The 144179-nt window shown below is 42.1% G+C and overlaps 1 protein-coding gene across 1 annotated transcript; it reads left to right on the top strand.

The window, feature by feature from the left end:
• Window positions 1-23179: 23179 nt before the first annotated feature.
• On the top strand, window positions 23180-121788 carry LOC126162302 (esterase E4-like). Its single transcript, XM_049918720.1, has 10 exons — window positions 23180-23352; window positions 51379-51516; window positions 51602-51761; window positions 58564-58749; window positions 82720-82919; window positions 94777-94945; window positions 108144-108313; window positions 115661-115814; window positions 121104-121233; window positions 121407-121788. The coding sequence occupies exons 1-10, from the start codon at window positions 23218-23220 to the stop codon at window positions 121588-121590; spliced, it is 1626 nt and encodes a 541-aa protein (XP_049774677.1). The 5' UTR covers window positions 23180-23217; the 3' UTR covers window positions 121591-121788.
• The last annotated feature ends 22391 nt before the right edge of the window (window positions 121789-144179 follow it).

Here is a 144179-nt window from a genome sequence, read left to right as displayed (position 1 = left end):
GTAGTCCTGTGGAACGGCTTGCCATGCCATTTCCACCTGGCTCCTCAGTTGGACCAGCGTTCGTGCTGGACGTGCAGACCGCGTGAGACGACGCTTCATCCAGTCCCAAACATGCTCAATGGGGGACAGATCCGGAGATCTTGCTGGCCAGGGTAGTTGACTTACACCTTCTAGAGCACGTTGGGTGGCACGGGATACATGCGGACGTGCATTGTCCTGTTGGAACAGCAAGTTCCCTTGCCGGTCTAGGAATGGTAGAACGATGGGTTCGATGACGGTGTGGATGTACCGTGCACTATTCAGTGTCCCCTCGACGATCACCAGTGGTGTACGGCCAATGTAGGAGATCGCTCCCCACACCATGATGCCGGGTGTTGGCCCTGTGTGCCTCGGTCGTATGCAGTCCTGATTGTGGCGCTCACCTGTACGGCGCCAAACACGCATACGACCATCATTGGCACCAAGGCAGAAGCGACTCTCACGCCTGTCGCGACACCACTGGAGGCGGGCTGCACGATGTTGGGGCGTGAGCGGAAGACGGCCTAACGGTGTGCGGGACCGTAGCCCAGCTTCATGGAGACGGTTGCGAATGGTCCTCGCCGATACCCCAGGAGCAACAGTGTCCCTAATTTGCTGGGAAGTGGCGGTGCGGTCCCCTACGGCACTGCGTAGGATCGTACGGTCTTGGCGTGCATCCGTGCGTCGCTGCGGTCCGGTCCCAGGTCGACGGGCACGTGCACCTTCCGCCGACCACTGGTGACAACATCGATGTACTGTGGAGACCTCACGCCCCACGTGTTGAGCAATTCGGCGGTACGTCCACCCGGCCTCCCGCATGCCCACTATACGCCCTCGCTCAAAGTCCGTCAACTGCACATACGGTTCACGTCCACGCTGTCGCGGCATGCTACCAGTGTTAAAGACTGCGATGGAGCTCCGTATGCCACGGCAAACTGGCTGACACTGACGGCGGCGGTGCACAAATGCTGCGCAGCTAGCGCCATTCGACGGCCAACACCCCGGTTCCTGGTGTGTCCGCTGTGCCGTGCGTGTTATCATTGCTTGTACAGCCCTCTCGCAGTGTCCGGAGCAAGTATGGTGGGCCTGACACACCGGTGTCAATGTGTTCTTTTTTCCATTTCCAGGAGTGTATAAGCTATGGGAGGACGACGGTTCAATCTCGTGTCCGGCCATCCTGATTTAGGTTTTCCGTGATTTCCCTAAATCGCTGCAGGCAAATGCCGGGATGGTTCCTTTGACAGGGCACGGCCGACTTCCTTCCCCACGCTTCCCAAATCCGATAAGACTCATGACCTCGCCGTTTTGTCTCTTCCCCCAACTCAACTCAACCCAACCCAACCCTCTTGGCCAGTCACAGATTTTGATCAAACGCATAATTCGATCTCCCAATCACAGTGCAATATTTTACTGATCATTTACACAAAACATACATTTACTATCTAGTCCCCGACCGGCCATAATGACCATGCTCAAAAGATTCCAGATGGCCTCAATTAAGTCAACAAAGCAAGTAGCCTATCATTACGTAGCCCCAGAGTAGCCAGCTTGCCCGTAGGAAAAAGAATCCTAAGGACCTGCACCCACCCCATCTGCATGATAGACGCTGTGGACCTACATCTGGAATTATGCTCTGCGGTAAAATTTCGTATTGTTATCTCACACACCATGACTGTAAATTTGTACGTCAATCTGGTGATCCGACCCTTTTGCTTACCATTCATGAGCAAAATTCCAGGGAGTGTTTTGCTAAAGGATAACACTCGTTCACTTTCCACTTTTGTAACCCAGTATGCTCCACAGATTGTCGACATGTTGCATTGGCCTGCTTGATCACCAGATCTGTCTCGAATATAGCACATATGGGACATCATCAAATGACAACTCCAGCTTCACCCACAAACAGCACTAATAGTCCTGAAATTTTACTGACCAAGTGCAACAGGTATGGAACTCCATCCCATAAACTGACTTCTGGAGCTTGTGCAACACAACCCATGGACATTTCATCTTTACATCATGCTTTGTCAGCAGAACCACACTTTGTTAAGTCACTACTTGTCTGACTTCATGTAAACCTGACACAGCTTCATCATCAGAACGCACCTATAGTTTGTAAAGTCTGGATTTATACCTTTATGGCTAGTATGTTACCACCCATTAAAACGAAACAGTCAGCTAGTATGTGCTCCATCTTATTCCCTGTACCTGCCGTTTAGCAACGATCAAAGTTCGACTATTGTACCACATTTCGTGCAAGACGCAATTTACCCTCAAATTAAACACTTTAACATCTACATTGTTGTTCTACAGCTGTAAGAAAACGCATGGATCCCTTACAGTCATTGCTAATCCGACTTACACTTTAAGCTATGCTTGACAATGACCAAAATTTGATATTTATACTACATTTGCCGCAAGGCGCTGTGGACCCCCATCTACCCAGTTCAAATATTTCCACATCCAAATTGTCTGTGTTCATTATTAAAACACATGTGCCACTACTGTTCTCATTTTCAGGTTATGGTGCACTTGGCAACAAGCAGAGTTCACTCGTTCTACTGTACTTAGTGCAAGGCTGCAATTATTTTGTAACTTAAAGGTTAAAATACAAACATGTTTTTTTTCCTCTCAAATTTTCGCAGTATTATTACTACATCTATAAATTGTCTGTATTATTCATAAAAAATATGTAAAGATGTTGACATTACTGGCAGAAGAGTTTAAGATGCCCTTAACTCTTCCACTGATGTACAAAAATGAAATTTCACACATTTAGCGACTGGAACTTTGGTGGCAAGGCACCTCTACAAAGTTTACATACGGTGTCATCATAATAAACTACTAACTAATAGCATTCTTACCCCCGATGTCACATTTTGTGGCACATTAGCACATAGGAGAATACTAAAACTGGTGTGTTTCTTTAATATGGTGTATCACCAAAAATGCATATTTTCGTAAAACTTACAAAAGTACCAAATCCGTTATGTAACTTTCGTAAGCATTAGTTAGTTTTCTTATATCAGACAGAACGATGGACAAGCTTCCACACAGTGGGATGTTCAATCTCTGATCACAAATAAAAAGTCGATCTTTGCAGTAAAATAAAATAGCACTTACATTTGTCTGTATTATTTATCAAAATACCTAAAGATTTCTTGTGTGATGGTACGAAACACACATTATTCTCTTATTGGCACTACAGATTCGACTTACAAGTTAAGCTTCACTTGATGACGACAGTAGTGTGGCCTTTGCAGAACAACAAAGGAACCAAAAATCATCTGTAGTATTTATCAGAACAAGCCAAGATTTGTTCTATAACAATACAACACGAGCATGGCTCTCTTATTATCACTACTGCTGTGTACTTATTTCGACTCAGCAAAATACGTCATGCTTGGAGATAGCACAAGTCTCGATTTGTCTGTAAAAACATGTTTGCCTTTATGTTGACTCAGCAAAGTATGACATGCTTGGAGACAGGATCAATGTGCAGGCGCAGGCAGCAGCAAGCTGACACAAGTTGACTCACCTATACCATCACACAGTGGAAACTACACGACACTTTGATCAAATAACGCCATGTTAAAGAGAATTCCGCTCACAGCTGCTGCAATTGTTTTATTGATACACAACCAATTTCACCGCCTAAAGCCATATTACCACACCCAACCTACATGATAAACAGAGTGTCAATATACAGAGCGCCTCTCTTGCAGAGTGTGCCACTTGAGTTTGCTAAACAACTGTGTAACGCAATCACACTCACCATATAACCCTGTGACGATACGCGCCGCTCTTCTTTGGGTCTTCTCTATCTCCTGTGTCAACCCGACCTGGTACGGATCCCACACTGATGACCAATACTCAAGTATAGGTCGAACGAGTGTTTTGTAAGTCATCTCCTTTGTTGAAGGACTACATTTTCTAAGGACTCTCCCAATGAATCTCAACCTGGCACCCGCCTTACCAACAATTAATTTTATATGATCACTCCACTTCAAATCCTTCCGTACGCTTACTCCCAGATATTTTACAGAAGTAACTGCTACCAGTGTTTGTTCCGCTATCATATAATCATACAATGAAAGATCCTTCTTTCTATGTATTCGCAATACATTACATTTGTCTATGTTAAGGGTCAGTTGCCACTCCCTGCACCAAGTGCCTATCCGCTGCAGATCTTCCTGCACTTCGCTACAATTTTCTAATGCTGCAAATTCTCTGTATATCACAGCATCATCCACGAAAAGCAGCATGGAACTTCCGACACTATCTACTAGGTCATTTATATATGTTGTGAAAAGCAATGGTCCCATAACTCTCCCCTGTGGCAAGCCAGAGGTTACTTTAACGTCTGTAGACGTGTCTCCATTGAGAACAACATGCTGTGTTCTGTTTGCTAAAATCTCTTCAATCCAGCCACACAGCTGGTCTGATATTCCGTAGGCTCTTACTTTGTTTATCAGGCGACCGTGCGGAACTGTATCGAACGCCTTCCGGAAGTCAAGGAAAATGGCATCTACCTGGGAGCCTTTATCTAATATTTTCTGGGTCACATGAAGAAATAAAGCGAGTTGGGTCTGACACGATCGCTGTTTCCGGAGTCCATGTTGAATCCTATAGAGTAGATTCTGAGTTTCCAGAAATGACATGATACGCGAGCAAAAACCATGTTCTAAAATTCTACAACAGATCGATGTCATATAGGCCTTGTGTAGATGGTCCAACGTTCAATATTACATTTTACTTTAGTGCTATATATCTGTTTTGTTTTAATGGCTTGTAAAATACTAGGATGTGACTGGGAGATGTAAATGTGTGTGTGTGTGTGTGTGTGTGTGTGTTTCTGTGAAGTCGGCAAGGTCTGAGACAAGGCCAGACTTGACAAAGCGGTGTATATGTTCTGCTAAAGCATTTGTGACAGGATTCTGCGAAATCAGACAAACTGCAACCTGACAAAGCTGTGGTTCTGCTGACAAACCATGCTCCTCCTCTCTTGGCCTCCATCTGACACGATTAGGTTCCGGCAATTACGTGAAAGCATCACGGGGGTACCGACAGATTGGCTGTTTCCTTTATGCAATTGAGGTCCTTTGGATACTTTTGAGCATTGCCAAGATGAAAACCATAGGGATTCATGCTGATTCACAGTTCCGATTTGGTGCAATAATGGAAGGAGAAAGGGGGGGGGGGGTGAGTCAGGAGAGTCGTGATGATATTTTGTATTCAAAGTGAAAGGTCGTTAAGTGTCTCCTGTACGCAACCTTCAAGATCATCGATAATGTCACTAGTTCAAGGTCAGCGACTGCTAGAAGATCAGATTGTACCTAGAAAGCCTGTGGCTCTCCTGCTTGCAGTATCCATATTTTTGGGGCATGCGGATGAGTTAGTTGCCCAGTGCTGGTTTGCATGCGAACGTTAGAGCAGACACTCTTGTCTTCAAGGTCCCGGTCGACCATGTATGACCAGTAGATGAAAGGAGCGCCGTGTTATGAACATTGAACGGCTTCACATCTTCGCCTACCATCCAAAGAAAATTAGTGGGCTCCAAGCCACATTTTGAGTTATCCCGCACAATTCGTTGGAAACTCCAGCAGCTGGACTAGGGAATTAGCATCCCATGCTTAGATTATTGTTAACACCACAACACAGCATAATTGGGAAGCACAGGATACTGATGACTGGCGTAGCATTGTGTTCAGTGATGAATCGCGATTCTGCACCACCCAAGATGGCCATCGTTGGTGAATATGACGGCAACCTGGGGAGAAGTCCCTCTCTAGAGGGCACAGCGGTGCTACCATTAGCGCATCTATTTAAAGGAAACATAAACTGTATCCGCGTAGTGGTGCTGCTACAACGGTGTTACTCGTGGCTTTGTCATGTAAGGAGCCATTGAGTATGACCCCAGGTCACATCTGGCTGTGATTAAGAGAACTCTGACAACTTCGCGGACATCCTGCGGACTCATATGTAGCCTCTCATGTGAGAGTAGTGCCGGTATTGCAGTTTTATTTTTCCACAAGACAATGCTCGTCTACAAATGGTACATGTCTCTGTGAACTGTACGTGTGACCGTGAGCCGCTCCCATGGCCAGAAGTATCACCAGACCGGTCCCAGTACAACATGTGTGGGACGAGATGCGACATCAAGTCGGTCGCAGTGCCAGTATCCCGGATATCAAGAACGAATTGCAACAGCTGTGGGCTAGAACGCTTCAGGAGAGGAGACAACGGATTTATGACACCTTTGCCAACCGAATCAGTGCATGCATTCAGGCCAGAGGGGTTCCAACGTCATACTGATGTGCGGGCTGACACTGTCAAGTTTATCTGCATCTACACTTACATCTACATCTACATCTACATCTACATCCATACTCCGCAAGCCACCTGACGATGTGTGGCGGAGGGGACATCCTGCGGACTCATATGTAGCCTCTCATGTGAGAGTAGTGCCGGTAATGCAGTTTTATTTTTCCACAAGACAATGCTCGTCTACGTGATTGCTCTGCCATTCAACACAAAATCCCTGGCAGAAAGTTCAATGAGACATCTTCAAGCTGTTCCACTCTCGAACGGCGCGCGGGAAAAACGAGCACTTAAATTTTTCTATGCGAGCCCTGATTTCTCTTATTTTATCGTGATGATCATTTCTCTCTATGTACATGGGTACCAACAGAATATTTTCACAATCGGAGAAAAAAACTGGTGATTTAAATTTCATGAGATGTTCCCGTCGCAGCCGGCCTAGGCGGCCGAGCGGTTCTAGGCGCTACAGTCTGGAACCGCGCGATCGCTACGGTCACAAGTGCGAATCCTGCCTCGGGCATGGATGTGGGTGATGTCCTTAGGTTAGTTAGGTTTAAGTAGTTCTAAGTTCTAGGGGACTGATGACCTCAGACCCATAATGCTCAGAGCCATTTGAACCATTTTTTGAACCTCTTGCCACCGAACTTCACTAACTACCACTATATCTTACTTTAACCTATCCATTTTCCTTTTTAAATTTTGTAAACTACCATCCCGATTAAGCGATCTGATATTCCGCGCTCCGATCCGTAGAACGTCAGTTTTTTTTTCTCCTGGTGTGCACCACTGTAAAATTACTACGTGGCTGTGTGATAGAGATCATCTAACTGTGTGCTGGAAGGATCTCTGGTACAGAATTATCTCGAATAATTACCTTGAATGTAGTGTAAACGTCTCTGTTCCCTATGCATACAGTACAATCACACAGTGGAGGTCCGCTTGAGCTAAATCGATGTCTTTGTTAATTCCTATCGTGACTTATCATGTACTATACCCAGTAAGTAAACATTCGCTTCAGATGTTTGAGCATCAAGAAAATTATAAATCTGAATCAGTAATCTGATCGTCGCACTTTCATATCCATAAACCGAAAATCACTTACTTGTTGTAGATCAGTCGGCTTACTTCTCCTCTCTGATACTTCACTGATTTCCTGTAATATTCTATTTTTCTTTTGTTTCATTATAACGAAACATAAGGCATGCACGAAACTGTGGAAACCGTCGTTGTGTAATGATGAAGTGCTGTGAAGGTATTAGGCTGTGTCCTAGTCGAGTGAATGGAAAACTTTTTCAAACTTTCGAAATGAACGGTCAGCATCAGAACGCGTAATTATTTTCAGGCTGTGACACCTAACTAAAGCATACACATCCCTCTTTCTGCCGTAAACTCACAGTATCTAATACAATCAGGTGAAATGGATAAAATATTTATTTTCAAGGACCACTTTTGACTGGATATAATTTCCATCTTTATTTAATGGTCCATGAACAACATACGCTTGACTTCAAGTGAATTATAACTTAGAAATTCCATCAAATTAGTAAATAATTTCTAATGGCGCCCAAAAATGCCCTTAAATCTGCCGAAATTCAATACACGTCTGTCTATCGCAAGCATTCGCACCATTGTGACTAATATTTAACAACTCAGTTCACGTATTAGAGTTAATTCAAAAGAATAATTACCTTGTCAGATTTCGGTGATGGGTGTCTATCTCGTTGTATTACCTCTGACTGTTTAAGGTGCACTGCAGTCCGTCGCGCACCCTCACTGGCTATATTGACTCTCACCCAACACTTGGGCGCTTAATATCCTACATTTCGGTATAAGAACGTATAGGTCGTAAATTTGTAAAATAATCGTACGTGATACAGTACATGATTCCCTTTGGCACCAAATGTGCGTTATTGGCTTAGTTGGGCCACAGTTTCCACTTCACTATTTCACAAGTGTCCTCAATTCACTAGATTTGCCATGTGCACTTTAAAAACTCTTGCCGCATACGCCTTAACAATAAAACCCACTGAATATATACATGTGGGAATGTGTTTGGCTTGGTCCAATAGAAATTCATTATGATAATTGACAATCTCTAGGAAAGTGCCTTTACTTACTGAGATTAATAAATCTTGAACATTCCTGGTTTATATACTTCGCCTTATTAGGCTACCACTAATTATTCACGTGAACTTTTTTACAAGACAGCACTATCAAATTTGCACAATCGCCTTATAAATGTGCTAAATCATAAGTCTTAATTTTACACAAAACCGTGTCTTTAAAAGCTAGGATAAAAGACAATATTCCAGTATCGGACCTCTAAAGCTTTCTAGAAGAATTGGAGCCACCGTAGTGAGCAGCCACTTCTAGTGATAATAAATTACTCCCTACAGCATTGTTTAAGTATGAATGTTATTATCGTATGGCATTGTGGCCGGGAGGTACCATTCGGGTTCGGCTGCCTGGTGCGAGTGTTATTTCAGTCGGCGCCACATTGGCCGACTTGCGGCTGATGATGAGGATGAAATGAAGATGAGGACAAAACAACACCCATTCCACGAGAGCGGAGAAAATCTGCAACCCTGAGGGGAATGGAACCGAGGCCCAGTGCTTGCGAGACAAGCACTTTAACACCCAGCTAAGCAGGCGGTCATTGTTTAAATAAACTCCATTATCGATGGGAGGTCTTAAACCATGAATCTTCATAATGGGTTTTAAATTGTTTCCGGTGAAGCCAATCATAAATACGAAGTAGTCTGACAGAGACGCACTCTAAAGATTATCTTTCTTGTGGGCCCATTCCAATAATTTTATTGGGGTGAGAACCTGAGCTATCTGGACAGGGTCAAGACTTGCCCGTAATCTCATCTGTTGTCTCACAGCACCATCTTTTAATAAATACCAATTCACCTGGTTTCCCTGACGTGTGCCGTCTCCCTAAATTGTTAAGCTGTGCAATTTTCTTCATGACTGATCTTCAGATTCCTGTTTGCTCGTTTTCGCAAATAACGGACTTGCACAGCTTAGATGTTTTCTGATTTTCTGTGCCTTAGATTCGACAGGTGTGAGTTAGCTTTAAACAGAAACATCAAGTTCGCCAGAATATTTTATTTTTACATGCCTTATGAGAGCCGCTTTAACTTGTGGCTAAGCCAAGAAAGTGAATTATCCCTCCTAATGCGATCACTGAGGTGGAACGCAATGAGTGCTGTACCTGAGGTGACCTGGGTAGTTAGGAGTAGTGAGTAGGCACTTGCTGGTTTTGTCCCAATGATATCATCAATGATTTCATTGATCAATGGAGCGAAATTCAAATTTTGGTGGGAAATTTAAAATTGTGAGATCTTAAAAAAAAAAAAAAACAGACGAGATGTGCTAGTGTGTTTTCCCATTCCTGAGGAGGTAGGGCTACTGTTGTAAATATAAATCGGCGGGACTATGCACTGTCGTCCTAGCTGACCCGGAATACTGGCCCTGGCTCTTATTACATCAGAGTCTAAGACGTGGAATAACAGGCTCTAGGTGTTAGAATATGAGACCTGGAATACTGGCCCTAGCTCTATGACGTTACACACAAAAGATGTTTGTGCAGGTACAGAGCAGCTCCCCGAGCTATTATACACTCAGAGATGTATGGCCAGATCATAGTGATCCTTCTAAGTTTGGACCTTGAACACCACACTAAGGGATGGGGAAGGAAGGGCTTTTCGCCTCTGCAACACATTCCTACACCCCCGACCCACCACTGCCACTATCACCACAACCACCGCAGCCCTCACGAACTCATGGTAACTGTCTGGCGCCAGGCTGTAAAGTCGGACACCCTACCGCAGGTGCTGCAGCCGGCCAGACGCTGCTATGGAGCACGACTGACCCACGCCACCACCGCCGCTATGGGGCAGGTAACATCCGACAGCAGCCACCACTCCAGCCAGTAGTTCATAGGCGAATGAGTGGTTCACAGTCATGCTGAGGGGCTGTGCTAGCTGTCACGCAGCTGCTGTTGTAACAGTCCCAGGGCCTTGGGAAATGCTCCGATCGCTGGACCACATACGCTAGTCCCTGGCTGTAACCACTCTGAGCACAATGCTGGCTGCGAGGTGACGTCACTGCTCACAAAGCGATGACCGACAGGCCCCGTTACTAAATGTAGCCTTCAGTACCACACTGCACTGGTGAGGGTGGAAACCTGATGCCCCGTAACCTGCCTGGGTTTGACCTTATTTGTAGCTAGGTGTAGAGACAAAGGATGTTTCTCTAAACTCGCCACATATTTTCACCCTCTAGTCACTTAGAGGTGCCAATTAGCCAGTGATTAGCCTGAAACGGATATAGCTGACATGCTTCCCCTTTCCCTATTATTCACATCACAGAAATTTCAGCGGTATTTGCAGCAGACCCAAGAAACTCTCCCTTCTCAGGAATTCAAACAAATATTCCGCATGATTGACAAATTGTGGTGGTATCAGAGGAAGACAATTCATCAAATACTAATAACTAAACATTCAAAAGTGCCAATATAGAATACACTGATAGAAAGCTGGTAGAACTAGTCAGCGAATAACGAAGCTTGAAGCTGATAACGGTACGTTAATAGCATTTTGCAGCAAACTCTGAAGCCTGGGGAAGGAGATGTAGTTCATTACTTCGATGATTGTTGCGCGTCGTTGCACAGAACTATGTTTGATGTTTACTAAGCTTGATGTAGGCATACATTTGCGATATTTTTTGAGCATGTATATATATCCAGCTACCTGTACAAAGAAATGAATCATGTGTGTGATATCCGTGTTCTTCTTCTGTCCGATAAACCCTTTGTATGCTAGTGTAGTGATACAGTATTCAACTTGAGTGGATGGACGAAGCATCCTCTTTACAAGGAGTTTGTTGTAACTGATGGTCTGAGAATACTTCGGAAAAACTGAATATCAAGAATGGAGCACTACTGCCCAGTAGTATCAGGTCACTTAATGTTGATTCGTCGTCTTGTGGAAAAACGAATGTCCTAATGTCCCTCCTAAAACATCCAGATAGTGTTCGCTTTGGGAATTGTTTTTCCCGTGTTCAGGGAATGTATATGATGTGGAACAAATGAAGTAGACCATTGTATGGTAGCATATTTCTTATAAGAATAACCATGTTGTGTGTGTGAAATCTTATCTGGCTTAACTGCTAAGGTCATCAGTCCCTAAGCTTACACACTACTTAACCTAAATTATCCTAACGACAAACACACACACCCATGCCCGAGGGAGGACTCGAACCTCCGCCGGGACCAGCCGCACAGTCCATGACTGCAGCGCCCTAGACCGCACGGCTAATCCCGCGTGGGAAAAGAACCATGTTAACTGAAAGGGTATTCATAAAGAAATAAATCTATTTGTTGAATCTCAGTCACTCGTTTTCTTTCGTTCTACCCTGTTGTATATATAATTGTTTACAATGTGTAGTTACATCTGCATTTCACGTGTCCTTTCTAAGGAGGGATGCATTAAAACAGTTGAAATATGAACACATAAAAGTCATAGGGACAGAGGAGTGTACATAGTGTTAGCTCTGCAGAACGAGTAGCACGTAAGTTGGCTGGCTGAGGTGCTGCAGTGGCAAAGCGCTTGCCAAAACCATATCTTGGCCACCAAGGTCGCCGGATCTCTCCCCAACTGAGATAATTTGGAGCATCGTGGGCAGGACCATCCAAGCATCCTGGAATTTTGACGATATATCGGGTCAGTAGGACACAATCTGACATTATATCCCTTAAAAGGACATCCAACAACTCTATCAATAAATTCCAAACCGAATAACTGCTTGCATGATGGCGAGAGTTGGATCAGCTTGTCATAGACTTGCTCAATGTGTGAAGCTCTTTCTCGTGAATAGATCACCCTGTTTTTCTGAAAGTTTATTTCTTTTTTTTTTGCTATACATGTACATTACATCTGTCTGGGTTAGTCTGGACCCAGCGCTACACACCCTCCTTGTGCGTGTGTGTGTGTGTGTGTGTGTGTGTGTGTTATACTAACATATGCTGAGAACAACAAGCACATCCATGCCCGAGGGAGGACTCGAACCTCTGGCTTAAGTGGCCGCGCAGTCTGTAACATGGCACCTCAAACCGCGCCGCCATTCAGCACGTCCGCTCTTTGGGTAGCACAAGTACCGGGAACTTTTAAAACACATTTACAAAATAACATATAAAACATACAACAAGTGCAAATACGCTGGTCAACTCTCACTATTAAGAAATCAAACAACTTAGAAATATAGATTAGTTGTCCATCAATCAAAAGGACCTAAAAAGTTAGGATAACGTAGAACAAGATATAAAACCAGTTCCCAAAACAACATTGTACAACAGAATTGCAATGTTAATCTGGCGCCGAGTTAACAAGGTAACTCACCGATTCGCTAAAGAACAATAAATGCACAATAACGGTCCAGTAACATGTCAGATACTGCCAAATATGCTGCAATTCCATAATGTATACACAATGCACTAGACGATAAGCAAAGCATACTTAAAAGAAGAGATTACTATGAGAAAGTCCACTTGACATTTAGCACACCCAATTAAAATTTAAATAACCCCCAAAACGTATTACATACAAAGAACAAGAATGAAACTCTTCAGCAGATGTATATCACGACAGGCTGAGTTGTACCGCTGATCAAGACATTTTGAATTATCACAGAGCTAATCGAAAAGCATTTAGAACCACAGTAAAATGCTGCAGAACATTTCTGCCAAACTACAGGGTGAAGAAAAAACGCTGCACTGGGTTATCAGAATGCGATTGCCCAACCCATTTCAAGCCAAAAATGTATCTAGTAAGACATAGTCAATGGGTTTAATGCAAATGCAATTTAGAAACGAGCCCCTGACAACGATGTAAGCGAGAGCAGCATGGCCAACAATAGGAAACTTGAACCCTGCACTCTGCTGCAGCCGCCCCCTTAGCTCAGTGAGATGAGATAGTGCCGTGGGGAATGGATATGCAGACTCGCCAATGTTCAAGTCGTGTTTGTACTAATCTTTTTCCAGTTAAAGTATCAAATTGTATCCAATTTACAACTCCCAAATGCGGTATCTAGTGTACTTCTTTCTGTTACTGTACCCTTTATTTAAACATTAAGACATAAAATAAACTTCTTACAGACGTTAACGTCCACTGCGTTCTGTCCATGACACAAATAAAGCCAATAGACTAAAATGGTGGATACAGAAATATTGTCTGCATCCGAGATGTACAAAAAACAGATAGGTATACTATACTAGACTGCACATGTGCTATGCACAAATATTCCATTCTGTGCGTTTCACATCGGGGCATATCTTCACAGAGCAAGTATATATACATATGAGCGATGTTCAATTTAGAGAAGATGTTCAAAGTGACTACCTTGCATTTACAAACAGTTCGTCAGTCTCTTGATCATACTTTGCTGGACACCGCGCAACATACATGCATTCACCATTGACAAAATGACATGCATGTGAGCTATTAGGTAATATACATCGATGAGTGCAGTACTACAAACTTGTTGCTTTGAGTTTCTCTGGAAACGCATTATTTAAGTAGTTATGTGAATTCATTCCCAAGTGTGGCTCTCCACCATCATGTTGCAGCCATAGCACCCACTGAATGCTTAGTGGAATGTTTTGTAATGCATCAGGCAAAGTATTGCAATGGAACTTACGATACAAGAGGCTCATTCAGATATGGACCCCAAAGCGCTCTTCCCACGACTCCAATGCCAATGTGAGTAGTAAGGAAACTCTTGATAGAGTGGGGTGCCTACATTGAGGGGTGAACCTATTGTTCTCTTTCGATTGTCAGGTAGTTCACCTATTGTTCTGTTAAGTGGATTATGACCTCCTGGGGATAATCCATCCATTTGGTTCACAGGTCCTCAATCTATTGTTCAGTGAAGTTGCTTTGCATGTGATTCCTACCCCTCCTATCCCCTCAGAAACCCAGTAGCACTTCTGACATCAAGTTAATTGACTAATAAATTAAACTGATTAAAAAAATGGTTCAAATGGCTCTGAGCACTATGGGACTCAACTGCTGAGGTCATTAGTCCCCTAGAACTTAGAACTAGTTAAACCTAACTAACCTAAGGACATCACAAACATCCATGCCCGAGGCAGGATTCGAACCTGCGACCATAGCGGTCTTGCGGTTCCAGACCGCAGCGCCTTTAACCGCACGGCCACTTCGGCCGGCAAACTGATTAAAAAAATTGGCGACAAATAGTTCAATTGTTTCACTTTTAGTGTGCACGACCTGCTTCAGGTTATTCAAATAGCCCCTCCACCAATCACTATATCGGTTTAGTTGACGAATTACGTAAATCATTATGCTTTAGTTTTCTTCCCCCCCCCCTCCCCCCTCCCCAACAGTTTCTGGAAATAACGATTGATCAACCACAGTTTATGGAATATCGTTGAAAGAATTTAGAAAATACGTGGAATATTGTTTATTTAAAAAATTAATGGGATGCGTAGAAGAGCCAAAGAAATTGGTACACATGGCTTATATGGCGTAGGGCCCCAGTGAACATGCAGAAATGTCACAACATGGCGTGAACTCGACTAATGTCTGAAGTAGTGCTGGAGGGAATTTACACCATGAATCCTGCAGAGCTGCCACTAAATCCGTAAGATTATGAGGGAGTGGAGATCTCTTCTGAATAGCATGTTGCAAGGCATCCCAGATATGCTCAATAATGTTCTTGTCTGGGGAGTTCGGTGGTCAGCAGATGTGTTGAAATTGCCCAAGTCCATCGGAATGCAAGTGGACATGAATGGATGCAGGTAATCAGACAGGATGCTTACATATGTGTCACCTGTCAAAGTCGTATCTGGACATATCGGGGGTCCCAAATCGTTCCAGCTGCACATGTCCCACACCATTACAGAGCCTCCACTAGCTTCAACAGTCTCCTGCTGACATTTAAGTTCGATGGATTCATGAGGTTGTCTTTATACTCGTACACATCCATTTGCTCAATACAATTTGAAACGAGACTCGTACAACAAGGCAACTTGCTTCTGGTCATCAACAGTCCAATGTTGGTATTGACAGGCCTAGGTGAGGAGTAAAGCTTTGTGTCGTGCAGACATCAAGGATACACGAGTGGGCCTTTGGATTTGAAAGCCCATATCGATAATGTTTCGTTGCATAGTTCCCAGCTTGACACTTGTTGATGGCCCTGCACTGAAATCTGCAGCAATTTGCGGAAGGGTTACACTTCTGTCACATTGAACGATTCTCTTCACTCGTCTTTAGTCCATTCTTGTAGGGTCTTTTTCTGACCGCAGCGATGTGGGAGATGATGCTTTACCGGCTTCCTGACATTCGTGGTACAATCGTGAAATGGTCGTATGGGAAAATCCCCTCTTCATAGCTGCCTGTGACATGCTGTCTACCATCGTTCGTGCGGCGACTGTAACACCACGTTCAAATTCACTTATGTCTTGATAACGCACAACTGTAGCAGCAGTAACTGATCTCACAACTGCGCCAGACACTTGTTGCCTTACATAGGCGTTGCTGACAGCAGGTGCCCATCCTGCCTATTTACGTATCTCTGCATTTGAATATGCATGACTATACCAGTTTCTTTGGCGCTTCAGTGTAGTTTATTGAAAGAATTTGTCAGGAACTCGATTGCATTGTGTGGAATATTTAAACAATAGCAGCCCTTTTTTCATTCCGATCGCATAAGGAAACAATTACATCACAGATCTCTTACCGTATCCGGAAAAGTTTCTCTCGTCTCACGACCCGCGCATGTTGCCAGTGAGTCGGGGTGCACGAGGGGCCCCTCGAAGCGACATGTCTGTCAGCGGCCACACCACGCGCCAGTGGGTTCGCCGCACTGCTGTCGGCTGTACGCTGCTACGTGAATTACGGAGCTAACCCATGAACAAAGGCGTCGGGTGGTGGCAACGCTTTGAGTTTGCTACCTGAGAAACTCCTGTCGCCATCCCTCTCCCCCCCCCCCCCTTCCGCCGGCCCCGCCGTTTCAAGTGGTCTCTATGCAAGAACACGTCATCAAACAGCGCAAGCGAGAGAAGCCTTCCATCCAGAGCAAATACCTGACAGGTAATCGACCCATAAATACTGCTGAAGTTAGTGAATAATTAATTTCTGGTCACATGATCGTGATGTAGGGGATATAAGACTGATGCAGTAGCTAGTTGACACCCAAATTTGACGATGTCACAGAGGTAGCAGGTGGCTGACTCGAAATACACTTTAAAAAAAGGTTGTTGTATAGAAAGAGAGAGAGAGAGAGAGCTGTAGCTTGCTTTGCAGATGACATAGGAACTAGCATGGTATATCTCATTGTGCCGTAGGCTCTAAGCTGCCGCAGCCTTCCTGGATCACATTTTTGTGTAGCATCTCACGAACTGCTTCAGGAGTTATTAAATCTGGTGTGGAATATCACATTTGAAGATGTCACCAATGTTGCTTCAAAAGACATGCCACGTGAAGTATTAATTAAATCGATAAATAGCGTTTAAACAATTTGCTTCGCACAGTTTAAAACTACTCGAAATTAAAAGAAAAAAATATCGACACTGCACAGTAGTTTGCGTGCAGAAACAACAGTGCTACGTTTTTGTCGAGAAATTTCATTAAATAATCAAAACCTTTTATTATTTTACCTGCCGCGCGGGATTAGCCGAGCGGTCTAGGCTAACACCCGTCGCACCGGTGCCGCAGTGCGACTGGTCCCGGCGGAGGTTCGAGTCCTCCCTCGGGCATGGGTGTGTGTGTTTGTCCTTTGGATAATTTAGGTTAAGTAGTGTGTAAGCTTAGGGACTGATGACCTTAGCAGTTAAGCCCCATAAGATTTCACACACATTTTAACATTTTTAACATTATTTGACCATGACTGGAAGCGATGATGTATAAAGTGATAGTCATAATTTGAAATTTCGAAGTGAATTGGTACCGTTTTGGTTATAGAGTTCCTGACCACTACACGACTGTTAAGTGCATTTTCTCTTTTAAAAGTGCTATAGAATTCCTTAGTTAACTGGTTGTCTCATTTACATCAGGACGAAGAATGATGGAGGAAAGGGTCTATCGCGTGATACAGTAGTAACAAAAACTACCACTGCGATGTATTGAGAAACACGATCCATTCACGGCTAATTGACTGACATCGTTGAAAACACCCTTACATCTCACGTACTCTCGTTCCGGATGTCAACACCCGTCGCACCGGTGCCGCAGTGCAGCTCCAATCCTCAGGGACCGGAGGAAACAACCGCCGTAAAATCGGCCCCTGACCACAGACGCGGAAGAATTATGAGCGTAGCAACTCGATGAAGGATGCAAAAGACCCAAAGTGGTTTAATAACGAAATTCGGAGGATGCAGTGGAGGCAGAGGATGTTTTGCTCTTGGTTCAAAGCGAAATGACAACAAGCGAAGTTTAGTAGAGATTCTTACATCTGTGGAAACATCTATGCGCGAAGCTTACATCAACTGCCACCGTTGTAAGTAGCTGTTTGTATGTGGACAGCGCTATAGTCTGTGTCAATATCGCTCACAGCGCTCTGAGCTCTCGGCAAGAGATTCTGTGGTTGGACGGACTAGCAGTTAGAGAGTGGATAGAGAAGTGTATAGACATTTTTTTTTCTTATTGGAGACTCTGTGCTGATAGAACATGTATTGCAAAATGAGGATGGATGTTTTTGGTAATGTTTGGGTGGTGGAATTACTGACAACTATATAAGTTTTGGGACTATATGTCACATGAATAAGGTAAGATTTTCTAAATACATTGTTTCCTTTTGAACAAAATCTTTCTTTTGCTAACCATATGCCTCCTAGAAGCTAGAATCTGTAGTTCTTAGAATCTTTTTATTTAGCTGGCTGTAGCTGCTGCTTGCTGTAATTGCTGTCGTTCGTGCTACGAATATTTTCTGTGAGGTAAGTGACTTATAACAAAATGGGGTTCGTGATTGAAATGAGTTTAGGTAATTAACAGAGTTGGAGGTAGTTTCATATTTCTTTAATTTCTTACTTTTTGGATTTTTATTATTTTTAGGATTTCTTGCAATTCAGCGCCATTCTTTTGTGTTAATTGTTGGAAGTCATGTTGTTACTGTATAGCAGTCATATTGCATTGGGGTTGTATATTGTGAGTAACAAAAAATAGGTTAAGTTTAAGTTATCTTTGTCAGGGAAATTTCTGTAGGTCAGTGGTTAAATGACGAAAATAATTGAAGACTTAGTTTCACCTAGTTTCACCGTCTCACCTTAGCGAAAGATACGGCAGAAAAACCAAGGTCTTATGTAAAATTTCTAAGCGGGTCTATGGCTTCCATTCAATCCCTTGTTGACCAATCTGTTGGGGCAGCTGAAGATAACAAATCAAAAGCCGAAGTTTTAATTTTCATGTTCAAGAAATCGCTCACACAGGAGAATCGTACAGACATACCGTTATTTTACCACCGAACAGACTCCCGTATTAACGACGTAGTAATAACTATCCTTTGTGTGGAGAAATAATTGAAAGATTTGGAAGTAAATAAATGACCAGGTCCGGATGGAATCCTAGTTCAATTTTAGAAAGAGTACACTACGACTTTGGCCCCTTACCTAGCTTGCGTCTATCGTGAATCTCTCGCCAGCAAAAAGTTCCAAGCGACTGGAAAAATGCGCAGGTGACTAAAGTATATAAGATGGTTAAAAGGAAGCACGTACAAAATTACAGACCAATACCCCTAACTTCTGTTTGCTGCAGAAACCTTGAAAATATTCTCAGTTCGAATATAATAAAATTTTTTGAGACTGAGAAGTTAATGTCCACGAACCAGTACGGCCTTGGAAAGCATCGCTCGTGGGAAACTCAGCTTGCCCTTTTCTCACATGATACACTGCGAACTATGGATGAAGGGCAACATGCAGATTCAATATTTCTAGATTTCCGGAAAGCATTTGACGCTATGTGCCATTGTAGTTTGTTAACGGAGGTACAAGCATATGGAATAAGTCCATAGGTATGTGAGTGGCTCGATTATTCTTAAATAATAGAACCCAGTAAGTTGTCCTTGATGCGAGTGTTTATCAGAGACACGGAGTGTCCCAAGGAAATGTTGTTCTCTCTCTATATAAAGGATTTGGCGGGCAGGTTGGGCCGCAATCTGCGATTGCTTGCTAATGATGCTGTGGTGTACTGTAATGTGTCGAAGTTGAGTGACGGTAGGAAGATACAAGACGCGTTAGACAGAATTTCCTGTTGGTGTGACGAGTGGCAGCTAGCGCTAAATGTGGAAACATGTAAGTTAATGCGGATAAGTAGGAAGATCAAACCTGTAATGTTCAGGTACAGTATTACCGCTGTCATGCTTGACGCAGTAAAATCGCTTAAATACCTGGGCGTGACATTGCAAAGGGATATTTGATGGAAAGAACTTGCAACAGCTGTGATAGCGAAGGCGAATGGTCGACTCCGGTTTGTTGGGAGAATTTCAGGAAACACTGGTTCACGTATAAAGGAGACCGCATGTAGGAAGCTAGTGCGACCTATTCTTGAGTACTATTAGCGCATTTGGGATCCGTACCAGGTCGATTGAAGGAAAACATGGAAGCAATTCAGAGATGGGCTGCTAGATTTGTAATCGGTGAGTTCGAACAACACATAAGCGTTACGGATATGCTTCAGGAACTCAAATGGGAATCCCTGGAGAGCAGGTGACGTTCTTTTCGAGAAAAACTATTGAAAAGAGGCCCGCCATCTGAAGCTGACTGCCGAACGATTCTATTGCCCCCAACTTACATTACACGTAATGACTAGGACTAGCAGTGGAACTTTAGGCCACGCACCGGATGGTGGCTTGCGAAGTATTTATGAAGATATAGATATAGATATAGATGTCCAAGGCTATGTCAAGTTATGAAGAAAGTGAGTGTGTGTGCGCAGTAACTCTCAGCAGAAGCATCTGCAGAGCATATACAGTGATATTCAACGTACTTTGATGCAGCCTTAGACTCAGAAAAATTTAAAAGGCAATAGGAAATAACAGGTAAGTGGAAACCCATTTAGCCACCAACATATTTTACGGATCACTCAGTAATTTGGACTTCGCTAATTAAAAATTCGGACTGGTGTTTTCCTTTTTTCCGCTAACTGCTTACTGTAAAATGTGGCACGCATCCTACCCTCTTCCCATTCGGTTCATCTGTGACCGATAATGGGGAACGTTCTTTACCATTATTGTAGATCATAAGCAGAGAATGAAGTCAAAGCTGCTCAGTTCGCCTACTGAAGGCCACACGATGAATTGTTTTAAATTTCATTTCTGCGATGGCTTGAAAGTGTATTAAAGTATATGCAAATCGTTTTGATCAGAAGATAAAATGAAATAGCTTGATAAAATCCTAGTTAATGCTTCCCATTTTTGTACATGGACGGAAATTTATAGGTGCAGCTGTTTGCATTTCAAGTTTATTTAATGTAGCCTCAGATTATAGTCTGATCTTTAATTTTTTAATGCTGTTTCTCATTAATCAGATATTATTATATTGGCTCCTTTTAAATGTACTGTACAGTATTTGCAGTTAGGATTACACTATATATAGTTTCTGTTTAACCACTGCACATTGTGTATGTTCTGTTCCTTATTGCACCCTCAAATAACCGTTACAGGAAACATTTATGTAATTCTGACTGGATCTCACTTCATTTATTCTGAACTGGCTGCTACCCATAGCTGCGCTCGCATATCACCAGTTTTGTTATGATGTGACAGTAAGTAAGCAACTGTACATGCAGTAATTTCACTACCCTCATGTGTCTGGCTGAGATACGTGTTTTAAAGAATTGCCGTTTTGAGCGGCGGTTTTCTCTAAGCCATGAACCATTTCCTTACGTTTAATGTTAGCCATGGTGTGCGTTCCGCGTCTTCCCCCTGCACCACTGCTTCCTCGCTGATGGCGACCCCGTCTCTCGATTTCCCAAAAGCACGACGAATCGGTGGCACGCGCTGTGTCACTGCAGGGCGGTGCGTGCGAGGGTCATTGACAGCAGCGGGCATTTGTGCATCGAGCTACTGAAGTGCCTGTGTATCATACAGTATGGATATTACGCGACAGATTTTTATTTTTGTAACATAGTTTATTTTCACTGGTGTAAAAGAAATATGTTCTATCCCCTACTTCACACTCGTAGGGCGCATTTTTTTCTTGTTGCTTTATGAAGTTGTTCCTCATGGTTCAAGGCTATCTCCACACCAAATTTCATCGAAATCGATTCAGCAGTTTAGTTGTGAAAATGTGACAAAGTCCATTTCGCATTTAATAATATCAGTTTCGAAGAATGGATTAAACGCCGGCCTTTGTGGCTGTGCGGTTCTAGGCGCGTCAGTCTGGAACCGCGTGTCCGCTACGGTTGCAGGTTCTAATCCTGCCTCGGGCATGGATGTGTGTGATTGCTTAGGTTAGTTAGGTGTAAGTAGTTCTAAGTTCTAGGGGACTGATGACCACGGATGTTAAGACCCATAGTGCTAGAGGCATTTGAACCAATGGATTAAACGCTTTGAGGATTAATGTTTATGTTATGGAATACTCTGTCGGTTCTCGGAGGAACATACTTATTGAATACACATTATTAATGACCCAAAAAATGCGTATTTAATAGTTCGTTAAGAATTGGCTATCAGCTTCTTAGGTCATCGTCAGATAACTTAATACTATGCAGGTTGTCCCACAACTTCAGCGAGAGTTCATATCTGTACAACGATCATTCTACAATGATTACGTTCACTAGTTTATTCATATGATATAGAAGCCTATCCCACTACCCACTTGTATAGCGTATTTGGTTTATGCACTCGTGTACGGTAGTTTTAGTATCTGAATATACCATAATATAAGATTTAGTTGCTCAGATTCTCTTTGGGTATTACGTTATGCTTGCGTTTTGTATCTATAGTCATAAAATCTCACGTTTGTACAACTATGAACCTCGCCGAACTTGTGTGGATTATCTATTTAGTATTAAGTTATCTGATGATGGGCTAGGAAGCCGAAAGCCGCTTCATAACGAACTATTAAATAAATATTATTGTGCAACATTAATACTGTGTATTCAAGCTTTTAACGCTTTGGTGACTGTTTAGGCACTGTTATTCATTATGTGGGATCATATTACGTAGAACGTATCAACCAATAAAGGTAGTTTCACAAATGATACAGGTCAAAGGTCAAAGAGTAAACAGCTTTTTCAAAGGGCAATCATGTTTCCCTACGACGCGTTAAATTCTTCAAACAATGATTCGATTTTGATGAAATAAAGCCTGTATGTTGCTGCACGCTACACTGAAGTTACCTGAGAGACCCCCATGAAAATTCATTCCGTAGTTTTGGGGCTTAGCGTATTCAACGGAGAAACAGACGCGACGGTTTTAGATACATTTCAAATCACAATACGATATTGTTGTGCCTGTGTTATTCCGAATTACGATTATATGCATCCAAGTCCGAAGGAACAGGCACTGCGGCTGCTACAGTCGTCATGAAACACATGAAATGTATTCGTAGGTACGAATATGTTCTGACGTCAGCTATATAATGGAACGACGACAGTGAACATTTGTACCGGACAGGCGACCGCTCGCAACAAGAGGGAAATCCATTTTCGAGTCCCGGTCCGACACAAATTTTCATTGTCGCGCCATTACACACCTGATGGCAGTACACATTCACAAGTGCTGTGCCCCTCTCCCCCCTCCAGCGCCAACACGACAGGAAGCGGCGGCGACCTTAGCGGCTGCCCACGACCCGAGGCAACGTTCGAACGCGATGCGCTAGTAGAAGGCAGGCCCTGTCTTGCGAGAGTGTGTAGCGACATGTCTTCCGTTACAGCGACTGTCCGCCAGGGAGCTCTGAGGGGAAAGGTCGCCACCACTCACAGTGGCAAGAAGTATTACAGCTTCCAGGGCATCCCTTATGCCAAGCCGCCGGTTGGCCCACTTAGGTTCAAGGTTAGTAGTCGAGTTTTAAAGTCAGCTGACTTGTCTCACCGACGCGTCTTTATAGGAACTGTAGTATAGTCAGGTGTTCTTCTTTCAAGAAAATGATTTAAAAGACGCTATTATGCAGGTTTTTATGGCAACTTAGAAGTTCCAAACCGTCTTCCAAGACAGTAAAAGTACTCCATACTCCTCATGTCAAGCTCCCTTCACCCTCCCTCCCCCCCCCCCACCCCATCCTAAAAAACTGTCGTGTGAACCCCTTGCCAAAGGGTAGTGTTTACTCAGTTCTGTAAAACATGTTTTAAGTGATGGGTATTATAAAGAAAATGAGGCCTACAAAAAGTTTCCTTTGGTGTAATTATCTTAAATCTTACCACATTGTTTTACGTAGGACCCTTTGTACATTGTTCGATGCAGGTAGCCTGACGTCCCCAATTAAGCGATCTACCTTTGAATATGGTTGCCGGTTTAACAGCCGGCCGTTGTGGGCGAGCGGTTCTACGCGCTTCAGTCCGGAACCGTGCTGCCGCTACGGTCGCAGGTTCAAATCCTGCCTCGGGCATGGAAATGTGTGACGGCCTTAGGTTAGTTAGGTTTAAGTAGTTCTAAATCTAGAGGACTGATGACCTCAGTTGTTAAGTCCCATAGTTCTCAGAGCCATTTTTGACAATTTAACAAACAATATTATCCTTAAATGTGATTTTCTTGTGCGAAATTATTCGATGACTACATTTTGCGATTACTTACAGTAGCTTTCGAAAATCCTTTCTAACCTGCATTTGCGTGTGTTGTTCGTAAGCACACAAAAACACTGTACATATTTGTGGATTTTCAGTCTTATATTACACATTTCCACTTTGTTGTTGTTGTCTTCAGTCCAGAGACCGGTTTGAGGCAGCTCGCCACGTTGCTCTATCCTGTGCAAGCCTCTTCATCTCCGAGTAACTACTGCAGCCTTCTGAATATGCTTAGTGTATTCTTCCCTAGGTCTCCTTTTACGATTTTTACCCTTCACGCTTCCCTCCAATACTGAATTGGTGATCCCTTGATGGCTCAGTATGTGCCCTACCAACCGATTCCTTCTTCTAGTCTAGTTATTCCACAAATTCCTCTTCTCCCCAGTTCTGTTCAGTACCTCCACATTAGTTACGTGATCTACCCATCTAATCATCAGCTTTCTTCTGTAGCACTATATTTCAAAAGCCTTTTCCACTTTACGAAACACGATGTTAGCGTAGCACTGTATGTACAGTCCCTGTTGATGGAGACTTGTTTTCATATCACTTTGGCGCAAAGTTCGAACTTTATTTACTTTCTAGCTTCCTCTGCATACACAGACCCTCTGTGTGTGTGTGTGTGTGTGTGTGTGTGTGTGTGTGTGTGTCTTTAACAGTTCCTTTCGCGTTTTAACTAGTTTGCCATTACATAGTATACTGTAATCGTTTAGTAATATGTTACCCTGTGGACATACCTTCTGTATGTGGAAATTTTTTATTGTAAGTTTGTAGCACAGGCTATGGCTGGATTTTGGTATTTTTAAGTCTATTTTAGTTGGATGATAGTTGTGGGCTATGAAGTCGCCAGCAAATGTGATATTGGTGCTGTTACTTTTAAGAACACTGGAGTGTTCTGAACAGTTTGTTTCAAAGTTCCTCTAAAAGTAACGATTAGATTAGATTAGATTAGCACATTTGTTGACCACTGAACGACCGACAAACATCACCGAATTGAGAAACAGACTTAAAAATACAGAAATTCGACCACAGCCCTTACTGCAAACTTAAAACACGAAAAAACTTATACACAGAAAGCATCTGCAGAAAGAAAGCAATTTATAAACGACTACACTACACTATGCGTTTGGCACACTAGCTGGATGCACAGCACTCAGTAGCAACAGTAGCATTGTCTTTCGATTAGGAGAGATGTATTATTTACTTGCGAAATTCCGAAAACATGGTTTCTTTCTGAATGATGCTTGTTGTTTAAATTCATTACTTCCTTATTTTTTGACTCATCAGTCGTCTGGTTTGATGCAGTCTGCCACGAATTCGTGTTGTGTGCCAACCTCTGCATCTCAGGACAGCACTTGCAACCTATGTCTTCAATTATTTGCTAGATCTATTCCAATCTCTTTCTTTCTCTATAGTTTTTACCCTCTACAGATCTCTCTAGTACTATGGAAGTTAGTCCTTGATGTCTTAACAGATATCCTATCATCATGCCCCTTCTTTTTGTCAGTGTTTTCGACTTATTCCTTTCCTCTCCGATTCTGTGCAGAACCTCCTCATTCCTTACCTTATCAGTCTACCTAATTTTCAACTTTCGCCTGTAGCACCACTTCTCAAGGGTTCGATTCTCATCTGTTTCAGTTTTCCCATAGTCCATATCTCACTACCACACAATGCTCCATACGTATGTTCTCAGAAACTTCTTCCTAAATTAAGACCTTCTGTCTGATAAAAGCAGACTTCTCCTGGCCAAGAACGCCCTTTTCGCCAGTGCTAGTCTGCTTTTTATGTCCCCTTTGTCCGTCCGTCATGGCTTATTTTCCTGCCTAGGTAGCTGAATTCCTCAACTTCGTCTATTTCATAACTCCAATACTGATGTGAAGTTTCTCACTGTTCTCATATTTACTACAACCCATAACTTCCGTCTTTATTCGATTTACTCTTAATTCATATTTTGTACTCACCAGACAGTTCATTTCGTTCAACACATACTGTAATTTTTTAATGAGGATAGCAACGTCATCAGCGAATCTTATCATTGATATCCTTTCACCTTGAATTTTTAATCTCACTCTTGAAGCTTTCTTTTATTTCTGTCTCTGCTTCTTTGATGTATAGATTGGACAGTAGGGGCGAAAGACTACATTCATGAATTTCATCCTTTTTAATCCGAGCAGTTCTTACTTGATCTTACACTCTTACTGTTGCCTCTTGGTTCTTGTATAAATAGTATATTGCCCGCCTTTCCCTACAGCATGTGCCCTTTTTTTTCAGAATTTCGACGTCTCGCACCGATTTACATTGTCGAAAGTTTCTTCGTGTCGAGAGATTCAATGGACGTGTCTCAATTTCTCATCAGTCCTGCTTACATTATCGATCGCAACGTCAGACCTACCTCTCAGACGTCTTTACCTTTCCTAACGCGAAAATGTTAGTCATGTAACAAATCATCAATTTTCTTTCCCATTCTTCTCTATATTATTCTTGTCAGCAACTTGTAAACATGAACTGTTAAGCGGATTGTGCTATAAATCTTCCTTCGATTCTTCCTATCTTGAGGATCGTATGGATGATGTTTTTCCGAAAGTCTGATAGTATATCGCCATTCTCATACATTCTACACACCAACATGTATAGTCGTTTCGTTGCCACTTCCCCCAATGATTTTAGTAATTCCGATTGAACGTTACCTCTCCCAACTGCTTGTTTTGATCTTAAGTCTTTCATAGATGTTATAAATTCTAACAAAGTATCCTTCACCTCTTCCCTATCGACTCCTGTTCCTTCTTCTATCTCTCCGTTAGATAAATCCTTCCGTCATTGAGGCCCTCAGTGTACTCTTTGCACCTATTCGCTCTCACTTCTGCATTTGACAGTGGAATTCACCTTATAGCCTTAAAGTTACCGCCCTTGCTTACTTAATTTCATCACAGGTTGTTTCGACTTTTCTATATGCTGCGTTTGTCCTTCAGACAATCATTTCTTTTTCGGTTTCTTCATGCTTTTATTCAGAAATTTCGCCTTTAGCGTCCCTGAACTTACTTTTTATTTCGTTCCTAGGAGACCTGTGTTTCTGTATTCCTGAATTTCCCTGAACATTTTTGTGATTCCTTCTTTCATCGATCGGCTGAAGTATTTCATCCGTTATCCATGGTTTCTTCGCAGTTTCCTTCATTGTACTTACGGTTTTCTTTTCAACTTCCGTATTCTGTATTCGAGCCTTTGTCGCCCACCGAAGGTATTACCTCCAACACTTCCACGACCAACCTGATAAATCCTTGATACCTGAGGATGTGTTCCCTTAACCAGTTTCTTCTTTTAGTTAAGTTGTGACGTAAATTAATTTTTTCGAAAATCCGATTCAGTATCTCGTCATTTGTTATACGATCCACTCATGGTATCCTCAGAATTTTTTGCTCCTTTCCTCCCCCAATGCCATTCCTTCGTGTCACCAATTGTACTTTCATGTACCATGATTGAGTATCATTTATAACCCATGTAAGCAAGTTGGACATAGCAGCGATCACAATCAATGGTAATAAAGTACTATGCAGAACTACACTCCTGGAAATTGAAATAAGAACACCGTGAATTCATTGTCCCAGGAAGGGAAACTTTATTGACACATTCCTGGGGTCAGATACATCACATGATCACACTGACAGAACCACAGGCACATAGACACAGGCAACAGAGCATGCACAATGTCGGCACTAGTACAGTGTATATCCACCTTTCGCAGCAATGCAGGCTGCTATTCTCCCATGGAGACGATCGTAGAGATGCTGTATGTAGTCCTGTGGAACGGCTTGCCATGCCATTTCCACCTGGCGCCTCAGTTGGACCAGCGTTCGTGCTGGACGTGCAGACCGCGTGAGACGACGCTTCATCCAGTCCCAAACATGCTCAATGGGGGACAGATCCGGAGATCTTGCTGGCCAGGGTAGTTGACTTACACCTTCTAGAGCACGTTGGGTGGCACGGGATACATGCGGACGTGCATTGTCCTGTTGGAACAGCAAGTTCCCTTGCCGGTCTAGGAATGGTAGAACGATGGGTTCGATGACGGTTTGGATGTACCGTGCACTATTCAGTGTCCCCTCGACGATCACCAGTGGTGTACGGCCAGTGTAGGAGATCGCTCCCCACACCATGATGCCGGATGTTGGCCCTGTGTGCCTCGGTCGTATGCAGTCCTGATTGTGGCGCTCACCTGCACGGCGCCAAACACGCATACGACCATCATTGGCACCAAGGCAGAAGCGACTCTCATCGCTGAAGACGACACGTCTCCATTCGTCCCTCCATTCACGCCTGTCGCGACACCACTGGAGGCGGGCTGCACGATGTTGGGGCGTGAGCGGAAGACGGCCTAACGGTGTGCGGGACCGTAGCCCAGCTTCATGGAGACGTTTGCGAATGGTCCTCGCCGATACCCCAGGAGCAACAGTGTCCCTAATTTGCTGGGAAGTGGCGGTGCGGTCCCCTACGGCACTGCGTAGGATCCTACGGTCTTGGCGTGCATCCGTGCGTCGCTGCGGTCCGGTCCCAGGTCGACGGGCACGTGCACCTTCCGCCGACCACTGGCGACAACATCGATGTACTGTGGAGACCTCACGCCCCACGTGTTGAGCAATTCGGCGGTACGTCCACCCGGCCTCCCGCATGCCCAATATACGCCCTCGCTCAAAGTCCGTCAACTGCACATACGGTTCACGTCCACGTTGTCGCGGCATGCTACCAGTGTTAAAGACTGCGATGGAGCTCCGTATGCCACGGCAAACTGGCTGACAATGACGGCGGCGGTGCACAAATGCTGCGCAGCTAGCGCCATTCGACGGCCAACACCGCGGTTCCTGGTGTGTCCGCTGTGCCGTGCGTGTGATCATTGCTTGTACAGCCCTCTCGCAGTGTCCGGAGCAAGTATGGTGGGTCTGACACACCGGTGTCAATGTGTTCTTTTTTCCATTTCCAGGAGTGTATCTTGACCACACAAAAGCACTTTTATTCGTGATTACAAGTTTCGACCTGATGAGGATCATCTCCGGACCATACGTCAGGGATGACATATGGAGATGGTGACACGGAACAGGAACTGTGAATACCACCCACTGAATCGACATCAGTGAGTGGTATCCACAGTTCCTACTCCGTGCTATCGTCTACACACTTCGTCAATGGAGTACGGACCGAAGATGTTCCACATTGGATTGAGAAAGAGTGTTTCTAAGTGATGAGTACTGTTCTGTGTTACACTTTATTCGATGTCATTGCTTATTTGTACTCGTGGATTTTCTCATAATGAAATAATGATATTGTAAATTTGAAATAAATTTAACATGGTCGTTTTTACAGTAGTATAAAGTGATAAAATTGCTTTAGTACGAAATGTGGTTAACCAAAAGTAGTTACAAATTACTCTAGGTTGAATAAAGTATGTGTCTCTACACTTTTTAAAAAAATAGTCTTTTTCTGGGCAAAACGGAAGTAAAATAATTTATTTCTTCAAATTATATAACAGCAGTATTCTATAGGTAATTGTCATGAAATAATGTAAGGTTCTTCCGACTGTAGGCTAACGTGATAGACTCCCTTAATATTTATGCAGTTGCTTCTCTTTCCTCCAAACGCCTCTTTAAGTTTACTATAGGAGGCTTCAGTTTTTCCCTAGTTATGCAAGCTTCTACAGCCTTGCAATTGTCCGCTAGCCACACCTGCTTATTCGTATTGCACTTTCTTTCAATCTCATTAGTTAAATGTTTGTATTCCCTTTCATTTGCTTCATTTGTTGCATTTTTATGTATATCTCTAGCTTCCCTACCATGTATCTCCTGGGTTATTGTAGGATTTCTGCTAGGTGTCGTCTTTTTACGGATGTGATTGATCCCTTCCCTATATCATCTATCAAATCTTCTGATTCCTTTTATTTTTCTGTTGCATTACTTTTCCTTGTATTAGTCCATCGCTGCCTAATATTCCCTTTGAAACTCTCAACAGTACATGGTTCTATCAATTTATCCAACTTTCATTTCTCAAATTTCCTACATTTTTGCAATTTTTTCAGTTTTAATCTGCACTTGGCCATTATCAGAAACACGTGATAATGTTGCAGTAAACAAATACGTCCCTTGGGGCTCCCGATTCTTTCGTTATCTTGTGCATGGTGCACATGCGGTCCCGAGCTGTTGCATTCCATTCTTCCTTCACCGTCTGCATTTCCTTCTCTGTGTTCCTTCCTCCTCATCCTCTCTCCTTCCCTGCTGTCCCCTTTTTACCTCTCTCAATTTTCTAATTTATGTCGACCTAACTCTCCACCTGGTTACCTGGACTCCTTGTAATTTTGTTTTTCTTGTCAGTTCTCTTTCAACCTTTTCGGCATATTCTAGTCCCACCTTGGGGTTTGACTTCTAAATTATTTATTTTTGGTGTGAGCCATTTGGGGAAGAACGCGCTCCATAGCTCTACAGCGTGGATTCCTCTCCCTCTGTTGCTTCCGCTCTTCCTTCCCTGCTGTAGCACCCCTGTGCCCCTGTAGGTCACCAGCACATGTAGCCAGTCAATGCGGTGGGGCTGTAATATACCATCTGGCTGAGCCCCCTGACAACACAGGTATCACACTAGTCATAATGTAGCTGTTGCCTCTCCATGTATGCAAAGAAGTGGTTGCTTGTCATTCTGGAGCATCGGAACTCCTGGAAATGGCCAACGTGCCAAACAGCTCTTGCTGTAACTGGGTAGCACACAAGGAAAGAGCCCCTAATTGCAGTGGGTGGTACCTGGGATGATGCATGGCACATGAAGCGCATCAATCTGCAAAAATCTGGCCGTTTCCAAATGGCCCTCTCCACAACTGGTTCCAGATCATTGAATGCTGCTACATATGACCCTGCCACTTTCCCTTTCCTGGCTATACCCTGGGATGAAACACTTTTCCCACTACCTGGTCTATACTAGGTGAGACAGGGTCACATTACTGCCAGAAAGCTATAATTTTTGTGGAGAATATCGAGGACAAGTTTGACAAAGTGGAGTTTCCCAGTAAGATTGGGTCAGGCCCTCTGTTGACCAAAAATTATGTCACCCAATCTGCAGCATCTTCTTGCTTGTGATCTTGTGTCTTGGTGATGTCCTAGTGTCTGTTACCCCTTACCAGTCTAAATATGGTCCAGGGAGTGATTTTTATTAGGGACCTCATCCTTCAAACTGATGAGGAACTCTGGGCTAATCTGGAGTGACACAGCACTAATTTTGTTCAATGCATGCAGAAGAGTAATAAAGACAACAACACCGCTACAGGCGCCTTTTTTCAGGTTTTTGAGGAGAATGTCAAGGTTATGTTTCACCAATGTGACGTAGAGCTGTGTGTCACATCACCCATGAGGTGGTTTTGGTGCTTGCGCTTTGGTCAGAAGTCTTCCTGCTGTATGGGGGACACTCTTTGTGGTGACTATGGACACTCACTCCATGCGGGAAGCCCCTGTGTTCCGTCACCTAAATGTGTAACTTGGCTTGACCGCCTTTCTCCATGCACACCATATTGCCCAGTTTAAATAAAATAAGGTCCAAGAGTGTAAGTCCCTAGAAAATCTTATACTAAGGCTTGTCGAAAATATGACCAACACCCATTGTCTATGTCTTCTACTTTTGCCTCTTCTTTACCTTGGTCCTTTCCCCCTCTCCTCAACCCCTACACTACAACTTCCCCTTCCCTTCCCTCCCACACAACAACTTCTGTCCCTTCCCCTCAAGGAACTGCTCCTCCTCCTCCTCCTCCTCCTCCTCCACCACCACCACCACTACCACCATCACCTCCTACTCCTCTTCCTCTTTCTCACACCCCTCCCCTGCATTCTCGAGATAGGAAGCCTGCAACCTTTGATCAGACGAGGGATTCCGAAGCGCAAGGACAAGGCTTTTTTGGCATCCCAGGGGTCTCACCCCCTCCTTCTCACTCCAAAACACAACCAGTTTCTGTAGATGTCACCCCTTCATCAGTGACGATCACTGACCCAGTGACATGACCTCCCTTGGCAACTTTTTGTCTAACCTGGACTCTTCCCACATGACAATCGAGTGAAACTGCAATAACTTGTTACTTCTTAATCTACATTCTGTCCTGCTGATCAAGAAATGCACTTTGATGATACCCACCTCCAGCATTTTGTGGTTATCAGGTGTTTTTGTAGGAACCATGCCAGCCCTGAAACAGCATCTGGAAGGGCCTGCACTTGGGGTCACACCAATGTCAGCCGTGACTGGATCCCCCTTAGTACCAACCCGAAAGCAGAAGTGGCATGAGTGCGAATGGCCCCACCGTTTGCAAAGTCTACCTCCACCCAGGTAGCCAACATCTTTATGTTGGACTGCCTACCTTAACACAGAAACTCCCACCCCCATATCTCCTCCTCTGGGATGTCAGTGCACACCACCCCGTATAAGGGGGTGCAACTTAGCTGTCAGTGCCACTCATGGCACATTGTCCATCATCGAACCATTGTCTCCTCCTCTGTTCTTGTAGCTCCATTACACTGGGCACTTTTCGGTGAGTCTATCGTTACCCTTCCGCCATCAGGCAGAGGGGCTTCCATGTTGGGTATTCTGCAGAGCTAGTTGGCCTTTATATATATATCTGCTGTGCACTTCGACGCCTCTCTCCCGGAGGTGGTCACGCAAGACGTCTCTGACACTATTCTTCATGCTGCTGGCACTGCTATCCCCCTATCTAGAGGTCGTCCTCGTTGTCGACCGCTACTGTGGTCGGCGAGCACATAGCAGTCGCTATTCAGGACCGATGAGAGGTGTTGCAACGATTTAAAGGACACCCTTAATAGACTAACCTCATCGCTTTAAAGCACCTCCATGCTAAGACTCGCTGCCTTATTAGACAGAGGTAAAAGGAATTTTGGGAGCGCTGTTTCCTACCTGGGGACGAAAACATCTTCATACTACGTTTGGTCCAATCTCCATAGCCTTCGGGACTGCCAGTGACAGTCAACTATTCGGGGTCTTTTCCTACGGTGTGCTCGATAAGTTCTCGCAGAACACCTCGTAACACACTTTGCGGCACCACTGGCATCCTCTTCCTATTGTGCTATCCTTCTCTGGCAGAAACAATAAGTTGGAAAAACCTCCCTCTGTTTCAACCCCACCAAACTGAAGCCTATAAGGAATCCTTCACTGAGTGGCAATTGTTGTAGGCCGTTGTTTCTTCACATGACTTAGCGCCAGGCTTGGATTCCATCCACAGCCATTGATCCAACACTTGGGCGTTACCCAGAGGCAATATCTTCTCAGGGCTATACCCATACTTAAGCTTGGGGAGAACGCGATATCTCTCGATAGCTACCTGACCAATTTCCTTTGTAAACTGCTGGAGAGGATTGTTAGCTTCCTGTTAGGTTTGGCACTCGGGGCTTTTGTCCCATAAACAGCGTGGCTTCCAGGGAGACGATCTATAACAACCATTTACTCACACTGAAAATAGCAATCTGACAGACTTTTGCTAAAATCTGAAACCTTGTACAGTCTTCTTTTGCCTACAGAAGGCGTACAACAGAGCTTGGCGCCATCACATTTCGGTTAGCCTCCATGACTGGGGCTTTCACGGCCTCCTTCTGATTTTAACCCACAATTTTTTATCTCACTAGCTCTTCCAGGTTAGAGCTTTCACTTCACTCAGCACCCCTTGAATCTGGTGGAATGGTATCCCGCAGGTCTCTGTGTTGACTGTCACAATTCTCATCGCCATCAATGGGCTTGTAACTTCGGTTGGACCTCTGATTACCTTGCCACAATTTTTACATCTGGAACAGCTCCCACTCGGTAGCATCTGCTGAACGCCAGCTTCAAGGCACCATCCAACAAGCCTCTTTATTGGCCCTTTCACATGGCTTCCAGTTTTCTCCCTCCAAAACGGGGGTCATGCAGTTTTACCATCGACCCACACACACGTAATTTAGGCAGCAAGCGCCTAGCTGTTGTAGGACAGTCGTCTCTCTTGGACCTTATTTCAGATAGAAAGCTGACCTGGTTTCCCCATATTCATCACCCAAAGACTACCTGCATGTGAAAGCTTAATGCTCTCTGCCTCCTGGCCCACACATCTTGGGGTGCAGACTGCGCAGCTCTGTCATCTTTACAGCACTCTCCTATTATATGTACTAGATTACGGTTGTCAATAGTGTTTAAAATTCTTCTGGGTATTACCGCGGCATTGCTAAAAACTAACAACAATAATAAACTAATAGTGCCCTGAGGAAGGCCGTTGCAATTCGGCCGAAACATCGGTTTTAGTTTATTATTGTTGTTAGTTTTTAGCAGTGACGCGGCATAATACACAGAAGAACTTTAATCACTATGACACCAGCCGCGGAATACTACCTTCTTATACAGTTGTCAAGTTTATGGCTCAGCAGTTCCTTAAACTCTGAAACTACTTGATCCTGTTCATAATTATGGGGTGCATCTGGCTGTTCGTCTCTTTCTCACTAGTCCCATCGACAGTCTCCTAGCAGAAGTGTAGATTCCCCTTCTACAAATACGATGGAGCCAACGCTTGGTTCCTTACGCAATCGTCATTCGACGATTCCCTGTCCTCTTTCAAACGAGGGTCATCTCCTTCCTGGTAGCCACCTTCGGGTGGGATTGCCAGTTGGAATGCATCTCACTTTCTTCTGTTGTGATCTCCATCTCCACTCACAGGAATGTGGCTCCTGTATATCTTCCCCATCTTGGTGTCTAGACCACGGATTAGGACCAATCTATTTCAGGGCCCTCAGGTCTCTGTCCCCTATCATATTTTGGCATCTTGTACTTTCCATTCTTGAAGAGTTCCAGGATACTACCATCTTCTACACTGACAGTTCTAAAACAATAGATGTTATGGGATACGATTTTACGTCTCCTACTGGGATGGAACACCATTTACTGCTGGGATCATGTAGTGTGTTTACAGCAGAGCTGCAAGCCATACCACGGCCCTCCAATATGTCACACAGGCCTCCATCCACAGTGTTTTAATATGAACCGACACAGTGAGGATCCTGCAGGCTATAGATCAACGCTACTTTCGTCACCCTTCGGTCTCTACTATCCATGACCTCTCTGCCCTTGGCCATGCCTTCTGCTCACTTGTCTTTCTCTTGGTCCCAATTTATGTGATCATTCGAGGGCATGAACTGCTGTTTATGTAGAGGGATAGATCCTTGATCCCCATGTCCTGTCATGGTTTCAGATGCAGTTATGCGGATACACAACAAATCTATCTTTGCTCAGAAGTGGAATGACATCTGGTGCACTACGGCACACGGCAATAAACTCTGCACAATCAAGGAGACTACTACAGTTTGGCACTCTTCCTTCCACTCCTATCATAAGGAGTCCACTGTCTTACTCTGTCTATGCATTGGTCATAATAGGCTCAACCATTGTTTCCTCTTGGGTAAAGAGGCACCCTACATGAAAGTGCTTTTTATTTTCGGTAAGGTTTTACTTTACTCCTGGAGCAGGACAAAGTGGTTGTTTTCGGGGCCTCTCTTCACGTTTTCTGAGTCTGAGAGCAATGTCAGCTCCCCCTTGCGTAGATCGCTCTTTGATCTTTCTGTTTTCCAGTTTTTAGCTGCCTTCTAGTGTGTGTGTTTTTAGCTTCCTCACTTTATAATTCGACTCCTCTGACTCGTTGCGCCCACTTTTAGCGGAAAAATCTATCTTACACCAGAAATTTTTGAATTGTATGACCTGTGACCTCGTCGTTTAGTCCTAAAACCCGCACAATCAATCACTGACTATACAAAATACACTCCTGGAAATGGAAAAAAGAACACATTGACACCGGTGTGTCAGATCCACCATACTTGCTCCGGACACTGCGAGAGGGCTGTACAAGCAATGATCACACGCACGGCACAGCGGACACACCAGGAACCGAGGTGTTGGCCGTCGAATGGCGCTAGTTGCGCAGCATTTGTGCACCGCCGCCGTCAGTGTCAGCCAGTTTGCCGTGGCATACGGAGCTCCATCGCAGTCTTTAACACTGGTAGCATGTCGCGACAGCGTGGACGTGAACCGTATGTGCAGTTGACGGACTTTGAGCGAGGGCGTATAGTGGGCATGCGGGAGGCCGGGTGGACGTACCGCTGAATTGCTCAACACGTGGGGCGTGAGGTCTCCACAGTACATCGATGTTGTCGCCAGTGGTCGGCGGAAGGTGCACGTGCCCGTCGACCTGGGACCGGACCGCAGCGACGCACGGATGCACGCCAAGACCGTAGGATCCTACGCAGTGCCGTAGGGGACCGCACCGCCACTTCCCAGCAAATTAGGGACACTGTTGCTCCTGGGGTACCGGCGAGGACCATCGCAACTGTCTCCATGAAGCTGGGCTACGGTCCCGCACATCGTTAGGCCGTCTTCCGCTCACGCCCTAACATCGTGCAGCCCGCCTCCAGTGGCGTCGCGACAGGCGTGAATGGAGGGACGAATGGAGACGTGTCGTCTTCAGCGATGAGAGTCGCTTCTGCCTTGGTGCCAATGATGGTCGTATGCGTGTTTGGCGCCGTGCAGGTGAGCGCCACAATCAGGACTGCATACGACCGAGGCACACAGGGCCAACACCCGGCATCATGGTGTGGGGAGCGATCTCCTATACTGGACGTACACCACTGGTGATCGTCGAGGGGACACTGAATAGTGCACGGTACATCCAAACCGTCATCGAACCCATCGTTCTACCATTCCTAGACCGGCAAGGGAACTTGTTGTTCCAACAGGACAATGCACGTCCGCATGTATCCCCTGCCACCCAACGTGCTCTAGAAGGTGTAAGTCAACTACCCTGGCCAGCAAGATCTCCGGATCTGTCCCCCATTGAGCATGTTTGGGACTGGATGAAGCGTCGTCTCACGCGGTCTGCACGTCCAGCACGAACGCTGGTCCAACTGAGGCGCCAGGTGGAAATGGCATGGCAAGCCGTTCCACAGGACTACATCCAGCATCTCTACGATCGTCTCCATGGGAGAATAGCAGCCTGCATTGCTGCGAAAGGTGGTTATACACTGTACTAGTGCCGACATTGTGCATGCTCTGTTGCCTGTGTCTATGTGCCTGTGGTTCTGTCAGTGTGATCATGTGATGTATCTGACCCCAGGAATGTGTCAATAAAGTTTCCCCTTCCTGGGACAATGAATTCACGGTGTTCTTATTTCAATTTCCAGGAGTGTATGTACAAAACAAAGTTCACTGGGCTCTTCTTTACATAGCGGAGTTTCTTTCGGCTTATGTGTACTTCTTTGCTGTTATTAAGTGAGCTTTTTTTTTTTTGTTGTGAGAACCCGTGGTCTAGGGGTAGCGTCTTTGATAATCAAAACGTCTTCGGTCCCAGGTTCGATCCCCGCCACTGCCTAAATTTTGATGAATAATCAGCATTGGCGGCCGAAGACTTCCGGCATAAGAAGTCAGCCTCATTCTGCCAACGGCCTTGTCAAAGAGGGCGGAGGAGCGGATAGAGGTTCAGGGCACTCTTGTCCTAGGGGTGGGAAATTGCCCCTAAAGGCGGAAGAATCAGCAATGATCAACGACATGAGGATGCAGAAGGCAATGGAAACCACTGCATTAAAGACACGTAACGTGTATGCACAGGACATGTGGCCTGTAATTGAAGAAGTGTCATGATGATCTCTCCATTGGCAAAAGATTCCGGAATAGTCCCCCATTCGGATCTCCGGGAGGGGACTGCCAAGGGGGAGGTTACCATGACAAAAAGATTGAATAATCTACGAAAGGATAACATTCTACGAGTTGGGGCGTGGAATGTCAGAAGCTTGAACGTGGTAGGGAAACTAGAAAATCTGAAAAGGGAAATGCAAAGCCCCAATCTAGATATAGTAGGGGTCAGTTAAGTGAAGTGGAAGGAAGACAAAGATTTCTGATCAGATGAGTATCGGGTAATATCAACAGCAGCAGAAAATGGTATAACAGGTGTAGGATTCGTTATGAATAGGAAGGTAGGGCAGAGGGTGTGTTACTGTGAACAGTTCAGTGACCAGGTTGTTCTAATCAGAATCGACAGCAGACCAACACCGACAATGATAGTTCAGGTATACATCCCGACGTCGCAAGCTGCAGATGAACAGATAGAGAAAGTGTATGAGGATATTGAAAGGGTAGCGCAGCATGTAAAGGGGGACGAAAATCTAATAGTCATGGGCCACTGGAATGCAGTTGTAGGGGAAAGAGTAGAAGAAAAGGTTACAGGAGAATATGGGCTTGGGGCAAGGAATGAAAGAGGAGAAAGACTAATTGAGTTCTGTAACAAGTTTCAGCTAGTAAAGCGAATACCCTGTTCAAGAATCACAAGAGGAGGAGGTATACTTGGAAAAGGCCAGGAGATACGGGAAGATTTCAATTAGATTACACCATGGTCAGACAGAAATTCCGAAATCAGATATTGGATTGTAAGGCATACCAAGGAGCAGATATAGACTCAGATCACAATATACACTCCTGGAAAAGGAGAAAAGAACACATTGACACCGGTGTGTCAGATCCACCATACTTGCTCCGGACACTGCGAGAGGGCTGTACAAGCAATGATCACACGCACGGCACAGCGGACACACCAGGAATCGCGGTGTTGGCCGTCGAATGGCGCTAGCTGCGCAGCATTTGTGCACCGCCGCCGTCAGTGTTAGCCAGTTTGCCGTGGCATACGGAGCTCCATCGCAGTCTTTAACACTGGTAGCATGCCGCGACAGCGTGGACGTGAACCGTATGTGCAGTTGACGGACTTTGAGCGAGGGCGTATAGTGGGCATGCGGGAGGCCGGGTGGACGTACCGCCGAATTTCTCAACACGTGGGGCGTGAGGTCTCCACAGTACATCGATGTTGTCACCAGTGGTCGGCGGAAGGTGCACGTGCCCGTCGACCTGGGACCGGACCGCAGCGACGCACGGATGCACGCCAAGACCGTAGGATCCTACGCAGTGCCGTAGGGCACCGCACCGCCACTTCCCAGCAAATTAGGGACACTGTTGCTCCTGGGGTACCGGCGAGGACCATTCGCAACTGTCTCCATGAAGCTGGGCTACGGTCCCACACATCGTTAGGCCGTCTTCCGCTCACGCCCTAACATCGTGCAGCCCGCCTCCAGTGGCGTCGCGACAGGCGTGAATGGAGGGACGAATGGAGACGTGTCGTCTTCAGCGATGAGAGTCGCTTCTGCCTTGGTGCCAATGATGGTCGTATGCGTGTTTGGCGCCGTGCAGGTGAGCGCCACAGTCAGGACTGCATACGACCGAGGCACACAGGGCCAACACCCGGCATCATGGTGTGGGGAGCGATCTCCTACACTGGACGTACACCACTGGTGATCGTCGAGGGGACACTGAATAGTGCACGGTACATCCAAACCGTCATCGAACCCATCGTTCTACCATTCCTAGACCGGCAAGGGAACTTGTTGTTCCAACAGGACAATGCACGTCCGCATGTATCCCCTGCCACCCAACGTGCTCTAGAAGGTGTAAGTCAACTACCCTGGCCAGCAAGATCTCCGGATCTGTCCCCCATTGAGCATGTTTGGGACTGGATGAAGCGTCGTCTCACGCGGTCTGCACGTCCAGCACGAACGCTGGTCCAACTGAGGCGCCAGGTGGAAATGACATGGCAAGCCGTTCCACAGGACTACATCCAGCATCTCTACGATCGTCTCCATGGGAGAATAGCAGCCTGCATTGCTGCGAAAGGTGGATATACACTGTACTAGTGCCGACATTGTGCATGCTCTGTTGCCTGTGTCTATGTGCCTGTGGTTCTGTCAGTGTGATCATGTGATGTATCTGACCCCAGGAATGTGTCAATAAAGTTTCCCCTTCCTGGGACAATGAATTCACGGTGTTCTTATTTCAATTTCCAGGAGTGTAGTAGTGATGAAGAGTAGGCTGAAGTTCAAGACATTAGTCAGGAAGAATCAATACGCAAAGAAGAGGGATACGGAAGTACTAAGGAATGACGAGATACGTTTGAAGTTCTCTAACGCTATAGATACAGCAATAAGGAATAGCGCAGTAGGCAGTACAGTTCAAGAGGAATGGACATCTCTAAAAAGGGCCATCACAGAAGTTGGGAAGGAAAACATAGGTACAAAGAAGGTAGCTGCGAAGAAACCATGAGTAACAGAAGAAATACTTCAGTTGATGGATGAAAGGAGGAAGTACAAACATGTTCCGGGAAAATCAGGAATACAGAAATACAAGTCGCTGAGGAATGAAATAAATAGGAAGTGCAGGGAATCTAAGACGAAATGGCTGCAGGAAAAATGTGAAGACATCGAAAAAGATATGATTGTCGGAAGGACAGACTCAGCATACAGGAAATTGTGCAATATGTGCAACAACCAAGAGGGAATAATAAGAGTGGACGATCAAGAACGAAGTGCTCGTATTAAGAAGGGTGTAAGACAAGGCTGTAGCCTTTCGCCCCTACTCTTCAATCTGTACATCGAGGAAGCAATGATGGAAATTAAAGAAAGGTTCAGGAGTTGAATTAATATACAAGGTGAAAGGATATCAATGATACGATTCGCTGATGACATTGCTATCCTGAGTGAAAGTGAAGAAGAATTACATGATCTGCTGAACGGAATGAACAGTCTAATGAGTACACAGTATGGTTTGAGAGTAAATCGGAGAAAGACGTAGGTAATGAGAAGTAGTAGAAATGAGAACAGCGAGAAACTTAACATCAGGATTGATGGTCACGAAGTCAATGAAGTTAAGGAATTCTGCTACCTAGGCAGTAAAATAACCAATGACGGACGGAGCAAGGAGGACATCAAGAGCAGACTCTCTATGGCAAAAAAGGCATTTCTGGCCAAGAGAAGTCTACTAATATCAAATACCGGCCTTAATTTGAGGAAGAAATTTCTGAGGAAGTACGTCTGGAGTACAGCATTTGACGGTAGTGAAACATGGACTATGGGAAAACCGGAACAGAAGAGAATCGAAGCATTTGAGATGTGTTGCTATAGACGAATGTTGAAAATTAGGTGGACTGATAAGGAAAGGAATGAGGAGGCTCTACGCAGAATCGGAGAGGAAAGGAATATGTGGAAAACACTGATAAGGAGAAGGGACAGGGTGATAGGACATCTGCTAAGACATGAGGGAATGACTTCCATGGTACTAGAGGGAGCTGTAGAGGGCAAAAACTGTAGAGGAAGACAGAGATTGGAATACGTCAAGCAAATAATTCAGGACGTAGGTTGCAAGTGCTACTCTGAGATGAAGAGGTTAGTGCAGGAAAGGAATTCGTGGCGGGCCGCATCAAACCAGTCAGTTGACTGATGACCCAAAAAAAAAAAAAAAAAGAAGTGAGCATGGTGGCGAAGTAATGAATGACCAGAATGTTACTACACATCTCTCACCATTACTTGTGATACTTGTAGATGCATAACTCTCTTACATTCTGGAATTCCTGGACTTGTAGATTGGGCTGCACTGAGTGGAGCTACTTACAACACATCCACAGTATATCTTGCAACTGGTGAACAATATGCAAGATGAGATAGGTCTGATCATGTCCAACTCCAGAATAGCCATCTGAATAATGCGATGCTGGACTTGTATTGAAATACCTAGGTTACTTACATCTGTTACACTGGGAATCAATTTAAGCCTCTAGGCCTCTTTAGGTTTTGAGAGATCTGAGTTTGGGATGATGCATTTGATGGATCTCACGCTGCGAAAATTTTCCAGCCATTCATAGTGGAGACAATGAAACCAAAATTGTCGAATACGTATTGCCATCATGTTACACCAGGGACAAGCTCTTCAGCTTGGTACAGGGTTGAGAGCTTCAACTGTGGACTTTTTTCTACATAATACATCTACACCTACGTCTACATCCATACTCCGCAAGCAACCTGACGGTGTGTGGCGGAGGGTACCCTGAGTACCTCTATCGGTTCTCCCTTCTATTCCAGTCTCGTATTGTTCGTGGAAAGAAGGATTGTCTGTATGCTTCTGTGTGGGCTCTAATCTCTCTGATTTTATCCTCATGGTCGCTTCGCGAGATATACGTAGGAGAGAGCAATATACTGCTGGACTTTTCGGTGAAGGTATGTTCTCGAAACAAAAGCCCGTACCGAGCTACTGAGCGTCTCTCCTGTAGAGTCTTCCACTGGAGTTTATCTGTCATCTCCGTAACGCTTTCGCGATTACTAAATGATCCTGTAACGAAGCGCGCTGTTCTCCGTTGGATCTTCTCTATCTCTATATAAGTCACTAACAGCTGCAAATAACCACTCAGTGAACTGAAAATAAGTTGAATATTTAATATTTAAACAAGAGCTCAATGAAGTTACTTTGTCTTCCCATATGAGACATGTAGGCAGGAAATGTTGGAGAGGTACACGCTGTCGGTAAACTGAAAAGCTAACATTGCTCATTGAGGGGAAGTTGCCTCTCCCCGAAGAAGACAACAGCTACCGCATAGGGTGACTAAGAAGTAATTTCCCTTCTATCATTGTAGTGTCTAATAAGTTTCTTGCTTTAGTATATTAGTTGACTCATATCTGTGTTCCATGTGGTCTTAACGGATGTTGTTAAAAATAAACACACCCCAGTGCGTCTGCGCACCGAGTCGACGGAGCTCCATGAAGTGTGCTCCAGAAGGGCCAGTCTAACTTTGTAAAGCGCCCTGTAATTACTTAGTGGGAGAAAGAGAGTGGGGAATCGCCTTCTCGCTCTTCAGTTTGCAGAGCTACGAAGGAAGGAAGTGCATAACCACAGTCTGGTGACTTACCTTCACTCATGCGTCTACACTCCACCCTCTGACCCTCAAGCCCGTCACACATCCCAGAATTGAAAAGCCAAAGAAACTGTTAAACCTGCCTAATATCGTGGTCGGCCCGCTCGAGCATGCAGAAGTACCACAACATGACGTGGCATGGACTCGACTAATGACTGAAGTAATGCTGGAGGGAACTGACACCATGAATCATGCAGGGCTGTCCTTAAATCCTCAAGAGGGGGTGGAGATCTCTTCTGAAAAGCACGTTGCAAGGCGTCCCATATACGCTCAATAAAGTTCGTGTCTGAGGAGTTTGGTGATCAGCGGAAATGTTACTCAGAAGAGTTTTCCTGGAGTTACTGTAACAATTATGGACGTGTGGAGTGTCTCATTGCCCTGCTGGAACCCAAGTCCGTCGGAATGTACAATGGACATGAATGGATGCTGGTGATCAGGCAAAATTCTTACGTACGTGTCACCTGTCAGAGTCGTATCTAGGTGTATCAGGGATACCGTATCACCCTAACTGCAAACGACCCACATCATTACAGAGCCTCCACCACCTTGAACAGTCCCTGCTGACTTGCAGTGTCCATGGATTCATGAGGCTGTCTCCATAAACGTACACCTCCATCCGCTCTATACAATTTGAAGCTATACTTGGCCGACCAGGCAACGTAGGCCTATTTCCAGTCATCAACAGTCCAAGTCATTGTTGACGGGCCCAGACGAGGCGTAAATTTTGTGTCGTGCAGTCATCAAGGGTACAGGAGAGGGCCATCAGCTAATAAAGCCCATATTAATGATGTTTCCTAGAATGGTTCGCACTCTGACACTTGTTGATAGCCCAGCACTGAAATTTGCAGCAATTTGGGGAAAGGTTGCACTTCTGTCACTCTTCAGTCGTCGTTGGCCCAGTCCTGGCAGGATCTTTTTCCAGCTGCAGCGATGTTTTACCGGATTCTTGATATTCACAGTATACTCATGAAATGGTCGTACGGGGAAATCCCCACTTCATCGCTACCTCGGAGATGCTGTGTCTCATTGCTCGTGCGCCGACTATAACATCACTTTCAAACTTACATAAATCGTTACAACCTGCCATTGTAGCAACAGTAACCGACCTAACAACTATGCCGGACACTTGTTGTTTTACATGGGCGTTGCCGGCCGCAGCGCCGTACTCTGCCTGTTTACATGTCTTTGTATTTGAATGCGCATTTCTATACCAGTTTCTTTGGCGCTTCAGTGTAATTTACCCCTTAATAAGATTCTTGGACTTAGGTGTGGTACACTCTTCTTAACCTACTTTCGTTGAAAAAGAGATTAATTTTAGGCAATTAAAACATTATTTTTAATAATCTTCGATTTTTCATTCCCTGCGAGATGGAAAGTAGTTGGCCACGAAAAAAAAATGGGATTTCTTTGTAGGGAACTTCCTGTAGTTTAATTTTGTACTGGGAAACATTTTGGCCAGTAGCTACGATTTTCGAGCTATTGAAGAAAATCTTCCACAAATGTCCTTTATATGCCCCACCCCCTGCAACTCCCACTCTCACACCGCATCGGTTCACGAGTGATTTCATTTACAGAACTGTACAAGATCTCTGTCATACAGTTCAGATGAGTGCCTACACATGATGTAATCAGCGCTTCTAAACATAAATACGTGCAGGACCTTTTCGAGAACATTTTTCCAAACAAGTGATCCATCATTTGACGCTCCTCACACTCTCCTCCATTTTCCGTCGTACAATTTCACCTGTGTGAGATTTCGCGTTAATAGTGATATGCTCTCCATGCAAATCTTGCACCTGGGTATCCCTCGTGTCCCTCTCGGTCAGGCGCCCCAAGCGCCGCTACTAATAGTCACACATGCTGTATAGAAACCTTACAGTTGGGGTACGTCTGGCACCAATATTTGCTTGGCGTCCCAAACGGTTGTTTGTGTCTGTTGGCCTTAAACTGGCCCTGGTTACGTATGATGAGAAAGGGCGTTCAAAAGTTTGTACGCAGATCAAGAAATCAGCTGTGTTTGTAGGTAGAGGATGAAAAGGTTACTGACCAACCATACCCGGATTAGGTCCGTCAGACGACATGGAGGAAGGATAGAGACACAGTGATTCCGTCGTTATACCGAGTTATAATTCCTCACAAAATGCAGCGGTTCAGTGCTCTGTTGAAATATCACAGGTGGAGTTTCGTAGGTACTTGCAGTGCCTCTGGTTCAGTAATGTGCCCGGTACAGCGGGTAACGTTCAGATTGACCTCAATATGTAGCACTCGATGTCACAATTTGTTGTACCTGACGGTAACAAAAAACACATTTGTTGTGTGTCTGTTATGTTATTTAACAAAACTACTTTCCAGATTTTGAATACCACAGTGGCATGCCGAAAGAAGTGGCGCAGTGGTTAACTTAGTGGATCAGCGTTCGGGAAAATGATGCATCCACTCTGCACCCGGCTATACAGATTCGGTTTTCCGTAATTTCCATAAATTACTTCAGACCAATGTCGGGATGGTACCTTTGAAAGGGCACGGCCGATTACCTTCCCCATCCTTCAAATTATACTAGCTTGTGTTCCGCCTCTAATGATTTTGTTCTCAGCGGGGCATTAAAACATACTCGACCTTTTTTCATTGTGGCGTCTAACGCGGAAGCGGCCATGAGTGGCTGTTGTAGAAACTACATCCAGTCACTTTATCGAAACAAGTAATTCGACTGGTAGCAGTTTATATCGAAATTAACCATAGCTATACAACTGTCACCCTGTTAGACGTCTTAAATGAGTAGAACACATTGCCTATGGGTGGGGTCGCTGCAGCATTCACACGAAAACGGTACTTTTTGACCATCAGCGTGCCAGCAGTGGAATTACCGTACGGTTGAAACACAAAAGTTTGTACTTTTTGGACAGTGGGAGCCGATAATACGCCATGCAAAATACTAGACCAGCCTGTACCTAACGGACGTTTACACACGATTCGTCGTTCCACCGTGCAGCCGCTACTACAGTCGACACTTCGTTGTCCATTACTCACATCTAGGCAAATTGGACATCTTGTGCTGCGATCAGATTAAGTGATTCTGCACTCATTCGCCACTGGGTACTGTTTTGGAATATCCTGTAGTACTCAAAATATCATTGGATGAAATTTGCTTTCACTTCTTAACTCCGTTTAGCAGTTCTTCTGCGACTGAGATTCGAGTAATATTGACTTTACGGTCACAAAGGCCATCGTGCTTCTGGGTATATTTGTAATTTTAAACACTCATTGCTGGTGCAGTGTTCCCAGAATCCTCTATGTTTGGATTTAACGAGGCACTGTTCGTAAGTATGCAATATTTGGCAAATTTGAACATATTATTTCGTGTAAGATAATGTTGAAATAACAAAGATTCACATTATTACCTGTCTATGCATCAGCAGTGCTAGAATTATTGCACTTCCAACACAGTAGTAAAAGAACGGAGAATGTTTACTGGAGAAGCCTTGAAACTATCACATAATTAACCAGATGGTCGGAGAAATTTAATGCATCTGCCTCCATTAAGAGAGGTACAGTGAAAATTGGTAAAACATGATTTACAGTTGCCTGTCTGATGGGGTATATTATTGCGATGGCTTTTAAGCAGCACTGACATGGAAAAAAAGTAGTCAGTTAACTCGCCACTTCCGATTCGGAATTGTAATTTTATCTGAATTTAACGTGACAAGTTAACCAAGAACTCCTTATCCAAGGACTGTGTAGCAAAAAACGACGTTGCAGTCATGTGTTTTATGCCTCAGTTATGAAAACAACAAAACAAGGCTGAGTGTATAAACAGATAATAAAGAACAGTTGTTGTGTTGAAAAAATGCATTGATTTATACTTTATCTCTTTATAGTGCTGATACATTGCAGAAATATTAAGATATTGTTTAGATTTATTGATGCGTGCAGAATGCAACAAGAAAGAGTTATTCCTTTGTTGTCCGGAGTGGGACGTGAGCGATCATAGTTAGAATGTTTTGTCTTTGTCGTTGTTGTTGTTATTGTTAGTATGTTTGTGTGCGTTTGTGCGTGCGTGAGCAGTGGTATGATGGAGAGTGAGATGTGAGAGACATTTTGATGAGTTGTGCAGTGGCGTCTGCGGTATGAGGGTATAGAAAGGGAGAAACGACATTTCACATACTTGTCCCGATGTGTCTACGACCATGGCTTCGCCTCACACAATGTTGGGTCGGAAGAACTCATTCCCGTCTCATACACTATTTCATCAACACTATCTGATACGTAATGCGGAACTAAAAACTAGATGTCATGAGAGGCGAACCCGCCAGTATAAAAGGTGGTTGGGAGTATTTTGTTGGAAGCATTGAGCAGCGATTACAACACAGTGAGTTTGTGTTGGTCCATCATGGCCAGGGGACATCGGCTGGTTAAATAATTTTCAGTGTCAATATAATTCACCAATAACCTTTTACTTTAAGATATTATTTTATTCTATTGAGAATGCCGTCTTCAGGTTCCACACGCATCCATCAAAATAAACGAATTTGTCGTATAGCGCCGTGAATCAATGGATATCGTAAATTCAGTCGTTCTACAATTACTTCATTCGAAGACAGAGTTGCTGTCACGACTTCGAATGAGGCAATTGTAGAACGAATGAATTTACGATATCCAGTGATTAATAGCGCTATACGACAAGTTCATTTATTTGGATACATGCGTGTGGGGCCTGAAGATGGCATAATGAAATGCGGAAACTGCTAACCTTCACAACAGAATAAAATACTATCTTAAATGACACGGCTGTTGGTGAATTTTATTGACATAGACAATTACACAATGGGTCGCTCGAGAGAGCTAAGCGTCTTCGAACGCGTTCTAGTTACCGGTTGCCATCTGAGTAACAAATCCTTCAGGGACATTTGAAACCTTATACAGCTGCCTACAACCACTCTTGGTCTAGTGGAAACGCGAAGAAGCCAGCACAGCTAAACCCAGACCAGGCAGAGCTCACATACGACAGACAGCGGCCGTCGAGAACTGCGGAGGATGAGTGTATAAAAATCACATGAAATCAGGGGAAGGAATAACTCGTGAGCTTCAAAATGATACCAGCAGCCCGGCTAGTACAATGGACGGCGCTTAAGAAGTTGAAAAGAATGGAGCACAGTTATCGAGCAGCTCCTCGTAAGCCCTGATTGCCCATCGATGCATAAGGTGCTGTAAAGAACGACGCCACCGTATAGTGGATGACTGTGAACGAGTAATTTGGAGCGATGAATATCCCTGTACTCTATCTGATGGAAATATTCGGGTTTGGCGAATCCTTGAGAACTTCTCCATCCATCATGTGTAGCGCCAACACTGAGGTATGAATCTACATCTACATTCATACTTCTCAAGCCACCTGACGGTGTGTGGCGGAGGGTACTTTGAGTACCTCTATCGCTTCTCCCTTCTATTCCAGTCTCATATTGTTCGTGGAAAGAAAGATTGTCGGTATGTCTCTGTGCGGGCTCTAATCTCTCTGATTTCATCCTCATGGTCTCTTCGCGACATATACATAGGAGGGAGCAATATACTGCTTGACTCCTCGGTGAAGGTATGTTCTCGAAATTTCAACAAAAGCCCGTACCGAGCTACTGAGCGTCTTTCCTGCAGAGTCTTCCACTGGAGTTTATCTGTCATCACCGTAACGCTTTCGCGATTACTAAATGATCCTGTAACGAAGCGCGCTGCTCTCCGTTGGATATTCTCTATCTGTTCTACCAACCCTATCTGGTACGGATCCCACACTGGTGAACAATATTCAAGCACTGGGCGAACAAGTGTACCGCAACCTACTTCCTTTATTTTCGGATTGCATTTCCTCAGGATTCTTCCAATGAATCTCAGTCTGGCATCTGCTTTACCGACGATCAACTTTATGTGATCATTCCATTTAAAATCACTCCTAATGCCTACTCCTGGATAATTTATGGAATTAACTGCTTCCAGTTGCTGACCTGCTATATTGTAGCTAAATGATAAAGGATTTTTCTTTCTATGTATTCCCAGCACGTTACACTTGTCTACATTAAGATTCAATTGCCATTCCCTGCACCATGCATCAATTTGTTGCAGATCCTCCTGCATTTCAGTACAATTTTCCATTGTTACAACCTCTCGATATACTACAGTGTCATCCGCAAAAAGCCTCAGTGTCATTTATGTGTATTGTGAATAGCAACAGTCCTACGACACTGCTCTGTGGCACACCTGAAATCACTCTTACTTCGGAAGACCTCTCTCCATTGAGAATGACATGCTGCGTTCTGTTATCTAGGAGCTCTTCAATCCAATCACACAATTGGTGTGATAGTCCGTATGCTCTTACTTTGTTCACTAAACGACTGTGGGAAACTATATAGAACGCCTTGCGGAAGCCAAGAAACGCTGCATCTACCTGGGAACCCGTGTCTATGGCCCTTGAGATTCGTGGACGAATAGCGAGAGCTGCGTTTCACAGGATAGTCTTTTTGGAAACCCATGCTGATTCCTACAGAGTAGATTTCTAGTCTCCATAAAAGTCATTATACTGGAACACAATGCGTGTTCCAAAATTCTACAACTGATCGACGTTAGAGATATAGGTCTGTAGTTCTGCACATCTGTTCGACATGCCTTCTTGAAAACGGGGGATGACGTGTTACGGTATGAGAGTGTACTCCATGATTAGGACGTTGTCGCCTCGCGGTGTTTACGGAAACGCTAAATACACAAGGATATAAAACAGTTTACAGCATAATGTTCTGCATACAACAGTGGGACAGTTCGCACACGATGAGTGAATCAGCGTGACAAGGCACTCTCTCATAAAGGTGCCTTTGTCTGGCAGTGGTCTGTGTATAGTAATATTCGCGAGTTGATTTGCCTGTCTAGAGTCCCGACCTGACATTAATGGAACACATTTGGGATGAGTTAGAATGTCGACATCGCTGCAGACCCCAGCGTCTACTTCTACATGATTACTCTGCAATTCACATTTAAGTGCTTGACAGAGGGTTCATCGAACCACAATCATACTATCTCCCTACCATTCCACTCCCCAACAGCGCGCGGGAAAAACGAACACCTAAACCTTTCTGTTCGAGCTCTGATTTCTCTTATTTTATTTTGATGATCATTCATACCTATGTAGGTTGGGCTCAACAAAATATTTTCGCATTCGGAATAGAAAGTTGGTGACTGAAATGTCGTAAATACATCTCGCCGCGACGAAAAACGTCTTTGCTTTAATGACTTCCATCCCAACTCGCGTATCATATCTGCCACACTCTCTCCACTATTACGTGATAGTACAAAACGTGCCGGCCTTTTTTGCACCCTTTCGATGTCCTCTGTCAATCGCACCTGGTAAGGATCCCACACCGCGCAGCAGTATTCTAACAGAGGATGAACGAGTATAGTGTAAGCTGTCTCTTTAGTGGACTTGTTGCATCTTCTACGTGTCCTGCCAATGAAGCGCAACCTTTGGCTCGCCTTCCTCACAATATCATCTATGTGGTCTTTCCAACTGAAGTTGCTCGTAATTTTTACACCCAGGTACTTAATTGAATTGACAGCCTTTAGAATTGTACTATTTATCGAGTAATCGAATTCCAACGGATTTCTTTTGGAACTCATGTGGATCACCTCACACTTTTCGTTATTTAGCGTCAACTGCCACCTGCCACACCATACAGCAATCTTTTCTAAATCGCTTTGCAACTGATATTGGTCTTCGGATGACCTTACTAGACGCTAAATTACAGCATCATCTGCGAACAACCTAAGAGAACTGCTCAGATTGTCACCCAGGTCATTTCTATAGATCAAGAGGTTCCAGGACGCTTCCCTGGGGAACACCTGACATCACTTCAATTTTACTCGATGATTTGCCATCTATTACTACGAACTGCGACCTTCCTGACAGGAAATCATTAATCCAGCCGCATAATTGAGACGATACCCCATAGTCCAGCAGCTTGATTAGAAGTCGCTTGTGAGGAACGGTGTCAAAAGCTTTCCGGAAATCTAGAAATACGGAATCAACTTGAGATCCCCTGTCGATAGCGGCCATCACTTCGTGCGAATAAAGAGGTAGCTGCGTTGCACAAAAATGATGCTTTCTGAAACCATGCTGATTACATATCAATAGTTCGTTCCCTTCGAGGTGATTCATAATGTTTGAATACAGTATATGCTCCAAAACCCTACTGCAAACCGACGTCAACATCACTATCTTCTATGGTTTCGGCTCTTGAGGAAAAATGGACTGCCATTCCTCCACAGACATTCAGACACCTCACTGAAAGGGTCCACAGCGAGCTCAAGCTGTCTTAAAGGCCACTAAAAGGTGTCCGGATAGTTTTGACGAGATTGTGTGTACACTAATGGCCAATTTGCTTTAATCTTTTTGACAGAAAAAGTGTCTTTTCGTTAATACCTCATGCCTCTCATAAACAGTGCCTTTCGACTTGATACGTATCATTGCAGCCACCTGAGCCCGCAGAGCCATGGGCTGGAGTGAGAGACGCCACCAAGGAAGGCAATGTGGCACCTCAGGTCAGTGATACCACGCGGCAGTACATGGGGGATGAAGACTGCCTCTTCCTCAACGTCTACACACCTCAGGTCTGTGTTCTGTATTTTAATCCCGATCATTTAGCACGGGTGCCTCTCCTGTTTAACGTGCAGGTCTGATTACTTTCTGCTGCAGATGCCGAGTGATAGCAGCAGCGCCCTGACACCGGTGATGGTGTGGATCCATGGCGGCGGATGCACGGTCGGCTCTGGGAACACGGACATGTACGGCCCTGACTACCTGCTCGAGCACGGTGTCGTCGTGGTCACGTTCAACTACCGTCTCGGCGTCCTGGGTGCGTGGACACTAACTTCAAGATTAAAATAATCACTTAATTTTATCCAGTGTTGTCGGTGTTTCTTCCGTGACTCTGTTGTCTTTGTAAAATAAAGAACAACTGCCTTCGGTCACAATCTTGATTTTATTTCAATGCACGATGCGTTTCAAGCCTTGGGGGTCCATCTTCAGGTGCTTTGCCAGTTTATATCAGCTTTTCTTCTAATTTAGGTTAATTCTGGCCCCCTAAGATTACATTGGTATATTACAGAGTGGCACATTGTTCTACATCTGCATCTACATGATTACTCTGCAATTCACATTTAAGTGCTTGGCAGAGGGTTCGTCGACCCACGATCATACTATATCTCTACCATTCCACTCCCCAACAGCGCGCGGGAAAAACGAACACCTAAACCTTTCTGTTCGAGCTCTGATTTCTCTTATTTTATCTTGATGATCATTCCTACCTATGTAGGTTGGGCTCAACAAAATATTTTCGGATTCGGAAGAGAAAGTTGGTGACTGAAATTTCGTACATAGATCTCGCCGCGACCAAAAACGTCTTTGCTTTAATGACTTCCATACCAAATCGCGTATCATATCTGCCACACTCTCTTATTACGTGATATTACAAAACGAGCTGCCCTGTTTTGCACCCATTCGGTGTCCTCCGTCAATCCCATCTGGTAAGGATCCCACACCGCGCAGCAATATTCTAACAGAGGACGAACGAGTGTAGTGTAAGCTGTCTCTTTAGTGGACTTGTTGCATTTTCTAAGTGCCCTGCCAATGAAACGGAACCTTTGGCTCGCCTTCCTCATAATATTATCTATGCGGTCTTTCCAACTGAAGATGGCTCTGAGCACTATGGGACTTAACATTTATGGTCATTAGTCCCCTAGAACTTAGAACTACTTAAACCTAACTAACCTAAGGACAGCACACAACACCCAGCCATCACGAAGCAGAGACAATCCCTGACCCCGCCGGGAATCGAACCCGGGAACACGGGCGTGGGAAGCGAGAACGCTACCGCACGACCACGAGATGCGGGCAACTGAAGTTGTTCGTAATTTTTACACCCAGGTACTTAATTGAATTGACAGCCTTGAGAATTGTACTATTTATCGAGTAATCGAATTCCAACGGATTTCTTTTGGAACTCATGTGGATCACCTCACACTTTTGGTTATTTAGCGTCAACTGCCACCAGCCACACCATTCAGCAATCTTTTCTAAATCGCTTTGCAACTGATACTGGTCTTCGGTTGACCTTACTGGACGGTAAATTACAGCATCATCTGCGAACAACCTAGGAGAACTGCTCAGATTGTCACCCAGGTAATTTCTATAGATCAAGAGGTTCCAGGACGCTTCCCTGGGGAACACCTGATATCACTTCAGTTTTACTCGATGATTTGCCGTCTATTACTACGAACTTCGACCTTCCTGACAGGAAATCATGAATCCAGTCTCACAATTGAGACGATACCCCATAGGCCCGCAGCTTGATTAGAAGTCGCTTGTGAGGAACGGTGTCAAAAGCTTTCCGGAAATCTAGAAATACGGAATCAACTTGAGATCCCCTGTCGATAGCGGTTATTACTTCGTGCGAATAAAGAGCTAGCTGCGTTGCACAAAAACGATGTTTTCTGAAACCATGCTGATTACGTATGAATAGATCGTTTCCTTCGAGGTGATTCATAATGTTTGAATACAGTATATGCTCCAAAACCCTACTGCAAACCGACGTCAACGATATAAGTTCAAACGTTACACGTACTGTACTTCAAGATCATGGATCCACTACTGGAGCCAGTGAGTTATATTTTGATTTGAGTTTGTTTTATAAACTTATATTCACAAAGTGCCACTCTGTAATATAACAATGTAATCTTACCAGCACTACAATTAACCCAAATTTGAGAAAAAGTTATAGGCTGTCAAAGTACTTGAAGATATGCATATACCAATGCATCCTGCACTGAAATAAAATTACGACTGTGATTAAGGATGATTGTTCTTTAATTTATAAAAAAAATATAGGCACTATTAGCGAAGTTAATTTTCACACCAGTGAAAGAACAACGCTAAAGTGTTGCAGCACCGCAGAAACAGCAAAACGAGTAAGTGCGTACAATCTTTGTTCTATGTGTCTTTCAATACTTGTTTCTTACAGTTAGATTTCAGATAGTATATGCGTCACTCATGTTGTCCTTTTATTGCAACGCCCTTGTAACTTAGGTTCAAATGCAATGATTCTAGACAGAAAATTCATGTCCTACGCTGTTTCTGTTATTTGGAAATGGCTACAAGCTCTTAATTGTGTATCACGTCCTACTGCCTACCTGAATTCCTATGTTGTTGCTGGTCACTGTTATAGAATAAGTGATTCTGTTTTCCATCGGATCTATCATTCGTTTCTACAGCTTAAATATATTGCGTATGTCCAAAGGGGAGTGAGGTCGCACATTACTTCATCCCAGAAACATCTCGCGAAATAATGAAAGGAAAATCACAGGAATTGTAGCTCTTATAGAGGCTTAGCGACTGTCGTTCTTCTTTCGAATTATTCGCGAATGGGACAGTAAAGGTGAGAACTGATAGTTGTACTAGAGGTTCCCGTTGTAACACCAAAAGACGACACAAGGATCACAAATGTAGAAGTAATTATGTCCGATAAAAAGTTCGACATATCGAAGACGGTTTTCAAAAGTTATGATTTTCCACCTTGGCTTTATTACAATCACCGTCATTTAATTCATACCATCACCTGATACCGGTGATGTACTATTTTCAGGTGCTTGCTTATGTCTTTGTAATTTTACATACTCACCCAATGTTGCTCTATACAGTGTACTACTGTGATTTAAATATACAGCTGCTGTTGTAGCCTTTATTGCTGGTGATAACAGTCTCTAGATAACTGAAGCTCATCACCTGTTCGATTGACACAGCACATACTTCTACATTACATGGCACAGCTGCTTTTGATATTACCAAACTCTAAGATTTTTCGATGAGAGTTTCATTTTATATTGCTTAGCTGTTTTATCAAATTGCTGAAGTAATCTTTGTAAATTATCCTTACTATTTATCAGTACATCTTCATCAGCATAACATATGATATTCCCCACATTATTTCCTATTGTGTATCCCAGTTTTTTTCACATGTCATCAATCATATGGTCCATTATTAAGTTGAACAGGAGTGGGCTTAATGAGTCTCCTTGTCTAATTCTTTTAGATCATTTATCTGTGAATCCTTCGTGTGTTTCAGTTCAGGTTTTATTACCTGAATATTTGTATATCTTCCATGATTTTCACAAAGCCATTGATACACTCTTGTCGATCAAAGGTTGACTTAAACCCCTTTTCTAATACTATCAAAGACTTTTGAAAAGTTAACAAAGCACATATTGGCAGGGTTATTAAACTCCATGGACTTTTCCACAATCTGTCTTAAGGCTATAAGGATTTAACCATTGAGGTGAAAAATCAAGCGATAAACGCAGTAAGAGTAGCCGAATGCCTGCAAAAAATGCTGTATGGAGGAACAAATATATGACAACTGACAGAAAAATGAAAATATATAAAACAATGACGCATCCTGTTTTGACATATAGAGCAGAACCTAAAGTAGAAACGAAAAAGATACAAGATAACGGTAGTGGCTCCAAGAAGTAACCATGTGAACACCAGATACAAATAAATGTATGGAGACAAGAAAATAAAATTAGAAGGACCGTGTGGAAAGGCTGGATCCAACAAGACGAACTAAGATTTTCAAGAATGGACGACAGCAAGGGAAACCCAGACGAGAACAACGTTCCATACTCATCAACCATTTGACACTAATAATATAGTGACATAACAACGAAAAAGTTCGTGGTTTACCACGTATAACTTTCATCACCACTGGTGAACTGATGTTGTAATTGATGAAGACCCATCGAGTGATGTAGACCTAAATTTACATGCGCCCCAAGAAAGTGTTTTATGACCATTTCTTTTCATGTTTTATATTAGTGACCTCGCAGTCAACGCCCTTGCCTAGTTGAATACACTGGTTCACGTCAAATCATCGAAGTTAAGCAACGTTGGGCGAGCTGTTGGCAGCTTTCCCTTTGTCTCTGCGGAACTGGGAGGAGAGGTGGTGGCAAATATTTCCTGATCGGAAGGCTTTTCACCAATGTCCTGGATCAAATTGTAAACATATACGCAGTGTCTCTTTGAACGAACGCATGTGACATTTGAAAGCAATCCTTTCGTCGGCTGTATACGTTCAATCAGCTGCGCTCTAGAAGCTACTGGACAGGAATAGCCTCTGTGCCGGCACCGCGTTTCGCCCTCTCCTTTCTCTCATCATCACACGACGCAAACATGGCACGACACCAAACACACGCCCACTACAGTCATCTACACACTCAGATACACTTTAACACACGACTCTCACACTTCACGAAGGAAAGATGCCACTGTACGCCCCGGGTAGGGGAAACGTGCCCCTCGAGCTCTCCCAGGCAGTCGTGACATATGACTTTACTTCCGTATTAATTTTCAGAAAAACTTAATAGTAATCTCAGACTTTATGTAGATGATACAGTTATCGATAACGAAGTGCTGTCCGAATAAGTGCAGAAATATTCTGTCAACTTTTGATGAGATTTCAAAGTGGTGCGAATATTGGCAAGTTGGATTAAATGTTCAGAAAAGTGAAATTTTGCACTTCATAAAACGAATAAACGTTGTATTGTGAATATAGGTTCAGTCGTAGGTAAAGAAACCGGAAGTCTTCGAAGGAGATTGTGTACGAAACACTCGCACGATCTACATCTACATATACATCTACATGGATACTCTGGAAATCACATTTAAATGCCTGGCAGAGGGTTCATCGAAACACCTTCACAATTCTCTATTATTCCAATCTCGTATCGCACGCGGAAAGAATGAATACCTACATCTTTCCGTACAAGTTCTGATTTCCTTATTTTATCGTAGTGATCGTTCCGCCCTATGTAGGTCGGTGTCAACAAAATACTTTCGCATTCGGAGGAGAATTCCTAGAATATTGCTGAAGTGTATTGGGGCCTTACCAAATAGGACTAGCAAGGGATATTGAACGTATACAAAGAGGAGCAGCGAGTGGCGAGAGATTTGTTTGATGCAAGTATTCACATGAGGACTGGTAAAAACTATACCGTGAAAGCCTACTTAGAATGTTTCAAGAACCAAATATAAGTGATGAATCTAGGAATGTACAACAGACCCTACGAATGGCTACCCAAGGTATTCTTAGGACAAGATTAGAGTAATTACAGCACGGACGGAGGCGCTTAAGTAGTCACTCTTCCCACACGCCATGCTTGAATGGGACATGAAGAAGCCCTCCTCGTGAACTGGGAAGTACTCTCTACCATGCACTTCACAATGGTTTGATAGTATGCATGTCGATGAATATTTAAGTAATGCGGAATTGACTACTAGATGACACGAGAGGCAGAGCCACCAGTATAACACGGAAATGTGTGTTTGCGCGCGCGCGCGCGCGTGTGTGTGTGTGTGTGTGTGTGTGGAGGGGAGGGGGTTTACTGTGTTGTCACTCCAAAAGCAGTAACAGTACAGTGTGTTGGGCAGGACTTGGAACTGAGTAACGAATCCAACAGGAATACTTCAAACTTTGTAAAGCTGGAGACTACACCCTGTGGCAAACCAATAGAAGCCTGGTGAATGCTTGAGTAACAGTACTTGCCGTCATGAATAGTGGCGACCGTGATGTGCCGAGAAAGTTGCGTCAACGGTAGTTTTTATGGTTAGGATGGGTCCTCTTACTGCACTTGAGAAATCGCTAAACGCGGAATGATATATACACATGTTACAACATTGTGTACATTGTAGAGCAGTGAAACAATTCTGAGACGATGACTGTATCAGCATGACAACGCCCTCTGTCACAAATCAGCATCTGTGAGGCAGTGGTTCGTGGTCGTAAAATTCCTGAAATGGACGGACCTGCCCAGAGTCTCAACCTGTACCCAAAGGAATACCTTCGACGTAAGTGACATTGTCGACTTCGCTCCAGAAGGAAGTGTTCAACATCACTACCCTGCATGTTATCAACTTTTGAGGTAGACTGGGCTGCCATTCCTCAGCAGACATTCAGACAATTAATTGAATGTGCCGCCGCCTAAATTCGGACCGCCATAAAGGCGAAGGGCGGACATACTCCGTATTAATGACCAGGCACTTTTATCAGCTGTTGTTTTTGAATAACACGAGTAGATACATTCTATACACCGGCATAGGATGTCCATTTAAAATTATGAGGTTATGAGGAAGCACTTGAAAATGGCATGTCGGTGAGTACATTTGATCTTGTGAAACAGATGTGATTGTAATAGGTGGAAAAAGAAATTGTCTTTTAACGAATATCTAGCTGTGGCGCCCGACATGCAAGAACTTACTGTCGAAATTTATAAAAAACTCTAAACTATTTTGTGTACCGAGGTATCGTCGTAACAGATATGGGCATTCAAACAAAACGTTCAATATACTGCAGAAATAGTCGGCCGATGTACTGACTGTGAAACTTCTCTGCAATGTAGCCTCCTGTGCTATGTGTGACACTAGTTGAAATGGACCACTATATTTCGTTTTTGTTTATTAAACTGAAAAAAGTAGAGATAATCTTCCGGTGCGTTGAAGGTGCTTGAGATGAATAGTGGGAATCAATTTTGTGTACTCTTGCTTAACCCTATGTTCAGACTGGTTTTACATTAAGTCTTTCTCCGCGTAACAGTTTGGTTGTTATGCAGGTTTCATGAGCACCGGTGATTCGGTTGTGACCGGCAACATGGGATTCAAAGATCATGTTATGGCGCTCCGCTGGGTCAAGGACAATATTTCTGCCTTCGGTGGAGACACCGGCAACATCACGATATTCGGCGAGAGCGCTGGCAGCAGGGCGTGTCATCTGCTCGTCCTGTCGCCACTGGCCAAAGGTAAGAAAGAGATCTGGCTCACTGCTTCGCGAATACGCTGTAGAATTTAGCGTCATTGCGGGTCTTGAACGCATTTGCAGTTGTGGACTTGCTTTACGTCCTAGGTGTTTCAAAGAACTTAAACGCAACAGTATGTTTTATAACATTTCCAATGAATAAGTACATAACAAGGTCAATCGCTATGAAGTGTGTCCCGAAGTTTTGATTGTCGCAATGGTTGTATGCGACAGCTGCACACAACCGCTTTGCAAGCATTACGTAAATATTTCAATGGTTCAAATGGCTATGAGCACTATGGGACTTAAATTTTCAGGTCATCAGTCCCCTAGAACTTAGAACTACTTAAACCTTACCAACCTAAGGACATCACACACATCCATGCCCGAGGCAGGATTCGAACCTGCGACTGTAGCGGTCGCGCGGTTCCAGACTGTAGCGCCGGCCACCTCGGCTGGCACGTAAGTACTGCATATATCTGGTCGTTACATAATGTACTCCAGAAAGTTGTCCACAGCTACAGCATCAATAGTGCGAGAAATCGTCGTGCTGTCTCCTATGTCCTCTCCTCCATCACTTTAATCATAAATTTTCTGCAGACTTTCCATTATTTCTTCACCAGTTAAAATTTGGTCTGTTTTACAGTTTTCTTCATTCAGCCAGTTACCAACCATTCCTTAACGCTTTTCTTATTGTGTTTGTCCTTTGGTAACTTTTTTATAGCTACGGTACTGCGATGTATATTCATTTACACACATGCGCTCTTGTCCACTTAAGTAAGTGCATGTGAACAATGGCCGGAACCAGAGGTCACACCTGGGACGACTGACGTTAAATATTCATGTCTTTTGTCATGTAACTAAGTCAGAATTAAAGTTCATGTCTTATAGCTATGGAAACATCCTCGCTTCACTCGTAACTCGAGGACGCAAGTAGATAAAAATGCGAGTAAATAAGTAATGTGAGGAAGATAACATTACTAGCAAGCTACAAAAACATATCCGTTTGCAAATATTGTTACAGGGGATTGTATTTTAGGTACTTATTTCATAGTGAGTGATCCTGCTTTATATGTACGTACTTAGGAACTAAGTTTTCTATGTGACTGCATGTATATTTGGATTTAAGAAAATAAAGCGTATCTGTTTACACTTAATTTCAGACACATTCAATGATTCGACACCCATATGTGCAACGAGTGAGCGCATTAGCGTGAGTCTAGAGTATTTCAGTAGGCTGACTCGTGACAAGGCACTGATAGTTTTCTGTTATTTAAACTACACAACCATGAATAGTACAGTGAAACAAGATATTGTCGTCTTGTACAGCACTACACTATATTATAGAGAATATTAACCAGGGATGCATCTTATTACGCATCACCAGATTATGGTCCACGGTTCGTCGAATAATATAAGCAATGGAAAACTGTAAACCCGTTTTCAGTATCGTTCCATAATCACGATGATATTTTGCTGTAGGAATACAGCTCTGGTGTCGTTATTCTCCAGAGTAAGCGGGACGAGCAGCATAGAGATCGTCCACATCAGGTGATTACATTACTGACAGTACTTCCTTATTAGAATTTACAAAGGCCAACGTACGGTCGCTTCAAAACAGAGACATTATCAGCCGGCAGCGTCGACACTTCCGTATTTCGCCATCACACTGTCACAGTATCCCTCTTCTTAATTTACTGTCAAACATAGTTGTCGTTCATTCAAGATTTTCTGTTCGAGAGTGCGTTATTTAACAGACATTATTGTCTTAACTTAATTTATTTATCTCGACAAAGATTATGTTGCCTTTTACTTAAAACTGAGGAAAATATTGTAACCTGTTTGTGTTTGTCTTTCGTTTCAGACGGTTACAAGAAATGCTATCATGAGACAATATATTTCTGAGCGCCATTACAAGAAATGATATCCTGGTACAATATGTTTCTGAGCGCCTATATTAAGTGAGATCTGCTTTCGCAGGACAGAGCGAATGAGATTGTGGAAAGGAGCCAAGATCATTTACTGTTGCTTACACAAGAACACACAACTTTATTCCTCGAAAACCAATGCACAGTTTTCTCTTTAAAACAATAAGGATGAACTCACGGCTGAGTGCCCAAGTAACTTCTCAATAATAAGGACTAAATAATTCGTTTTAAAAATCAAGGATTTAGAAAAACGGTTAAAGGCCTTACTTAAGTAAAATTAAAATATGTTCTTGGCTGAAGGACCAAATAATATATTACATCTGCAAAGGAAATTTTTGAAAGGCAAGCATTTACCACTTTCGGCTAAAAGCCATAATAAGGAAAATGTAAATTAATTCCTCGGCTGGAAGCCCAATAATATTTCATCATAATGAAGGGGAACCTTTAAAGACAAGCATTTACACATGATAACAAAAATCCATCTTAAGAAAACTTGAAATATCTTGCTGGCTGAAGGCCCAAACAATTATTCAAAATAATTAAAGATAAACCTTAACATAAGCATTTACACAGGATTCAAGATAATTAAAGAGAAACTCTACAGACAGGAATTTAAACATTACATCTGAAAGCCACAGATTTTAAAACAAACGCAGCTTAAGGCCTAAATACAGAGCAAGCACGAATTGTAAATAAAACACGGCTGAAGGCGTAAAATATTTCTCATAAGGTTCGACCGAAGGCCATATATTGAACACCAACACAAACTAAATTAGTACATGGCTGAAGACCTCACACAGTACTTGAGATTAAAGAAAATCACAATCCCAAACAACAAAACAATGGTGCTCAGGAGTGTTCCAAGGGTCGGCCTGGGGATGAAACTCTAACAACAGTTTAGGTGAGATAGGCAGCCAAGTGTAACACTAAATAATCGGGTGGCAGCAAGACATAGGGACGGCTGACGCACCAACCCACAACCTAATCAATTCCCTTTCACCCGACCAACGTCACGACAACCGAAAATATCAGCGAGGACGAACATCCCAGCAGCACTACGTCTTGACGATTGGAAACCAACACACCATACGTTGCTGCTTGCAGGAACGGCCCAGGAAGCAACAACCAGTAATGAATAAAGAAATGTCACGGCAGTTGAGCTTTCATGCAGGTTAAGTGATTACTCAGCTTCAGTGTCCAGGTCTGGTGGGCGACGATCTATGCAGCTCTCGCAGTTAGTGCCTCACAACTCCGACTGAATGTGCACGCCACCAGCTGCCCCAGCCTGACCTCACGCCGTGGAGACTTCGTCGCTGCTCTGTCGCAACCGACCGACTGGCTACTCTGGTACGCAGACAGCATTCATCTGCTCAGCGGAAATCACAGAAGCTACACACAGTTCCACGTAAACACTTGCACCAACAACTCCAACAATCTTAAAACCAATCACCGTGGAACAACAAGGAGAAATCACAAGTCGACACACAAAGAGTTTCCATAAGTGATCGGAGACGAAATACAGGTCGTCCGATGAGACGAGCGACCGAACGACCAACCAAGGTCTTCCCCACTCAAGTTACACTCCTGGAAATTGAAATAAGAACACCGTGAATTCATTGTCCCAGGAAGGGGAAACTTTATTGACACATTCCTGGGGTCAGATACATCACATGATCACACTGACAGAACCACAGGCACATAGACACAGGCAACAGAGCATGCACAATGTCGGCACTAGTACAGTGTATATCCACCTTTCGCAGCAATGCAGGCTGCTATTCTCCCATGGAGACGATCGTAGAGATGCTGGATGTAGTCCTGTGGAACGGCTTGCCATGCCATTTCCACCTGGCGCCTCAGTTGGACCAGCGTTCGTGCTGGACGTGCAGACCGCGTGAGACGACGCTTCATCCAGTCCCAAACATGCTCAATGGGGGACAGATCCGGAGATCTTGCTGGCCAGGGTAGTTGACTTACACCTTCTAGAGCACGTTGGGTGGCACGGGATACATGCGGACGTGCATTGTCCTGATGATGATGATGTTTGGTTTGTGGGGCGCTCAACTGCGTGGTTATCAGCGCCCGTACAATTACCCAATCTTTGCTCAGTCCAATTTCGCCACTTTCCGGGATGATGATGAAATGATGAGGACAACACAAACACCCAGTCATCTCGAGGCAGGTGAAAATCCCTGACCCCGCCGGGAATCGAACCCGGGACCCCGTGCTCGGGAAGCGAAAACGCTACCGCGAGACCACGAGCGGCGGACGTGCATAGTCCTGTTGGAACAGCAAGTTCCCTTGCCGGTCTAGGAATGGTAGAACGATGGGTTCGATGACGGTTTGGATGTACCGTGCACTATTCAGTGTCCCCTCGAACGATCACCAGTGGTGTACGGCCAGTCTAGGAGATCGCTCCCCACACCATGATGCCGGGTGTTGGCCCTGTGTGCCTCGGTCGTATGCAGTCCTGATTGTGGCGCTCACCTGCACGGCGCCAAACACGCATACGACCATCATTGGCACCAAGGCAGAAGCGACTCTCATCGCTGAAGACGACACGTCTCCATTCGTCCCTCCATTCACGCCTGTCGCGACACCACTGGAGGCGGGCTGCACGATGTTGGGGCGTGAGCGGAAGACGGCCTAACGGTGTGCGGGACCGTAGCCCAGCTTCATGGAGACGGTTGCGAATGGTCCTCGCCGATACCCCAGGAGCAACAGTGTCCCTAATTTGCTGGGAAGTGGCGGTGCGGTCCCCTACGGCACTGCGTAGGATCCTACGGTCTGACTGCGATGGAGCTCCGTATGCCACGGCAAACTGGCTGACACTGACGGCGGCGGTGCACAAATGCTGCGCAGCTAGCGCCATTCGACGGCCAACACCGCGGTTCCTGGTGTGTCCGCTGTGCCGTGCGTGTGATCATTGCTTGTACAGCCCTCTCGCAGTGTCCGGAGCAAGTATGGTGGGTCTGACACACCGGTGTGAATGTGTTCTTTTTTGCATTTCCAGGAGTGTATGAGTGTAGGCAATGGTCGGGCGAGTATTGGCTGTCTGGACTGGAGCTCACTGCAGCTCCAACCCGATTCAACTCGATGTCCATTTGGAACGCGAAGACACAGCGACCGGGGAACAACAGGCTCGGACCCACCTATGCAGAGGTAACTCTTGCCCATCGCCCACGACATCTCTGCACGAGGAAGGAGCCGACCCACGTCTCGCAAGATGACCCACTGACGAGGCCCAGAAATGGTCAAAAGACCAAATACACGCTGCCCAATGAAACGACCAATCGAACGACCAACTACCGGTCGTTCCCCCTCCAGTCCCCTGTCGGACAGTGCATGTGAGTCCCCAGCGGTCGGGCGAGTACTGGCTGTGCAGACCTTACTGGAACCCCACTCCGACCGAACTTCAGACACACGACGACCCGGAAATACTAGCGGTCGCTCCAGAGATGGTACGACAGTGCCCTTATCGATAAGCGCTGCTGCTGCCACTCACGGGCATGCAACCCAGCAAAGTAGTGACGCCAGAAAATCGAATTAAAAGAAAAACGAGGTCACAGAACGACAAAAAAAACAAGATGAAGAGCAATAAACGGCATGAACGCGAGCCGCGCACGGCTCATTGATTATAAATGGGAGCTGAGATTTAATCGCTGTTAATGCTAGACTTCTTCAGTCAACCGCGACGACAACCGCCTGGTGTTGGCAGTGTCCGCCTTGTGGAAACGACAGTTCGAAGACGCTAGAAGACGGTCGTCCTGTCACACATGTTCAGTCTGAACGTCTCCCATTGGACTGGCGTTGCACAGCCAATTCGTTGTACTGGTGATTCTAGGTCTGAAGTCACATGTGTTGCTTTAGCTATGTGATCCTGCTATGTGATCCTGACAGCTAACTGTTTAAGAGTATCATCACGAGATGAAGCTCTTAAACAGTTAGCTGTCAGGATCACTGAAGAATGCTACTAGACCTCTATTTTTTGTCACTGTCTTGTTTCGAGTTGGTTCATGTTATCTCCTCGGGCATAGCCTCTCTCGACGAAATGTGACGCACTTACTGCATCTAACGGTGAGCCAACGATCTGCTCTCGTTAAAAGTTACACATATCTCATTTCATCCACCTCTCTTGGCTATTAGAGAATATCCAGCGCATCCCTAGAATACTGCGATCAGACATCTTTTATCTGCGAACGGGAGTGGTTCTCTGTGAGTGGTCACTGTTACTGCCTCAATAAGCTGAATGTCGTTGTTTCTGATATTAAATGGTAATCCGTAGGTCAATTTTCTCATGAAGGTATCTTTGGAACCGCAGTAAAACGAAGTGCACAAATAAATTCCTGATTGCGAAGACTGGATGACGTGTGGTAGGACTGCGATACCTATTAACTGAGACTTGAGCAGTTAAGTGACGCGGATATGATGGTCAAAGAGTGTTCGCTAGGGGAAGAAAGGTGAGGCGATAGAAGCGTCGTTATCATACACGTGGAGCCCCTGAAAAACACTGATCTCTAAGCTGGGTAAAATTCCCTTGATCATACCGATGACGCACCGGTAAATGACGACCGTCGAAAAAAGTTAGCGGAAAAAGGAACAAAGGAAAATGGGATGACTGTTTTCCATAAGTGAATTGAACGTAAATAACAAGATATTTTGTAAGTAAGATGTCAGTTTCCAACGAGAAATGCCTAATTAATTCCGTGGCCCTTCAAATATGACATGTATCATGTTTCGAAACCATAGAAAAAGCACGCTTATTCAGGATAATCGGTGTTTCTAGATTATCTCTGCAGTCTGGGTCCATATTAACGCAGTATACCGGGACCTTGCTGCAACTGCAACATGTTTTGAGAGGGAAGATCGGAGGTTGACTTGGTTGTTTTCCTCTTTTTTTTACGCAAGATGCAGATATTTTAAGTGAGTTAAACCTGTTGTACTTAAGTTGTTTTTGTGAGGAATAGCTGACAGATGTATTGGATACGACACCACCGCGCTTCTAGCAGTGCTCAGATAAAACACAATGATGTCATATTTTACTGAATGAACACTCTCTCTCTCTCTCTCTCTCTCTCTCTCTCTCTCTCACACACACACACACACACACACACACACACACACACACACACACACATAGAGGGGGGGAGGCGATAGAAACAAAGCAGTGTGTGTGTGTGTGTGTGTGTGTGTGTGTGTGTGTGTGTGTGTGTGTGTGTGTGTGAGTGAGAGAGAGAGAGAGAGAGAGAGAGAGAGAGAGAGAGAGAGAGAGAAAGGGTGGGAGGGGGGGAGAGATTGCAGGTTTTGGTAGGTAAATGATTTTCAATAACACTGGCTTTCAAAAAAGGTGAAGCACCAGAAGAAATGGTTTTCTGTCAATCCAACTTCGTATGCATACATATCATCGGCGAGTATGTAAATGATTACTGCAGCAGTTCTCTTTGACAAAAAAATGGTTCAAATGGCTCTGAGCACTATGCGACTTAACTTATGAGGTCATCAGTCGCCTAAACTTAGAACTAATTAAACCTAACTAACCTAAGGACATCACACACATCCATGCCCGAAGCAGGATTCGAACCTGCGACCGTAGCGGTCGCTCGGTTCCAGACTGCAGCGCCTAGAACCGCTCGGCCATTCCGGCAGGCTTCTCTTTGACACACAGAACTGCTACCGGAGAGCGTTAGTATTGTTCGTGTTTAGTAATCTTACCAGGTCTGGTGCGATACCGTAAGGGACGTGAAAACTCGATAGATGTTCAGTGATCACTGGACACAAAGAAACTGTATGCTCACGTGAGGCAGCATCATTAGAACTTGACATAGGCTGAAAGGGGCGTCATTGTGAGTAATCATTAGGCAGCTAGACGAATCGAGCAGGAACAGGATAACTTCCTACTTTCTGGATACAATTCGACGTTTAACACAGTTATTGAACTGGGATGCAAGACGTCATAAGTGACCTTAAAGGTTGCCTACTTGCAGGAGTTGGTCAACTACCTTTGACCATGAAGGCGAGTCGTCATGCCCCTCTTCTCGGCCCTCTCCTCCCGTGTCCTCCAGTCACAGTCCCGTATTTTTTTTTTTTTTATTTTGGTCATCAGTCTACTGACTGGTTTGACGCAGCCCGCCACGAATTCCTTTCCTGTGCTAACCTCTTCATCTCAGAGTAGCACTTTCATCCTACGTCCTCAATTATTTGCTTGACGTATTCCAATCTCTGTCTTCCTCTACAGTTTTTGCTCTCTACAGCTCCCTCTAGTACCATGGAAGTCATTCCCTCATGTCTTAGCAGATGTCCTATCATCCTGTCCCTTCTCCTTATCAGTGTTTTCCACATATTCCTTTCCTGTCCGATTCTGCGTAGAACCTCCTCATTCCTTACCTTATCAGTCCACCTAATTTTCAACATTCGTCTATAGCACCACATCTCAAATGCTTCGATTCTCTTCTGTTCCGGTTATCCCACAGTCCATGTTTCACTACCATACAATGCTGTACTCCAGACGTACATCCTCAGAAATTTCTTCCTCAAATTAAGGCCGGTATTTGATATCAGTGGACTTCTCTTGGCCAGAAATGCCTTTTTTGCCATAGCGAGTCTGCTTTTGATGTCCTCCTTGCTCCGTCCGTCATTTGTTATTTTACTGCCTAGGTAGCAGAATTCCTTAACTTCATTGACTTCGTGACCATCAATCCTGATGTTAAGTTTCTCGCTGTTCTCATTTCTATTACTTTTCATTACCTTCGTCTTTCTCCAGTTTACTCTCAAACCATACTGTGTACTCATTAGACTGTTCACTCCGTTCAGCAGATCCTTTAATTCTTCTTCACTTTCACTCAGGATAGCAATGTCATCAGCGAATCGTATCATTTGAAACGTCCCCTTAGAACAATTTATATACGACTGTGCTTAACCTGACACACAATATTATTTAGCGCAACGCAATCTGACTTTCAAAAATCCCTACAAAAGAATGGCCCTGACTAACATTAAACTATACCTTACCTCACAAAAATCTTCATTACTCGAACTACTGCAATACAGCGAGCGCCACTATTGCCAGCTAAATAAAAGATTCAAACTACAGAAGTCACTAACTACTGATAGGGATAGTTAGCAAATGAAAGATTTTAATAGAGAACAAACAATGTATTTACCTTAATAGTCATAATATATATAGCAGTTCATGACCTCCAGTCTAATAAATTTCAAAACTCCGCCATCTCTCTCCCCACATCCACCACTGCTGGCGTCTCACCTCCAACTGAGCAACGCTACGCGCTGTTCACATCCAGCTGCCGCTGCCCAACACTACAATGGCAGACAACAATGCAAAATAGCCACAGACTGCACACAGCACAGCCAGTGATTTTCATATAGAGCGCTACGTAACTTTGCCAATAAGAAAACATAAACAGCCTACTTACATAGCCCCCATGCTCCCCACAAAAATTTTACAAAATATTTTTGGGCAGTGGCCAATAATGATTTGAAAAAAATTTTCATAATTACAATAACAAAGATATCAAATGCACACACTTATTTATACAATGTTGGTCAAAAGCTAAAATTTTCTCACATTCCATAAAGATAGTCCAGATTGTTCATCACAGTAAAATTGCAGTGTTTTACTCAAAGTCTGAGCAGTAAAAGAAAATGCACACGGAAGTAGTGGATTTCCATGGAGTCTTGAAGAAGTAGTGTTGTCCTTCCAACGGAAAGACAGTGCTGACACTTGACATGCTGACAGGTAATGGGCCACAACAGAGCAAACCCACAGCAGAGTCAGTCGAAGTTGATGAATATTGGTAGGTAGGTCATCACAGAGCAGACCCACTGTAGTCCTGGTAGAGAGTATGGTATTGGTGGGCCACCAGAGGTGCAGACCCACTGCAGTCCTTGTAGAAATAATGTTACTGGTGAGTCAGCAAAGGTGCAGACCCACTGTAGTCCTTGTAGAAATAATGGTATTGTTGGGTCATCAAAGATGTAGACCCACTGTAGTCCTTGTAGAGATGGCCAGCAGCCATCTGCTGCGACTGTGCAGGTGCACAATCACCATTGAAGAGTCTTGCGGATAATAGAGCAAGTCCATAACCACCACTTGTGTACTCACAAAGTTTTTAGAATTGTCCTTAGAACCAGCAATGCTGTTATCCAGTCCCTTACTGAATTATTAACACACGTGCAAACACTAACAGTCACAACTTCTCACATTTTGTGCATTACTGTGACCAACAGAAAAGTGTGCAGTGAAATGGAACTTACAAGTTAATAATATGATGAACTGGTGTCAATCACAATAATATAACATGAGAATACAATTACAAAGGTACAAAATACATCATTAAAAACATAACAATACAGATAACATTTGTAGTACAGGCTTTACAAGAGAATAGAAATAAATATATACATCAGTGTTACAGGAATTATGACATGAGTACAAAAATAAAAGATCAGAATCACTTTCGAAACATCAACTTCACACATGAGCATTAAAACAGAACAGAATACATAATGTCTAAACATCTTTACAAAGAAAATACCATATTATTGATGCAAAGTATATTTGAGGATAACAGTATTCCTCATCATAGTGAATGTAGCTGAGTATTAGAAAAATTCTACAACATAAGTCTTATCAGATAAACATATAAAGACAGGAAGAACATAATTACACACAGGTACCCAAACACATAGTGGGATAACACAAAAGGAAAGGACAGGGTTTGTTTCATTGCAGTATTTTGCAAACAAAACTTTCTTTGCTTCTTGGAGATCTCCCTTCATTCATCATTATTCCCAAAAGTCCTATCTAAGCCTGCTTTCTGTATTCTGTTCACATCCTCTGTCAAAAATAGTTTTTCTCCACTGTACAGTATCCTTTTTTTTTTGCCAGACCATTTTCTGATAGCTTCTCAATGCATTTCTTATAAATTCATCATAGTTAGTTTCTTATATAGTCTACTCCTCTTAAGCTAACTTAAATCTACTGAGCTCAGATGCTAAACTAAGGGACGAGGCAATGCAGCAGCACATAACAAATTAACATAAACAGCAATGCAAAAAAAATGGAAAATTGCAAAGCAAGCTACAGTAAATCTAAATTACCAAGCAATGCAACATTACAACTAATATAAGGCACTGTGCAGCAAATAAGGAAAATAAATCCGTAATAAAACTGGCTTAACAGCGTAATACAAAGTCAAATTCAGTAACACTATGTCTGGCAAACAGCAGCAGCAACTTATATCTAAACATGACATAGCTCAAGCAAAAAAAAAAAAATTACACTAAAGACAACAATGCAGATAAGGGAAATGCATATTCACATCTTAATGTCTATGTAATTAAAGTGGTGCACCACAACAACTTATTGTAAAAATAATATTACCATGTACTTGAAAAGAATATTATGTGTCCAGTTACTGTTACTAGTTCTTTCCTTTCCAAGTGCTCCTTTTTTAAAGAATGTGGATTACAAAATTATTACTTAATAGATCTGTTGACAGAAAGTGTTCACATTAGCAAATGCATTTTTTTTATAAAAGCAATGCTGAAACACAGCTGGAAAACAGGTATCAAATGAAATAAGCAACTATGTACAAAGTAAAGCATAAGAACATCATTCAGTAGTCATGAGGCATTTCATAAGTTTGTAGAAAAATCTCTCAACTACAGAGACAGTAGTCATAATCAGGTGTATAGACATAAAAATATTTCTCGTCATTTCATTGGGCATTTCAGTAAATATCATAAATTAAGAGCTCCACAGTGTAATCATATGTTTTCAAGTTCGACCATGTCGTTTTTGCGATGCTTTCTACAAAGGAATGTCAATAGCGAGGATAATGGCCTCCCTTTTTTTTTCTTTTCTACCTGAGCGTCTGAAAAGGCTTGTTCTCCAGGTGACTGACACAGCTGTGTGCCCACGACACACGTGCAGGTGGTCACTTAACTTTCTTACGGAAATATTTACGACAGCAGTTTCCGCTACAGTGACAGTCTCATATACAAAATATTTCACAGGTCAAGAAATTGCGTTGCAAATGTGTAGAAACAAAATCTTATGAATATAACAGTGTCCAAAAAAATTTTCGCCGGCATTGTGATACATTCACGCATTTACACACATTTCATAACTCTTAAAGTACGATTCTTGGTTTCCAACATCCTTTTCCACAAGTCAAGAGTCCCTAACTTCTATTCATTATTCATATACATATAAACACATAATCACATTCCTCATATATGGTAGCATCATCTTATTGACATAAACATACCTCAACAGCATAATACACATCGTCGTCGTAAAAATAACATCATAACACCTCAGTCAAATCTCAAAAAAGTCGTAGCTTTCTGCAATAATTTCAAACCATAAAAAATATTCTCTGCCCATTTCAATAGTGTCATCTGCCTCAAACGTACTTTAAAAATCATGATCTCATACCAAATACATCATTCAAAGCTCTCATAGTATCACAATGGGTCCGAAGAAATATGAACAGTTCACAAAGTACAGACAAAATACAATTTCGTAAATGTGAAGTTATCCAACGGTGTAATCACGTAAACATCTGTCACTGACGTAGTAAAAAACATGTTTATCTCTCAGTTAAATGATCAGATAGCTGTGTAATTTATGTTTTAGAGAAATATGGTACCGATGCGTAAAGTTGTATAAGCAAATACCATATTAGCTAGGGTTCCTTGTGCTTGCCAAACACATGGTACACAAAGTAAGCGTGTACCCCCCTGAGGATTAATGCAATTATACCCTCAGGTGTTACAGATTACAGCAATGGAATGAAATGTATCATGGTAAACTTTCTTTGTAATTCAAAAATCTTTAACAATAAATGTTTTAAGTACAAAATTAATCACTGAAATGCGTGTCCTGTAGCGCTAAATGTGCATCTTGTTGTAAGATAAACTCTGTGGAAGTGTCGTAGTTATTTTCCTCCGAAAGCTAAGTTCTGCAAAAGCCAATGTACTTACCTCATGATAAACAAAAGTGAAATGCTTTGCGTATAGATATCTTAGTTATTAAGCTTATTGTTGTGATGAAGAAATTACTGTGCTGTAACGTATTGTTGTGCTACGGAAAAGGCTGTCTCATTGTAGCTATACCACAAAAGTTACTACTAAAACATGTTTTACTTTCCAGAATAATACAGAAAAACAGTGCAGATATAAAACAGAAACACCGCAAAAGCAACATTGTAAATTGTCACTCATTAGTAGCGTCGTGATAAAAATCGTGTAGCTGTTACATAAACTAACTACTGTCTCATCTGGTATCTCACAGAAAGTACTTTAAATCCAGAATGTATTTTCAAGTAAACCGAAATGTTGCATTAGAATCTCATTAGATGTACCAGTATACGTTCTAAGTATGTGAGCCTTATAGTCGTTACGTAATCGTGCAACTAACAAGCAAGATTGTACACACACAATAACACTGTGTCGTCTGTTCCGCCATATGAAACGTCCCCTTAGAACAATTTATACACGACTGTGCTTAACCTGACACACAATATTATTTAGCGCAACGCAATCTGACTTTCAAAAATCCCTACAAAAGAATGGCCCTGACTAACATTAAACTATACCTTTCACAAATAACTCACCTCACAAAAATCTTCATTACTCGAACTACTGCAATACAGCGAGCGCCACTATTGCCAGCTAAATAAAAGATTCAAACTACGGAAGTCACTAACTACTGATAGGGATAGTTAGCAAATGAAAGATTTTAATAGAGAACAAACAATGTATTTACCTTAATAGTCATAATATATATAGCAGTTCATGACCTCCAGTCTAATAAATTTCAAAACTGCGCCATCTCTCTCCCCACATCCACCACTGCTGGCGTCTCACCTCCAACTGAGCAACGCCACGCGCTGTTCACATCCAGCTGCCGCTGCCCAACACTACAATGGCAGACAACAATGCAAACTAGCCACAGACTGCACACAGCACAGCCAGTGATTTTCATATAGAGCGCTACGTAACTTTGCCAATAAGAAAACATAAACAGCCTACTTACACATTGATATCCTTTCACCTTGTATTTTAATTCCACTCCTGAACCTTTCTTTTATTTCCATCATTGCTTCCTCGATGTACAGATTGAAGAGTAGGGGCGAAAGGCTACAGTCTTGTCTTACACCCTTCTTAATACGAGCACTTCGTTCTTGATCGTCCACTCTTATTATTCCCTCTTGGTTGTTGTACATAATGTATATGACCCGTCTCTCCCTATAGCTTACCCCTACTTTTTTCAGAATCTCGAACAGCTTGCACCATTTTATATTGTCGAACGCTTTTTCCAGGTCAACAAATCCTATGAAAGTGTCTTGATTTTTCTTTAACATTGCTTCCATAATTAGCCGTAACGTCAGAATTGCCTCTCTCGTCCCTTTACTTTTCCTATAGCCAAACTGATCGTCGCCTAGCGAATTCTCAATTTTCTTTTCCATTCTTCTGTATATTATTCTTGTAAGCAGCTTCGATGCATGAGCTGTTAAGCTGATTGTGCGATAATTCTCGCACTTGTCAGCTCTTGCCGTCTTCGGAATTGTGTGGCTGATGCTTTTCCGAAAGTCAGATGGTATATCGCCAGACTCATATATTCTACACACCAACGTGAATAGTCGTTTTGTTGCCACTTCCCCCAATGATTTTAGAAATTCTGATGGAATGTTATCTATCCCTTTTACCAGCCATTAAAACAACACACCCAATAAGTATGTATCCCATTTCGCATTTTCTTCTAAAGCGACATTCCTTAGCCAGGCAGAGTCTCTGACCAAACGCATATTTCGATCTCCCAATCCAATATTTTACTGATCATCTACACAAGAAAGCCATTCGCTATGTAGTCCCCGACCCGCCATAAAGGCAATGCTGAAAAGATTCCAGATAGCCTGAATTAAGTCAACAAAGAAAGTAGCTAGTCATTACGTAGCCTCAGAGTAGCCAGCTTGCCCGTAGCAAAAATTATCCAATGGACTTCAATTGACTAACTAAACAGCCAGTCAGTATATAGTACCAGAGCTGACATCCTGGCCATGCTCAAGAGTACACTGACGGGAAACAATCATAACACCATGAATGAGTTGTGCGATATAAACGAAAGTTGGTGGGAGTGTTACTAAATCTGAAAGATGAATATTCAAATTTCGCGCCAGTCGCATAAGAGTACCGGTAGCAGCACCAATACCAGAATACAAATTATGTTTCCTTTAAGTAGACGCTATAATACAAGTGAGCGTTAGTTACTTTTGAGACTGAACATGGTGAAGTGACGTTAGACAAGAAGACCTGTAAGGCGACAAAGACGCTCTTACAAATCCCTCACTTAGTTTTACGAGGTAGTGTAATAGGGTTACGAGAAGCTGTATGTCCCTTCTGCGATATTGCAGAAAGACTTGACCGGAATGTAGCCACTGTACGTGATTGCTGGCACTGGTGGTCACTGGCACTGGTGGTCACTAGAATATACGGTCGCAGGAAGACCAGGCTCCAGACTGTAACCGGGTCTTCCCTGTCAGACCACCTACTCGGCGTTTGGCTGTGTTCCATTAAACAGCATCCACAGCAGCAGTTTGAGCAGCATTTGGCAGCACAGTGATACAACATTCTGGTATAAATCGGTTACTGCAAAGACAGCTCCGAGCCCTTAAGCGTGCATTGAACTGACCGAAAATCACCACCATCTCCGACTGTAGTGGTGTCAAGTGAGAGCACATTGGGAAGCAGAGTGTTGGCCTGTTGGGTTTTCTTTTTAAAACTGATTGTCCCTCGGTGCTAGAGATTGCTGCGTGTTGCTTACACGTGGGCCAGTTGAGGACCTGCGCCCACCCCATCTGCATGTTAGACGCACAGGACTTGCATCTGGAACTATCCTCTGCGGTAAAATTTCGTATGGTTATCTCATACACCATGACTGTAAATTTGTACGTCAATCTGGTGATCCGACCCATTCGGTTGCCATTCATGAACAGAATTCCTGGGAGTGTTTTCCACTCTCGAACGGCGCACGGGAAAAACGAGCACTTAATTTTTTCTATGCGAGCCCCCATTTCTCTTATTTGATCGTGAAGATAATTTCTCCCTATGTAGATGGGTGCCAACAGAATATTTTAGCAATCGGAGGAGAAAACTGGTGATTGAAATTTCATGACATGATCCCGTTGCAACGAAAAACGCGTTTGCTTTAATGATTGCCACTTCAATTCGCATATCATGTCTGTGGCAGTATCTCCCACATTTCGCGATATTGCAAAACAAGCTGCACTTTTTTGACTTATTTGCATGTCATACGTCAGTCCCACATGATGCGGATCCCACACCGCTACAGCAATACTCCAGAATAGAGCGGACAAGTGTATTGTAAGCAGTCTCTTTAGTAGACCTGTTGCACCTTCTAAGTGTTCTGCTAATGAATCGCACTCTTTGGTTTGCTCTACCCACAACATTATCTATGTGATGATTCCAACTTAGGTTATTTGTAATTGTAATCCCAAAGTATTTAGTGGAATTTACAGCCTTAAACGTTGTGTGACTTATCGCGTAATCGAAATTTAGCGGATTTCTTTTAGTGCTCATGTGAATAACTTCACACTTTTCTTTATCCACTTTTATCCACTTTTCGCACGTGTGACAGTGAGGTACTCCATGATGCTCGAACACAGTATATGTTCCAAAACCCTACTGCAAATCGACGTTAGTGATATGGGCCTGTAATTCAGTGGATTTCTCCTACTTCCCTTTTTGGGCATCGGTATGGCTTGAGCAATTTTCCAGTTTTTAGTTACGGATATTTCTGTGAGCGAGCGGTTATATATAGCTGATTAATATGGAGCTATTGAATCAGCAAATTCTGAAAGGAACCTGACTGGTATACAATCAGGACCGGAGTCCTTGCTTTTATTAAGTGATTTAAGCTGCTCCGCTACACCGAGGATATCTAATTCTACTTTTCTCATCTTGTCACTTGTTCTTGATTGGAATTCAGGAATATTTACTTCGTATTCTTTGCTGAAGGAGTTTCGGAAATCGTGTTTAATAACTCTGCTTTAGTGGCACTGTCATCAGTTCATCAATGACTTCACCGTTGTTATCGCGCAGTGAAGGAACTGGTTGCGTCTTGCCACTGGTGTGCTTTATGTATGACCAGAATCTCTTTGGGATATCTGCCAGATTCCGAGACAAAATTTCGTTGTGGAAATTATTAAAAACATCTCGCATTGAAGTACGCGTTATAATTCGAACTTCTGCAAAACATTGCCAGTCTTGGGGATTTAGCGTTCTTTTAAATTTGGCATTCTTTTTTCGTTGCTTCTGAAACAGCGATTTGACCCATGATAAGTACCATGACTTATTAATTTATGTGGTATATACCACTCAATCGCCATCGATACTCTCTCTTTGAAATGATTTCACGCCTTTTTACGTTTACATAATCAAATCGATAGGAGTAGACTGTCACTTAAAAAGGCGTTGAGAGCATTTTTATCAGATTTTTTAAAATTCATTTACCTTGCGTTTCTTTTTTATGCTTGTGGGTGTTACGGTATTCAGCCTAGCAGCAACTGCCTTGTTGTCGCTAATACCTGTATCCGTCATGACACTCCCTATTTATCCAGGATTATTTGTTGCCAAGTTGCTAAGAGATAAGTATGCTTTCGCAACCATTTACGCTTCGAGTGGGTTCATGAACTAATCGTTCAAAATAATTTTCTGAGAAAGCGTTCAGTACAGTTTCGGACGACGTTTTTACCTGCCGCCGGTTTTAAACGTATAATTTTCCAGCAGATCGAGGGTAGATTGAAGTCACCGCTGTATGAGTGGGGTGATTATTTGAAATGAGACTAAATTTTTCTTTAAATTGTTCAGCAACTATACCTTCTGAGTCGGGGTCAGCAAAACGATCCAATTTAGTCCGATTGTCAAGTATAACATCTACCCATATTATTTCGCAGGAAATATTTATTTCAATTTTACTACAAGGTAAACCACTTGTGACGGCAATAAATGCTCCACAGCCTCCGGTGGACGTAGGTTGCAGTGTTTAGTCATAGATGAAGAGGTTTGCACAGGATAGGCTAGCGTCGAGAGGTGCATCAAACCAGAATTCTGACTGAAAACGACAACCGCAAAAACGACAACATCAAGAACATCCAACGGAATAGTGAGATTTATTTTGTTGCGAATTGCAGTAATGTGGAGAGACTTCTTGTGTTATGTCTTACTCGCCGTCTACTGAGAAAGTGAGTTTAGTTGCGCAACTAGTATTGAAGATCGGATATTTCCGAAGTTTTAGCAGTCGTGAATTGCGCACTGCTGTAAATGAAGTTTTATATGAACAACACCAAACAATGAGACTGCAGGTACTGTGACATGAAAGCATGCAATTTTCGTCACATCAGCCTATTCCTATTTGAAAATAACAACGCGTATCATACAACATTTTCACAGCCCTGTTGACATTAAATCCTTGTTGCGAAATGTGACTCGATCCGATCCTTACTTTTCGCAGATAATACACTTATCGATTGAGCTTTACATGACCACGAAAGGCAAACGACCAGATTTCTGAGGCTTATTCTCAAAAGCTCCTTGATCAGCTGACACGTTAACGCCAATTTCGACTAGAAGTGAGTGAGAGGGATTGAGCCTCAGCCCGAAATATAATATTAGTTTGTTAGGAAATGATGTTGCTGTTCTGTATATGCCTGTCATCTAGTTCCTAAAAAAACACTGACAATTTTTTACGTTTTAAAGCATTTGGTTTTATGTGTGTTTCTTTATCGCGCTACTATGTCCTTCATAAATGATCTCACCGCCTGGCAGCTTGGCATGGGGTACTTCTTCTACGAGTTTCTGCTACTACTTCTTATCTAACCCCGTGCCCCATCACCAATTTAAATTACACTACTGGCCATTAAAATTGCTACACCAAGAAGACGTGCAGATGATAAATGGGTATTCTTTGGACAAATATATTATACTAGAACTGAGATGTGATTACATTTTCATGGGTGCATGAATCCTGAGAAATCAGTACCCAGAACAACCACCTCTGGCCGTAATAACGACCTTGATACGCCTGGGCACTGAGCGAAACAGAGCTTGCATGACGTGTACAGGTACAGCTGCTTTAACACGATACCACAGTTCATCAAGAGTAGTGACGGGCGTATTGTGACGAGCCAGTTGCTCGGCCACCATTGACCAGACGTTTTCAATTGGTGAGAGATCTGGAGAATTTGCTAGCCAGCCGGTGTGGCCGTGCGGTTCTAAGCGCGTCAGTTTGGAACCGCGTGACCGCTACGGTCGCAGGTTCGAATCCTGCCTCGGGCATGGATGTGTGTGATGTCCTTAGGTTAATTAGGTTTAAGTAGTTCTAAGTTCTAGGGGCCCATAGTGCTCAGAGCCATTTGAACCATTTTTTTTTTTTGGAGAATTTGCTGGCCAGGGCAGCAGTCGAACATTTTCTGTGTCCATAAAGGACCTGCAACATGCGGTCGTGCATTATCCTGCTGAAATATAGGGTTTGACAGGGATCGAATTTAGGGTAGAGCCACGGATCGTAACACATCTGAAATGTAACGTCCACTGTTCAAAGTGCCGTCAATGCGAACAAGAGGTGACCGACACGTGTAACCAATGGCACCCCATACCATCACGCAGGGTGATACACCAGTATGGCGATGACAAATACACGCTTCCACTGTGCGTTCACCCCGATGTCACCAAACACGGATGCGACCATAATGATGCTGTAAACAGAACCTGGATTCATCCGAAAAAATGACGTTTTGCCATTCGTGCGCCCAGGTTCGCCGTTGAGTACACCATCGCAGGCGCTCCTGCCTGTGATGCAGCGTCAAGGGTAACCGCAGCCATGGTCTCCGAGCTGATAGTCCATGCTGCTGCAAACGTCGTCGAACTGTTCGTGCAGATGGTTGTTGTCTTGCAAATGTCCCCATCTGTTGACTCAGGAATCGAGACGTGGCTGCACGATCCGTTACAGCCATGCGGATAAGATGCCTGTCATCTCGACTGCTAATGATACGATGCCGTTGGGATGCAGCACGGCGTTACGTATTACCCTCCTGAGCCCACCGATTCCATATTCTGCTAACAGTCATTGGATCTCGACCAACGCGAGCAGAAATGTCGCGATACGATAAACCGATAGGCTACAATCCGACCTTCATCAAAGTCGGAAACGTGATGGTACGCATTTCTCCTCCTTACACGAGGCATCACAACAACGTTTCGCCAGGCAACACCGGTCAACTGCTGTTTGTGTATGAGAAATCGGTTGGAAACTTTCCTCACGTGAGCACGTTTTAGGTGTCGCCACCGGCGCCAGCCTTGTGTAAATGCTCTGAAAAACTAATCATTTGCATATCACAGCATCTTCTTCCTGTCGGTTAAATTTCGCGTCAGTAGTACGTTATCTTCGTGGTGTAGCAAGTTTAATGGCCAGTAGTGTAGCTGTACACGAACTTCGACTGCTGAAATTGCGTAACAGAGCACTTCAGTTACTGTTATTTTGGGAGAACCGAAAATTTATGGAGCCAGGACATACCGTTTGTCAGACGCAGCCCATCTGTGATGGCCCTAGGTTGCCGGCGCCATTCCTGTCATGAGTGTCACGTAGCTGGTTTCTGCTGTACGCTCAGTGGATGACATGTGGCCAGCGTAACATCTCCTGCAGTCGTCACTCGTTTCACTCAGTTTTCCAGACCGGTGAAGTAGTCTTTGAACGATGTTCTGAAGGGATGTTAATTACAGCCCATTTATCTTTTCCTCTGATTCTTTCTGCTGGTTGATGTCCATATAGAGCGTTCGAGGGGAAACAACAGGACTGGTTTCCTTTGCCATCTTTCCCCAACCCGAGCTTGTGATAGGTCTCTAATGACATCATCTATGACGGGTCGTTAGCCTAATCTTCCTTGATTTTAACGAGGAACGATGGCCAGTAAAGTGAGCTATTTGGTATATTAGCTGAAAATATAATTTCAGGCACTGTTCACACAGTAGGAAAGATTTCACATTTTGGACCTCCCCTAGAATTTTTCGTTAGTCTCGCCATATGTCTAATGTGGTACTGTAATTATTTCGGCCAGTAAGTATACGTCTAATTCTGACGAATTCGTCTTTCCTTAAGTGATCATATGGAGCTTGCGATGCGCATCAAGTACTTCCTATGATACTTCAGTTGGAGTGATCGGAAATTTACAACTGCAGCAACATGATTACTCGGCAACTCACACACATGCTTTTGCAGAGGGTTCATAGCACCACTTTCAATTTCTCTACTGTTTCATTCTTCAGTAACACATCGGAAAAAGAAATACCGACATCATTCCGTGCGTCCGTGCACTGATTTTTCTTATTTTAATAACGATGGACATCCCCCAGGTATAGGTCAGAGTAAAAAAATGTTTTGGCTGTCGGAAGTGGGAAGTTGGATACACATTTATTATGATGACTCCCGCCTCAAACCGCAAACAGTCTATCCTTCTCTGTCGATGTCCTCTATCAGTCTCATCTGGTAAGGATCCCTACTACGTAGGACTGACGAGCGTAGTGTAGATAGTGTGTTCTGTTGATTTCTTGTATATTCAAAGTGTTCCAATTAGACTAGATTAGATTAGATTAGTACTTGTTCCATAGATCATGAACACGACACTTCATAATGATGTGGAACGTGTCAGAGTAATAAAAGGTATCTATACAATATATTATATTACACGAAATATTACATGACACTTAATTTTTTTTTTTGGTTGGGGGTGGGGAAGTTACCCACTTACTATATCCGAAAATTCATCTAATGTGTAGAAGCAGTTGCCATTTAGGAATTCTTTAACTTTCTTTTAAATGCTATATGGCTATCTGTCAGACTTTTGATGCTATTAGGTAAGTGACCAAGTAGCGGCAGAATTTACCCGCTTCGGAGCCAAAGTTAGATTTAACCTTGAGTAGTGAACTTGAACCTTTCTCCTAGTGTTGTACCCATGTACACTGCTATTACTTTTGAATTCGTTCGGATTGTTAGCAACAATGAAGATCCCTAGCTCTTTAAATAAGTGTCTGCAGGATGATCTTGGATGAGCTCCAGCAATTATTTTGATTACAAGCTTTTGTGCAATGAACACTCTTTTACTCAATGATAAGTTACCCCAGAATATGATGGCATACGAAAGTAGAGAATGAAAATAGGCGTGGTAAGCTAATTTACTGAGATGTATATCGCCAAAATTTGCAAGACCCTAATAGCATAAGCAGCTGAACTCAAACGTTTCAGCAGATCTTCAGTGTGTTTTTTCCAGTACAACCCCTCATCAATACATACAGCTAGAAATTTTGCATATTCTACCTTAGCTACCGATTTCTGATAGAAGTCTATATTGATTAATGTTGTCATTCCATTTACTGTGAGGAACTGTATATACTGTGTTTTGTCAAAGTTTAATGAGAGCCCATTTGCAGAGAACCACTTAATGATTTTTGAAAAACATCGTTTACAATTTCATCAGTTAATTCTTGTCTGTTGGGTGTGATAGGTATATTTGTATCGTCGGAAAAAAGTACCAGCTTTGCATCTTCGTGAATATAGAATGGTAAGTCATTAATATACATTAAGAAGAGCAGATGGCCCAAGACCGAACCTTGCGGCACCCCATTCTTGATTGTTCCCCAGTTTGAGAAATTGCCAGTTTTTTGCATATTATGTGAACTGTTTATTTCAACTTTCTACACTCTTCCAGTTAGGTATGATTTAAACCATTTGAGCGCTGTCCCATCAATACTACAGTACCTGAGCTTATCTAGAAGTATTCCATGATTTAAACAATCAAAAACCTTTGAGAGATCACAAAAAATCGCAACAGGTGACTTCCGGTTACTCAGAGCATTTAATATTTCATTAGTGAAAGTAGATATAGCATTTTCCGTTGAAAAAACTTTCTGGAAACCATACTGACATTTTCTTAAAACTTTATTTTTACTAAAGTGTGGAGCTACTGTACAATACATTACTTTTTCAAAAATTTTCGATAAGGCAATCAAAAGAGAGATTGGGCGGTAGTTGTTGACATCAGACGTATCCCCTTTTCTATGTAGTGGTTTAACAGTGACATACTTCAGTCCATCTGAGAAAATACCCTGCCTCAGAGAGCTATTACATATGTGGCTAAGAATCCCACTTATCTCTTGGGAACAAGCTTTTATTATCCTGCAGGAAATGCCAATGAAACACAATCGTTGTTTGCCTTCACCACGATATTTTATGTGATGGTCCCAATTTAAGTGCTTATTCCCTAGCCTTTAGACCATTCTGCAACTTCTAAATTTGTGTGATTCAACAGAAACTTCTTAGTATTCGTATGAAGGAGTTCACACTTCTCATTGTCCAGAGTCAGTTGCCTCTTACTGCACCATGTCGATGTCTAAATCATTGTGTAATTCGTTATGATTTTCTGATGACTTCACTAGCGTTAAATGACAGCATGATCCGCAAAAAATATGAGACTTGCTGAGATGGTCTCCTATATCTTTTATATAAATTAACCGCAGCACAGGTCGTATAACACTTCATTGGGGAACTCCAAGTAAGACTACTGTGTCACCAATTGTGACATTTACGAAAGGAAATTACGGATCCAGTTACATAGCTGAGACGATATTCCACATGTAGCTAGTCTGATCAGAAGCCACTTGGAGGTACGGTTGGAAAAGCATTATGGGAATCAAAACATATGGAATCAACTTGAGATCTCCTGTCGATAGTCCTAATTACCTCGTGTCAATAAAAAGTCGGTTATGTTTCACAAGAATGATATTTTCTGAACCTACGCTGGTCCCAACCCTTTCATTTGGCTCGACATAGTGTATGCAGACTTGCGTTAGTTCTAGATTGCTGTAGATGCCTGCTTCCACTGCTGAGTAATGTGCCTCAGACCGGAGAGTAAGGAACTTGTGAGGGACGCTACACGGACACTTTGCAGGCCTGTTCCACCGCGCCATCTGCCAGAGCTTAGTGGCACAACGCGGCAGCCTCAACACGCCGGTGGTGGAGGGTACATTCCGGCTGGCGCACCACCTGGGGCTGAAGCAGGGCGCCTCTTCAGAGGAGCTGCTAGCCTTCATGAAGAAGGTCCCCGCCAGGACGCTGGTCGAACAGATGCTGCACTGTCGCTCCCGAGAGGTGAGTGCGGCCGCTAGCATCCGGGGCATGATCCCGCTATCCCTAAGCAGGCAGACTGTCCACAAAGCCCGTAGAGGCTGTTTGAACAATGACTAAATTCTCTGAATAAGTTCGGTATTTAGCCTCCATCCACACTAGTCACTTTCTCACTGGAGGTTATCGGTCGCAAATTTATTTTAAGGCAATCCGAAGTAATTTAGGAAGGGTGGATGCAGGCTGGGGAAGTGGAAGGGGGAAGAATTCACTTAGAGAGATAAATACAGAGGGTTAAGAGCTCTGACTATGTGCTAGTATATAATACAACCTGATTTTAACAACTTTTAGTGCAAACAGGCAATATAATGTGTACTGTTTGTATTCAGTAACACAGACAAACAAAATATGTAAACTTAGACATCGTTTATTGCCAACGGCCTTGCCGCAGTGGTAATATCGGTTCCCGTCAGATCACCGAAGTTAAGCGCTGTCGAGCTGCTCTAGTACTTGGATGGGTGACCATCCGGTCTGCCGAGTGTTGTTTTCAAACGCGATGCACTCAGCCCTTGTGAGGCGAACTGACGAGCTACTTGATTGAGACGTAGCGGCTCATAAACTGGCATACGGCCGGGAGAGCGGTGTACTGACCACAGCCCCTCTATATCCGGATCCAGTGAGGCCTGTGGGGTGAGGATGACATGGCGGACGGTCGGTCCCCTTGGATCTTCATGGGCTGTTCAGGCTGAGTTTAATTTTTTAGCTTAGACACTGTTTATTAACAACCATCGGAACCCCAGCAATTCGGAAAGCGGAATGTAGACAACTCATTTAGAGAGCTAAATATAATGCGTTAAAGAGCTCTGACTTTGTGCTGGTATCTAATACAACCTGATTAGTACTACCTTCAGTGCAAACAGGCAATATAATGTGCACTGTTTATATTCCGTATCACAGACAAACAAAATATGTAAACGTAGACGTTGTTTATTAACAATCACTGGATCCTCAACAGTTCCAGTTCACCCTTGCGTTCGTACGCTGTTATGAAAACACTATTTAGATTTTGACTATGGCATTATGGTATAAATTAAGCGTACAAAAAATTAAGTCACCGCAGTGCACATGCGCAGATGAATCGTTAAACCTTTACAGATGGCGCAGAGATCGAGTCATGTGCTCAACCATGCGCGCACTGCCTCTACTTGAGCATAACGCAGCAGCGATCAGTGAGACAATTATGTTTCAGGCAGACATGGTACGTAAGCATGGGTAAATGTAAGGATGTGACAGAGAGGCTGAGATGGGCAATGGTGTTCGGCTGTGCTCATGCCCGTACGTTGTGTGAACTTGCTGCGTTTCTTGGCGTTTCGCGGTGGACTGTTCAACGTGTCTGCAAACAGTGGTGTAACACATGTGGACAAAAACACGTCAGAAAGGCTAGGAATAACTTAAATTGGAAACAACACATAGAAAATGTTGTGAGGGAGGGGAACCAAAGACTGCGCTTTATTGGTAGAACACTTAGATGCAACAGATCTACTAAAGAGACTCCCTGCACTACGCTTGTCCGTCTTCTTGTTATGGGGGAGGCGAACCAAAGACTGAGTTTTATTGGCAGAACGCTTAGAAGATACAAGAGATCTTCTGAAGATACTGCCTACACTAGGCTTGTCCTTCCTCCTTTGGAGTTCTGCTGCGCATTTTGGGATCCTTACCAGATAGGATTAACGAGGTACATCGAGAAAGTTCAAACAAGAGGAGTATGTCGTTTATTATCTAGAAATAGGGTAGAGTGCGTTACGGACACGATACAAGATTTGGTGTTGACATAATGAAAAAAAAAGGCGTTTGCCGTTGCGGCGGGATCTTCTCACGAAATTTCAGTCATCATCTGTCTCGTCCAAACACGAAAATACTTTCTCGACGCCGACGTACATAGGGAGAAACCATCACAAGAGAAATCAGAGTTCGCACGGAAAGACATAGATGTTCGTTTTTTTCGTGTGCTGTACAGAGAGGAATAAAAGAGAATTATTGTGAAGGTGGCTAGATGAATCCTCTGTCAGACACGTAGCAGTAAAACTCATAGTATCCGTCTAGATGCAAATGTAGATGCTGAGTGAGAGCGACCGGAGATGCGTATTGTGGACTGTGAATCAAAATCGTTTCCAAACCCGACATGCATCGTTGCAGGCGCTGATTGAAGGTCCATCCAAAACCTGTTAGCGAGAGAAAATCGCGACAGGAGCTGCACGCAGTGAACAACTGGAGTTAGTAACTTCTCAAGAGGCAGCTGCGTACACATCCACATAAAGACGACAACAGTAAAGTTTATCGGGCTTGAAGAATATGTAACTGTTTTCCTGAACACTGCTCCAAGCTATTACGTCTCAACTGATAGGCAAAATCACGTGACTTGCATCTCATAGGAAATCTGTGGGACCTGGTGGAACAGCAGGTAAAACGCCGACATCAGCAGCTCTACAATTTGGTGCAATCACGCGAAGAAATCTTCAGCGAATGGCTTACCGCAGATGCGACGTAGCTGCACAATCTTGTGGACTTACTTCCTAACCGAATCCAGGCGGTTATCAAATCCAGGGGCTGAATTACGCAGTATCAAATGGTTTTTGTAGTGGTTTCTCTACGGGTAACTAGTTTTTTGTCCTCTGGCCTTATAACCCGTGAAATTCCCAATGAAACGTCGTATAAAACAATTACTACTCGCATTTTTTGTAGCGTTCACATGCGGTTGTTAACCATTTGAATCACTTTCAATCTGTACACCACTTCCTTAATAACTCCTTATTACCGCCTATTCCTCTGTGTTACAAGTTAATATCCTTCCTCTATTTTCCCCTGCTTCCCAGTCATCCACATTAATTCCACATTTAACATTCATTAATGTGCCACGCAACGTCGTTCCTGAAAATTCTGATTGCTTCAACTGGACTCGAGCGCTCAGTTCCAAAATTTCTCATTTCTGCTCTCTGTACTCAACCAATATCTGTCTGTAAAAGAACATGGTTCCAGTATAAAGGGTAGGCTAACGACATACCGATAGCGATATCAGAATTGATTTAGTGGGGTAAACGAAATGAGTCATACCTCTGGTGCGCGATTTTACATTCACGGGAAATAAGATAAACGTTTTACTCACATGCATCTCCGAACTAGGAGTTCTAACTACTTTTATTTTCGGAAATCAGTCGAACCACCCAGAATTTACATCAGTACATACCCAAATACATAGTTTCTGAAAATGTAATTATCGTTGCTGACATCGGTTTGACTAAGCATATAGGAGCAAAGCCATGTTGGATTTTTCATGTGACTTTCTGGTCTGAATGACAAAGAAAGCAGATATAGCGCCCATTATGTCTGTACAGTCCTTGAAACTGTAGCTGCCACTCTCATATGCACTGAACAGTAATTAGAAGAAACAGATATTGTGACCGAAGGTGTAATATGTCTGACAGAATATATATGTAACCTACAAGTTTCTGTCATACATAGTCCATAACTTTATGCCTATTAATAATGTAACAAACAAAAGTTTACGGTATTTGTGGTTATTTAGTATTATTCCTACACAAATAAAGACATAAACCGAATCACATACTGGTTTGAACATCAACAGGGCCGCCACAAATCAGTTATTTACAACGACGATACTATTCCACCTCAAGCAACACACACACACACACACACACACACACACACACACACACACACACACATACACACACACACAAAGGTCGTTTATTCCTGTTGTTGTCATAGAAACAGCTGCCTGCTCTCACTTGAGGTATGTTCTACTGAAAAGATAGGTTGTGTCCTTATTGTGACATACCTGCAGTGGAGGCACGGTTCTGTTCTGTATCGGCACAACTGCCAATGATAATGCTGTTGCAACACAATAAGCTGAAAGAGAAAAGCCCGTCACTGCTTACTATAATTTAGCTCTTGTTGAGAAAGACAACACTCTATCCACTTGTCATTCCGTTCATTTGCTAACAATACTCTCAGTACTCATTGCGGTGAAAGTCTATTCAAAACATTTGTTTTTAAAAAATGCGAGAGGATGATTATAAATGCAAAATACACTCCTGGAAATTGAAATAAGAACACCGTGAATTCATTGTCCCAGGAAGGGGAAACTTTATTGACACATTCCTGGGGTCAGATACATCACATGATCACACTGACAGAACCACAGGCACATAGACACAGGCAACAGAGCATGCACAATGTCGGCACTAGTACAGTGTATATCCACCTTTCGCAGCAATGCAGGCTGCTATTCTCCCATGGAGACGATCGTAGAGATGCTGGATGTAGTCCTGTGGAACGGCTTGCCATGCCATTTCCACCTGGCGCCTCAGTTGGACCAGCGTTCGTGCTGGACGTGCAGACCGCGTGAGACGACGCTTCATCCAGTCCCAAACATGCTCAGTGGGGGACAGATCCGGAGATCTTGCTGGCCAGGGTAGTTGACTTACACCTTCTAGAGCACGTTGGGTGGCACGGGATACATGCGGACGTGCATTGTCCTGTTGGAACAGCAAGTTCCCTTGCCGGTCTAGGAATGGTAGAACGATGGGTTCGATGACGGTTTGGATGTACCGTGCACTATTCAGTGTCCCCTCGACGATCACCAGTGGTGTACGGCCAGTGTAGGAGATCGCTCCCCACACCATGATGCCGGGTGTTGGCCCTGTGTGCCTCGGTCGTATGCAGTCCTGATTGTGGCGCTCACCTGCACGGCGCCAAACACGCATACGACCATCATTGGCACCAAGGCAGAAGCGACTCTCATCGCTGAAGACGAGAAGTCTCCATTCGTCCCTCCATTCACGCCTGTCGCGACACCACTGGAGGCGGGCTGCACGATGTTGGGGCGTGAGCGGAAGACGGCCTAACGGTGTGCGGGACCGTAGCCCAGCTTCATGGAGACGGTTGCGAATGGTCCTCGCCGATACCCCAGGAGCAACAGTGTCCCTAATTTGCTGGGAAGTGGCGGTGCGGTTCCCTACGGCACTGCGTAGGATCCTACGGTCTTGGCGTGCATCCGTGTGTCGCTGCGGTCCGGTCCCAGGTCGACGGGCACGTGCACCTTCCGCCGACCACTGGCGACAACATCGATGTACTGTGGAGACCTCACGCCCCACGTGTTGAGCAATTCGGCGGTACGTCCACCCGGCCTCCCGCATGCCCACTATACGCCCTCGCTCAAAGTCCGTCAACTGCACATGCGGTTCACGTCCACGCTGTCGCGGCATGCTACCAGTGTTAAAGACTGCGATGGAGCTCCGTATGCCACGGCAAACTGGCTGCCACTGACGGCGGCGGTGCACAAATGCTGCGCAACTAGCGCCATTCGACGGCCAACACCGCGGTTCCTGGTGTGTCCGCTGTGCCGTGCGTGTGATCATTGCTTGTAAAGCCCTCTCGCAGTGTCCGGAGCAAGTATGGTGGGTCTGACACACCGGTGTCAATGTGTTCTTTTTTCCATTTCCAGGAGTGTAAAATGAAATCAGAATTTGATTAATTTTCTCAAAATTGTGAAACTAACATTTAAATGCCTTTTACTAAAATTACTCAATGTTTTTACCCTATCACAGATAAAGCAGTAGAAGTATACAAGTGCTGTTTTGCATTTAAATTATTAAATAGAAGTCTCTTTTGTGAGACTGTAATTTACAAATCTATATTTGGAAGTTTGAGTCTTTGCAGTCGACCTGTTATACAACTCACTGATAAAATTGTGCTACAGAAGATTGTGTCTCAGTGAATCAATGCACTACAAATACAGTCAACAAATTATTTTTGTAAATACAATGTCCTCATGATATAAATGGTAGACAATGCATTTCTCTAAGATTATGCTATAATAAAGTCAAATTAATCTAGAAAATGTGCCTGTGTCAGGCAAGGTATGAGGTTTTCACCTTACACGAGGCTTTCGAGTTTATAATTTATATAATTCCAGGTTCTGCTGAAAGCCAATTTTATGCAAGGTTCAATACATCAAAATTCAAATGAGAGCAATAAAAATGAGAGTTGTTACTCAATGCTGGTTTTGTTTGTAAGTCATGAAAACAGGGTTCATATGAGGGTAGAAGGAATAAAAGCATCCATAAAAAAATTCTAAAATTAAAAAATAAAAATCAAACAAAATCTAAATCAGTTCCATTTTTACTTGAGTAACAATCAGAGTTATCCATCTATTTTTAACAGTCTTTCGATTGAAGGGATGAGAATTACATAATCCAAAGCCACAAAATATAAATTTTTGCAGGAGAGCAATTTGAAATTTTGAATAAATCTGTCAGTGATATTTTAACTGTTCAGGATATCCAACAAAAGTAGTTTGTTTTTCGAATGTGTTAATATACATGTGTGCAGAGTTATATTATTAACAAAGTTGAACATTATTATTAAAAGAATATTTTATACCTGTGTGACATAACATTGGGCTCCTGACTCACACCAAATAAATACAACGTTAACAAAAATTTGAAAGTCAATGTTCATCATAACTTACAATGATAGTCACTACAATATTTCAAACAATATCGCCAATATTTATCACCTCTGTGTCATTGTCATCACTTTATTCCTTCATTTAACTCATACTCCCAGAGTAACCCTTCAAAACATCTGGTGTGTGTGTGTGTGTGTGTGTGTGTGTGTGTGTGTGTGATTAGAAAAATTTTACCAGTTCTAGCTCACTATCGCAATATTAAAATAAATTCTGCATTTTATAAGTAACTTAAAACAGTTTAAGAAATTCAGAACATTTCATTTACTTAACTGATTTTGTATCATTAACTAAATATATATTTTTTACAATAATGAAACTAATTACGATAACTAACTTATTTCTAACTTAATTTATTTCATTTAGAACTTGATTTTAACACAATAACATGTATTAGTTAAAAAAGTAAGTCATTTTTAAAAAAATTTATACTCTGAACATAATTAAATTTATTAAATGTATTAGTTAGCAAAGAACATTATTTTAAAAATCGCAGCATGAACATAAGTAAATAATTAAAATGTGTTAGCTAACAAAAGTAAATTATAAAAATTTTATAACATAATTGTAAGATAATAAAATGTATTAGTTGAAATTAAACTACATGAATTTAAAAATTTTACATTGTGAATTCTATATCATTAGTTCAAAATCAAAATAGTCAATCAATTTAAAAAATCTGTTTGGTAAAATAACTTTAAAATCATTATTGAGTTCTAGACAAAGTTCTTCTCCATATCTAGTATTTAAATATTCACAATTCTTAATATTATATAAAACACCTACCTCCAACTCATTTACTTTCTTAATTTCTTTAGAAATACTTACATTGTTGTGCTTCTTGATTACAATAGTTTCCCTGTGTATAGAAAAAATTTTATTAGTTTTACAAAAATAAATTTGTAGTTTGTATTCAACATATTTTTAAAAAATTGTAATTTTTAACTTATTGCTAAATGATTCATTGAAAATTATTTTATAAATCTAATAAAAATTCTTTCTTATAAATGGAGAACCTAAACGAAACACAAACTAAACTAAAAGAAACTAATGAATTAATTGAGCAATCTGAAAAAGATACTGATTGTCCTATTTGTTTAAGTAATGAAAATAACAATCAATTTGTCAAAGCAAGCTGCAATCATATTTTTCATAAAAAATGTATTGATGAGTGGTTAAAGGAAAAAGAAAATTGTCCACATTGTACAATTTTTATTAAAAATAAAGTACCAGAAACAGTTCAAAAATTAATATTATTGATTTGTTTGATGCTCAAGATTAAGCACCAATTTATGGTGAACCAGCACATGTTATGATTCTGATTGATTAAATATTTAAAACGTAAGAATTATAAAAGTTTACTTTTTCACAATTTTTTTTAATTTGTTAACTAAGCAGGTTCAATCAGAGTCTAGTGTGAAATCTAAATTTTGTAAATATTGTAATACAGAGAAATCAATTCATAATTTTACTTTACAGAAATGATGGTTATAGAACAATATGTAGATTATGTATAAATAAATATCATGAAAAAAATTACTATAAAAATCGAATTCCATGTGTATGTGGAAAAAGTGTTGCTAAATATTATTTTAAACAATATTTACTATGAAATCCAAGTGAAGAACATTGAAAAATATTATTAGCAATGAATAATGAAGAAATTGTAAATGAAGAAACATATACATCTACAATGAATAATGGAGAAGTTGTAGCTGAATAAGCATCTAAGTCTACAAAGAAAGGTAAAAGTTGACAAGGGATTAAAGTTTTGAATTGATAAATCCTTCACATATAGATAAACATAAAAATAAATGTAAGATGTTTACTTTTGATTATACTGGGTGATCAAAAAGTCAGTATAAATTTGAAAATTGAATAAATCATGGAATAATGTAGATAGAGAGGTACAAATTCACACAGATGCTTGGTATGACATGGGGTTTTATTTTTACCTCTCTATCTACATTATTCTGTGGTTTATTAAGTTTTCAAATTAATTTTTCATCACCTGTGATTAAGAATAAGAAAGCTTTCATTTTATGATAAATTATTTATTAAATAATAATCTATTATGATTAATTAAATAAATTATTAAAACTAATTGATTGTTAAACTATAAAGTAAACTAACAGATTGTTGAACAAAATAGTAAATTAATTCATTTCAACAACTAATTTTTTAAAAACTAACTGATTGTTGAACTAAATAATTAACTAATTTTCTTGTGTGATTAATTACAAATTAAATAATAATTCTTATCCATCTATTAAATAATTATCATTTTGTTAAAAAATATTTTTCACAAATCTAATGAATTTTTTTGGTAATAAACCAATATGTACCTAAGATTTTCAATTGAAAAGTTATTCATTTATATAGTTAAAGTTGTATAGTTAAATATTTAATAAAGATTTTTGTATAGTTAGAAATTTATATAGTTAAAAATTAATATAGATTAAAAAGTTAACAAGAATTTTTATATAGTTTAAAAATTTATACAGATTTTTATAATCACCAACCATTTTCATCAACATTAATTCCCATACCAAATTTTCTTTCCCATACATTATTCCTCTAACAACTGTTGCTGCATTTTTTTCACCAAATGAAGCATGATTGGCGTATATCATTTCTTTTGCAGCTAACTGAAGTTTTTTATCAGCTATATGTCTTTTTTCTAAATATTTATCTCTATAAGCTAATCTTTCTTCTAATTTTGTAGCTGGACCACAAAATTTGTAACCTGGAAGATGTATTTCATAGGGTAATTTGTTAATTAAAGAATTTACTAATCCTTTTCCATATTTATCACCCTGACAAAATGTGTGTTGTAAGATTATATAACAATCTAATTAAATATGGAATTCTATTTGCATTTTCAATTTTAAAATCTATAACATTAATTGTTAATATTTGTGTAATATTAACTTTTTCATTATGTTAATTTCTACTTCCAGCTAGTTCTTCACCATCAGTTACAGCTAATATTTTCAATTAATTGTCCAACATCATTCAACCAAACAGATTCAATTGCCTTATCTGCATAGTTTTTATCTAAACCTTCACTTTTTTGTTTTTCAGGGGAACTAATATCTGTATCATCCATAGTTGCTCTTCTTAAGTTTGTAAAATAATCATCAAAAATTGGTGTTTTTAAATATTTATATTTATTACCTCTACTTTATCGTATTTTATTTCGATTATTATCAGAATATAATACTCCTGAATTTAATAATATATCTGCATAATTTCATAAATCTTCACCATTACACTTCTCATTTAAACCATATATAGAAATTTGTTTTTCAGTCAAAAGTCTCATTAATCTATCTTAACCTTCACATGTTTTTTACCAATTGTTAACTTATCACCATTTAATTCTACAGGTAAAATAACAAATATTTAAAGATACCAACAGGTGTTAAACCGAAAACTTTATCTTCACTATGATTTATATACTTTAACATTCTTTCACTAACATTTATCTTTTTAGTTTCATTTATATTTTTATGTTCTTTTTCTTCTTGGTATTTTTTAAACGTATCTTTAATTTTTGTTTCACTTAATGTATAATTATATTTTCCAGTTTTATCATCAGACCTATCTGTTGTTTTTTCAGTTGGTGGTAAAACTTCAAAACCTTCTATACAATGATATGGAATCATTTGTTTTTCAACTACTCTACTTTCTTCAATTGCTTTTAAAACGTTATAATGCAAACCTTCAATACTTTGTTTGAATGTTTCAGTAGCATCAATAACAGTTTGATCTATTTCTTTTATATTTCTCATATTCTGTTTCTGATTGCTATTTCCAAAGCTTAAATTGTTGTTTTATGTCTTCAAATAACTGTCTATTTTGTTTAGCTTGTTTACCATCTTTTTCATTATACTTTGCAAACATGTTTTAATGAAGAAAATACATTAATTATGTTTATGTTTATATTTATATTTATGATTAATGTTTCTGTTTATGTTTATATTTATATTTCTATTTGTGTTTACTTTAAGTTAATGTTTAACATTTAATGTTTAAGTTGTTAAGAAGTGTCTGTATTTTATTTCAAAACTTAACTTCATTTGGTTTTCTAGACATATCTATTGTTGCAACACCAAATTCATCATTTAGTTCACAATTGTTTTAAATTACCAAACTTTAAATCTGCAGCAACAAACGTATGGTAAATATGTTTTAAATTTGTTTCATCTTGTTTAAAAATATTTAAAAAATGTAAATAGACTCTTACTAAGTTTTTGGTATTTTTGAATAACATTGAGCTAAACAAAAGCAATCTATACGATTGTGTCTACCTCTAGTAAAATAATTTCTAGCAATATATAGATTTTCTATAATAAAGTCATCAAATGGAACAACTGAATTTTTGTCGCATTCATCTAATTAAATAAAATCGTTTCATCTATTTTCATTGAAACTTACAATTTGTTTATTAATTTTGTCTTCATTTTTTATATTGTTTTATGAATTCTTGATATTTTGGTTGTTCTAAGCTTTTTGAATAAAACATTACTTAAAGCATGTGATACATTTCTAGTTTTTAAAGGAATTACTTACTAAAATCAGACGTTCATAGTAATCCATATTGTTTTATAACTAATTATCCAATTTATGTAATCAATATGAGCTGTAGAAAATATATTGTAACTGCACAAAAATCAACTATGAAACTTTGTGCAACTTTTAATGATAAAATTTCAAATGATACACTTGCCTATGCAATTATGTATGGTAAAAAGAATCTTACATACGATGCACAACATAGATTACTTACTGAAGAGTTTTAATTATTAATTGCTTCTATATAAATGAATGAAAAACTTAAAAACTTATTAACAATGTATACTTTTTAATATAATTTACCTTTGTTAACAAATTCATTTTATTTATTTTATTACATTTAAATTGTAAAATTTTCAAAATTGTTTACTTTCATTAACTATTACATTTTATTTATTTATTAACCTTCACAATGTGATTTTTAAAAAAATAATTTATTTTTGTTAACTAATACATTTTAATTAATTGGCTTACATTCATAGTTTAAAATTTTAAAAAATAACTTAGTTTTTTAACTAATACATGTTACTGTGTTAAAGGTGTGTTTTAAATGAAGTAAATGGGGTTAGAAATCTGTTAGTGAATGTAATTAGTTGTATTATTGTAAAGTTAACGTTATGAAATTGGTTAAGTTAATCAAATATACTGAATTTTTAAAAAAATATCAGTCAAGTTACTTATACAGAATTTATTTTAATATTGAGCTAGTGAGCATTATGAGAACCATCACGCCGCACTAAAAACAACATGGGTTCCCAGGAAAAGACGTTGCAAGAAATTTTCCCTTTCCGGCCAACGCTGGAGCCGGCGGGCACTGAAGGCGCACTGATGACCGAAGACCCGGAAGACATCATAAGCAGCGGCAAGTTCACCCCTGTGCCCATCATATTCGGTGTCACGTCGCAGGAAGGCTTCGCCTACGCCGGCGGTAAGTAACGCTTTTATGATGCTACAAGTACAGTGCGCATACTTCACGCAATTGGGACAAAGGACCTGAAGTCACAGTCTGAAATTATCTTGTTTGCATTCATACATCTGTCACGTATCATTAATACACGAACTCTGTTAACTTTGTTGAGTTACATTAGCATTGTCACTTATTACACGCATGCACAAATTGATAAGCCAAAACATTATGAGCAATGCAATGCCCACCGCGACGATGGATACCGTTTGGGGCGTTTCGGTTTCGGGCTGGGGGGGGGGGGGGGGAGCGGGCAAGAAACGCAGTAAGAAAAGTGTGTAAGCGGAGCAGACACAAATGGGGTTCACCCTAGAGTAGATACGGGCTGTAAATGGGGAAACCCCATTGAGATAAGCGACTTCGACAAAGGGAAGATTATTATTATGCAAAGCTTGTGAACGAGTATCTCGAAAATTTCGAAGCTGGTCGAATATTCACGTTCTACTGTCGTGAGCATCTATGGAAAAAGGTAGGACAGTGAAAGTGGCATTAATCACAAAATTCTTGGACGTAGACGTGTCTTCACAGAACATGGGGTTCGGAAGCTTATCTGTACAACAGATGGCGGTCTGTGGCATCTCTGCCAAAAGAGCACAATGGTGGTGCACGCACAAGTATTTAGGAACACGCCGTTGATCGTCCATCGCTGAAAGTGCAGCTGCGCAGCGCCGCCCCTACGTGTTCACATATTGACCAAACGACATCGTCAGTTACGACTGCAGTGGGCACGGGACCATGGGGATTCGACCATGGATCAATGAAAACGTGTCGGCTCTTCGGGTTAATCACATTTTTGTTACACTACGCCAATGGTCGTCTCCACAAACGCCGTCATCGTGGCGAACGGCGACTCGAAAAGTGCATCGTGCGACGGACGCAGGCTGGTGTGAGCAGTATTACGTATGGGAGGAATGCTCTTGCGTTTGCATGGAACCTGTGGCAGTAATTTAAGACACGCTGACAGTTGCCAATCATCTGAGTCCCTTCGTGCTTGATGTCTTCCCCTACGGCGATGTCAGCTTTCAGCAGTATAAATATCCATGTCTCGGAGCCAGAAACATGCTACAATGGTTTGTAGAGCATTATAGTGAACTCACGTGGATGTCTCGGAGATCAAATTCGCCTGATGTAAATTCTATGGAACACATATGGGTCACAATCGCCATGTACGCAAATCAGCGGCCCCTTGTATCCGCAAATCACATGACCTTTTCGTGGACATCTAATATCATATACCTCCACAAAACTACCAACAAATTGTCGGATCCGTGATACCCAGAATCAGTGGTGTATTTCGTTCCAGAAACGGAGAAGCAAGCTATTTAGAAGTCCTCACAATGTTTTGACTCATGAGTGTACATACATTTGTTACATAGCTTTTGCTGTCCACTTTGAAGTATGTACATTGGCTATCGGAAACCTATATGGTAAAAATTAAAAGACTGATAGGCGAAGACGGGTATATACAGTGGGCAGAGTCAAGAGAAAATAATACGAATGGAAGACCAAAAGAGAAGATTACGGATTAAAAATGGCGTAACAAGATGTAAATTTTTATCATCTGACCAAAAGAAGCAATGAGTAAAATGTCAGAAGTCGAAGTAAAATCCAGGTGAAAGGGTAGAAATTATAAGATTCACTGACGATATTTCTGTCCTCGGTGAAAGTCCGGGAGAATTAGAGAATTTTTTGAAGGGAATGAACGGTCTCTTGAGCGACAGAACTGAGAAAGGCGACGAACCTAAAATGAGAATTTAGGTATATGTAGTAGACGACGTAATTTTGCCACCTTCGAACGAAAGTAACGTATTTCAGGTGAAATACGGGGGACGTAACAATCAAATTAGCCAAGGGGTAGGCCATTCTTCGTCAGAAGAACTTCATTAGTATCATTACCGGCTTTAATCTGAGGAATAAATGAAAGGTTATTGTTTACCGTGCCTTCTACGAGTATCTCATTATAGACAGAGCACAAGCTTAAATTGCAAGAATGTGACGATAGGCAACCGGCCGTGTCCTACCTGAAGGAACCATTACTATATTTGCCATAAACGATTTAGGAAAATGTCAGTCTGGCTAGACCAAGCTATGAACCGCCTTTTTACCGAATGCGATGACGATGTGATGTTTGATTTGTGCGGCGCTCAACTGCGCGGTCATCAGCGCCCGTACAAATTCCCAGTCGGTACATTTTTACAAGTGATGATAAAATGATTAGGACAACACGAACACCCAGTCCTCGTACAGAGAAAATTCCAAACACGGCCGGGAATCGAACCCGGGAACCCGTGATCGAGAGATAGCAACGCTAGCCACTTTTTTCTTTATTCCACAAAAACAGTAACAAAAATGGCTAGCTTACAATGAAATGACATATATAAGGTGACAGATAACTGCAGTCATAAATTACAGCAGTCATAGAATGAGGAATGATATTCAGTCTTTAGCAGTAGCACACATTATTAGTAACTTCATTGTCACCTTCAACTCGGGACAGTTCAGTATGCACGTTTTCTTCTTCTGCAGCTTGAGGTTCCTCATCATCATTTCCCAGACCCATATTAATCATTCAGTAAATCCTTGATGCGTGTTCCTTCCAGGGTAAATTACGTGGACAGGAGAGCACTCCCGAACAGTGACATAGCAAAGTCCTTCACTGCCTTGGTTTTTTTGTCAGTTCCAGACTTCTAAACGCATCTGTAGGGAGTTAAGGATCTTCCTTTATAAGACACCAGATATTTGCCGTCATATCCCTGTATCTGCTGTACTACTGATTTATTTCTCATGTGTGACTTGCAGGAAAGGTTAGGGTCGGAACGTGACCCAACCCATCACCTCTCCACGAGGAATCCACGTGTTCCTAACCTATACCCATTCTGTTGAAGACAATTCGGAGCATGTTACCATATTTACTATTGTGATTCTGATACTTAAGTGTTTCCTCGAATATGTTCATCGCTCCCAATATTGTTAAAAATGTAACTTGTATATTTGCCCATTAACCAAATCACTGCTTTAGTTTTTGCCTGAGGGTAGTAACATTCCTCTGGTCTGAAGAAAATGTTAGTCGGTACATTGTTCAGTGAAATTCTTGTTATTTGAGCAATTTTCTCCCTGGTCCACGTTCAGTTGATAATGTGATCTCCACATGTGTAACGATGAGGCACACTATCAGCGAGGTTGCATTTACTACAGAGGATAGTGTCACTTAAACCGATGGCAAAGAGACGCTCATTAGTTCTGGTGATGCTATTGACTACCTTGTACCACGCTGAACTCACGTCAGACGAAAGAACATCATTACTGATGTTTTCCGAGACCAAATTCCATGATATTCCAGCATATTTAATTTCTTTGTTATTTTTCCTTTCATGTTTCCGTCTTCCAGCTAAAATCGCCTTTGCTGTAACGTTTGTGGAGTTTAAAAGCTTTTTGAGGAGATAGCTTCGTTCAAGATAATACTTCCTAATATGTTTTAGTTTAAGACATATTTTTTGTATATTTATCGTCGGCTCTACATTTTCTTGCCTGACAATATCGTATAGGTTGGCTGTAATGCACCCTGGATCGTTACACATGATGCTCCATGTTCGTTTGACATACAATGCCATCGCTTTAGACTTGATGTCAGTTAGTCCCATTCCTCCTTTGCTTGAATCCAAAACTGCTGTCTTCACCGGCACTCGAAACAACTCCCCTTTCCACACAAACTTTGCTAAGGTGGACATGATCGTCTTCGCCACCACTGATGGGATGGGTAGAACCTGTGCTATGCAGACCACGAGCTGCAGCCCCGGAATGCGCGTGTTGTATGCTAACTACTGTGCTGCTTCACCTGGTTTGAGTAAGAAATTGTATGTAAGTGGATCAAGAAATATGGTGAAAAGCGTGTAAGAAGAGATACGAAGCATTTGAGATGTGAAGATCCAGAAATACGCTAAAATTAAGCGAAAAGATAAGATGAGGAAAGAGCAGCTTATCCTCAAGACTGGCGAGGAGAGATATTTATGGAAAACTATTTAAGGAACGAAGTGATACGGCATGTACAAAGACGTCGGCGAATAACTTTCATTGTACAGTGGAGCAATAGAGGACAAGAACTGTGAAGTGTATAAAGGTTATTTACAACTTGAACAGAAACTAGTAGCAGGTTCGAATCCTGCCTCGGGCATGGATGTGCGTGGTGTCCTTAGGTTAGTTAGGTTTACTTAGTTCTAAGTCTAGGGGACTGATAACCTCAGATGTTAATTCCCATAGTGCTTAGAGCCATTTAAACAATTTTTTGAACAAGAACTAGGCTGTAATTATGATTCGAAGAGCATGGAAAGGAATTAATATTTGAGGAGGTAATAGTATAGGATTTTAGCCTATTGCATTGCTATTTAATCTATACATTGAGCAGGCTGTAAGGGAAACCAAGGAAATTTCTGAAAGGAAATTAAAGTTCACTAATAAGAAATAAAAACTTCAAGTTTGGCTGATGGCAATATAATTGTATCAGAGATGGGTTTCGCTATTTCGGCGGCAAAATAACAGGTGTCCAAATTAAGAGTGATTGCGAGCAGTTAGAAAAGCGTTTCTAGAAAAGAAATGTCTGTTAACATCGAGTATAAATTTAATTGTTAGGAATTCGTTTATAGATTTGTGCGTGCAATATATCCTTGCTCGGGAGTGTAACGTAGCCGATAAACACTTCAGACCAGAAGAGATCAGAAGTTTTTGAGATATGCTGTTACAGTATAATTCTGAAGGTTCGAAGAACTAAAAGAGGAGATACCGAATCGAACTGAAGAGGAAAGAAGATTACAGTACAACTCGACTAAAAGAAGTGCTCGACTGACAGGACACGTCCAGAAGCATCAAAGCATCGTCAGTTTGCTAACGGAGGGAGACACCAATGCACGAATATCGTAATAAAGTTCAAATGGATGTAGGGTGCTGTAATGACACAGACATGAAGAGGCTTCCACAGGACAGACTACCGTGGAGAACTGCATCTAACCAGTCTTCTAGCTGAAGGTCAACAACAACAATAACAACAACAACAACAACAACGAAAACAACTACGGTAACATTAATAATTGAGGACGTTCAGAGTAGGTACCAGTGAGAGATGATTGGCCTGGCACAAGACAGGACGTTGTGGCAGACATTGCAAATCTAGTCTAAAGCAAAACTGAAGAAACTAAAGGATCCTAAACAGAACGCTGTTAGACAAAAAACTAATGGTTGTAAATGAATGTCTACACTTTTAATGATACAAACAACTCTTAAACATCACAACAACAACTTCAACTCATTCCTTATGTCATAGCGACAACTGCTAGTTTTAATGGATACATTAAAATACATTCCTGCTACAAAACAGCTCTAGCTTGAAAACATTGACCTCCATTGTATGTATATTAATTTATAGTTTGGACGTATTGGCCCACTAGACACTGAGGTGAAAAAGTCATGCGATACCTCCTAATACCGTATCAGACCTTTTTCTCGGCGTATTGCTGCACCTCGACGTAACATAGACCAACAAGTCGTTGGAAGTCCCATTAAGAAACTCTGACCCATGCGCCTCTATAGGCGTCCATAACTGTGCAAGTGTTGACGGTTGCAGGAGTTTGTGTACGAATTGTCATCCATAAAAATGCCACCGTTGTTTGGTAACATGAAGTTCATGGTTGGCTGCTTATAGTCTCCATGTCTCCGAGAACAGTTTACAGTCAATGGTTCATGTAATCAGAGCCCACACCATTACGGAGCCGCCACCAGCTTGCACAGTGCCTTATTGGGTTCATGGCTCCATGGAGCCTGTGCCACACTTGGACTCATCAGTTCTTACCAACTGAAATTGGCTCATTCGACCAGGCCATGATTTTCCAGTCATCTACGGCCCAACCAATGTGGTCACGAGCCCAGGAGAGGTAAGTGCAGGCGATGTTGTGCTCTTAGCAAAGGCACTCGCGTCGGTCGTCTGCTGCCATAGGACATTAACGCCAAATTTAGCCGCGCTGTCCTAACGAATACGTTCGTCATACGTCCCAAATTGATTTTTGCGTTTATTTCACGTAGTGTTGCTTGTATTTTAGCACTGGCAACTCTACGCAAACTCCACTGTTCTCGGTCGTTCAGTGAAGGCCTTTGTCCGTGGTACGAGGCATTGCCTGAAAGCTAGTATTTTCGGCACACTCTTAACGATATGGGTATCGGAATGTAATCCCCTAACTGTTTTCGAAATGAAGTGTTCCGTGCATCTAGCAGTAAATACCACACCGCGTTGAAAATTTGTTAATTCTCATCGTGCGGTCATAATCACGTCGGAAACTTTTTCTCGTCAATCACTTTAGCAAAAAAAGACAGCTTCGCCGTTGCACAGCCCTTCTATACGTTGTGTAGGCGTACGTAGTACTACCGCCATCTGTATAGGCTATGTGGCTATCGCTGTCCCATGATTTATGTCTCAGGAAAATTCACGGGCTAGCTAACGTGACTAATTTTCTACCTGATGATCCAATGCCAGCTCCACAATTTCTACAGTGCACTTTTTTTTTCTCAGTCGTCTTTACCTGTTCGTTTGGGCTTCAGTTAAGGTCGTTTATGTGACGCATAATTTTGACACTAAGTGTTTCGTGCATCACGGATAAAAGGGGAATGACGAGCTGCCTGTACATATATGGCTCACTGGTGCCATGGGTAAAGCAGGCGACCAGTTCCTACGCGGAAAGCAAAGTCGTTGTATTTCGAGCCGAACCGGTGGAGGGGGAGGGGGGGAGGGGGGGGTACTGGAACAATGTGCTTGTTATCTTTTCACACGCAACTGTTGTGTGCGTGTATTGCGAGTTGACTGATGGCACCATTGTGAAATAACTGAAATTACGGAAGTTGTCATGTCTTTACAGTCCAAGGAGAACGAGAAAACGCAGGTTACGATTGTGCGTGACAGCAACCAGGCATAACACAGAAGAATAGCTCACTGATCATACAGTACAAACCATGGCTGACCAGATTCGCGCCTACTGCTCTGCTGCACTTGATCGCAACCTGCTGCCCATAGGCCGCCGAAGCATATCATTTATAATAACGCTGCATCGCGCAGACACATTATCTCGAGAACATAGGACAAGGGCAGCCGCTGATGCTTATATAACAATTTATTACGACAAGATCGCCTATGTACTACAGTATTCAAAGTCCCGATTCTGGAAATTTATTGCCGTCATCAGGTGTGGTAATTAATTCACGGTCCGCAGCTCGTGGTCGTGCGGTAGCGTTCTCGATTCCCGGCTAGGTCAAGGATTTTCTCTGCCTCGTAATGACTGGGTGTTGTGTGATGTCCTTAGGTTAGTTAGGTTTAAGTAGTTCTAAGTTCTAGGGGACAGATGACCATAGATTTTAAGTCCCATAGTGCTCAGAGCCATTTGAACCTTTTTTTAAATTAATTCACAAACAAATTCCTCGTGATACATAAAACCTCAAGTTAAATCCGTTCTGAAAATAAATGGTATAAAATATACCAATGAATTATATCGTTCTTTTTGTAGTTGTTACTTCATGCCCCTCGCCTCATATATGCAGGAGGTGGATTTTCAGCGGTTCCAATACGCCATTCTTCTGCCAAACGAATAAAAACATTTAAAACACAGTAAATTTTGACAAAGCGTTAGAAAAAATTTTATACGATAAAAAAGACTGAAATTACAGTATCGTCGCATGGTCTCTATACTGGGCTTTTGGAAGAGAATGGTAAGGGGAACTGAGGCGCGAGGAGTGGCCGCGTGGTTTGAGGCGTCAAGTCAGGGACCACGCACCTCCTCCCGCCGGAGGTTCGAGTCCTCCCTCGGGCTTGGGTGTGTGTGCTGTTCTTAGCATAAGTTAGTTTATGTAGTGTGTCAGTCTAGGGACCGATGACCTGCAGTTTGGTCCTTAGGAATTCATATGCATTCTATGGAACAAGGGAAATCATAACATAAATATAGCAAGAGAGTTGCTACTAGAAACCAGTCAAAGATTTACATTTACGATGCAACGAGAGCAACAAACCATTAATAAAAATGTAAAAGTTTCAAGAAAATGGAGAGAAGTTGTTCCTTTGGTATAAATTCATTGATTTTCCAGGTTATTTACTATCATAAAGTCTCAAACAAAAATATACTCTCCACAGGCAATAACAAAGGGGAAGTGCAACTATTCTCAGTTGCAATTGAAAGTATTGTAGCTTTCTTCATTTTTACTTCGAACGAAGTCAAATTCATTGCCTTTATTGGACTGAATGTAAATTAGCATAAGGCCAAAACGGCGTTGTCGGTTTGTGACGAATGGCGGTACAAGTAGATAACGTTCGTACAAAAGAAATAGTTTTGTAAAAATTGAATCCGGTTTAGAAGTAAGATGCAGGCTTGACTTGTTAATAATAAAATAACTAACGACAAAACACTTACGGCGCTCGTTCACTGCGTCAACAAACCAGCCGCTTCCAACTTAATTTAAACGCCTAAAACTTAATTGCCCGATTTAATGTAAACAGAGGAGCCGACAGGTTTGTAATTTTACACAACAAAACATGTTTAAAATACAACATTAATTTTTATTGGCAATAATATATATCTGGTACAAATTAAATCTATGTCACCTCATTGCCAGAACAAGAAGTAGAAATTCTGGTGTTGCATATTTCTCAGATATAACAATAATCCAACAGCAAAAATTGATGTATCATCACTGTGTTAAAGATTTTTTTTTACAAGATTTCGCTTTGACATAGGTACAACCAAAATAAATAGTTTTCTTCTGTTGATTCAATAGAGATAGCCGGCCGATGTGGCCGAGCGGTTCTAGGCACTACAGTCTGGAAACGCGCGACCCGTACGGTCGCAGGTTCGAATCCTGCCTCGGGCATGGATGTGTGTGATGTCCTTAGGTTAGTTAGGTTTAAGTAGTTCGAAGTTCTAGGGGACTGATGACCTCAGAAGTTAAGTCCCATAGTGCTCAGAGCCATTTGAACCATTTTTCAATAGAGTTGACATGAAGTCGCAAACATTGCAACTGAAATAATACTAGTAGCTGCTACTTGGCAGTCCACAAGCAGGAATATCATTTGACACTGTTTCTATCATGTTCCTTCAGGATTATTTAACCAGGCACGAGAGTCTACTCCTTGAGTCTTTGTCAAAAGATATGTTATATGGGTAAAGTGAGAACTTTAGGCATATGCACAAGTTATTAGCGTTTTTTCATACACAACAGATATACATTACAGAGAATTTAGCCATCAACAATTCTCCTTGACTATTTACAACAGTCTGTTAGCGCTGGGCTAACTTTTCGATTCCACGTCTCTAGAAACTACGTGGTTTAGATGTGAAGCACTCGTTGAACCGTATTCGGAGAGCTTTTTTCATCCGGAAACTAAGTTCCTTGAAGGTTGTTCGACAAAAGAGCGGGAAAGGTGAAAATTCTGAGGGTGCAAGGTCAGGTGAATAAAGCAACCCAACACTTTTATCTGCATTTTTGTCGGTCTAGCAGAATGCAGTTAAGCGTTATCATGGAGTAGTATCACATCATGCGGTATTCCTGGTCGTTGCTCGTGGACTGCATCTGCAAGACATCTCAGTTTTTTGACAATAAGTATAACAGTGGTGGTTCACCGTCACTGTTGCTCCAGATGCGTAACATGATCTTCTGTGGGTAGGTTTATGTACGTGGTTGGTGCTTTGTTTGGGCTCAGTCATTCATTTCTTTTCGTTATGTCAGCATAAAGGCACCATTCCTCGTCACCAGTGACAATACAGGACAGGAATGGTCGGTGTTGTTCACGAGGCAAGTGATGACGAGCAAGTAGAAAAATGGTTCAAATGGCTCGGAGCACTATGGGACTTAACATCTGAGGTCATCAGTCCCCTAGAACTTAGAACTACTTAAACCTAGCTAACATAAGGACATCACACATATCCATGCCGAGGCAGGATTCGAACCTGCGACCGTTGCGGAGCAAGTAGAGATCACCCTCTGAATTTTGTGATTTTGGACTATAGCTTGCCGTACCCGTACACCTTCCCCATTGCATTCAGATGTGGCAGGGTGGTGGAATGATCACATTTCATCGCATTTGCCAGTTCTCGAGTACACAGACATGGATCACTGTGGGTTAATAGTTTTAATCGATGTTCATCTATCCCCGCAGGTCTTCCTGAACGTGGAGAGTCACTAAAGTGAAAACGGCCCTCTTCAAAACGACAGAACCATTTTCATGCCGTGCTTGTCCAATGACATTATCCTCATACACGGCGCAAATGTTTCTGGCTGCCACTGATGCTGTCGTCCCCCTATTGAACACAAACAGAAGAATATGTCGGACATTTTCCGTTTTCTCTACTTCGCACTCCATTTTCTAGCGTCGACAGCTGCACTCACGATTTCCAAATGACAAAATAACTTCATGTAAACTCGAATAGTAACAGTATGCACCAACCTATGTAAGGAGTGTATCAGAACTCGCCTTTACATTCAAAACAATATAGTCAACTTAACGCTATTCTTTGCATTGCAGATATCGATAATATTTTTCTGAGAGCGAAACATGGGAACGCGATACTAAGCATTGTTGCGAGACGAGGTCTGTCTGCAAGAGTGGAAGTAGTAGCGTCGGTCGAGAGCTCGAAGACAGAAGATGTATCACGCTGCCCTCACGTCGGTGATGGCACATCTTACCCCACTCAAGGCCTGATTTTATTTAAATAGCCAGGAGCAATTTCGATACATTAGTTACGCTTGAAAACTGAATTCAAGGTAAAATTCGAAAGCATAGCGAAAAGCGCAATTGCAGGGTTTGGCTCGTGGTTGTTAGTCCGAGTATGTAATAATCCCGTGTTTTGCTTGTCGCCGGCCGCAGTGGCCATGCGGTTCTAGGCGCTTCAGTCTGGAACCGCGCGACCGCTACGGTCGCAGGTTCGAATCCTGCCTCGGGCATGGATGTGTGTGATGTCCTTAGGTTAGTTAGGTTTAATTAGTTCTAAGTTCTAGGGGACTGATAACCTCAGATGTTAAGTTCCACAAAGCTCAGAGCCATTTGAACCATTTTGCTTGTCAGATAAAGAAGCCTTCTTATCCTCAAAATAATAATAATTATTCTCCACGTCTAATTAGTAAATATGCTGTGGTTATTTAATGTTAATGTAGCTTTGAAACTGAAATAATTCGTTAGTCTGGCACTCAGCCATTAGTGATACCTATGTTATTATTATTGTCATTGTCTGTTACTGGTTTCTAAAGTTCTAAATAGACTTAATTAACGAAATCCCTTCTCACAAGTTATTTAGTAATTAACAGGACTCAAGCAACTCCTTTTTATTAAATTCATTTTTAGTAACAATAAGCTTTAGCCGCAGCTGATGCTGGGAATTACTGTAAACCACATGGAAAAAGGCAGTCATCTAATGAGGTAAGTGCAGATCTTGTACACTAATCCTGTAAATTCCGTTGCAGAAGTCAGACTCTGTATCACTTGTAAATTCTTATTCAAATCCAGTCAGATAGCTTATCCAAATGTTAGTTTTAAGTTTTTCAGGTAACGATCTGTTGAGGGCTTAAAGGACAGTCAAACTGACACTTACATAACACGCAGACAGTGTTATGCAGCTAGGTTCCGTTTACTGATAGCTCAGGTTCCTTATCGAATTTATTTTCACAGACGAACATTTGTTTTAGATACGTTATATATTGGTTGCATATACGTTACACCTAACAGTATTTGCGCTGGCGTTGTCTTTGAGATTACTTTCGCAGTTATTAGGAGTGTGCGGTAGACGGGGAGTGGCACCTAAACCTACACAGGCACTCCGCTTTTCCAACTGGATGTTAATAATGGTTTTAGTTTTGCACTTATTTCCATCAATAAACATGTTTTTAAAAAAGCATTCTGTTAATCGTTTATTTTTTATTTGCGTGACAGAGTTTTCAATGCGGGCCCTTGTATCTTGGAAGTTCTGGTGATGCGCACTTTTATAGAACTGTTATCTTACACAGAACTGTCTCTTTGCCTCATGATCTTAGGATACGATGACCATTAACATTTGTGTAATCTTCAGATTACTTGTATTTCAAAAAAATTTTAAACGTAAAATATAAAATTTGAGTATTTTATTAGTTTTTTGCTCTTGCTTTAGTTAAAGTTTCATAACGCAGCGTAGACATCAGTAGCATTGCATGTGACGCATGCAGTATGTAGTTGCGTGGAAAAGGGAGACTTATCACAACATTCGCTGGGCGCAGGAATCTTCGGTATCTCTTGGGACATTCAATTTTGTCATATGATAACATGTACTGGCTCTGAGCCCTATGCGACTTAACTTCTGAGGTCATCAGTCGCGTAGAACTTAGAACTAATGAAACCTAACTAACCTAAGGACATCACACACATCCATGCCCGAGGCAGGATTCGAACCTGCGACCGTAGCGGTCACGCGGTTCCAGACTGAAGCGCCTAGAACCGCACGGCCACACCGGCCGGCTATGATGACATGATGGGGACAAATGTTGGCGGCGACCGCGGTGGTCTAGCGGTTCTGGCGCTGCAGTCCGGAACCGCGGGACTGCTACGGTCGCAGGTTCGAATCCTGCCTCGGGCGTGGGTGTATGTGATGTCCTTAGGTTAGTTAGGTTTAAGTAGTTCTAAGTTCTAGGGGACTTATGACCTAAGATGTTGAGTCCCATAGTGCTCAGAGCCATTTGAACCATTTTTTTGACGAATGTTGATGGTGTTGGGACAGCAACCAGCCACAAATTTACTTTCAGTTCCTTTATTCAAAGGCGACCGTTACCGGTTTCGAATCGTTGTGATTCATCCTGAGACGGTTCACACTCTTTCTTTATGACATGTGGTGTGTTTTTTACAGATTAACTGTCCTAAAACACAAATAATACATAATTATAAACATGCCACACACAGATGGTTGCGTTACAGATTTTCGTTGCATGTGACTTACGTGAAATGTCGGTTTTGAGTGTTTGTTTTCATAACATTCGTCCAACAGATTGAATACGTTCCCACTGCATTCTCATTGTTGCACACTGTTGTGACAGTTTATTCGCCGTTTCTAACGGCCGGTAAACGGCGCCATGATTACTCATTTACTGTGGAGATATGATCAAACATTTGAATTTCGGGCAGTGCTGGGCAAGAAGGACGCGTGGCGCGACCTGGACGCCAACTTCGAGCTGCTGGTTCCGGCCACGGCAGCGGCGACACCGGAGGAGAGGCGGGCGGCCGCGCAGGAAATCCGCCGCTTCTACTTGGGAGACCGGCCGCTGGGCGACGACACGTTCTTGCAGTACGCGCAGGTACGTGCTGAAGCGGCAACGCGGTTCTTAGACGGTAACCATGAAGATCATTTTTGTGTTGTAGTCTTCAGTACGAAGACTGGTTTGATGCAGCCGTCCATGCTACTCCATGCTACGCAAGCCTCTTCATGTCTGAATAACTACGTCAACTTACATCCTTCTGAATCCGTTTAGTCAACTTTTGGTCTCCCTATATGACTTTTACCTCACATTTCCCTCCAATGCTAAATTTGTGATCCCTTTATTTCTCAGAAACTGTCCTATCAACCAATTCCTTCTTCTAGTCAGGTTGTGCCACAATTTTTTTTCAGTAATCTAGGCACACAACGTGCGCAGGTTCCAGTGATACCACACTACCCAATGACAAAAGAGTCATTTCAGCAAGCTGTCGTGTCGTCATACATCTTTCGTTTGGATGATTTGATCAATGGTCTCATTCAGACCACTCACTGTCGTCGATGGTCTATAGCATCGTGGATTGTCCAGTAGAGAGAAATCATCTTTTTTAAACCTCTGAAACCACCGCTGGATATTACTGCGATCCACTGTGTCCTCCCCATAAACAGGGATCAACTTCCTGTTAGCCGATGTGGCAGAGTCACCGTCGGTCTTGAAGAGGAACTCTATCACTGACCGTTGTCTCAACCTGACTTCTACTTCACGCTCCATTATGGCTCACCTGTAAATAAAAGAAATTACTTTTATATACCAACTTATAGCCAAATGTTCCAAGTACCTTCACAAAAAATTCATTCCCCTCCTGCAAAAAATTAAAAAAAATTAGAGAAGACTGTGCAAAACATTTCGAACGCCCTTTATAAATTTGCAAAAATTCAACGCAATGACTCTGTTCCCGAAGTATTCATGAATAAAACGAAGCACCTGTTCCTTGCGATGTGAACTGGCCTCATCTTGCATGAACCACTCGGTGCCTTTTCGATACTGTAATGCCAGCTGTGTGGCGATATATTGTTCCAAAATTGCAACGCAACATTCAATAGTGATAATTTCTCGCACTGGAGAAGGGCCAATAATGCCTGTGCTGCATACCGCAGCTTAAATAGTAAACTCTGGAGAATACAGTGATTTCACTTCACACAAAAACGGATTTTGGGAACCCCACAATCGCTAAATTTGTGTATTTGCACAGCCACTCAGGTGCGAGTGCTTTATCTGTGAACCAGATGTCACCAGCATCCAGTTTTTTTTATTGTGAATCATTGTCAGAATGTGGTTTGAAAAAATCAGCTGACTGTTGCACGGCTTGTACAGGTATGGTCTGACAGCTTTGGATGTTGAGTGGAAACATGTGTAGGAACCGTCTCAGTATTTTCTGCTTGCTGGAACGCTTCGAACCAATCTCTGCTGCAATTCTTCAGGCTGCTAGCATTGGATTTTGCTGAATAATCACAGAAAACTTGGCGACACTTTTAGGACTAAACAATAGTTTTCCTGGAGCCAATATTCCCAGCTACATCATCAACCGTGCAGCCAGTCCGTTGGAATCTGGCGAATAATTTGCGAATGTTTTCGTGTCTGATTCTTTTGGTACATTCAGTCGCGTTTGAAAACTGCGCCTTTTTTGCGACAGGTGTGTGTTTTAGTCTGTAGTACTCTAGTACCAGAAAAACACATTGTTAAGTGGAATATATAATTTCAACCTCTTTCTTCGGTTCGCTAACCTGCTTCAAAGTTTCAGTGGTGGAACTGCTCCCTCTAAGTTGGGCAGCACTATGTATAGGCACTACACATTGCAGTTACAGCGCCATTTGGTAGCAGCTTTTCGAACAGTTTCGTAACTTCCGCATAAAATTTTTTTCAGCTTTCACAAAAAACAAGTTGTTTTTTGCACTCAGCTATCGATCTTTACTTTCAAGATGTCTAATTCTGAACTCAGGGACTCTTTCGCTGGAAACTCTTTACTTGTCAGTATGGCCTGCCTTATATGCAGCTCCCTCAATGACGAGTTAATGGAAAAGAAGGGACGGACATCCTAAAACTTTTGTAACTGATACCCCTTAATAAAATACGTTTTTCAATCTAGGAACATCTCTTTAGTGTCTTAGCTTAAATATTATGGAATGTTTATTACACAAATTATCTCCAGATTTTATTTTTAAATCCATTAGTAAGTACAGAGACCACTCGTAAAGACTGTCACTTCGAACTCTCACAACCGAACGAAAATGGGCTTAGACAGTGCTAAAATAGTGGCATGAGCCATTCGCATGCAAAAACGCGGATCTTACCACGAGAGGTATTACACTGATCATCTGTTTAAGGTCTAAGAGAGGAACTTTTGTAAAGCAAAGGAACAAAATATCGATATAATAAGACGAAAATCATACATATTCTGTTGTCGTAAAAAATGGTTCAAATGGCTCTGAGCACTATGGGACTTAACATCTCAGGTCATCAGTCCCCTAGAACTTAGAACTATTTAAAACTAACTAATCTAACGACATCGCACACATCCATGCGCGAGCCAGGATTCGAACCGGCGGCCGTGGCAATTGCGCGGTTCCGGACTTAGGCGCCTAGAACCGCTCGGCCACAACGGCAGGATTGTTGTCGTAAGTTGTTGCTATATTTACCCCTGCTTAAAATACTTTCGCTGTTTGAAAAACAGACTTTGCATGGCTATACCGTCTTCCGAGTGCAAATGTGAGGTTTCAGTGAAGTGTTCAAAGCAAAGTGGAACAGTACAATATGCGCAGCTCACCAAATACAGTTTTTCACGTTCTGGATTCAAGCCGGCTAGTACCAAACACCACACGAGTTACATTTTCAGATGATGGTACTGGTACGTCACTGTCGTAACCTGTCTTTTACCAAACATATTGTTAGGTAGGCCTGTACTTACGCATATCTCTCTGTTCATATTTTGCTCTGGCCACTTCAGTGAAATCCCACACCTGCGCTTCGAAGACTTAATAGCTGTGTAACACTTTTAGGCAAGTAGAAAAAATTTGTTGATGAAATTGAGCAATTATTTTAGAAGAGTGAAATATAGCAGTAAGTCACCACATTGACATAGAAGTGTTTTTTATTCCATTATATCGATATTTCATTGTTTTGTTTTGCCAAAGTTCCTGTCTTAGACATTTAATAGATGATCATTCAAATATTTTCCGTGGTAAGAAGCGGTTTTGCATGTGGATCGCTTATACCGCTGCTTTTGGTGTGAGGGATTTATATTCTAAGCACATTTCGTATGTATAGGAGCGGTCGAGGTCACTTATTTCTGTTCTCAGTAGCACTAAAGCATTTTTATACCAATTAAATTTCTTTAAAATTTGCTATATAAAGCTACAGCATGCGAGCTGGCTATAGTGTATTACAGTTTATCTGGCAATATTTTCATGGAGTCTGATTATCCCGTTACTACGTGAATGCTTTGTCTGAAACGTTGGTATTGTAAATAACTAGAAACTGTTTAACTTTGTAATATTGTAAACGAAGGATTTTCATTTACTTTATATGTTTTTAACAGATCAGAAGATAGTTATCACTGCCCGAAACCGGTAATTCTGAGAACATAAAACAGCGATCAACAAACTGAAACTGCATTTTCTAATCATAATCACTTCTATGCAGACAAATATTCAAGTATTGTACAGTAGGTCTTCTCAAACTTTTCTATCCATCCCCACTCGCAGAATCATTGATTGCAGAAGCAGCGCTATTCAATGCCTGTTGCTTTTGAGAAAAATGGAAAAATTTGTTTATTTGAGGCTTTGTCAGTTCAATTATACTTTGTAAGATACACTTTCTGGGGATATACAGACACCATTTTCACGTCGTGATTATACAGTTATTTTCATACGTTATTTTGGTGGACACGTTTTGTTCCTTAAATCAGTCGCTTTTCACAAATGCAGTTTCGTGTTACTCATCAGTTTATTTAAAGTTTATGTATTTGAACACAAAAACTTGTACTGTGAGCTACATGATAGGTTCTGATCTCCACTTTATTGTTTCTCAATATCAAAACTGTTTTTAAGTTTACATACAAGTTCTGAACACCAACATTTAATTACCGAATACAGTCAATGAAACAGAAACCTTGGTAAAATATTGCTTATCCCCATATTTCTTATTCATTGTCAGGATCTTTACAGGCCACTAAAATTCAGTTGTACAGTGATCTATAAAAGGAAGTGTGCTCTTCAGTGATATGTGACTCCAGGTTCTTGGAGTCAGCTCTTTCACTGCCGTTTAATGAAACACAGTTTTCATATGATGCAGCAGTGGGTATAACTATTGCTGCGTTTAAATCAACAAGTAAACGAAAAGGTGCCTCAGTAGGCCTCCAATGTTTACTGTGACATTTCCACTACATTCGCTTCTGTATTCGCATTCCATGAATTCTGATACAGTGAAGGATTATTTCTTATTTCTTGGGAGTACTTTACTGTTCACTGATTCTTAAGACAGGAAACTGCGTTTGTAATTTTCTGGCCACCAATTCTGAATGCTATAGTTGGCTGTTGAAACAACTTTAACATGCTATTTTTGTAAGGTACTTGCAGTAAAAACAAGTACTACAAACTGAGTGTCCTATAAATCCTGCCGACAGCTCAAATTTTCTTCTTAATGTCCGTGAAGTCCCTGTCACATGGGAGGAGCGAATTGCCACTGACCGGGAAGCAGTAACTAACTGTGACAAAACGCTTGGAAATTGCAACTGCCACAGGAACCTTACGTTAATTTTATTCGTATCATGCCCTGGGTTACCCATTTTAAAATATGTGTCAGAAAGTTTTTGATTGGTGGCAAATCATTTTGTGTGAAATTCAGTACAGACTTCATCAGGACTTTTTTTTGCAACACCTTCATCGTACATATACCATTTCCGTGTCCTGTTTTGAGATAGTGGCTATTGAACACAAAAATTGAGTTGCCAGAGGTAGCATACTTTTCGAACTGGCACGCTAGGAAGGGACAGACTGTACATAAAATCTATGGCAGTACCTGCAACATCACCCTCCTCTTAACATATTTCTTTTCCTTCAAGAATATGAGAAGAAAATTTTGAAGCCCAGCGTTTATGGCCCATCAGATCTGTAGCAGAACCATCTTGGGTTTTTCATTGAGTATCTTGATTGTCATTTATTTTTAAACACTTCACAAGTTCCGTATCTGTCAGCTTGGGGACGACAAAATGTAAGTGAAAACCTTTCTTTGAATAGGTTCAGATAAAAGTCATATTTAACATTATTTGCTTGGGACACCGTATTTTCAAGTGCTCACACATGATTTTGACATTCAGTTGTCTACCTAAATAAAAATGTCCCCCTGGTGTCATAATGAGTAAGGTTTCGGGGATAGGAACTTATGATGTCAATAACCATGCTTATTTCCACATCGCTGATTTTATTTCCTGATATATTTTTACCTCTCTAATTAGTGGTGGACGTTTCACAAGAAAGTAGAGTGGTTATCCTCTTGACCCTTTGGCTTGTGACGCCAAACGATACATATGAAAGGTTTCTGGCACACCTCCTATCGTCCAGTGTTGAACGTAATGAAAAATTTGAAAGCTGTTGCACCTTGGTTTGCTGTTACCTCCTTCTGGTACACTTCCTTGCCTTCAAAGAATCTTACCTACGTAAGTCAATCTTTCAAGATAAGAATAGTGTGCATCCTTTGATGTCAGGTCATAGAAACGTGAAAATATTTTATTTCTTTCCTCTTCAAGAATTCTTCCAAACCTTTACTGACTACATGCAGGAAATCATACAGATACTTCAGTAACAAAATAAATTACTAGTTTACTTATTTAATTATACTTAACCTTCATTATCATAATATTACTTACTTGAAACTTCACCAATGTTTTTCTTTGAAACTAGCTTTCCACTGTAGTTTCTGTACTCAATCTTTAATTCGCGACCTTTCTATGATAACACGTTGATACTAAACATTGATTACACCTTTTTCCTCTTTAAACATTCACCGCCAGCATCCACATTCATACATTCCTTCATGGTGTCTAACATCGCAAAATCGCAGCAGTAAGGAGATAATATCCGGCAACAGACTAGCGAACGTTGGTTGTAGAAATAGCACTAGACATCGACAAGTGTTGTTTCTCCTCTGACGTAACTTCGGAAGCTCATTTCTTCCACTAAGAGTGTTGGAAAAATGTTATTCCTGCACTAATTAGCTAGAGGGAGCATCAGAACAGGGAACTAAACTCTTAACTCAATATAAAAAAAACAATGTTGATCCCGCAATCAGCTATTGACGTAAGTAGCACTAACAACGTAAACAACTGATATGCCACTATTATAAATGTAAGTAGTACTGACAAATGAAATTTTCACTCTACAGCGGAGTGTGCGCTGATATGAAACTTCCTGGCAGATTAAAACTGTGTGCCGGACCGAGACTCGAACTCGGGACCTTTGCCTTTCGCGGGCAAGCGCTCTACCAACTGAGCTCACCAAGCACGACTCACACCCCCTCCTCACAGCTTTACTTCTGCCAGTACCTTGTCTCCTACCTTCCAAACTTTACAGAAGCTCTCCTGCGAACCTTGCAGAACTGAAGTCGGTAGAGCGCTTGTCCGCGAAAGGCAAAGGTCCCGAGTTCGAGTCTCGGTCCGGCACACAGTTTTAATCTGCCAGGAAGTTTCAATACAAACAATCGTTTGTTTTGCATCAACACTGTATCAAATACGTTCTTTACTGAAAACCTAATTGAATTTAGTCAAGTTTTCAGTAAAGAACGTCGTTCTTTACTGTTAGGTGTAAGCAATACTTGAAAAAAGTAGTTATTCAAGATAAATTTATTTTTGAATAACTGTGTTAAAATAGAAAATTAAAACATGTACGATGAAAACATCCAGAATGAGTTGTTATAAAATTGAAAAAATACGTTATTAATTAATTTAATACTTACAATTTATTTATGAATGTTACTTCCTCCTGAAGACTGATGAACTTAGCTTTAATGAGATTTACTTTCAAACAATTTGAGAATTTGTGCTCATGACAGGCATTGCACTTTCATATCCAGTAGAAGTGTGCTGCCACAAACCTCAACACAGCTAGTCCCCGAGCAAAATCGTCGGACCCACACGGCAGCAGTTAATGATACATTCGTCGTCTTAAACTTTTTTTTTCTTTGAGTATTGTTCACACATGACAATTTACACGATGAGGTTTCCAGCAAAGAGGGTCACTGGGGTAGTGACGATGAAAATATGAACTTCTGATGACAGACAATTTACGAGAGTAAATAGTTACTCCTAAGTATATTACAGAATTTCCTTGATCTATGAGAAACTGCAAACCTCAGTTTTGCGAAAAAATGCGATCAATGTATTTTCATGTGTTACAGTTACGAGGAGACCCCGTTTTCGTGTACACAGCGCTGGAAGTCGCCAGGCTGCATGCCTCAGTTCCTGCAGCGCAACCCGTCTACTTCTATCTCTTCGATGTCGACACGAAGCTCAACATTCTGAAGAAGATGTTCGGAGCCTCGAAATACAAAGGTATTAGTTTCAGCATACAGTACTGCTTTATCATCTGGTAAATAAACGGCGCAGTTGCCATCGGTATTACAGTTTCGACTAATAACTGTGTGTGTGTGTGTGCGTGTGTGTGTATGTGTATGTGTATGTGTAAGAGAGAGAGAGAGAGAGAGAGAGAGAGAGAGAGAGAGAGCGAGAAAGCAGCTCTGTGTTGTACGTTTCCGAGTTGGGATACTTCGACACAAGAATGTAAATCCTCTGGACATGTAATCTCCGGCTACTATGAGTGTACGACAGAAAGTACTGCAAGTCGGACATAATTATGATAAGCTAAGTAACTTATTAATTGCTGGAGTACCCGTCAAAGGGAGACAATACATGACACTATTTTTCTGTGTAGTAACCAAGATATTAGAAAACCGCTGTGCAAACGACCTCATGATCGGCATATCTCTTTCCCCCAGCTGCTTTGTCAGTTTGCTGAAAAGATGGAAACATAATGGTGCAATATTTTCTTTCTTTCCCGATCAGCACCACCCACGCTTTTGCGATCTTGGGTAAATTATTGGCACAATTTCCCTACTGTCGGACGGACACAACATTTGGTCGAGATGTACTGCCAGAGTTTCACGGTGAACCTGTAGGCAATTTAGACGTTTTGCTCACAAGAACCGTACTAGTTGGCGTACTTAAAATTTGTAGTACGTTTCAAGTTCAGAATCATTTCACTCCCACAAAGTGCTGCACCTCTTATTAGTACCGCAACATAACTGTTGTCTATAGGACACCTGAAACCCGTACTCTCTTCTGACAATACGCCACTGTTGTTGCTTCTAAGCGTGGGACGGCGTGTGTAACCTACTTTCTGAAGTTCTTAAATACCATCCATTCTCCTCTTTCGCAGTTGCCAGTTTATTTCTGCAGCTCTTCATCCAGCCATACCTTACCTGAGCGCACTATTTACAGCAGCGATGCATTAACATTAAGAGACGGAACATTGCGCTCCATATTGGTTCTTCCCCACACATAGTACCTCTCTTTATCCCATCTCTTCGCAAGTCCAAACTATAGATTATTTTGAGCACATACAAAATAAAACGATATTCTCGCCGGAGGAATGTTTTTCTATACGCAACGACAAAGTGTGCTCTCAAACGTGATTTGTTTAGGCAATGTATTGATTTAGGCAATATATTGAGCACCTATAGAATTTATAAATCTTAGGCGGAATATTGCGTACAATTCGTCTACCACATGCATAGTTGCGAGAACAACCCCCATCCATACTAATAATAATTTGCAGTGAATCTCTTCAATCGAAAACAGTGTGTGAAGGGATGATGTATCTGAAAAGGACATAGCCGTTTCCTTCCCTTCCTCCAATCCGACCTTATGCTCCCTTTCTAATGACCTCGTTGTTGACAAAAATGTAATCGTCCCTAATGCTCATCTTGTTTGCAAGACACTGTAAAGTAGGTCGTTGTAGATGCGGCAAGCTGAGTAGATCGTTTTCCCCCGTATGGCGTGTCTCCGTTTAGTAAGGAGAGGGTCCAACATAGTTTCACATTTAAATTTAAAATCGTGGTGACGAACATATAATGCGGAGAGGAATGAAAACGTGTGAACAAGTGGAAACACCACGCTACAGAATAATTCGTTCGACTCATTATCAGATTACCTATATGCAGTCGATCTTTTGAACAGTGTTTGTGAATAGCATTATGATTGTGTTTTGTACTAAACACCAACAGCTTGCTTGCGCTACGCTTTGTCCTGTAAGCCTTCGTTGTATTTCTCCAATCAGTTCAGAGTGTTATGATGTAGTTAGAGCTCAAATGTCCAGTCATGGAAGCTAGCGGATTTTAATTCTATTGATAAGACATTATACATTCAGTACTACAACAATTTCACTGGTGTGGAAGAATTCCCAGTACGACATAACTGCAATAGTAGCATATTGTACAGATGCAGGGATCACCTGATGTGGTTGCAGGAGGATATAGGTATCTGAAACGATTTTTAAACGAAAGCTTTGATTAAAAATAAGATACAGGCATTCAGTGTACGGAATAGAGACAGGCGCGCGCAGGTTGCTCTGAGTGCAGCAAAAGCTAATTTTATGTCGGAATAAAGTCCGAACAAAGACATAGGAGAAGAGTCACATCATTGCTAGGTGACAGCCGAGACCAGAGAGATTTTGTGCCTGGAAACGAGGCTTTGGACGGCGACCAACAAACACTACGTGATATCTCTCTGACGGCTCCTATTGGCTACCCGCAGAGGTTGCATAGTGGGTATGTTGTCAACAGATCACGTTCCAGTGGAACAACCACTGCTGAAGCATGATCCCACTTCGCATGTAGTTCACGATGAATATTCTAGTTTAACAAGTTAAATGCATAACTTAATGATCAACCTGGCTAGCTGACATTCACAACATTATATTGACAATAAACCGAATGAGTTACACTACTGGTCATTAAAATTGCTACACCAAGAGGAAATGCAGATGATAAACGGGTACTCATTGGACAAATATATTATACTAGAACTGACATCTGATCACATTTTAACGCAATTTGGGTGCATAGATCAACAATCACCTCTGGCCGTAATAACGGCCTTGATACGCCACGGCATCGAGTCAAACAGAGCTTGGATGGCGTGTACAGGTACAGCTGCCCATGCAGCTTTAACACGATACCGAAGTTCATCAAGAGTAGTAACTGGCGTATTGTGACGAGCTGATTGCTCGGCCACCATTGACCAGACGTTTTCAATTGGGGAGAGATCTGGAGAATGTGCTGGCCAGGGCAGCAGTCGAACATCTGTATCCAGAAAGGCCCGTGCAGGACATGCAACATTCGGTCGTGCATTATCCTGCTGAAATGTAGGGTTTCGCAGGAATCGAATGAAGGGAAGAGCCACGAGTCGTAACACATCTGAAACGTAACGTCCACTGTTAAAAGTGCCGTCAATGCGAACAAGAGGTGACCGAGGCGTGTAACCATTGGCACCCCATACCATCACGCTGGGTGATATGCCAGTATGGGGATGACGAAAACACGCTTCCAATGTGCGTTCACCGCGATGTCGCTAATCACGGATGCGACCATCATGAAGCTGTAAACAGAACCTGGATTCACCCGAATAAAATGACGTTTTGCCATTCGTGCACCCAGGTTCGTCGTTGGGTACACCATCGCAGGCGCTCCTGTCTGTGATGCAGCGTCAAGGGTAACCGCAGCCATGGTCTCCGAGCTGATAGTCCATGCTGCTGCAAACGTCGTCGAACTGTTCGTGCAGATGGTTGTTGTCTTGCAAACGTCCCCATCTGTTGACTCAGGGATCGAGACGTGGCTGCACGATGCGTTACAGCTATGCGGATAAGATGCCTGTTGTCTCGACTGCTAGTGATACGAGGCCGTTGGGATCTAGCACGGCGTTCTGTATTACCCTCGTGAACCCACCGATTCCATTTTCTGCTAACAGTCATTGGATCTCGACCAACGCGAGCAGAAATGTCGCGATACGATAAACCGATAGGCTACAATCCGATCTTCATCAAAGTCGGAAACGTGATGGTACGCATTTCTCCTCCTTACACAAGGCATCACAACGTTTCATCAGGCAACGCCGGTCAACTACTGTTTGTGTATGAGAAATTGGTTGGAAACTTTCGTCACGTCAGCACGTTGTAGGTGGCGCCACCAGCGCCAACCTTGTGTGAAAGCTGTGAAAAGCTAATAAATTGCACATCACAGCATCATCTTCCTGTCGGTTAAATGTCGCGTCTGTAGCACGTCATCTTCGTGGCGTAGCAATTGTAATGGCCAGTAGTGTATTATCACCGAGTGAGCGGTTAGAGACCAAGGCCCTCAGCGTACTGAGCTACTTCAAATGGAACTCGTTTTTGACGGAAGTTGGTCGCGGGTGGCTTGGGAGTTACTTCCTTTGTGACTAAATGGAGTGCCACACACGATTTCCTCAGTTTTTAAACGCTAAGTGCCTTTTTGGGAAGCAGGTTAAATAAATTTTTAATATTTTTCTCTGACGCCATTGGAAACGCACATTCAAATGTATTTATTTATCTGCTGAACATGCAGTTTAAAATACTTTTACAGTACTTAATTTCCCTTAGTACTGTCTCCTTAACTAGTGTGACAAAAGCAACGTTTCATCCGCAATAAAATAATACGGAAAATGGCTGACATTCTGATCGTAAATTAATCTCGATGGAAATGGAATATTAAAGCGTGTATGTGTGATTGCCCAATCGTGATATATTACTCCGTTACTATTCCTTCGAGTAAAACCTAGCATGGTGATAGTAAATAATCTAGCATCTCTGTAACACATCATCAACACAACGGAATAGGTATGATTTATAATTAAAGCTGCTATCCACCAATTTATGAAAAATTCTGACGTGATTGTCTCTCTATACTGCAATATGGTTCGTAAAATTTCATAACTGACCAAAACTTTTTTGTCCTCTTTTGGCACGGACTTTTACATACCCTCGACCACATCCAAATATTTCTGAGATCTCCGCTACGATATATTCAATAGCGCTTCATTCTCATGAGTGAAACAAACCAATGGTGCATAACCAAGTCGATGTAAATGAAAAGCTTGCCATAAGCCTCTACTAATCGTTTACATGGTTATTAATTTTTTTCTTTTCTTGCTCCTGGAGATTAGCTCATGTTTTTGCCTAGAAAAAAAGGAAAGTGAAAGCATTTAGTGTAATTGTAATATGAAAACTAACTAACTCACTTGATGAGTGCATAAATTAAATCTAAACTCTCATTTTATGCGGGAGAAAGGAACAGTTCTATTTTGCTGTTGCACAGATTCATCAGCCTATAAAAATAATTAGAAATCTCCCTGTGGTATGTAGTTACGAAATAAGGGTTTAAGGGACGCGTTAATAGGACGTACTTGCTGCGGTACATCACACAATAGCGATGCTGAGGCGCCTGACGATAACGTCAGAGTTGTTTCCAGATCGATTGTAAATAAATTAAAACACTAAAAGCTTAGTGGAAGAAAAGTTGTATGAGAAGAGCCTTTGTTCTGAATAAATCTCATTCCTTTTTGTGAAACTTTGCATTGCCAGATAGACAGTAAAAATTAATCGCTTTGAGGATAAACATATGCACCTATGTGGGAGGAGGTTACTGTACTGGGTGACTTTCCACATGAATTATGTTACCTAGTGGCACTGATCGATCGTGTTTCACCATTATGTTGAATCACACATCAGCTTAAAGAAGTGACTGTGACAGAAAATGTTTTTATGTGCAGGAGCTTGTCACGGTGATGATATCCCGTACCTGTTTCGCTGTGGACTTCTCAAGCCCAGTGCACCGAATACTGTAGAGGGAAGAGTCATCGCCAGAATGACTAAACTCTGGACCAATTTCGCTAAGACTGGGTGAACTACTTACACTTATTTCTATTCCTTATTTACTTTTCATATCGAGTACAGATTTTTTTCTGGTTTGGGTGTCTACTTTTTCCTCCTATGAACTGGTACATAATCGTCTTTTGGTATGCATTTAAGATGCGATTTCGTAGTTACATTGTGCAATTTCTCATCGTTTTCAGGAATCCAACACCAGGAGGCGACGAGATTATCTCTGTATCTTGGCCTGCGGTGAGTGCGGACCACTGCCAATACCTGGAGATCACGAACGATGGACTTACAATCAAGGAAAATTTGTTCAAGGAGAGGATGGATTTCTGGAATGCGCTGCATAAAAAGAAATCTGGTGTTAAGTCATCTACGTAGCCTCACGCACCAAAAGTTGTCAGTAATGCTCAATGAAAAGGAAACTCGCACCTTTATGGAGCAAAAGACCGCAGTATCTGCATTTGTATTCAGGGCTCTTGACAGTGCCTGTTTGGTGCCGTATATCGAATTATGGTGTAATTATTATCGAAAATATTCCTTCGTTACCTTACTAAATACTTTAATAATTTTGTAAACCATTACAAAAAATAAACTGTTTTTGTAGGTAGGACAGATCGCAGTAGATTTCATGTGATTGTACCCTAATTTCGTAAATCTGAAGCTTTAATGAGAATTCTTTTGCAGCTGGTAAGCTACCATCATTGCCCGCATGTTTCTCATCAGTTTAAGTCCTTATACTTCTTTTAGAGTACTACTAACAGTGCCTCTGGCAATCAATTCACACACTAAAGTAACTAACAAGAGCTGTGATAAGGTTTCATACATTCAACTTGAGAAATAGATATTGTACTTCATAGTAGGTAGTCCAGACAGTCGTCCTGTAGTTTGAGCCCAAGTGATGTAAAGGACTGAAAAACTGAAATATGTGACTCTTCAACTGATGAAGGGAAACAAATAATCATTAACTTTTAGAATTTTTCAAAGCGTGTCTCAGAGACCGCAGTCCATCCTCTGGTGATGTAAATGGCCTAAATTTCTCTTTTGGAGTTTCATTGCTTCAGTTTGCGTCAGCATACCCTACATGTATGAAAGAAAGAGAATGGAGGATGATGCTTGGAAATCGACAAAAATGTCATTTCGGAGGAAGCAAGAAACTGTATTAGGGACGTATGGTGGAGGCAAATGGATGTGTCCGTGCCGGCTGTGGTGGCCGAGAGGTTCTAGCCGCTACAGTCTGGAACCGCGCGACCGCTACAGTCGCAGGTTCGAATCCTGCTCGGGCATGGGTGTATGTGATGTCCTTAGGTTAGTTAGGTTTAAGTAGTTCTAACTTCTAGGGGACTGATGACCTCAGTTGTTAAGTCCCATAGTGCTCAGAGCCATTTTTGATGTGTCCATAAGGACAATCATGGTATTTGCTTCAAGGAAATCAGGGAACTATGAAAAGTCTAAATCTAAATGGATTTAGCGATTCTAACCCTTCTCCTCCCAAATAAGAGTTCTCTGCTTTAACCACTGCACCATGTGTTATGCTGATTTGAAAGAAGTATAGAAACCTGACAGGTTGTGCTGACAAAAACAGAAACAGACCACTTCACAGTTTAAATATATCAGCTACATGACAGAGAAAAATCATGTTCGATTTAGATAATTTAAATACGTTACCGTATCCCTCAGGAAAATAACAAATAAAACAATGTTCATATCTGCACAGAAACAAAGTTTCTTGCGTTCAACTGTCACTGGAAACACTCTGTAACCACCGCGCTGGATGATTGTTGCTGAATGGTGAAACGACATATTGTCTCATCCTTGCATAACTGAATTAGTGCTCCGTCTCTAATGATCTGAATATCGAAGAGAGAAATTTTAAAATTATATCCTTCCTTGCATGAACCTTTTCTTTATGAGATACTCACTGTACATTGTTACCAGGTCCCCGTATGTAAACAAAAACCCCTCTAGACCAACTGGGTAAGGTAGAAATGCTTGGAAACTCAATGGGGTCAGGATAGATGGTGCAGAATGCATGATCGCTAGATTCATAACCAAATTATTTTAATTTATAACCGTTTATCGTATTGGCTACCTATGTATTTACCTTACCGTAACCCTACAATACCTTAGGTTCTATTCTTAAAATGGATGCTGAAAGGGGGGCTTGGTGGACCCACTGGGGTTAAAATAGACTGCCAATAAAAAATTTTAACTCTCAAAGAGGTTTATGTGTTTTAAGTAAGGCAGTAACTTATAATTGTTGTTATAGTTATAAATATTGGGTTGAATCATCAAAAAAATTGACTTAGTGCAACACAAAATATAATTGTCTTGATATATTACTGTCCTTTCTATGATTAGTATGAAGTTGTTAGTTCTGTGTCTGTATGTTGGTGTGTTGTTGTGGTCCTCTGTCCTGTGCAAACTGCTTCATCTCTGAGTAACTACCTCAATTTACATCCTTCTGAATCTGCTTAGTGTATTCATCTCTTGGTCTGCCTCTAAGGTTTTTACCCTCTACTCTTCCCTACAATACGAAATTGGTGATACCCTGATGCCTCTGGATATCCTAGCAATCGATCCCTTCTTCTGCCCAAGTTGGGCCACAAATTCCTCTGCTCTCGAATTCTACTCCATACCTTCTCACTAGTTACATTATCTGCCCATCTTCAACATTATTCTGTAGCACCACATTTCGAAATTTTCTATTCTCTTCTTGTCTGAACAACTTATCGTCCATGTTCCATTTCCATACACGGCCACAATTCATGTAAATACTTTCAGAAAAGACTTAATGATATTTAAATCTATAGTCGATATTAAAAAAATTTTTCTTCCTCAGAAACACTTTCCTTGTCATAGCCAGTCTACATTTCATATCGCCTCTACTTCGGTCATGATCCGTTATTTTGCTCCCCAAATAGCAAAACTCATCTACTACTATAAGTGTCTCATTTTCTAATCTAATTCTCTCAGCATCACCTGATTAAATTCGACTCCATTCCATTATCCTTGTTTTCCCTTTGTTGAGTTCATCTTGTATCCTTTCAACACACTCAGTTCAACTGCTGTTCCTGGTACTTTACTGTCTCTGACAGAATTACAATGTCATCGGCAAACCTCAAGGTTTTTATTTCTTCTCCATGGATTTTAATACCTACTCCGAATTTCTCTTTTGTTTCCTTTACTGCTTGCTCAATATACAGATTGAATAACATCGGGGAGAGGCTACAACCCTGTCTTACTCCCTTCCCAACCACTGCTTCCCTTTCATGTCCCTCGACTCTTATAACTGCCATCTGGTCTCCGTACAAATTGTAAATAGCCTTTCGCTCCCTGTATTTTACCCCTGCCACCTTCAGAATTTGATAGGGAGTATTCCAGTCAACATTGTCAAAAGCTTTCTGTAAGCCTACAAGTGCTAGAAACGTAGGTTTGCCTTTCCTTAATCTATCTTCTAAGATAAGTCGTAAGGTCAGTATTGCGTTACGTGTTCCAATATTTCTACGATATCCAAACTGATCTTCCCCGAGGTCGGCTTCTGACATTTTTTCCATTCGTCTGTAAAGAATTCGTGATAGTATTTTGCAGCCGTGACTTATTAAATTAGAGGTTCAGTAATTTTCATATCTGTCAACACTCACTTTCTTTGAGATTGGCATTACAATTTTCGTCTTGAAGTTATTTCGCCTGTCTCATACATCTTGCTCACAAGATGGTAGAATTTTGTCATGGCTGGCTCTCCCAAGGCTATCAGTAGATCTAGTGGAATGTTCCCTACTGCCAGGGCCTTGTTTCGACATAGGTCTTTCATGCTCTGCCAAATTCTTCACACAATATCATATCTCCAATTTCATCTTCATCTGCGTCCTCCTCCATTTCCATAATACTGCCTTCAAGTACATCGCCCTTGTATAGACCCTCTGTATACTTCTCCCACCTTTGTGCTTTCCCTTCTTTGCTTAGGACTGGTTTTCCATCTGAGATCTTTATATTCATAGAGGTGGTTCTCTTTTCTCCAAAGGTCTCTTAAATTTTACTATCTTAACGCTAGTGGTATATACCTCCCTCATTTGTCCTCTAGCCATTCCTGCTTAGCCATTTTGCACTTCCTACCGATCTCATTTTTGAGACGTTTGTACTTCTTCCTTTCTCCTTCCATCAGTTAATTTCGGTATCGTGTTACCCATGGATTTCTGCTAGCCTCAGAATTATGCTCTGTCCAAAATTCTATCAGGCGGCTTCCTCTGTGATTCCTCACCACCAGTCCATATGCACCTACTACTTTTCTTTCTTTCCCTTTTCGTACATCGAATTTCAGTCCCCCATGAATATTAAACTGTCATTTCCCTTAACTTACTGAATAATTTCTTTTATCGCATAATATATTTCTTCCATTTGTTCATCATCTGCGGAGCTACTTGGCATATAAACTTGTACTACTGTGGTAGGCGTGGGCTTCGCGTCCATCTTGGCCAAGACAGTGCGTTAACTACGCTGTTTGTAGTAGCCTATCCCCGCTCCTATTTTTTTATTCATTATTAAACCTAATCCTGCATTACCCCTATTTGATTTTGTATTTGTAACCCTTGTTTCACCAGACCAGAAGCCCTGTTCCTCCTGCCACCGAACTTCACTAATTCCCGTTATATCTAACGTTAACCTATCGATTTACCTTTCTAAATTTTCTAAACTACGTGCCTGATTAAGCGATCTTATATTCCACGTAGAACGACAATTTTTTTCTCCTGGTGTGTACCACTGTAAAATTACTATTTTGCTGTATGATTGAGATCATCTAACAGTATGCTGGGATTACGCTGTATGCTGTCTAAACGTCTGTATTCCCTATGCATACAGTCATACAGTACAAGCACACAGTCGAAGTCAGTTTGATCTAAATCGATGTTTTTGTTAATTCCCATCGTGACTTATTTGCTATACCCAGTAAGTAAACATTCGCTTCCAAGGTCTGGGCATCTAGAAAATTATAAATCTGAATAAGTAATCTGATCGTAGCACTTTCATATCCATAAATCGAAAATCACTTACTTGTAGATCAACCAGCTTATTTCTCCTCTCTGAAACTTCATTGATTCCTGTAATGTTCTATTATTTCTTTTCTTTCATTATAATGAAACATAAGGCATGCATGAAGCTGTGGAGATCGTCGTTGCGACTCTCCGAGTCGAGTGAATGGAAAACTTCTTAAAACTCTCGAAATGAACGTTCAGCATCAGAACTTGTAATTATTTTCAGGCTCTGTCACCTAACCAAAGCATACACATCCCTCATTCTGCCGTAAGCTCACAGTATCTAATACAATCAGGTGAAATGGATAAAATATTTATTTTCAAGGACGAGTTTTGACTGAGTATAATTTACATCTTCTTTTAATGGTCCATGAATACGCTTGACTTCGAGTGAACGCTTGACAGAGTGAACTATAACTTAGAAATTCCATCAAATTAATAATTCTTTTCTAATGGCTCCCAAAAATGCGCTTAAATCTCCCGAAATTCAGTACACGCCGTTCTATCACAAACGTTCGCACCATCGCGACTTGCATTTAGGCTCAATACACATTAGATTTAATTCAAAAGAATAATTACCTTGTCAGAGAATTGATTGCGGTGATGGGTGTCTGTCTCGTTTTATTATCTCTGACTTTTTGATGTGCACTGCACTTATACCTGACCTTCGCACACCCTCACTGGCTATATTGACTGACCCACCACTTGGGCGCTTGACTTCCTACATTTCGGAATAAGAACGTATAGCTCGTAAATTCGTAAAATAACCGTCCGTGATACAGTACATGGCTCCCCTTGGCACCAAATGTTCGTTATTGCCATAATTAGGCCACAGTTCCCAATTCACTATAGCACAGGTGTCCACAATTCACTAAATAGAATAAAACCCACTGAATATATACATATGGTAATTTGCTTAGCTTGGTCAAATAGAAATTAATTATGATAATTGACAATCAATAGTGATGTGCCTTTACTTACTGAGATTAATAAATCTTGAACATTCCTGGTTTATATATTTCGCCATATTAGGCTACCGCTAATTAATCATGTGAACTTATTTGCAAGACAACACTCACAATTGCCTTACAAATTCGCCAAATCATAAGTCTTAATTTTAAACAAAACTGACCTATTAAATGCAAGGATAAAAAACAATATTCCAGGTATCGGAACTTTAAAACTTTCTAGAAGAATTGGTCCACCATAGTTAGCAACTACTTCTAGTGGTAATAAATTGCTCTGTACAACATTGTATAACTTTGATTGAAGTGATCTTATGGCATAGTTAGCCGGAAGTACAGCTCTTATGGCAGTCGGCGTCACAATGAACCAATTGCGGCAGATGATGAGGATGAAATGATGATGAGGACAACACAACACCCAGTGCACGAGCGGAGAAAATCTCCAACCCGGGCCGGGAATCGAACCCGGGCCCAATGTATGGGAGGCAAGCACGTTACCACCCAGCTAAGCAGGAGGACATAGTTCAAGCAAGAAACTTCCTGGCAAATTAAAACTGTGTGTTGGACCGAGACTCGAACTCGGGACCTTTGCATTTTGCAGGCAAGTGCTCTACCATCAGAGCTACCCAAGCACTGCTCACGCCCCGTCCTCACAGCTTTACTTCTGCCAGTATCTCGGCTCCTACCTTCAAAACTTTACAGAAGCTCTCTTGCGTACGTTGCAGAACTAGCACTCCTGAAATAAAAGATATTGCGGAGACATGGTTAAGTCACAACCTGGGGGATGTTTCCCGAATGAGATTTTCACTCTGCAGCGGAGTGGCGACTTGGCGCGAGTCGTGCTTGGGTAGCTCAGATGGTAGAGCACTTGCCCACGAAAGGCAAAGTTCCCGAGTTCCAGTCTCGGTTCTTGCAAACAGCTTTAATCTGCCAGGATGTTTCATATCAGCGCACACTCCGCTTGAGAGTGCAAGTAACCTCTAGTACCGATGGGAGATCTTAAAACCATGAATCCCCGTAATGGGTTTCATTTGAAGCCTATCATAAGTACGAAGTAGTGTGACAGAGATGCATTGTGAAGATTATCTTTCCTCTGAGCCACATTCCAACACTTTTATTCGTGTGATAAATCGAGCTATCCATCAGGGTCCATGATACGTGTCAAAGACTGACCCGTAATCTCATCTGTTGTCTTACAACAACACCTTGTATTAAATACCAGTTCACCTGGCTTCCCTGACGTGTGCCACCACCCTACATTGTAAAGCTGTGCAATTTTTTTCATGTCTGATTTTCAGATTCTTGTTGGCTGGTTTGCGCAAATCAAATCACGGACTTGCACAGCGTAAATGTTTTCTGATTTTCTGTGCCGTATGTTCGAGAGGGATGAGTTAGGTTTAAACATCGAGTTCACTAGAATATTTTTATATGCTTCGTGAGAGTAACTTTAACTTGTGGATTAGCCAACAAAGCGAAATATCTCTCCTAATGTGATCACTGTGGTGAAACCTAATGATTGCTGTACCTAAGATGATCTGGGTAGTTATGACGTGAGTAAGCATTCTGTGCTGGTTTCGTCCCGAAGTGTGTCACCACCGATATCATTGATGATATCATTGATCAGTCGTAGGATTTCCTCTCCTCTCCGCCTTACCCTTCTGACGGAGTTCAAACGACCTTTGTATGAAATGGCGGGAATTCAAATTATGGTATACTATTAAAAATGGTGAGATGTTAAGAAAATTGACGCCACTTGTGCTAGTGTGTTTTCCTATTCCTGAAGAGGCAGAGCCACTGTTGTAAATATAAATTGGCTGGATGGTGCACTGTCATCCTGGCTGACACCGAATACAGGCGCTTACTCTATTACATCGGAATCCAAGACGTGGAATAACAGGCTCTAGATGTTAGATTGTTAGACCTGGAATACTGGCCCTGGCTCCATGACGTTACAGGTACAGACCAGTTTCCTGGACAAAGGATGTCTTACTTGACATGTTCTCCAAGCTATTATTCACTCAGATATGTATGGCACGTCATAGTGATCCTCCTAAGTTTGGACCTTAAACGCCACACTAGGGGATGGCGAAGGAAGGGCTATCCGCCCCTGCAACACCTTCCTACACCCTCCCCCCCCCCACTCAACCACCACCACCACCACCATCACAGCCCCTACGAACTCATGGTAACTGACTGGCGCCAGGCTGTAACTTCAGACTCCCGACCGCAGGTGCTGCAGCCGTCCAGGCGCTGCTATGGAGCACGACTGACCCACGCAACCACCGCCCCTACGTGGCGGGTAACATACGACGGCAGCCACCACTCCAACCAATAGTTCATAGGCGAATGAGTGGTTCACAGTGATGCTGAGGGGCTGGGCTAGCCGTCACGCAGCTGCTGTTGTAACAGTCCCAGGGCCTTGCGAAATGCTCCGATCGCTGGACCACATACGTTAGTCCCTGGCTGTAACCACTCTGAGCACAATGCTGGCTGCCATGTGACGTCACTGCGCACAAAGCGATGGCCGACAGGTCCCGTTACTAACTGTAGCCTTCAGTACCGCTCTACAATGGTGAGGGTGGAAACGTGATACGCTAGTAGCCTGCCTGGGATTGACCTTATTTATAGTTAGGTGTAGAGACAAAGGATGTTTGTCTAAACCTGACACATTTTCACACTACAGTCTGCTCTTCATTACGGGTGCCATTTAGCCAGTGACGAGCGTGCTACAGATATAGCTGACATGCTTACCCTTTCCCTATTATTCACACAAGCGGTATTTGCAGCAGACACAAGAAAATCTACGTTCTCAGGAATTCAAACAAATATTCCGCATCATTGACAAATTCTGGTGGTATCTTACCAACACAATTCGTCACATACTAACAACTGAATATTAGAACGTGCTAATATAAGAATACATTTATACAAAGTTGGTAGAACTCAGTCAGCGAATGAAGAAGCTTGAAGCTGATAACGGTACGTTAACAACATTCTGCAGCAAACTGCGAATCTCGAGGAAGGAGATTTAGTTCATTACCGCAATGCTTGCTGCACATCTAAACATGGATCTATGTAGAAGTTTACGGGACTGATGACCATAGATGTTAAGTCCCATAGTGCTCAGAGCCATATGTAGAAGTTTACTAAGCTTGATGTACGCACCTATTTGCGATATTATTTGAGAATGTATATACACCCAGATATCTATAGAAAGAAATGCAGTATGTGTATGATATCCATGTCCTTTTGTCCTATAAACACTATGTATGCTCATGTAATGATAGAGTATTCAACTTGAGTGAATGGACGAAGAATTCATTTCACAAGGAGTATGTTGTAACTGATGGTCTGAGAATACTTCGGAAAAACTGAATAACCAGAATGGAGCACTACTGCCCAATATTATCAGGTCGCTTAGTATTGATTCATCGTCTTGTTGGAAAACGAATCTCCTCATCTCCTACTAAAGCATCCAGATAGCGTTCGCATTGAGAATTGTTTTTCCCATGTTCAGAGAAATTATATCGCATGGAACAAATGAAGTAGATCATTGTATGGTAGCATATTTCATATAAAAGGAACCATGTTAGCGGAAAGGGTTTTCATAAGGAAATAAAACTATTTGTTGAATTCTAGACATTCGTTTTCTTGCATTCTACCCTGTTGTATATATTATTGTTTGCAATGTGCAGTTACATTTACATTGCACATATCCTTTCTAAGGAGGTGTGCATTAGAACAGTTGAAATATGAACACATAAAAGTCATAGGGACAGAGGAGTCTACATAGTGTTATCTCTGCAGAGCGAGTAGCAGGTAAGTTAGCAGTGGCAGTGGCAAAGCGCTTGCCAAAACCCTACGTCGGCCACCAAGGTCGCCGGATCTCTCTCCAACTGAGATCTTTTGGAGCATTGTGGGCAGGACCATCCAAGCATCTCGGCATTTTGACGATATAATGCGCCAATTGGACAGAGTTTGACACGATATCCCTCAGAAGGGCATCCAACAACTCTATCAATCAATTCCAAACCGAATAACGGTTTGCATGAAGGCCAGAGCTGGATCAAATTGTCATAGACTTGTTCAATGTGTGAAACTCTTTCTCTCGAGTATATAATCCAGTTTTTATGAAACTGTAATCGTTTGTTTGACTGTACATGTACATGACATCTGTCTGGGTTAGTCTGGACGCAGTGCCACACACACTCTCTGTGTGTGTGTGTGTGTGTCTGTGTGTGTGTGTGTGTGTGTGTGTGTGTGAATTCCTAAGAGACCGAACTGATGAGGTCATCGGTCCCTAGACTTATACTAACATATGCTAAGAACAACAAGCATACCCATGCCCGAGGGAGGACTCGAACCTCTGGCAGAGGTGGCCGCGCACTCCGTGACATAACGCCTCAAACCGTGCTGTCATTGCGCGCGTCCACTCTTTGGGTAGCACAAGTACCGGGTACTTTTAAAACACATTTACAAAAAACTTAGAAAACATACAACATGTGCAAATACGCTGGTCAACTCTCACTGTCAATAAATCAAACAACTATGTATAGATGAGTTGTCCATCAATCAAAAGTACCAAAAAACTTAGGATTACGGAGAATAAGATATAAAACCACTTCCAAAAACTACATTGTACAACAGCATTGCAATGTTAACCTGGCGCCGAGTTAGCAAGGTAACTGCCCGACTCGCTAAAGAATAATGGTCCAATAACAAATGAGATGGTGCCAAATATGCAGCAATTTCATAATGCATACACAATACACTCTACGATAAGCAAAGCATACTTAAAAGAAGAGATTGCTGTGAGAAAGTCCAGTTGACATTTAACACACACAATTAAAATTTAAATAACTCCTAAAACGTATCCATACAAAGAACAAGAATGAAACTCTTCAGCAAATATATACCACGAGAGGCTGAGTTCTACCCCTGATCAACACATTTTGAATTACAACAGAGCTAATGAACAGGATTTAGAACCACGCTTAAACACTGCAGAACATTTCGGCTAAATTACAGGGTGAAGAAAAGATGCTGCACTGGGCTATCAGCATGCGGTTCCTCAACCTATTTCAAACTAAAAATGTATCTAGTACGACATAGTCAATGTTTTTAATGCAAATGCAATTTAGAGAGGAGCCTCTGACAACGATGTAAGCGAGAGCAGCATGGCCAACAATAGGTAACTTGAACCCTGCACTCTGCTGCAGCTACCCCCTTAGCTCAGAGAGATGAGATAGTGCCGTGGGGAACAGATATGCAGACTCGCCGATGTTCAAGTCGTGTTTGTACTAATCTTTTTCCAATTAAAGTATCAAATTGTATCCAGTTTACAACTCCAAAATGCGGTATCTTGTGTATTTCTTTCTGTTACTGTACCATTTATTTAAACATTAAGACATAAAATGAACTTTTTACAGACATTAACGTCCACTGTGTTCTGTCCACGACACAAATAAAGCAAATAGAAAACAATGGTGGATACAGTATTATTGTCTTTATCCAATGATGTACAAAAAACAGAAAGGTAGACTATAGCACATTGTGCTATGTCCAAATATTCCATTATGTACATTTCACATTGCGGCATATCTTCACAGAGCAAGTATGTACATTTATGAGCAATGTTCAGTTTAGAGAAGATGTTCAAAGTGACCACATTGCATTAACAAACACTTCGTCACTCCTTGGATCATACTTTGCTGGACACTGCGCAACATACATGCATTCACCATTGACAAAATGACATGCATGTGAGCTATTAGGTTATATACATCCATTGAGTTTCTCTGGAAACGCTTTATTTAAGTAGTTGTACGAATTCATTCCGAAGTGTGACTCTGCACCATCATGTTGCAAGCATAGCACGCACTGAATGCTAAGTGGAATGTGTTGTAATGCGTCAGGCCAAGTATTGCAATGGAACTTACGATACAGGACCTCATTCAGATATGGACCCCAAAGTGCTCCTTCCACAACTCCACCCCAGAGGCTTATGCCAAAGTGAGTAGTAAGGAAACGGGCATGAGCGCATTTTGTTAGTGTGGGGTGCCACCACTGAGGGGTAAACCTATTGTCCTCTTTCGATTGTCAGGTAGTTAGCCTATTGTTCTGTTAAGTGGATTATGACCTCCTGGGGATAATCCATCCATTTGATAGACACGTCCTCAATCTATTGTTCGGTTAAGTGGCTTTCCATGTGATCCCTACCCCTCCCACCCCCTGAGAATACTCGCAGCACTTCTGATATCAAATTAATTGACTAATAAATTAAATTGATTTAAATAAATTGGCAACAAATAGCTCAATTGTTTCACTTTCAGTGTACACACGAGCTGCTTCAGATTATTCAAATAGCCCCTCCCCCTCTCCCAATCACTGTATCAGTTTAGTTAACGAATTACTTAAATCGTTATGCCTTAGTTTTCGTCGCCCCTCCCTGAGCCCCTTCTGGAAATACTGATTGATCAACCACAGTTTATGGAATTTAGACAATAGATAGAATATTGTTAATTTAAAAAATTAACAGGATGCATATTGGCATATAGACACTAAAGAGCCGAACAAACTGGCATAGGGCCCCCATGAACATGCAGAAATGCCACAACACGACATAGAATCGACTCGACTAAAGTCTGGAGGGAATTTATGCCACGAATCCTGCAGAGCTGTCCATAAATCCGTAGGAGTACAAGGAGTTTGAGATGTCTTCTGAACAGCATGTTGCAAGGCATCCCAGATATGCTCGATAATGTTCATGTCTGGGGAGTATGGTCGTCAGTGGATGTGATGGAATTGCCCATCAGAATGCAAGGGGACATGAATGGATGCAGGTGATCAGACAGGATGCTTATGTAAGTGTCACTTGTCAGAGTCGCGTCTAGTCGTATGAGAGGTCCCATATCGCTTCAACTTCACACGCCCCACACCATTACAGAGCCTCACTAGCTTCAACAGTCCCCTGCTGACATGTAGGGCCCCTGAATTCAATTCATACACGTCCCTCAGCTCAATAGAATTTGAAACGAGACTCGTCCAACCAGGCAACATGTGTATGGTAATCACCAGGACAATGTTGGTGTTGACAGGCCTAGGTGAGGAGTAAAGCTTTGTATCATTCAGTCATCAAGGATACACAAGTGGGGCTTCAGCTTTGAAAGCCCATATCGATGATGTTTCGTTGCATAGTACGCAGGCTGACACTTGTTGATGGTTCAGCACTGAAATCGGCAGCAATCTGCGGAAGGGTTGCACTTCCGTCACGTTGAACGATTTTCAGTCGCCTTTAGTCCCATTCTTGCAGGGTCTTTTTCTGGCCGCAGCGATGTAGGAGATGATCTTCTAGCTGACATTTACGGTACACTCATGAAATGGTCGTATGGGAAAATCCCCTCTTCATAGCTACCTCCCATCGTTCGTGTGGCGACTGTAACACCACATTCAAACTCACTTAAGTCTTGATAACCTACCATTGTAGCTGCAGTAACTGATCTATCAACTACACAATACACTTGTTGCCCTATATAGGCGTTGCTGACAACAGGGCCGTATTCTGCCTATTTACATATCTCTGTATTTGAATATGCATACCTATACCAGTTTCTTTGGCGCTTCAGTGTAGTTTATGGAAAGAATTGGTCAGGAACTCGATTGCGGTGTGTGGAATATTGTAACAATTGCGGCGCCTTTTAATTCCGATCGCATAAGGAAACACGTAATTACACCATAGCAGATCTCTTAAATATCTGAAAAACTTTCTGTCGTCTCGGCACCCGCGCAGGTTGCCCGGAGTTGGGGATGCACCAGGGTCCCATCGAAGCGACATGCCCGTCAGCGGCCACACCACGCGCCGGCGGGTTCGCCGCACTGCTGTCGGCTGTCGGTTACTCCACAGCTACGTGAATTACGGAGCTAATCCATGAACAAAGGCGTCGGGTGGTGGCAACGCTTTGAGTTTGCTACCTGAGAAACTCCTGTCGCCATCCACAACCCCCCCCCCCCCCTCCCCGCCCTCTGCCGGCCCTGCCGTTTCAAGTGGTCTCTTTGTAAGAACACGTCATCAACGCGCGCAAGCGACGGAAGCCTTCCATCCAGAGCAAATACCTGACACGGAATCGACCCATAAATACTGCTGAAGTTAGTGAATAATTACTTTCCGGTCACATGATCATGATGTAGGGGATATAAGACAGATGAAGTAGCTACTTGACACCCAAACTTGACGATGTCACAGAGGTAGCAGGTGGCTTACTCGAAATACACTTTAAAAAAGAGAGAGAGAGAGCTGTAGCTTGAATTTCAGATGACACAGGAACTAGCATGGTATATCTCATTCTGCCGTAGGCTCTAAGCTGCCATAGCCTTCCTGGATCACTTTTTTGTGTTGCAGCTCACGAACTGCTTCAGGAGTTATTAAATCTGGTGTGGAATATCACATCTTGAAGATGTCACCAATGTTGCTTCAGAAGACATGCCACGGGAAGTATTAATTACATCGATAAATAGCGTTTAAACAATTTGCTTCGCACAGTTTAAAACTACTCGAAATAAAAGAAAACCGACACTGCACAGTAGTTTGCGTGCATAAAAAACAGTGCCACGTTTTTTGACCAGAAATTTCATTAAATAATCTAAATCTATTATTTGACCACGACTGGAAACGGTGATGTATGAAATTGCACCCAATGCTTAGGGACTGGAGGAAACAACCACCGTAATCTCGGCCCCTGACCACACCAGACGTGCAGCCAGAGTGAGGACCACCGGCCGTGGAGCGTCCCGAGCCCAGGAAGACCTGAGTAGCAGGAGTTCGAATGCTATCAATACTCCCGAGGCAAACACTCGTCGTACTGAATCTTCTCAAATTTGCACGGAGCATACACGCGGTCCCAGAGGTGAGTTATCGCAAACTGGATGTTAGTTCACTATTCACACGTCCAGGGAGAGCCACGAGCCAAAACGTCATAAGCTGCGGCAGACTGGAAGCTTTCTGAGACCCACCCAACTGGTGTAAAAAGGAAGGGCAATCCCCATCCCGAATCAAAGGCTTCTCTGTGGTGCTCTTTCCGGCCCCGACCTGCTTGCTTGCTTGCTTCTATGCTCTCTACGACTGTCTCCATACTTACAGAATATTGGGAACCAAGCACATATTTATGTATGTAACAACAATTAAATATTACGAAAGCTACTGTAGTGTGCCACCTACCGATGCACTGGAAATATCTCTTCTTGACGGCTGTGGTCATGGATTGAATCTAATGAAATTTCAATATCTATCCTGCACATAATTCTTCTCTTAAAATCTCCCTCTCATACCCTTACAGTTACCGATTTGTTGAATATATGCCTCCCTCACGAAAGCACACGTAGTAATTTTCTCTGCTCATGCCGGAACATAAGGCACAGTGACTTTACACCGAAACATGTACACATTTTAGGTCAGCCCTGCGGTTTTCGTTTATATGTGTACAGCGCCTGAAAAAATTATGGTATGCCCACACTCACACCAGCTAAGTGTCTCCACTCTCCTCAACTCTAGGATCTTGTTTGACGGGCGTTTCAGTTTTCCTGTCAGTGCTGCGTCCCGCCAAGACTCTCTCAAACAAGTGTCGTAAAGCACAGGCGTCCGTCACTGTGTGATAATCAATAGAGCTCCCGCGGCCCAAATGGTTAGAATAACACCACCAGTAGGGAGTGGTGTACTGTAATCAACATCTCAGTCGATAGTGCATCGCAAACTCGAGGATATGCTTAGGGAAGCCTCTGAGGGGACACTGTGTATTCATTTTCTTACAGCCGTACTGCTCGTCCTGTTTGTACACTATATCAGATCCAGTTGAACCCTACCTTGCTATATTGTGCAGTTGTTTGCGAAATGAATATATTATGACTCCTTACGATCGGATATACTCCACAATGCGTTAAAAACACAATTCACCACTTCAAATCAATCCTCCCCTTACGACTAAACATGTGCAATTTTTTTACTTATTCAGTCTCATTATTTTCTACAAACGACCGGTGATATGTCGAAACGTAAGCCACAGTACCTTTACGTTGAAGCAGCAGCATAACGTTTCAATTATAGGCGCATAACAAAACAAAATCATGATACTTCCACACTCGCACCAGCTGGGTGCCGTTTTCGCACTGCAAAATAGCTTCCCACCATCACATATTTCTCGATGAATGTAGGATGTAACTTCAATTTAAAAAAGTTCACCGTATCTTTTTTTATCGATTTTATCACTTCCACGAAACCTTTTCGTAATTTTTGATGCTTGTAAATCCAGCAAACACACGGTGGCGTCTATATATGTATTCAGACCATGAAGTGGGGGATTGGGTCAGTGCATTTCATGTATAACTACCGTAGACCTACCTACCACCATCCACAGATTACACAAATTTCCTCTGTCTCAGAAATCATTGCGAGTGCAATATATAGGGGAAATCGGGGCAGAACGGGATATCGGGGCACAATGGGAAATTGCTCTTTTCTAGACTACACAGTGCTGCAACATGTTGTATGGGCATGTAACTATTTTTCCGAATGGAAGGTAAGTCAGGGCAGCCATTTTATTTAGTTTGAAGTGCGAGATCTAAGTGAACTGTTGTCCGTCACGTTACCGCTTGCGTTGTTCTAACGCCAGGTAAGTTGTTAATTGTTAATTGTATCCTCAAAAATGATACATTCCCTTAAGGTTCATGGCATTTGTTATACATTAGTCATTTAATGCGTTTAAATATGTCAGTTATTACACTCCATAAAAGTTGTTAACCTCAAAATTACTCTTGGGGCGAAACGGGACGGTGCAGAATGGGGTAGTGTCCCGTTCTGCCCCGTCATATTTTGATGCAAGTAGAAAACAAACTGTATTCTTTCTCCTTTCGCCTTTGCTGTTCCAGATGGTGCTAACGTACTTGAAAAAGACTGATAGACAGCAATGGGACATAAAAGCGGTGTAGTGTCCCTTTTGCAATATTCACCCTTATCGAGGTGAGACATAAATAAAAATGACTGTATGTGACCCAAAATGAACTGCAAACATCGATTTATCTGCGAAAGGTAATAACACTAACTGTAAAAATATTCAATATAGATCGATAGATGCAGAAAAGACTGTCTAGTCTGTTTCGTTCTATTCATTCTGGTGTTAGCTGGAATAAGGTACGCAAGCTATTGTGCTGCGCTAGCATTTGTTTCTGTCGTAACGTAATTGCAATTATTTAATGGTGTAAACTGTGTCCTAGTAAGAATATATTAGTATAAAGTGATCTCCGTGTGTTATTTCAAGAACCTACGCCACATTTATCTTATGAAAAGAATATTTAATGAAAATTATTTAGCATGTTTCCAGCTGCTGCGGAGCGAGTAACAGTGATCTCTGATTGTTAACAATTAGCCGCCATTACGCGGTACATTTAAAAATATTTTTTCACAGCACAATGTCTGCCGGAGCGGAAGAAATTATGTAAAAATATTCAGTGAGATTAATTAAAGTAATCCAGTGAAATAATTTTATTAAAACTTGTCTATTTTCTGTGGTAGTGAACTGGAGCTGAGTAATACTACGCTATTGCATTTACAGTAATTTGTAGGGAGCCTGGCGCTCGATAAAACCAGATATAATACGTAATTGGCAACCTACGAAATTCATTATTTTGCTTATTATATCTCTTTTGTATGTTTTTGAAAGCTAAAAGTAAAAACTAACTCCACTAAAAATCAGTAACAGATCACGATAAATCATAGGACAAACAAATTTACTAGGAGAGTGTTTCCTCTAAATAAATAGTTACATTTTTTTAAGAGCTATAATAAATAGCGCCCTGTTACGTGGGGCTCGAAGAGATAAAAAATTTTTTTTTAGGGTTTGTATGTATGTAATTGTTAACATGTATTGTATGTATTCTAATGTCTATCAAATTCCACTTCATGTATAAACTTGAACGAGGAAAGCGGAGAAGAACTGTTTAGACCCTGAGAGGACGAGATAGCAAAAAGAAAAGAAAAGAAAAAAGAAATCAAGGTAAGGACCACTATGCATAAAAGCTTGCTACATAGGCCCATATCATCAAAGTATAGTGTCATAGATGGTACATGGTGTACAATGGTGTATATATTAATAATTTGTGATTTTGGAAACAATAAGCAGTTTGACTTGTGAACTTAGTCCGCATTTGTAGTTTGGAACAATTTTTGTAGTTAGCCCAGTGAAAGTTATCGTCATTGTGGGAAAAGTTGGACGTGTGTTAGATTTGCAACCAGACCAATGTTACAAATAATGTGCAATTATTGAGCGATATGGATAGTGACACTGACTTACTAAATATTAATAGTGATCGAGCGGGAGAAAATGTAAACAATGTAGTTTCCGGTGATATACCAGGAAGTAGCCAGCAGACGAAAACAGTAAAACCGAAAGGTACTACTAGCAGGGCTAGTGATAATTTTCCAATGATTAGAACAACTACCACATCGGTACGCTCACCAATACCGGATCGATTTGCTGAATTTTTACGGAAATTAGAGAAAAAGAACGAACAGCTAGTCAATCAGATAAGGGAACAAAACGAAGAAAGAGAGAGATTGAGGGAAGAGAAAAACGAACAGCTAGTCAATCAGATAAGGGAACAAAACGAAGAAAGAGAGAGATTGAGGGAAGAGAGGAATCAACAGCTAGTCAATCAGATAAGGGAACAAAACGAAGAAAGAGAGAGATTGAGGGAAGAGAGGAATCAACAGGTCCGCCGCTCGTGGTCTCGCGGTAGCGTTCTCGCTTCCCGAGCACGGGGTCCCGGGTTCGATTCCCGGCGGGGTCAGGGATTTTCACCTGCCTCGAGATGACTGGGTGTTTGTGTTGTCCTCATCATTTCATCATCATCCAGGAAAGTGGCGAAATTGGACTGAGCTGATAACCACGCAGTTGAGCGCCCCACAAACCAAACATCATCATCATCATCATCGGAATCAACAGCTAGTCAAGCAGATAAGGGAACAAAACGAAGAAAGAGAAAAGGTCTTAATAGAAAGTATAGGTACAATGTTCGAAGATACATTCGGAAATGACAGAAATAAAGAAAGCCCATGCCGAGCTGCCGAACATTGTAAGCAACATAGCACAAGATATGCAAACGCTTCAGACGGCACACACAGTCATCCGGAACGAAGTAGAACAGCTTGCGAACCGAATGGACAATTTAGAAATGACACAAAAAGAAACCATAGAAACGCATTTAAATGATCAAGCCCAGAAAGTAGAAAAATAGTTCCATTACTGGCTCACTGAAAAAGAAAGCCAGATCACAGAACGTGTAGAAAGCAAAATACAGTTTGCACTGCAAAAAGTAACTAACGGAGCAGCTGTATGTAAACAATCCACAGTAGACACGCTGCCACTCGCAGGTCAGAAAAGCGAAGCGAGATACAAATTGCCAGTACCGCTGTGGCAGCAAGAAATGATACATATTATTGCTGAACTCGAGTGTGCATATTTGCAAATGCTTCACAACTGTGGCACGCCTGTTAGGAACGTGTACGGTACTGAGAACATTACGTGCAGTTCATACCAACAAAAAAGCGATGCGGAAAGAGAAAACATACAATTTACAGGAAGCATTCCCATTCATAACCCCGTGGGGGCAGCTTCTACTTCCACAAGCAATAACATTGATGAATCCTTAACAAAACACAGACAATTCCAAATATTTAACGCGGAAAAGAAGACAGTGCATCCGGTAATCTTCATAAAAGGATTCCGAAATGTATTACCGAGTGCCTGGAATGAACGCCAAAAAATTCAGTTCATAATCGCACACATACAAGGCGACGCTGCCTTATGGGTAAATGAAGTCATAGAAAATTGCTATAGCCTGGCACAATTTGAAAAATCTTTTCTAGACAGAAACTGGTCTAAGGCTATTCAAGAACGCCGGAGGACTGAAGTATACAGCCCTCAAATGTACAATCACAAACAGGGTACACTCCGTAAATATTTTGAAAAATATATCAACAAAACTAGATATTGGGATGACCCTATATCAGCCCGTGATGTGATCAGAATCTTAAAATTACGATTGCCCGGTTATATACGAGACAAATTAATAAATGTACCCGAAAATGACCTGGAACGGTACTTGTCTGTGCTGGACGAAATCGATCTCTCCCAGGAAGAATATAAGATAAATAAAGACCGGGAGAACAGTAATGGTTCACCACGCAAGTTTAAAAATGGCAACAACAATTCCAATTTTGGAAGCCACGGAAATGGAAAGGGAGATCAATCCGCAGAACAAAACAGGAAGAACGGAAACGGTCAACCATCTTACAATCAAAAACGTATGTGGGAAGATAGAGGACATCCCGGCTACAGTAACAGTAATAATAATTACAATAACAAACTTCGAAATGAAGGTCAATGGCCACAACAAAGCAGTAGTGCCAACAACCGCACTTACCCGGTGCAGTGGATGCAAACTTCTATGCCACCACCACCGCCTCCTAACGGTAACCAGTACCAGTGTGACAATAGAAATTCCACGCAAACATGGACAGACTCGAATAGCAGCGTAAGAATAATAGGAATGCCCACTGACGGAAACAACCATAGTTCAAGGCCGTCAAACGAACAACGGCCACAATAAGCTCCCAATTGATGGTCGGCGAAAAAACAGGGGGCACACCTGGAAACAATACACAAGATAATATATTATTATTGAGGTACCAAGATGGAAACAGTACACAACATGATTTACTTATGGAATCAAACAAATGTAACAAAAAATAAATAACTGAAGTACAAACCATCATAAAAGCTAGAATTAATGAATTGCCAGTAGAAATATGTATAGATACAGGTGCCACTACTAATGTTATGAGCTATGATCTTGAGCCAAAACCGCAACATACCGACATTTCCTGTACAAAAATGCTGTGTCATTGGAGCCATGGGAGCACAAGCACAAAACGTTCAGTATCAGGTGCTGGTACATTTATGCCTAGGGGAAGATAATGTAAAATGTATCTTTCTCGTAGTCAAGGGATTGAGAGTAACCTGCATCCTGTGGGGAGGTTTCCTGAGCGAGAAGAAAGCAAAAATTGATTTCTGCAGCGGGAAGATCTCCCTACTGAATGAAAATTAGCAGATTGTACTGGATTTAACACGAACAGTAAGTACACCCGGTAAAGATTACCCGAGCGTACGAGTAAAAAGCGAAGAGATGCCCATATTTCAATTAAGCAGCTATTTAAGGGGCCAGGGAGAATAATATTCGGACGTAGCTCACAACGAAACGCTTCGCTGGACCGACACCCTTAACAACAAAGCACAAGAATCATGTTATCTAACTGATTCCCAACGAAAGCAGCTCGCACAGTTATTGATTAACTACAGTGATGTTTTCTCTGAGAAACCTGGAATCATCAAAGGGTATATGTATAATATAGATGCATTTCCCCATGCGATATTCTGCCAAGCATCATATTCAGTACCGTGGACGAAAAGGGAGGCAGTTAACAAAGAAATACAAAAAGCGCTGCAATGGGGTATAATAGAACCATCCCTTTCGCCGTACAGCAGTCCGCTGGTAGTTGTAGCCAAGCCAGATGGAAAAATCAGACTTCCCCTAGACGCCAGGAACATTAATAAAATTATAGTACCCGTTAGGACGAGACCGGTGAATTTAGAAGAACAAGTACAGAAATTCTATGGAGTCAAATATCTCACCTCGATAGATATGCGAAGTAGTTACTGGCAAATCCCGCTAACCAAGGAATCTAGAAAATTCACCGCCTTCATTTTCAATGGAAGGAGTTATCAATTCAAAGTGTTACCTTTAGGACTCAACGTAAGCGCAGGCGTATTCATTACAGCATTGGACCAAACGCTAGGCGCAGACTTATTAGAAAAAGTTACTCTTTACGTGGATGACCTTCTAGTGGCCACAAGCACATGGGGAGAACAAATAGAAATCCTGGAAAGAGTGTTAAATAAGCTCGCAGAAGCAGGAATAACTGCAAATCTTGAAAAATCAAAATTTGGGAGCGATCAGCTTAAATTCCTTGGACACATCATATCACCTTCCGGAATAATGCCTAATGCCAAGAAGATACAAGCGATCAAAGAATTCCCACAGCCCACAAACAAAAAACAGTTAAAATCATTTATCGGACTAGTCACCTTTTTCCGACGTTTTGTGCCGAATCAGCTGCTCAACAATGAAGCCCTGCTCACCTTAATGCGAAAAAATGTCACATGGAACTGGTCCTCAGAGTGTCAGCAAGCTTATGAAGATATCAAAGGAGCCTTAGTGAATGCACAAATGCTCTACCATCCGGATATGACCCGGGATTTTTGTATAGCCACCGACTCTTCATCCTATGGTTTAGGAGCATGTCTGTTTCAAGTAGAAGAAACCAATGGGAACAGGGAAATACGAGTTACAGCTTTTGCCAGTCGAGTGCTTACGCAATGTGAAAGAGCATATTCGGTGACCGAAATGGAAGCACTCAGTGTTGTATGGGCGCAGCAAAAATTTCGTTATTATCTTTATGGCAAGTCAATTAAATTGTTCTGTGATCGCCAAGCCTTAAGCTTTCTATTAACCTGCAAACTATTACATGCCAGACTAGCCCGTTGGGCATTAGTACTACAGGAATGCAATTTAAAAATTATGTACATAAAAGGGCAAGATAATGTCATTGCGGACGCTTTATCACGTCTACCAGTAGGCATGTCACAGCTAGATGAAATGATCGAGCGAGCGTCAGAATACAGATTTTTATTAATGACGTCGCAACCATACCGTCGTGAATACAGCTGCTAGACGAAGATCATACCTGGACGAAAGCGAAACGATCACTAATATTAGAGCAAGCTAACAGCGAAAATTCGCGGTACAAAGTGGAGAACAACATATTGTACCACAGAAATGACACTGCCTCAGAAAACTGGTGCGTGTG

This window comes from Schistocerca cancellata, chromosome 2 (assembly GCF_023864275.1).
Source record: "Schistocerca cancellata isolate TAMUIC-IGC-003103 chromosome 2, iqSchCanc2.1, whole genome shotgun sequence".
In the NCBI taxonomy this organism is placed as follows: domain Eukaryota; kingdom Metazoa; phylum Arthropoda; class Insecta; order Orthoptera; family Acrididae; genus Schistocerca; species Schistocerca cancellata.
Note: the sequence above shows the minus strand (reverse complement) of the source record. Positions and strands in the feature narration are given on the sequence as shown.

Bases quoted from the DNA above. Each gene is read 5' to 3' on its own strand.
- LOC126162302 (XM_049918720.1), top strand. From the start codon at position 23,218: ATGTCTTCCGTTACAGCGACTGTCCGCCAGGGAGCTCTGAGGGGAAAG. The intron at 82,920-94,776 runs GTGAGTGCGGCC...ATGGGTTCCCAG, and splicing joins TGCACTGTCGCTCCCGAGAG to GAAAAGACGTTGCAAGAAAT. The intron at 121,234-121,406 runs GTGAACTACTTA...CATCGTTTTCAG, and splicing joins ACCAATTTCGCTAAGACTGG to GAATCCAACACCAGGAGGCG.